Genomic DNA, 144,179 nt, shown 5'->3' on the forward strand with positions numbered 1-144,179 from the left:
ATTTCTATTTCTAAAGAAGAACATATAATAAACCCCGCCCTCCCACCCGCCTCCATTTCAGCGATTAATTTTATAAAAAAAAATAGTATTACCAAAATTGATTGCAGCAGAAAGAAGACGAAATTTATTTAAAAGAAAAAATTAACAGCTTTAAGTTTCGAAAATGGCCAAAAATGGACCGAAATTTGAAGAAAGGGAAAAATTACTAAAAGAAGATGGAAGTGGAATAGAGTGGATGAAAATGTTTTATTTTTGTCGAAACCAAAATAAAGTTATTGTTTTTCATATTTGCTTACTTTTATTGTATTTAGTAAACGTGTGTCTTCCTGATACGTTGATATAAAATTTCTTCATTTTTCGTCTACAGTAGTTGACTGCTTTTGATAGACATATTTATAAATAATATCTTTGGAAATATTGACAAAAGTAATACTTGGAGTGGACTGGACCTGATAAAATGCTCACTAAAATATGGCTATTCGTTCCCTCCAAATAATTTGATGACGTCATCTTCAAATATTTTTAGTAACTCACAGATTTCGAGCAGGTGTTGAAATGTCTGAGAAAATTACAATATTAATTAAAATTTGTTCGTTTATTCTCGGAAAATGATGATGAAATCTGCTTAACACCCTCAGATGTGGTACTGTATGTGTTTCAGTAATTTTTTACGCATGTCGAACTACATGAAAAAGTGGATACATTTTATGAAAATCTATATGACAGAGAGGGTTATTGTAATTCTTATAATAACTTAAACTTGAGTCCTTTTACGTTTTACTTTGTCAGTTGTAAAACAGTTCTGACATTCAAACTCTCTCGTTTCTTACCACTGACCCTTAATCGAATCAAGAAAGTTAAAACTTTTCTCGAAGTGTAGGAGGACTGTAAATGCTAACGTGTTCTTTCATGATAAGTTTAAAATGCGACATAAATTTTAATTGCATTTGTCTAAATATCTTTCGTCGTCGCAACCCTGTAAAATTGTCGTTATTGTTACTGAATAAAGCACAACACTGTTGGATATTTATACCACTTTAAAGCTTTTAATATTCGTGACTCCCTTGTTATTAATTACTTTCGTAGAGGTCGCCCGGAAAGCGGTTTAATTAATTTTGCTTTATTCATATAACATAATAGCAATAGATTTCCTTTGCTGAATAACAAATGGAGGGATAGACAACCGCACAAGAACTTTATTACTTCACAATTTGTTTTCAGAATGAAATTATTTCTCACTGGATCAAAATTCGCTTTATTCAGTCAGTCGAAACAAAATATTTAAATCAATTTGAAACAAATAATATTTACATTGTGTTTATTAACACATTATTGTTTAATCGTTACGGCGGTATCTTTCTTCTCGTCTGCTTTGTCGTCTTTGTTGTTCATTACCATTAATTCGGATTCGTTCTGCTTGCTTTGTTTGTCTGGAGAATTCCAGGGTTGCAGTTCCGATTTTGAGAACAAAACGAAAAGGATCCCGGTGCTTATTAACATGGCCGTGGAAATAAGGAAAACTTTCTGCCACTGAGGGACTGTTTGCTGTTGAATAAATACAGTTGTAGATTATCATGGAGTGAAAGTTAAATGTATTGTAATTACGTTTTGGAATGTAAGTTGACCCACTACTGCTGGGGTTATGAAGCCGACCAGGGCTACAACGGAGTTGACAATGCCGAGAATTACACCTGTAACAGAAATTTCGAAATTTTTAAAGATTTAAAACAACTTTTGGTTTATTTTATAATTTTTTCGTAAATGACTTGTCTGGGTTTCCCCTTAAAAATCGAAACTAAAAAAAAATAAATACACAGAGAAAGCTTTTCAAGACACGCTATGCACACTCAACCAATTGCACGCCAACAGCTCGCGGCAGGATCACAAAGGAATCTCTTTTCGATAAATATTATTACGATTTCCGATTTCGGTGTAATCTTGTTTAGCGCAACAAACCGATTAACCCTCAATATTTCCCTTGACGTTTCTTTAACAAGCTCTTACATAATTCCCACAGCTACCATTTGCTGAATTCACGTTACCGTGTGGTGCACTTGAACTCAACAGTCGTTTACAGATCTACTAGTAGCTATATGAAATGAAAAAGGGGTTGGTTTGATTACTCACTCGCATAATTGGGGCTGATATCTACAACGGAGGCTAAGGGACCAGTGGAGACTGACCCATTCATTGCGACGGCGGCACTTAGCCATATCACTGCCCATGTGTAGTCACAGCCTGAATAGGCTAAACCCAGCATACAAAGACCCTGGCCAATAGTACCTGAAATGTAGGGGTTATTGGTAAATTGTTGAAGGAACATGTAAAAAACTGTATTTAAATCATTTAATTTTTTACGCTAATTGTTTTATATTTACTGCTTTTTATATATTTAAATAAAAAAAAGTTGGATATGTCTTTTCCACGTGCTTAAAATATCAAGTGGTATAATTTTTTTAATATATAATGAGGTACAATTTAGAGAAAAAAATTGGTCGATGGTTGTTTCGACAGAACTTCCCTCGTCCTTGAAGTAAAGCCCAATAAATCCCGTTCCGTTGAAAAAGTATGGAATTTGATTTTGAGATTTTTGTTTTTTACCTCCATAAATTCGAAGTCGACTTTTTCTGGATCTTTGAATGTTTGCCTTTCTCGATGATTTTTTGAGGTTTGATTTTTCAATTCTTTGATTATTCAATTTTTCCATTTTTACTTCCCGAGCGTAAGCAAAGGAAGTATTGTAATCGAGTCCGTCGGTCGACTCTCTACTTTTACGTTTTCTCGATCTTTCATGACCCCTAGAAGACGAAGAAATAGGTCTCCCATTTCCGTCTGTCTATCCGTCTGTCCGTCTGTCCGTCTGTCCGTCTGTCCGTCTGTCCGTCTGTCCGTCTGTCCGTCTGTCCGTCCGTCCGTCCGTCTGTCCGTCCGTCTGCCGTCCCGGATTTTTATTAGACAGATAATCTCCGAAAGTACTCGACCGATTGTTGTGAAATTTTGTACTTATATTAAGAATATCATGTAGATGGTAAAACGCTAACCAAAATTTGTCTAATCATCCCCACCACTAATGCGATGACGTCACTTCAAAATTGTACATAGTAAATGGGTTTTCAATTGTATAAAATAACATAGTCCTACACATGTAGTTTACAACTCTGAATCGACTTTTCACCCGAAACGTCCAGATTTTTGGAAAAAAAATCAAAATTATAAAACAACATTTTGAAATTTAATTTTTAATCTGCTAACCAGAATGCTTTGAAATGTTGCAGATGTTTTAAGGCTATAAAGAGCATAATAAATTTTTAGTCAAAAAATATTTGCTTATCCCCTCCAAAAACTTGATGACGTCAGCTCAAAAGTTTGTGGAATAAATCATATCTAAAATGTACAAAATATGATGAGTCTGTACTTGTGATCTATCACTCCATTCATATTTTTTGGATTTGCATATACAGGGTGACTCAAAAAAATTAATGAATGCGTAAATTTATTTTACTGATTTACTCAGAAACTACAAAACCGAATGCTTTGAAATCTTGCAGATGTTTTAAGGTTATAAAGAGCATAATAAATGTTTAGTCAAAATATATTTGCTTATCCCCTCCAAAAAATTGATGACGTCAGCTCGAAAGTTTGCCGAATAAATCCTATCTAAACTGTAAAAATATGATGAGTCTGTACTTGTAATTTATCACTCCATTCATATTTTTTGGATTTGCATATACAGGGTGACTCAAAAAAATTAATCAATGCGTAAATATATTTTATTGATTTAATCAGGAACTACAAAACCGAATGCTCTGAAATCTTGCAGATGTTTTAAGGTCATAAAGAGCATAATAAATGTTTAGTCAAAATATATTTGCTTATCCCCTCCAAAAACTTGATGACGTCAGCTCGAAAGTTTGCCGAATAAATCATATCTAAAATCTACAAAATATGATGAGTCTGTACTTGTCATTTATCATTCCATTCATATTTTTTGGATTTGCATATACAGAGTGACTCAAAAAAATTAATGAATGCGTAAATATATTTTATTGATTTAATCAGGAACTACAAAACGGAATGCTCTGACATCTTGCAGATGTTTTAAGGTTATAAAGAGCATAATAAATGTTTAGTCAAAATATATTTGCTTATCCCCTCCAAAAACTTGATGACGTCAGCTCGAAAATTTGCCGAATAAATCATATCTAAAATGTACAAAATATGATCAGTCTGTACTTGTGATCTATCACTCTATTCATATTTTTTGGATTTGCATATATAGGGTGATTCAAGAAAATAAATGAAAGCGTAAATTTATTTTACTGATTTACTCAGGAACTACAAAACCGAATGCTTCGAAATCTTGAAGATATTTTAAAATTATCATAAGCATTGTAAATTTTTGATCAAAATGTATTTGGTCGTCCCCCCTAAAAAATTTATGACGTCACCACAAAATTTTGCTGAATAAATCCTATCTAAAATGTACAAAATATGGTGAGTCTCTTCTTGTGATTTATCATTCCATTCAAATTTTTTCGATTTGCATATACAGGGTGACTCAAAAAAATTAATGAATGCGTAAATTTATTTTATTGATTTAATCAGGAACTACAAAACCAAATGCTTTGAAATCTTGCAGATGTTTTAAGGTTATAAAGAGCATAATAAATTTTTAGTCAAAATATATTTGGTTATCTTCTACAAAAAACTGATGACGTCAGCTCAAAAGTTTGCCGAATAAATCGTATCTAAATTGTACAAAATATGATGAGTCTGTACTTGTGATTTATCATTCCATTCATATTTTTGGATTTGCATATGCAGGGTGACTCAAAAAAATTAATGAAGGCGTGAATTTATTTTATCGATTTAATCAGGAATTACAAAACCGAATGCTTTGAAATCTTGGGAATATTTTAAAGTTATTATAAGCATGGTAAACTTTTGTTCAAAATGTATTTGTTCATCCCTCCTAAAAAAATTGATGACGTCACCCTTAAATTTTGCTGAATAAATCCTATCTAAAATGCAAAAAATATGATGAGTTTGTACTTGTGATATATCATTCCATTCATATTTTTTAGATTTTCTTAAGTGGTGGTTCAAAAAAAGGCGCCGTATACCTGAGTAAATTGTTTCGTTATTTTATTGATTATAAGAAATCAATATTCAAAACGACCCAATTCATTTTCCCGAAAATTTGGGAATACAATAATTTTATTCTTAGTATTACACTACATCTATCCCAACTGATATACGTGTCCTTGCAAAAATGTTGATGACGTCATCACAATTTTTTTTTAAATTCCCACTACAAAAATGTAATGAAAAAAAAAACACAATAGGCATGCAGTCGTCAAGTTTCCGACAGCGAGGGAAGTACTGTCTAAACTCTTTAGACCAATTTTTTTAAATTTAAGATCTTTCGACTCCTCAATTTCCCGTTTGTTGAGTTTTTCAGTTTTTCGATTTTTCAGGTTTTCATTTTTTTTAAATTCCCCCTTAACGATTATTCAATTTTTCCATTTTACGATTTTTTAATTTTTTTAAATTGCCACTTTTCGATTTTTCTATTTCTCAACTTTTCGGCATTTCTATTTTGGGAATGTTTTGGTTTCTGTATTTTTCATTTTTTTTGATATTTTAATTTTAGATTTTTCCTCGAATTTCCGACTTCTCGATCTTTTAATGTTTCAATTTTTCGATGTTTCGGTTTCTCGATTTCGCGTTATTTCTATTTTTCGACCTTTCGATATTGCAAATTTCAAATTTTCGATTTTTCCATTTAGCAAGTTTTCGGTCTTTCGATGTTCAATTTTTTTTAATTTCGACTTGACCTGACCTGATTTGTCAATTTTTTGATATTCAGATTTTCAATTTTTTTCCTTTTCGATTTTTCGACTTTCAGTTTTTCAATTCTTCGATTTTGAAAATTTTCGAATTTTCGCATTCTCGATTTTTCAGTTTTTTCGTTCTTTAGTTTTTAAGTCAAAAAATTGAAAAAAGATAAAACTGAAAAATTTAAAAACCAAAAAATTGAGAGATCGAAAAACTGAAAAATCAAAATATGTACCAGAAATCAAGAAATCGAAAAATCTAAAATTTAAGAAACCAAAAAATTTAACTTCAAAATCCGTAAAATAAAAAACCGAGAAACTGAAGTAATTAACGTAACAAAATAGTGAAAATTCATAACAATTGAAAAATCCCAAAATTGAAAAAGAAAAACTGAGTTATCGAAAAATATCAAAATCGAGAAATTGAAAAGTCGTGGAAGAATCGAAAATCGCGAAATTGAAAAGCCGAGATGCTGAAACATCGAAAAATTGAGCAATGGAGATATTGAAGAATCAAAATATCCAAAAATTGAAAAATCTAATAGTCAAAAAATCGAAAAATCGGAATGCAGAAAAATTGAAAATTTAGAAACACCGAAAACTGGAATATTAACCCTTAAGCTACGATGTGGGGTCCTCAAGGGACCCCAATTTTAGTTTTTTTCAAATAACTTTTTTACAAAATTTTTTTGCTCAATTTCCTTTTTTGACTTTATTTGTGTTGTCACCACACATGCGAAAATGCATTTGCCTAATTATAAAACAAATTAATTTTTATTTTATTTATAATTTTGTGCTTGGGGTCTTCAAGTGACCCCGCGTTGTAAATGATTCTGCATGATCTAAGTGTGTTTCGTCACTCAAAATCATCAAAAAATGTTGAAATATAGTTCAGATTTAATAAACATCGACAAAAATACTGTTTCTAGATAGAATTTGATTGTTTGATCACGCCGAAAACCAAGAAATTCGTAATATTTAAATTTTTTTCTTTTAGAAGTATGTTCAAATTAAAATAAATTTTTGCATGTACTTTATCATTAATCAATAGACTATCCAAAAAAAAAAAAAATTTACTTAAAATAAACAATAAATAAGCTGGGGTCCCCAAGGGATCCCACGTCGATTTTTACGTCAACATTTTTTACATCGTAGCTTAAGGGTTAAACACCGAAATATTTAAAAATTTAAAAACTGAAGATTCGAAAATTAAAAAATCCTAAAACTCGAATATCGAAAAATCTTAAAATCGAAGAAAAATTGAAGAATAGAAAACTGAAAAATCTCAAAACTAGGACATCGAAAAACTGAGGTAGGGAGAAATTAAAAAATCGAGAAATCGAAAACTCGAGAAACAATCGAAAAAATATGAAAATCGAAAAACTGAGAAGTCGAGACAACGAAACAGAGTAATATTGGGCAATCGCGAAATGAAAAATATCGAAAAATCAAAACATCTAATAGTCGAAAAGTCGAGAAGTCGAAAAATCGTGGATTCGAAAAATAAAAAAATCGATTGATAGAAAATTAGAAATTAAAAAACACCAAACACTTAAATATTAAACAATTAGAAAATTTAAAAATCTAGAAATTGAAGATTCGAAAAATTAAAAAATCGTAAAACTGAAATATCGGAAAATAGAGAAATCAAAAATTAAAATAATCAAGAAATTTAATAATCGGAAAATTGAAAAATCCCAAAACCCAAAAATTGATCAATCGATAAATCGAAAAATTGGTCTAAAATTGTACATTTTGATTAAAAAGTTATCATGCTTACAATAACTTCAAAACGTCTGCAAGATTTTAAAACATTCAGCTTTGCAATCTTTAATCAACAAAATAAATTAATTCATGGGGGATGAACAAATACATTTTGACCAAAAATTTACCATGCTTATAATAACTTCAAAACGTCTGCAAAATTTCAAAGCATTCGGTTTTACAAATTCAAAATTAAATTGCAAAATGTTGTGTTATACTTTTTGTTGTTACCATCTACATGATATTCCCAACGTTGACAACAGATCACAAAGTACTTGAAGATCAATTGTCTAATAAAAATCGGAACAGCAGACAGACGGACAGACAGACAGACAGACAGACGGAAACGGAAGACCCATTTCTTTGTACTCTAGGGGTCATGAAAGGTCGAGAGAACGTAAAAGTAGATAGTTGGCCGACGGACTCGATTACAATACTTCCATCGCTTACACTCGGGAAGTAAAAAGTAGTAGGCGACCTTATAACTTAAGATCGGGTAGAAATACTGCAATTTAGTAAACGCCATTGTTTTTAGTTCAAAAAAATATATCGCGTCAGCTTGCGACGGAAACCTACATTTTTTGACGAATTTTGTTAGAATTACTTAACATATTTTTGTTTACCTACTGAATATGAAATAACGGTCCAAGTAATTTATGTCATTACGCTAACGCCATGTACATGTCACGTTTGGAATGTACTAAATTGACCTTCAAGCTAAAAACACTGCGTTTACGGAATTTCAATATCTCTGTTTTCAAGGTATAAGATCTCGGAATTTCATCTAGGATATCTGTACAATATGGGATTCCTTTACAAGTGAACTTTGCCAAAGCTTAGTTAAAACTATGCATTGAAAAAATTTTGGACGTCAAAAAAAAAAGGTCGCGATGTTACCCACTGATAAACTTTTAATTTGTTTCTGGGCCCATGTTGTGTATTTTTTACGTTTTTCCCATTTGTTGAGTTTTTAAAAATGTTGCATGAATAGAAAATGTTAAATTCTGGCTTTTGAGTGCTTAAAATGATTACAAACCAGTACTTTTTGAATACAAATTAAACCATAACTCTTTTAATTCTTAGAAACATTTGACTTTTATAAAAAATTATTTCGCGAACTAAGATTTGAAGATCCTGCGTTTTAACGCAGCAATGTTATACGGATTTAACTACGAGAATCTGAGTCTGTTACCAGCCCAGAGTAATTGAGAGGTTTCAATTTAAATCGATCCACTTTTATCTCATTTGTTTAAATACTTATACAAATTAAGTGGATGGAATATATTCTGTCCTGACAGAACGAGCGGAGAATCAATAATTAATCAAAACTAATATTTGAACAAATTTGCGATAATTACGGATTTTTATTACAGTTTAGAGCAGATATGTAGCTAAAAAATTAGTCGAAGTCGAATTTTGACACCTTGACAGTTTATGTTCATACTTCGAAAGAATTCGACTATTAGCACGTTCAGATTACTTAGAAGCGGCAGCGGTTAAAAGAAAATGAAATCTGATTAATTTTGTTTCGTCAACACAGAGGAGAGGACTGATTAATTAATTAACAACACTCTTGTCCAAAAATAACCTTAAATTGTTTGCAAGATTTTACAGCATTCGATTTTTGCATTCTCAAAGTTAAATTGTAAAATATTGGTTATATAATTTTGATTTTGTTCCAGAAAACTGGACGCCAAATATGAAAACTCAATATGGATTTATAAATTATCATTTTTTGGGGAAGCCATAGGTGAAGAAATTTTGATTAATGATTTATCATGTTTCCAATAACCTGAAAATATTTGCAAGATTTCAGGCGATTCAGTTTAGCAATTTCAAATTTAAATTTTTGTCCAAAAACCTGGATGTCTAAGGTAAAAATTCAATAACGATTCATAAACCACATTTAAATAACATTTATTAATATCAATTTTGAAGGTGACGTCATCCTATTATTGGTGGGGATGATTATCCAAATTTTGGTTATTGTTTTACCTTCTACACGATATTCCTAATACACATATAAAATTTAACAACAATCAGTCCAGTAGTTTCGTAGATTATCTGTCTAATAAAAATCTGAACAGATGATAGACAAATAGACGGACGGAAACGGCAGATCTATTTTTTCGTATTCTAGAGGTCATAAGCTTACGCTCAGGAAATAAAAATTGTTTAAAGTTATTTAGACAGAACTTCCCTCGTCTCTGAATTACAGTCGAACAAATACAGCTTTTTCGAAAAATATTGAAATTTAAATTTGCGAGTTTTTTAATGACAATTCTTATAACTTAGAAAAAAATTATGTGTGGACTGTTAAAATTCAGGTAAATAATGTAATTTGGTGTAAATAAACTCTCGCAGACCCTGCCCCGGGGAGGGTGCAGTCCACACAGGAACCGACAATATATATTTGAAGCAACCAACGGGAAAAATATATTATCAGTACATGCTTAATTTCGATTGTTTATGTCTATACATCGAACGAATCCGACCATTAAGCACGCACCAATTTGGTTGACCCGAATAAGCTGATGAAATTGAACAATTTTTTTTTCCTCAAAACAGAGGAGAAGACTAAAAATTCCTGATTTAAGAAATAAAATAAATTAACTCATTCATTCATTTTTTGAGCCATCTGTATAAGCAAATGTAAAGAGTATGAAGGCAATGATAAATCACAAGCAAAAACTCGTCATATTTTACACATTTTCGGTACAATTTATTCGGTAAAATTTTGAGATGACATCATCAATTTTTTGGCGGAATAAACAGATATATTTTGATTAACAATTTACCATACTTACAATAACTTCAAAACGTCTGCACGATTTCAAAGTATTCAGTTTTTCAAATCTTTATTTAATCAATAAAATAAATTGACTCAGTCATAACCCTGTATTAACAAATCTAAAAAATAATAGTGATAAATCACAAGTATAGACTCATCATATTTTACACATTTAAGGTAGGATTTATTCAGCAATATTTTGAGATGAGGTTATCAATTTTTTGGATGGGATAAGCAAATATATTTTGATTAAAAATTTATTATGCTTGTCATAACTTTAAAACATCTGCAAGATTTCAAAGCATTCGGTTTAGCACATGCAAAATTAAATTGCAAAATGTTGTATAATTTTGATTTTTTTCCAAAAATCTAGACGTTTCGGGTAAAACCTCAACGTGGATTATTTTATACAGTTTATAACTCATTTACTATGTATGCATAATTTTGCAGTGACGTCATCACATAATTGGGGGGATGATTGAATTTTGGTTAGTGATTTACCATCTACATGATATTTCTAATATATATAAATACAAAATTTGACAACAGTCGGCCCAGTAGTTTCGGAAATTATCTGTCTAATAAAAATCGGTACGGCAGACAGACGGACAAACGGATAAACAGACAGACAAACAGACGGAAACAAAAGACCTATTTCTTCGTACTCTAGAGGTAATAAAAGGTCGAGAAAACGTAGAAGTAGAAGAGAGTCGGCCGACGGACTCAATTACTATACTTCCTTCGCTTACGCTCGGGAAGAAACAATCAAAGTGGATTCATAAATCACAAGTGTAGGAGTATGCCATTTAACGTAACTCAAATAGAATTTACAAAAAAAAATCGAGAGGACGTCATTGAATTATTGGTGGTGATGAGACATACGACATACGGCAGACGACTAATGACAGACAAACAGACAGATTGACGGAAACGAGAGGCCTATTTGTTCATACTCAAAGCACATTTGCTAGATAGATTTTTAGGATGACGATTGAAAAACTAATAGACTTTACAAACAGAAACCCGCAACGGTCATTTTTGGTCACAATACCTTTTGGATCTTCAGTAACAAGAGGGCTAGAAAAAGTGAATAAAGGGCAAAGTATTAAGGTTGTTTATATATCCAGACAGATTCTTTAAAGTCTTCTCGGATATTTTGAGGATAAATTAGGGCCTAATGAGAAGCTTAACTTTTATTTTTAGAGATTGTTAGACTTATTGTTTTTGAAGTTAATTTGTTTTTTGTTTCACAGGTACTATTGAATCTAGCTGATGAACTAGAATAAAGACCAGCCACATAAATAAAATGAGAACACATAAAAGTAAATAACACAGTTATAAAGTGTGTATAGTTAATGGGAGTTGAAGAAAATAAAACAAACTATGATTAACACAACAATAAAAGAAACTAAATTTTCTATTAAGCGCCAAAGTGATAAAAATACTTTTACAACTAAAGCGAAAGAACAAATAAATAGCTATTTTATTAGAATAAACATGGGTGTCTGAAACGAAGAAATTAATTAAAATTAAAATTTTACCCTTTTCTGTATCGATAATTTCACATAAGTCTTAAACGAACACTACTACTGAAATTTTAGAACCATTTTTGTTTTGGAAGTAGGTAGTACATACATACTATTGAGAGAACTTTTCTATATTTATAAGATTAAGAAATAATATCAAACTGAAAAATGACTGCCGTCTAACGCTGTACAAGTTTTCTGCAGTTTAATCAAATCTCAACAAACTTCACGCACTTTGAATATCACAGGCATCAAGTGTCAGCCCAAGGCGCCTCAGACTGTGTCAGTCTGGTTATTGTTACTTGAATAGTTACTGGAGCTTGTTGTGTGTTTTCAAACTATGGAATGTGCAACACTATCACCAACACGGGAGAATTTAGAGCCCGCATGGAAGACAACATTGATAAGCTCGTAAATAATATACCTATTTAAAAGATGAACATATGTGAATATATGAGCTGCCTTAAACAATGTTTGTGTTTGTAATTTGGACGGAAATCAAGATGAATAGCGTCCGGCATGTTCTCGAGGAAAAAAAAGGATTTTCGGATTGGAGGTGTTGATTTATTGCGTTGTCGTGATGGCTGTTTTGATGGTCGTAGTTTTAACTTTCTTTGTTATGGCCGCAAATGTGTGCTTTTGTGGACATTATTATATGTCAACGTTGTTTACATCTGGGGTGGGATTTTGTTTCTTGATCGAAGTGATAAATTATCACTTGCGATAAATGTCATTGCGTAGCTTTTAAATGCAAAGTTTGCATTTATTCTTTGCATATAAGCTTATTAAATGCTCAAAAGTTTACAATTACCTTAGTTTTAAGAACTTATAACTCAGAATTACGATTTTGAACTTCTATTTTGACATAAATTTCGAGGTTATGTCTCCGAAATTTATCACTTCATTCAGAGCTATCGAGAAAATATCACTCCATGAAGACTTGATTTCGTGACAGAATCGAGAAATGTGACAGAAATGTCTCACCAACTCAGCCTCTCAACCAATCAGCAAACGAGATTTTATCGCTATCGAGTTTTTTTCGATCGAGGAACAAAATCGCACCCCTGTGCCGAAATTTTTCACTGCATGTATATAAATTTTGTCGACGAGTTTACATTGAATTAGTTATTAATGCGCATTATTTACAATTTAAAGCAAACTTTTGTTGATGAAATTTAATATTCTAATTAATGATTATATTCAATTTTATTAAATTACCCCATCGCGTTAATTTTCAAATTACGACCCGTATGCAACCAACTATACACAGTTATTCACCTTTTGCATTCACCGCATTTCGCCCGCAACCATTAAAGCGAATAGCAGATAACACCCGACCAGAGTGAACCGGAGTGTAAAAGCTTACTCACTAAAAAAGCTCCGGATGTGTAAAATCTGCACAGGAATTTTATTACGCGTCATTTAAAGGAAACACTTTGTAATACATGATTCCTAAATCTTAATCCTGTGATAATGACGATATCCTTTTACGGCTGACATAAATGGAACGACTTGTACGGAAATCCGACACAAGGACTTAAAATGTGACGATCTGTTAGGAGAATAAACTCACAGCCTGCTGTAGCTAACTTCCTCACGTTTGTTCTACTCATCTTGTTTGTCCTCAGCAAGTAATCACCTAAAAGTCCAGAGAGATAGGACCAGGTGGTTCGGAACACGTGACCCAGTCCTGAGAGCAGTCCTGTCTGAAAACGTATGGCATTTTAATTAAATATCCATAATTGCATACAAACGGAGAAAGCTCATTGGATATGTGCATATTTTTCTTAGAAAGAACTACTTAAAACTAAAAAAAAAAAAAAAAATTGCAGAGTGAACATACTTTATTTGTAGATGTAAGTCTGTCCTTTTTTTATTTTACATTTTAAGTTTAAACAAATATTCAATTGAAGTGAATAAACTTTTATCAGTTTTTATCAATCAAGACAATTGGATCTTATATTTGACAGATATCACTATAAACACAAAAATATCGGAAAAATAGTAAATATAAACATCAATTCTTTCAACGAAATTTTCTTTTACAAATGAATTGATATTCATTTGAGGTCACTGTCCTTCCAGCAAGTGTAATTAGTGTAAGATCAGTTAATTAGGTAGTGATTTTCTAATCTACAATGTTGTGAAACTTTGACGAGTTCATTAATACGTGTAGCAGTAAATCCACTTATTCTTTCGTTATTTTAATCAACGATATATCTCGAAGTTGTGGATGTTTTTATTTAAGTTATTATATTTTAAATAGCATATTTCATAATTTCTCACTCGAACTAAAAATATATAGTTCAATTATGCATTGAAACTAATCTTAAACGTTTATACATTTTAAGAGAAAGGATCTTGAAAATTGTCAATCATAATAGCATCGTGGATTCGAAAACGGAACGACTTCAAATTTTTTTTAAAGATTTGATAACTTCTTACAGCTTAAAATTTGAATATTTATTTTCGAAGTTGACGCTTTAAGGTGAAGTGTTTCCGAGACCACCATATTTTGATTTTGACCGCATTTAATTTGTGGGGTTTACTTTCGGTTTGTGAATTCATTTTGACTTAACCATTAACTTAACATATTACCATAATTTAACATCATCTAAATTATTTTTTGTTTAAATTTCTTGATAGAATGTGACGTAATTAAATTATTTCCTCTTTTCCTGGTCATTTTCGTATTCATCCAGGTATCAATATGAAATTTTAATTTTATTTGAAATAACAGCAAAAGATTTTTAAAGTTAGTTAAAGCTGACGGTTTTTCTCTTATGTTATCTGCCCAACAGATGTTAAATTGTGAACTTCATGGGGAGATTCGTGCCTAGTTTGGTAATAGTTGGCTGTTTTGCTTGTTTTGCTAAAGGCAGGGTATAGCGTATAATATGCAACAGGTTTTTTGGGCATAGATGTACTGTGCGACAAACTAAAACGAGGACTTTAAATTCAGCTTTCGTTACAACGTCCTATCTAGCACGTAATAACTTGACTATTAACATCCAGTTGCTTTGATTAAAATTTCGCTTTTCGTTTTGTTTTGTATCGATTTGTAACATTATTTGATTTGATTTTGGAAAGCTGGAGAGGGTTTTTCAGCTGAGAAATAAGTTCCTTGTAGCGTAATTTATTTCAACGATTTTTTTCCTCCATACATTTTGATTTAAGGTCATTTTTCCAACCTTGGGTTTCACCACTTTCCATTTGAAAACATTTCACGAAAAAAAAAAACAATTTTGCCGATCACAGTTTTTGAATTTACCATTTTTCGATATTTTAAAATTTTGTGTTCATGTCTCATTTTGGCGGGATGTTTAGGTTAGCACAATGTTTTTGTATAAGGTGAGCATTATATGGTTTAGGGAAAGTATGACAGTGGCCTTAGAAAATTATTCACAGGTTCTCATTAATGTCACAAGTGTGAAACATAGAAAGCTAAATTAAAAAAAATAATAAGTAGGAAATTAAAAACATTAAAAACTTTGAAAACTCTTTTACTGCTCTTGAAATCAACGGTCACGTTTAATATAAATGATTTTTGCTACATTGTCGTTAATAAATAATGAAACATATGTTTAGAAATTTTGATAATATTAATTACCCTTGATTATTATCAATGCACTGGAAAAAAAATTGCAACGGAATTCGTTCAAAATGTGAACGTATACAAAACTTACTTGACATACACCTTGTAAAACTTTTATGACTTAAGCGGGTTAAGTCAAACCACCCATAAGTTATGTTCTTATGTCGAGTGGAAATGGAAGCAAGTAATACAATGTAAGATGTGAAAAAAGTAAAAAAAAAGCGCTAATCGTAACTTTTTTTGTTATACTGTTTGCTATAAAATTTACTGCTTATTTCATGTACCACGAGTGGGATTTTGTTTCTACCGATACGATACCAAGTTATAATGAAGCGATAAATGACAAGGATGAAAATACATTTCAGATGCGAAAGAAAAAGGCGACCGCATTTTATCGGTACCGATATTTTATCGTTATAGAAACAAAATTCCACCTCTGACCTGACTTGACCTAACGTGACCTAAAATGTCCTGGCTTCTCTATTGTGTCAAATAAACAAATTTTAAAAATTTCTGTGAATATATAAAAACCACAAAAAATATTCAACAAACAAATTTTTATATCGAGCTATTTTGACGAAACTGTAAAAACTGCTATATTTCAATTAACATTTTTGGAAAAATGGTAGGAATTTCCGAAGAAATGAAGCTGAAAATGGTTGATTTCTGGATATCGAAATAGGAAAATGTCTTCAACTAATTTTCGGATGTAGTTGAAAAATGTGGAAAGTGCCAAAATCAGTTTTATCTTATCAAATACTAAGCCCGCCCACCCACCCTCTATTTTCTTAAAGGGTATGTCATTTGCCAAAATCAGTCTTATCTTGGCAAATACTAGACCCCGGCTCCTTTCCAATCCTAATGACTAATTTTATTTCCGTTCACTATAAGATCATTCATTTCATTCAGATCGAATAAACTCAATCCCTGAAAAAAAGATAGGGTGGGTGGGCGGGGCTAATTATGTTCTTCTGTCGAGTGGAAGTAGAAACTAATAATAGAATGTAAAATGTGAAAAAAATAAAAAAGAGCCCTGATCGTAACTTTTTTTTTATACTATTTGTTATAAAATTTAGTTCTTATTTTATGTACCTGACCTATTGGTTTTAACAAGACCGTGCTCCATTCCATTTTGGACGACAAGTGCGACAGTACTCAGAAGACAGTATTTAGATTCGCTATTCGTAACTTTTTTTGTTATACTATTATTATTTGTAAGCTTTATGGACCCGAACTGCAAGGATTATTATTGTCCATTGTTGCCATAATGGAGCTGTAAAGTTTTACTAGGTATATGTGAACTGAGTTAAGTTATACAATAGCCAGTTTGACTTATTATAAGAGTGCTTTGGCTTAAGCCGCTTAAGTCATAAAAGTTTTACAAGATGTATGTCAAGTGAGTTTTTTATAGATATCAGTTGAAGTGGAAAACGGGGTGTCAAAATCCATCATTGTGGTGACTTTTGCCGAAATTTTTTCTACCAGCCATAAGAGCGGACTCAAAACAAATTTGTCTGATGTAAATTTGCCTGAGAAAATTGAATTCTTTTTCTCCAAGAACGGAAGTTATGGTTATTAATATTCGAATAAAAATGATATTTTCTAAGCGTAAGCTAAGGAAGTATAGTAATGGATTCCCTCGGGCGACTTGCCACTTTCAGGTTTTCTGGACGTTTGACGGCATCTAGAATATGAAAAAAGTGGTCTCCCGTTTCCATCTGTCTGCATGTCGGTCTATCTGTCGTCTGTGTCGATTTTCAGGACAGATAATCTCCGAAACTACTAAACGCATTGCATGCATATGATAAAATTCATCCACACCAATAATTTGATGACGTCATCTCAAAGGAGTTTATTTTAAAATGTTTTAAATTATATATCACAATTTAATCCTATACTTGTGAGTCCGCTTTGAGTTTTTCCGAACGGCCAAATTTTTGCAAAAAAATTAACACAGTATAATAACTTTTTTCCACTAATTCAGCATATAACTGTCCAATGTTTATAAACTTGTGACTTAAGTGTTGACATCTATGTTGATGAAGTTATCATAAATGTTTTACTGTTCAAATTAAGAACGAGCCACCCCAGAATATTTTGTTTGGTTATAGCCTAATCAATAATTTAGTCCTCTGTTTTGAGGAGACAAACAATTCATTCAAATAAAAAAAGAATCTACGTGACATTCTCTCGATGTGTGAACAAACGCTCGATGTTAAACACGTTATTATTGCTATTTACGTTGTCCGTACGTACGGTTTCCCCTTGGAATTTGCGCTCCCATGGTGCAGGGGCTGCGGGGGGTGTTATTTATGCCTCTGCTTTTCATTTCATAGAAGTTATCAAAAACAAAAATTGCAAAATCAAATTTTATATATTTTCAAAGAAGCGGGATTTGTTGGATTTGTACTTTAGGCGTGAGGAACATTCTGTCTAAATAAATTCGACCAATTTGTTTTATTTGCTGGAGGAATATATAATGGAAAATATGATTTCATGGTTAAACATGCAAAAAATAAATACCATTTATCTTTAAAAATTGGTCTAAAATTATTTAGATAGAACTCCCCTCGCGCCTTAAGGCTACGTTTTCTGCATGGAATTTTCGGTACATTTTTAGACTGAAATATCTCCATTATTAACAGACTAATTATAGATTGTGAAATTTTAAATATAAGCTGTCCATAACTTTCTCTATATAACGCAAGGGCAGTTCTGTTAAAAACAGTTTGTGATAATTTTTTTTTTTAATTGTACTGAAATTTTTGCATAACGTATTTTTAAAAATCGATACCTCAATTATTTAAGGAAATTTCGAAACACGGTTTTCAACAGTGTTTTCAGCTTGTATAAGATATATCGTAGAATTTTTTTGTTAGAAACGACACACAGTAAAAAAAGTTCGTGCTGTAGAAGCTGCTAAATGTTGATTTTTACTAGATCTCAATTCTAACAAATAAACTCGAAAATATTCTGCCACCATTTCTAAAGTTTTGTAAGCTGAAAACAGTGGTGATAACCACGTTCCAAAATTTCCACAAATAATTGAAATATTAATTTTTAAAATATGTGACGCAAAAATTTCAACAAAATTTAAGAAACATATGATAATAAACTGTTAAAAAAAATATAGTGAAGGTAGTGGACAAGTTACAAGTGTATTAATGAATTTTTTTGAAAAAACTGCCAAATTTGATTTTGCAAAATTTTATTTATTTTAATAACCACTGTAACCAAAAAAATAGAGATAATGAAAAAAAAAAAACATTTTCCAAGGATGACATTAGAATCCACGAGGTATTTAATAAATATTGCTCCCAAAAATTTTTTTTTAATTAATTGTGATCAAAATCAAGGCGACTTCGTAGAGTACAGGAGCATATATTTTATAAAGTTTAGATAACGTATGTTAATGCAAAATGCAAAATGATGACGGGACCCAATTACAAAAAAAAAAGAATACAATTTCTTATATCCACCAAATTTAAAAAATAAAATTGCATAGGTATGATTTAAGTAATTGGTTGCTCAAATTGTACTTGTCTTTATTGAGTTAACATTTCAAGAAAAAATGGTTACATATGGAAATAACAAATACGTAGTTTCCAATTAGAGCGTCAGTCTATCGTAGGGACTCTTCATTTTTTGCCTAATCTCCGACAAAATTTTCAGACATAATGACAAATCAAAAGTGATTCATTTTGTAGACCTTGTGCATACAGTTTGCAAGACACTTAAATTATTAGATTGTGAACTACTTTATTATTATTGTTATTATTGACGGCAATTAAGATTAAATCCGGCGAATGGCTAAATATTTCTCGATTTTTCATGACCCCCATAGTATAAAAAAAATCTCGCGTTTCCGTGTATCTGACTACTGACCTAATGGTTGTCAACGTCACATCGAAATTTTGCGTGGTAAATGCTTCCAATTTTATAATATAATGTACTCCTGTACTTACTGTTGATGAATTCGCCTTGATTTTTATCACAATTATTTACCAACATGTCGATGCAATATTTTATATTTAGACCAATTTTTTGAATATATATTAGTGTCAAAAATCAAACAAATTTGTTACGCCAGTCAATACGTAAATAAAGGACACAGAAAGATCGCAAAATTCAAAATTCTCTGTAAACATTTAATCGTTCTTTAATAATTAAAATGGAAGTTAGAAAGCACACACGTGCAAGTTCTAGGTTGAATGAACGTTCGTTTTGTTTGTAGGTACAGAACTGTTGTCACTGTGAATAAATAATGGCTGAAGTACGCACAGATTTAAAAGCAGATGATTTATTAATAAAAGGTGAGAGATAAATAACTAACGTTTCTGTTTCACTGTAGTAGACAGGTTTTGCACAAATAGTGAATCTGGGAAGAACTGACTAAATTTTGTAAAAGTTACGAAATTTTGTGTGGTGATGTGTAAACAAAATGTTGAGGTCGGTGACTTAAGTAATTTTAATAAATATCTGTAGTATTTTTTTCAAGTTTTCTATAACCCTAATTTCGTGATACATATCTCGTATCATCATTTTTTTCCACACTTCTCTACTTTTCTTATTCCGTAGATAACGTTTCGTTGACACAAAAGCTTTCTGACAAATTCTGATAACATTACGTAACTTAACACTCAGCCACTACATTTAAAATAAACATGGACTTTTAGTTATTTAATAAGCAATTTGTACCCTAAATATTTGGTTGAAGTAAACGAGTGTATCAACTGAATATTTTTAACCGCAACGTCCAGACCCAAATTATTTATTTGGTTAGTTTATTAATATTATCCTCTGGTATCGACGATATGAGACTCTTTTTTTAAACGAAATCTTGAGGTCTTACGCTCGCGAATTAATAATACATAAAAATTCTGTTGCTTCCACCGAGAAAAATATATATGTTTTTTTATAGATTTTTTACTTGGATTACTGTGTCTCTGAACTACGTCTGAATAAATATTGTTTTCTCATTGGTATTCCACTGCATTAATATTTTTTTCCAGCCTTAAGAACTGTCTACACTTTTGTCTTTATTCGTCGGCGTAAATACGGCTCATTCATTTTTATGTGTGAATTTTCTTTCGCCGACAAAATGTTAATTTTATAGTTCGTGCAGCAAGTGGAAAGGCGAGCTCTAATCCACGTTTAAAATAATTATCAAAGAGAAAAGTAAATTAGAGACAACTGTACAGCAAATTAAAACATGTTTTTCGGTAATCTCGTGCTTGTGCATAGCTCTGAATTATTTAAATTAATGAAAACTATTTCGTGTGGAACTGTCAGACTAATTAACTTTATATACCTACGGGGCGATTCATCACTGCACCGTAATTCTTCCTCACCCTTTGTTAATGAGCAGTTCACTGATCTTCCCTAAACTAACGACAAGCGCATCAGAATGCCTCTAATGTTGAAAAATTAATTAAACACTAATCCTGCTAATTATATTTTCAATGTATCTATCTTGATTAAAATTACATCGATCGAAAAAACCTTGAACTGCAAAATAATGAACCATTTTATTGGCAAGAAGCATGCACAATTACCGCCATTACAAGTCACACAAGGAAATCGATAAAACAATTTCAATTAAATTTTAAACACGAAACCACCCCGCATTATCAAATCGGGAAACGACGCTCGAACTTACCGCCTGTATATTCCAGCCATGAATAAACTTAAAATACGTTGGCGCGTGAGTCATGAGGGTGAAAAAACCCCAAATTCCGCCCCATTGTGCTAATATGTTCATCCAGACGGGCACGGAAAAAATGATACTTTTCCAGGGAACGGGAGCCTGACAACAATTTTTTTATTCAGGTGGCTCTCACTTAGGAATAATATTGTTTTACTTTTTGTTTCGTGTAACTCTGGCCGAGGCTTTCCAGGATGTATTCTTTCTCTTCGGGCGAAATTCTGGGATGTTTGGCTGGACTGTCGTATACTAGAAACCACCATGCTGCAAACCACACGGTTCCTACTACTCCAGAGGTGTAAAACACCCATTCCCAGCCCCACTTGTGGATGATGAAACCACATACGGGATAGGTTAGAGCTGCTCCGATGGAACTGCCTAATTAGATAATTAAATAGTTATTCGGGTATGTATTTAGAGGGAGAGAAGAAATATTCAAGTTTAATCCGGAAGTTTTGTACTACAACGAATTTAAGGTTTGTGATATACCCAATTTTTCCACACGACTGTTACTTTAGACAAAACATAAAAATTAATATAGTAAATATTAATTGCTGCTAACCGATTTCGTATCAAAAGTCGACAGTTTTACCATGGTTTTATAGTATATTTGAAATATTTCACATTTTAATACGTTTTACAGCACACACCTCCTTGGGGAAATCACTGCAACAGTTACGTAAGCCAGACAAATTAAACTGTGTTTATTCTTATAAGAGTTATAAGGTTTCCAGTTAAAAAATGCGAATGACGTCATAAGTTCTACAACGCTAAGCAAATTTAATAGTAAAATTATACACTTTTTCACTGTTTTACTTGAAATATTCAACATATATATTTTTATTTTTACTTCCAACGGACGGATAATTTTCTAGTTTCTCGGTGTTTCATGACACATACGAGTAAAGTATGAAAAGATAAATTTCCCGTTTCTGTCTATCTGACGTCTCTTGGTGATTTTATTAAGCAATCCCCAAAACTGCTGGATTGATTATTTGATGTAGTTGTAGTTTATGAATCCGCTTTCATTTTTTACCTTCGAATCCAGGTCTATGGAAAAATATCAAAACTTTAAATTTTATAATTTAACGTGGGAAATGACGCTAACACGGTTCCAGAAGCTCTAAAAAATTGTCCACTTAAATAGCTTTATCATTATGACGGTCTCTCTTGAGAAATACCAACGGGGTTAAGGCCAGTCGCTACGTTTTCTAAGTAGAATTTTCGGTCTATTTTCAGAATGTAATATTTCCGTTATTAAGAAACCTATGGTTTTGAAATTTTAAATATATGTTGTCCATAAGTTTATTTATATAACGCAAGGGCAATTTTGTTAAAAACAGTTTGTGATCATATTTTTCTTTTAATTTTAGCGAAATTTTTGCATAATCTATTTTTAAAAATCGATATCTCAATTACATGTAAAAGGAAATCTCAGAACACGGCTTTCAACAATGTTTTCAGTTTACAAAACTCCAGAAATTATACCAGACATATCGACGATTTTTCTGTTAGAAACGGTACAGAGTAAAAAAAGCTTCCTCCCAAAAAATAAAGTCAAAAATAGACCTAGTACGATTTCTAAAGTTTTGCAAGCTGAAAACAGTGGTGACAACCCCGTTCCAAAATTTCCATAAATAACCGAAATATTGGCTTTTTAAACTATGTAATGCAAAAATTTCAACAAAATTTAAAAAATATATGATACTAAATTGTTAAAAAAAAAACTGCCCTCGCAGGTATGTAGTGAAAGTTGTGGACAAGTTACATTTAAAATTTCGTAACCATAGGTGTGTTAATGATGGAAAAGTTTTGCGAATTATGTAATATGCGCGTAAACATTTAAAGTGTATAAGTATCAAACCGAAGATGAAATATTTGTCAGGTTTTTGGAAACTGACCAAAATTTGTTTGATTATTATCCCTACCAACAATTTGATGACCTAATCTCAAAATTTTATACAATATAATTTTTATGATTGTGGTTTATGAATCCCCCTTGATATCTTGTTCTGAACAGCCAGATTTTTGGAAAAAAATTTATAATATAATTTTATAACTGAATACCGAATGTGCAAAACCGACTGTTGTGAAACGTTCTCTTAAATTTTGTATTTTTAGAATTGCTTATACAGGGTGACTCAACAAATTTATGAATGAACCGATTTATTTTAGTGTTTAAATTAAAAAGTGCTAACGTCATTTTCCATAAATTATGGGTTATGAGAATACAGTATTGCACTATAATTATGCATATATAGGTTGTTCGGAATGTGGAGGACGCCACAAAGAGTAAACTATTGAGGGATCTCGTTATGTACAAGAAAAACATTGAAAAAAAATCTTTTAAGTAAGGTTCAACAAAAAAAAATGCTTCAATTATCACAACGAATAATGAAGCTTTTAGTTCATATTTTTGTTCCCCATGGTAGACAAAGTTATGAATGTCTTATTTAAAAAAAAAACTGGTTTACCTGACCCTAAGTACAATCAAACAAATGCAGTTTCTTAGTAAATAATGAAATTTGATTTCGAAATTATATTTTTTCTATTATGACCCGTAAAAGTTAAAATAAAAACATGCATGTATTGTTAAAATGTAGATAAAGAATGCGTTCTTTTAAGTAACTTTTTCATTATAAAATATTGTGAACAAGGACAAGAAAACTGATCACAAAAGGTGACAACAAGACGACAAAAATAGAGAACTAGAAAAAAGTGATAAAAAAATCTCAGCATGCAACAAAAAAAAAATTGGTCTAAAGAGTTTAGACAGTACTTCCCTCGCTGTCGGAAACTTGACGACTGCATGCCTATTGTGTTTTTTTCTCATTACATTTTTGTAGTGGGAATTTAAAAAAAAATTGCGATGACGTCATCAACATTTTTGCAAGGACACGTATATTAGTTGGGATAGATGTAGTGTAATACTAAGAATAAAATTATTATATTCTCAAATTTTCGGGAAAATGAATTGGGTCGTTTTGAATATTGATTTGTAATAATCAATAAAATAACGAAACAATTTACTCACGTATACGTATCAGAGGCAACTGAAAATCGTGTATGTATAAACATTCTTAATTTAAGATGACAGGCGTAACAGCATACGTGAGAGTCAAACAGAGAAACTGTAAACAAAACGACCATCGGTTTTATTGCTTCGACTTCCGCTTATTATATAAAACATTGGGTCTTATTTTAATTCTTGACGGTGAAATTCACAATTGGTTGATTATAAACATGTCTATTTCACATTCGCGGAACCAAGTGAACGCATAAAACAAATGCAGGTCTGTAATGTTAAAGTCGATGTAAATAAGCGTGCTACCCTTATGTTTCAACCGAGTTTTTCCTTTAACAAATTTTGTGTCTACCAAATTGGGTTGGTTGGGGTGTAATACTAATAATAAGTGTTGCCTTTAATTTAATCAATAAAATAAATTGACTTCATTAATTTTTTTGAACCACCTCTTAAGAAAATCTAAAAAATATGAATGGAATGATAAATCCCAAGTCCAAACTCATCATATTTTTTGCATTTTAGATAGGATTTATTCAGCAAAATTTAAGGGTGACGTCATCAATTTTTTAGGAGGGATGAACAAATACATTTTGAACAAAAGTTTACCATGCTTATAATAACTTTAAAATATTCCCAAGATTTCAAAGCATTCGGTTTTCTAATTCCTGATTAAATCGATAAAATAAATTCACGCCTTCATTAATTTTTTTGAGTCACCCTGCATATGCAAATCCAAAAATATGAATGGAATGATAAATCACAAGTACAGACTCATCATATTTTGTACATTTTAGATACGATTTATTCGGCAAACTTTTGAGCTGACGTCATCAGTTTTTTGTAGAAGATAACCAAATATATTTTGACTAAAAATTTATTATGCTCTTTATAACCTTAAAACATCTGCAAGATTTCAAACCATTCGGTTTTGTAGTTCCTGATTAAATCAATAAAATAAATTTACGCATTCATTAATTTTTTTGAGTCACCCTATATATGCAAATCGAAAAAATTTGAATGGAATGATAAATCACAAGAAGAGACTCACCATATTTTGTACATTTTAGATAGGATTTTTTCAGCAAAATTTTGTGGTGACATCATAAATTTTTTAGGGGGGACGACCAAATACGTTTTGATCAAAAATTTACCATGCTTATTATAATTTTAAAATATCTTCAAGATTTCGAAGCATTCGGTTTTGTAGTTCCTGAGTAAATCAGTAAAATAAATTTACGCTTTCATTTATTTTCTTGAATCACCCTGTATATGCAAATCCAAAAAATATGAATGGAGTGCTAGATCACAAGTACAGACTGATCATATTTTGTACATTTTAGATATGATTTATTCGGCAAATTTTCGAGCTGACGTCATCAAGTTTTTGGAGGGGATAAGCAAATATATTTTGACTAAACATTTATTATGCTCTTTATAACCTTAAAATATCTGCAAGATGTCAGAGCATTCCGTTTTGTAGTTCCTGATTAAATCAATAAAATAATTTACGCATTCATTAATTTTTTTGAGTCACTCTGTATATGCAAATCCAAAAAATATGAATGGAGTGATAGATCACAAGTACAGACTCATCATATTTTGTACATTTTAGATATGATTTATTCCACAAACTTTTGAGCTGACGTCATCAAGTTTTTGGAGGGGATAAGCAAATATTTTTTGACTAAAGATTTATGATGCTCTTTATAGCCTTAAAACATCTGCAACATTTCAAAGCATTCTGGTTAGCAGATTAAAAATTAAATTTCAAAATGTTGTTTTATAATTTTGATTTTTTTTCCAAAAATCTGGACGTTTCGGGTGAAAAATCGATTCAGAGTTGTAAACTACATGTGTAGGACTATGTTATTTTATACAATTGAAAACCCATTTACTATGTACAATTTTGAAGTGACGTCATCGCATTAGTGGTGGGGATGATTAGACAAATTTTGGTTAGCGTTTTACCATCTACACGATATTCTTAATATAAGTCCAAAATTTCACAACAATCGATCGAGTACTTTCGGAGATTATCTGTCTAATAAAAATCCGAGACAACAGACGGACAGACGGACAGACGGACGGACAGACGGACGGACAGACGGACAGACAGACGGAAATGGGAGACCTATTTCTTCGTCTTCTAGGGGTCATGAAAGATCGAGAAAACGTAAAAGTAGAGAGTCGGCCGACGGACTCGATTACAATACTTCCTTTGCTTACGCTCGGGAAGTAAAAAGACAATGAAAAGAGGATAAAAGTCCATAAAGAATGGAAAAGACACTACAAAAAGTGACTAAAAAAGAAGGCCAAAAAAACGCGACAAGGAAGTCTTTTTTTGACTCCCTTGACACAAAAATGTGAACAAAAAAAAAACGTTACAAAAAAAGCGCTAAAACCTTGTAATCTTTTTTGTCGCAGAGGACAAGAGAATCAAATGAAAAAGAGCAAAAAAATGGAACAAAAATAGTTCACAAAAAACGAAACCGAAAAAAGGGGCCATTAAAAATTACAAAAAAAAATTGGTCTAAAGTTGTTTCGACAGAACTTCCCTCGCTCCTAAAGTACAGTGAAACATATCCAGAATTCTCCAGTGTTTATTTATCTTACATCGAAAGAATGTCACGTAGAAATTAGTTTGATTTGAATTAAACTACAGTCAAACAAAATGATCTGAATATTCTTATTTTATTATTATTATAAAGACGACTCGTTCTTGATTCGACCAATAAGAAATTGCTAATGAAGTCATCAACATGGATAATACTAGTCACAGTACAAAAGAAAACTAGTCGCAGTGTATTACCAATGCAAGAAAAAAGTAAACGGCCAAAGTCCTGGATCGAACCACTACTGCAATGTCGCACGGATTCGCTAACCGTCACCGAGTTCTCGACTTGCCACTACGCCACGGGGATTCCTGTCCGGTGTTGGTAATATACACGTATTGATTTATTTTTGCGAAAATTTGAACGTTTAGCAAAAAAACTGGAAGCGGATCCATACACTACAAGTGTAGGAGTATATTTTCATATAACTTTAAAATTATTTTAAAATACAATTCAATGAAATGACGTCATCAAATTGATGGTGGGGATGATTATCCAAATTTTAGGTAGTATTTAACCATCTACATGATATTTCTAATATACATACAAAATTCGACAACAATCGGTCGAGCAGTTTCGGAGATTACTTGTCTAATAAAAATGGATACAGACACCAGACAGACAGACAGACAGACAGAAGACAGACAGACAGACAGACAGAAGACAGACAGACAGACGGAAACAAGAGACAACTTTTTTCGTACTGTAGGGGTCATGAAACATCGAGAAAACATAAATGTGGCACTTCGTCTGATGGACTCGATTACTATACTTACTTACTTAGCTTACGCTCGGGAAGTAAAAATAAACAAAAGAAGGCTACAAAAGACAATAAAAAAGTCACAAAAAAGAATTAAAAAAATCCCGACAAAATTTGCATATTTCAGAGAGCATTTGTTCGGAAAAATTTTAAGTTGACGTCATCAATTTTTTGGGAGGGGATAAACGAATAAATTTTGCTTAACGATTTACAATGATTACGATAACTTTGTAATATTTACAAGATTTTAGGACATTCAGTTTTGCAGTTTCAAAGTTAAATTGCAAAATATTGTTATACAGCTTTGCGTTTCTTTCCAAAAATCTGAATTTTCACGGTGAAAATTCGACAGGGATACACACACCCACAAGTATTTTCATTTATAAAATTTAAAAGAACTTTCTATTATAAATTTTGGAGATGACGTCGTTCCATTAGTGGTGGGGATGGTTAGCTAAATTTTAGTTAGCGTTTAACAATCTACATGTTATTCCTTACTAATATACTTACAAAATTTGACAATGCAGTCGGTCCAGTAGTTTTGGAGAATACGTGTCTAATAAAAATGGATACAGACATCAGATAAACAGGCAGACAGACAAACAGACCTATTTTTTCGTAGTCTAGAGATTACGACACGTCGAGAAGATATGAAAGTGGCAATTTGCCTGATGGACTTCCTTAGCTTACGTTCGGGAAGTAAAGAGGAGAAAAAATGTGTTACTTAAAAATGGGACAAAAAAATTTACAACATGGCGACTACAAACAGTGACATGAAGAAAAGGCGACTAAAAAAATGACAAGAAAGATCACAAAAATGCCTGAAAAAAAAATTCACAAAAAAAAAGGCAACTACAAAAAAGTGATAAAAAAATGCCGCAAAAGATGTAACAAAAAAATTGGTCGAAGTTTATTTCCATAGAACTTCCCTCGCTCCTGAAAGAATATTGAGTAAAAAATGAGGCCAAAGAAACTCGACAAACAATGCGACTAAAGAAGTGAGTTGGAAGAGGAGATTAAAATGGAGACAAAAACAGTTTACAAAACAGTGGACAAAAAATCAACGAAAAAATCAACTACAGAAAGACAAAAAGCCTATAAAAAGAGATAACTAAAAAATGGTGAAAAAATGTCGCAAAAAATGCAACATATGTAAAAGGTGATGGAAAGTGGATGAAAAGTACATAAAAACTGAGAAAAGGACACACAAAAAAAGAAGAGATTAGAGAAAGGAGGCAAAAGAAGGTGGTCAAAAGTGGCGACGAAAATAGATTACAAAAAGTGAACATGAAAGAAACGCTACAAAGAAAACGATGACAGGGTTACAAAAACAGAAATAAAAAAAAGGTGACTAGAGAAAGTGATAAAAAGACTATTAAAAATACAAAAAAAAATACAACAATAAGAGGCCATAAAAATGCAAGAAAAAAGTCAACTGTAGAAAAACACAAGAGAAAACAAGCAAAAAAGCAACAAAAAAATCACAAAAAATAAATTAAAAAAGACGACAAAAATGCGAAAACGGGGAACAAAAAAAAATGTGAAAAATAGACTGCTACGAACGTGACAAAATACGGACGCCAAAAAAGTGACTAAAAGAAGGGAGTCAAAAAGGCTATCAGAAAAAGGTGACCACATCAAGTGGCAAAAAACAACAGCCGACAAAAATCACAAAAATAAAAATACGAGTATGTTATTTTAGGAAATTTAGGTAACATTTACTATGTAAAATTTTGAGATGACGTCATCAAATTGTTGGTGCTGGTTGGTGGATGATCACTGATCAGACAAAATTTGGTTAGTGGTTTACCATCTACATAATAACAGTCACCCAGGTAGTTTTGGAAACTTGTTTTAAATAAAAATCCACACAGACAGACATACTCTACGGGTTATGAAACGTCGCCTAAAGGAACCTGTTACAATACTTCCCTAGCTTAGACTTGGAAAGTAAATTTTGCTAAAATTCCATTTGGCAGCAAAATATACCTAATGCAATTGGAGATACAAGGGTTGCTATATCTACCGTCTTAAAAATAAAAGACTTTCATTCATTATTTACATTTACAGTTGCCAAATTTACTATTTATAAAAATACGACTTTCGTATAATTCACATCGGAAAATACAGGTTTCTATTTTACTAAAGGATAATTATGCTTCTTTACTTCTTTAACATAAAACATAACATTTATCCAAGAAACTGGATTTGTTTGATTGTACTTCAGGAGTAAGGACAGTTCGATTGAAATAAATTTTGACTGTTTTTCACTTAGTTTTTGCATGCAAAGAATCAAGTTGCCAACTTGCCATATGACTAAATAAAATTTACATATTTAAATATATAATTGCTAGGGTAATGTCCACAGTGCGCGTACAAGTGACCTTCACCAAAATATGTAATTTCGGCGCAATGTCAGTACGACTAAAAGCCTACCTTTGTAAAAAGAGTCGTGGCAAAATTGGATTACTCACATTCAGTTGTGTACAGACCGTTTGCTCACCTAGATAAGCTGTAACAAATTTGCTTCTTTCGTTCGGAGGTATCCACCTAGCAGTCATATTGTGCATTGCCGGCCACGCAAATCCCTAAAAATATTTGTAAAGGTTAACGAGAACATAAGGGCGAATGTTGGCTTTGAAGCGGCTTGAAATTAGCTCGAAATTAAAATAAAATAAAAAACCTAAAAATAAATACCGGAAAGGTCTGGAGTGGTTTAAAGTGGTTGTGATTTTAACGAAATGCTTTTTGGACGGGGAAGGGTTATTTTAATGTTGAAATTAAGGCAGCGTTAAAAGAAAATACTGAAATTTCCCCGATATTAAACTAGTAATAATAAACATAATTAAACTTTTCGCTTCAGGTGCGGGGTAAGCTTTGAAACAAGGCTAAAGTTGAACGCTTTGTTTGTAACTGATTAAATTCACGGTACTTTGTTTCAACATCATTTAAAACATTTTAAAATTAAATTATAAACAAAATGTCATGCGATAAAAAAATGAAGCTATTTAGTTTGAATAAAATTAACTAACTTACAGCTAGTATTCCCTGCACAATTCTAAGTGCGATGAGATATTGGTGACCCATGAAAGCCGACATTGGTATAAAGAAGCAGCAAAGGATGGCAGTAAAGTTTGCTAAACCAAAGACCAGCTTTGCTCCATATTTTGAGCCGAGTATTCCCCCAGGAACTTGTGTGAGCCAATGCAGCCAAAAGAAAGCACCCAGTATACTGGATTGCTGTTTTTCGTTCCATGCGAATGTATTTGGCTGGGTCTCCACTGGAGTGGCGTTTATGAAGATTTCGTTCTAAAAAAATTGGTCTAAAGAGTTTAGACAGTACTTCCCTCGCTGTCGGAAACTTGACGACTGCATGCCTATTGTGTTTTTTTTCTCGTTACATTTTTGTAGTGGGAATTTAAAAAAAAAATGCCATGACGTCATCAACATTTTTGCAAGGACACGTATATCAGTTGGGATAGTAGTGTAATACTAAGAATAAAATTATTGTATTCCCAAATTTTCGGGAAAATGAAATATTGATTTGTAATAATCAATAAAATGACGAAACAATTTACTCACGTATACGGAGCCGGCGTGTACTAGGAGAGGCAACTGAAAATCGTTTATGTATAAACATTCTTAATTTAAGACGACAAGCGTAAAATAGCATACGTGAGAGTCAAACGAGAAACTGTAAACAAAACCGATGGTCGTCTAGAGGTTATTATTGCTTCGACTTCCGCTTATTATATAAAACATTGGGTTTTATTTTAACTTTTGACGGTGGAATTCACAATTGGTTGATTATAAACATGTCTATACCACATTCGCGGAACCTAGTCAGCGCACAAAACAAATGCACGTCTGTAATGTTAAAGTAAATATAAATAAGCGTGCAACCTTTATGTTTCAACCGAGTTTTTACTTTACAAAATTTTGTGTCTACCAAATTGGGTTGGTCCAATGTAATACTAATAATAAGTGTTGCCTTTAATTTAATCAATAAAATAAATTGACTTCATTAATTTTTTTGAGCCACCTCTTAAGCAAATCTAAAAAATATGAATGAAATAATAAATCACAAGTACAAACTCATCATATTTTTTGCATTTTAGATACGATTTATTCAGCAAAATTTAGTGGTGACGTTATCAATTTTTTTAGGGGGGATGAACAAATACATTTTGAACAAAAGTTTACCATGCTTATGATAACTTTAAAATATCTCCAAGATTTCAAAGCATTCGGTTTTGTAATTCCCGATTAAATCGATAAAATAAATTCACGCATTCATTAATTTTTTTGGTTCACCCTGTATACGCAAATCCAAAAATATGAATGGAATGATAAATCACAAGTACAGACTCATCATATTTTCTACATTTTATATAGGATTTATTCAGCAAAATTTTAGGGTGACGTCATCAATTTTTTAGGGGGATGAACAAATACATTTTGATAAAAAATTTACCATGCTTATAATAACCTTAAAGCATCTCCAAGATTTCAAAGCATTCGGTTCTGTAATTCCTGATTAAACCAATAAAATAAATTCATGCATTCATTAATTTTTTTGAGTCACCTTTATATGCAAATCCAAAAAATATGAATGGAATGATAAATCACAAGTACAGATTCATCATATTTTTAACATTTTAGATAGGATTTATTCACCAAATTTTAAGGGTGACGTCATCAATTTTTTTAGGGGGGATGAGCAAATAAATTTTGATAAAAATTTACCATGCTTATGATAACTTTAAAACATCTCCAAGATTTCACAGCATTCGGTTCTGTAATTCCTGATTAAATCAATAAAATAAATTGACGCATTCATTAATTTTTTTCAGTCACCCTGTATATGCAAATCGAAAAAATTTGAATGGAATAATAAATCACAAGAAGAGACCCACCATATTTTGTACATTTTAGATAGGATTTATTCAGCAAAATTTTGTGGTGACGTCATAAATTTTTTAGGGGGGACGACCAAATACATTTTGATCAAAAATTTACCATGCTTATGATAATTTTAAAATATTTTCAAGATTTCAAAGCATTCGGTTTTGTAGTTCCTGAGTAAATTAATAAAATAAATTTTGCGCATTCATTAATTTTTTTGAGTCACCCTGTATATGCAAATCCAAAAAATATGAATGGAGTGATATATCGCAAGTACGGACGCATCATATTTTGTACATTTTAGATATGATTTATTCGGCAAACTTTTGAGCTGACGTCATCAAGTTTTTGGAGGGGATAACCAAATATATTTTGACTAAAGATTTATGATGCTCTTTAGAGCCTTAAAACATCTGCAACATTTCAAAACATTCGGGTTAGCAGATTCAAAATTAAATTGGAAAATGTTTTTTAATTTTGATTTTTTTTCCAAAAATCTGGACGTTTCGGGTAAAAACTCAATTCGGAGTCGTAAACAACATGTGTAGGACTATGTTATTTTATACAATTTAAGACCCATTTACTATGTACAATTTTAAAGTGACGTCATCGCATTAGTGGTGGGGATGATTAGACAAATTTTGGTTAGCGTTTTACCATCTACATGATATTCCTAATAGAAGTACAAAATTTCGTAACAATCGGTCCAGTGCTTTCGGAGATTATCTGTCTAATAAAAATCCGGGACGGCAGACAGACGGACAGACGGACAGACGGACAGACGGACAGACGGATAGATGGACAGATGGACAGACGGACAGACAGATGGACAGACAGACGGAAATGGGGACCTATTTCTTCGTCTTCTAGGGGTCATGAAAGATCGAGAAAACATAAAAGTAGAGAGTCGGCCGACGGACTCGATTACAATACTTCCTTTGCTTACGCTCGGGAAGTAATAAAGTGAAAATTAGTGATCCAAAAACCGAACTATGAGGCACCCCTGATCCCTGAGTATAATATTTCGACCGATAACCGCAATGGGTTATATACAGACAACAACGCCTTAAATATGACTTAAGTAAAGTTATTATTAAGAGATTGCTATAACACAAGGTGTACGTCCTAAGTAAGAGACGATGTACGTAATTTGGTGACGTAGTGGGCAGCGAAAATTAAATCAGGAAAACTAGATAGGAAGTACAGTTCACAAAATCTCTGGTCACGGGGGCGCCAATTCTTATGGGGGCGCGGCCCGCACAAATACAGACAATATGAAATATATTAAAACAGTTGGGCAACGGAAAAAAAATCTCAATTTCTCAATACATGCTTAACTTGGACTGTTTTTGTTCATACTTCGGAAGAATTCGTCTATTAGCACGTTCATATTACAATCATCAACCTTTAAAAGATAAACATTTAAATTGGATTGGTTTGGTCTCCTCAAGTCACTCAATTTTTTCTTAAAAAACTAGATGTCTCGCATAAACAGTCATAAATTTGACAACATTTATTCGGCAAAACTGTAAGATGACGTAATCACTTTTTTGGGGGGGAGGGAGGCATAAACGGAAAAATTTTGACTAACTATTTACCATGCCTCCTATATGTTTAAAATAAGTTCATAGGATTCGGTTTTGCAATTTCAAAGTCAAATTGTAAAATGTTAAACAATTTTGATTTTTTCCCAAAAAAAAATTTGGATGCTTAAAAACACAGATTAATAAAATTACCTCATCATTTTTTGATAGCCTAACGACGTTTGCAAGATTTCAAAGTATTCGGTTTTGCAGTTTTAAAGTTTAATGGCAAAATGTTGTTATAATTGTTTCTTCAAAAATCTCGATATCTGAGGTAAAAACCCGACACGGATTCATAAACCACAAGTGCAGGATTATCTTATTTTATAAAATCTAAATAACATTAACTAGTATTGTAAATGTTGGAGATGACGTAGTCCTACTGTTGGTTGGGATTTTGGCTATAATTTTTTGTTTGTCTTATGTATTTTTTTAAATACTTACATATGTCTACGTATATACTCTACCGCGTTTGCAAATTTTTTTACAGTGCAATGCAATTTTTAGATGTTTGACGGCATTCCACTTTCTACTGGTTTTTATCACTTAGGGTTTGTTTGCACAACAACGTTATTGTGTGTTTAATTTCACAGACCAATAAAATTTTAGTGGATACAAGAATAAAATTGTAAGAATAATTGTTCTACTAAATACATGTGTAGGTAAGCGAAGAAAAATGTTGCTTCTCCGGTGGGAATCGAACCGCACGTTTACCGCTTGCCGGGCGGGTGCCCTTACCACTGGACTACGGAGGAGCTTATCTTTCTTCGCTTACTACTACGTATTATTGTGCCGCCACACATGTTTCTGTCTTGGTGAATGTAAACATTAACAATAATTCAAAGCGATACAAAAAAAAAATAAGAATAAAAAAGTCAAGTCAGTAGCTAGTAGAAATATTAACAAAACATAGGTAAGTAAATGTTGTAAAATGATTTAATACTTAGCATCTGTTTAATTTTTCGAAAGTACTACTTTTTCACTGTTTATTTCTGGCTATCCTGAACCACGAATTTCAAAGTAAGTGCTATAGAAATAATAAATATAACATACCCTTTTTACAAGTTTTAATTAGATAATGTTAACCAGGAGTTTTATTTGAAAGGCCAAGAAAATGTAGATTCCGACACATTTACAGTAAAATTTAGTCATAGACGTAAAATGTAACAAGTTTTATAAACGCGTCTTTAGTTAGGATTTTGTTTACTCACGACTGTAGCAGAGTGGAGCAAGTGTTTAAAAAACGAGTGTCTGGAGAAATTTATGAAGATTCTACGTACTATTAGTGACTACGTATTTAAAATGCATTCAAAAAGATCCCTGTGTCTTATTATCTAGACATACCTAAAATTTTTACGTTTAGCTTTGTTTTCTTTTTTTAGTTTAGTTTAGCTTTGTATAGATGCCAACGTCGTTGGCGAAACGCGTCGGCAAATAGTTTGTGTGTTTTTGGTGTTGTGCGGATAATCGTTACATTATCGTTATTTACAGTCAAACAACCTGGAGTAATCGTTGTGAAGTTTAAAATGTATTTTAAGAATATCAAGAAGGTGGCACAGTATATAAACCAGAATATGTTTGAACATCCTAATCAAAAGTTTGATAACGTCACCTCAAAATTTTGCTACATATATATTACTTATTACTATTATTGTTATCATCATTAATATTGTTATAGATTGCGATTTATTAATACATGCCTATACCACTTGGAAAAAAATTAAACTTTACAAAAACATTTTACAATTTAATATTGAAACTATTAAGCTAAATGCCCTGAAAATTTGCACACTATTGAAAGTTATCTTGAACATGGTAAGTTACCAATTAAAATTCATTTTTTCATTGCTTCCAAAAACTTCTAGACGTGACCTCAAGGTTTTATTAAATAAATATTATTTGAAATTTATAGTATGACATCCTCCTTTATTTGTGGTTTAACATTTTTTAGAATTGTTTAGGAGACGATGGGTTAAAAAATATTTTAACCAACTAACATTGATTATCCTTTTATTATATTTTGAAAAAAAGAACGCTTGAAATTTGAACGTGAATTCGACAGTTTTTAACTTGCATTTTCGTATTATTAGAGTTAAGAAAGTTGCGTTTAAATGTTTTCAGATTTAATAAACATGCACAAAAAATTTTGACGTTATTTATTTTTAAGATTCCATTAAAAACTTTGATCTCATGTTATTTTGTTTTTATGATAGTAAACGTTTTAGATATCTAAATTAAATCGCATATTTACGGGAAAAACAATGTATGTAGCTGAAAACAGTACACTTTGTAGATCTAAATAATTGCTATCTGACGTCAAAATATTTTTTTAATAATCTAAAAAAATTAATAAATTTCCATGCTCAGATTTTTAGCACACGTATGTATTTATTCTGCTTAATTAAGCACAAAGACGGACATTTTAATTTCTGTCAGTAGTTAAATAATGTTATCAGTGTATGTATGAATATGCAATCAAAGTTGATCTAAAGTTAACCGAAATTTGCATCGTGAATATTTTAGTGAAAATTTTCTATATTTGAACTCAATCAGCATATTTTATAAATATATGATAAATTGTATTATTTTTCAAAAGACGTATCATAAAAAAGTGTAATTTTTTATTTTATTTATTAATATGTATTTTTTTTGGGACTGGAAAGTTATTTTGATTTAATTTGGAATATTACTTACTTTAAAAGAAGTCAAGTTGTAATTTAGTTCACTATCTCGTGCAAGAGAAGAGTTGTCAATTTTTGATTTATTATTATCCAGACATTCACTTGTTAGTGTAAGATTATTATTACTTCTGTATTTCACCATTGATACAATGGCTATATTTAAATTCGTTCTCAACATATAGTTGACGGCAAAACCTAAAAAAACTAAATGCCAGAGTACATTTCTGGCAGTACAACATTCTGTTGAACCTATAAAAAAAAATATGAGAAATATACTTTTTTTATTACCGAAACGTACCATTTGGAACTTTTCCCATTTTCTTTGAATATCTTAACTAATATCACAGTCACTCAAGAAAAAATAAAATCAATTTCATCGCCTTTGCCGCCGCTGACCGAATAGCACAAATCGTGAGAAAAACAAATTCAAACCTAACATAAACTGTATCAGCCTTATCACCTAATCACATTGTTTGTGAATGTTCTTATTGTTATAATTGTTATAAATAATACTCTGAAAATATAACGCTGTGTGCAAACAAATTCTCGTGCGTCTACGAATAATACATAGAAAAAATAGTCATCTTCCCAAATATTTGTTTCCAAATTGTTGCGTAATGTTACCTGTTCGAAACCATGTTCTAAATGCGTAATCCGGGTCAAAGGTGGCGGTGAGTGTTAGGGGTTGCTCCAGCAGATAGCGATCGATGAGTCGCCCACCACCCTGCAGATGGCGCACAAAGCGCAATTTTTACGAAAATGTAATTTGTAAGTAGAAATGGGAACTCTAATCGAACAATAACATTATTGTTCAATTAATTTATTGGGTGCATAAATTAATTTATCTTTATTGCTGCAGGGGTATATGGTAATGACAGTTATATTGGAGCGTATTACGGTGTGTTGGATGAGGAATAAACTGGATTTGCTACTGCATTTTAGTATACTCGTTATTAATATATTTGATAAAGATAAATAAATATTAATGTTGCATAAATTATAGATGCTTTGGGAAGGTATCACACAGGCACGTGAATTATGGAGTGCTGATAAATTTATATGGAATCGATGAAATATAGTATGGGCGTTTTTATTTTTATCCATATGATAATTTGTGTGACATTTTTACAACTACATTTGATAGCCAACTGTAAAGATGTAAAAAATGCCTTTAAAAACTTATGGCGCAAATGATCTATTAGATATAGAGGTATAAATGTAAACTAAATTTTTTTAATAGTAAACAGTGAATTTCAAATTCAACATTAGCAAGAATTGTTTTTGTTTTTTAATAAAACCGATGTAATGAATTATGAAAAATGGTATTTTCTGGTGATTATTACACCGAGGAAATCCATACCGTTAGCACCATAAAAGAGACATTAAGAAAAAAATTGCTACAGTTTGCAAAAACCTGATAAATGGTGTTATAGAAATTTCAGGACACTAGGTTTTGCAGGTTTAAAGTTAAATGTTGTTATTACACAATATTTGCTTTGTTTCTTTTTTTTAGAAAAATCTGGATGTTTGGAGAGAAAGCAAGACGGATTCATAAACCACAAGTGTATGAAGGACCAGGTTATTTTTGATGCGACGTCGTCCCAGTGTGGGTAGGGATGATTAGGCAAATTTGGGTTAGCATCTTGCCATCTACACGATGAAATTTGCTGACAATGGGTCCAGTAGTTTTGGAAATTATCTGTCTAATAATTATCTGCAAAGACTGTAGAAGTGTAGACGACAGACGGAAACGGAAGACTCATTTTTTATATTTTCAGGGTCATGTTAAAAAAATGATTTGGATTATTTGGTTTCCTAATTTATCGCAGTGACATGATATGCACCAAGTACATTAATTCAAATCTACTTGATGCAGAGAGCTAACCCAGAAATGGCTTATCTAATTTTCTGAGATTTTAGACATTTGATAATCATGTGTGATTAGGTTATCTGAAAATCTTATTAGGTAAATCTCACTTCAAAGATGTATTATAAACTCTTTAGTAATGCATAAGCGTTTATATAAAAATTTCCAACTTTACAATTTATCCCAGAGGAGACAAAATACCTAACTTCCGTGAAACTTTATTACGATACAAAAATTAATTTAAAGAATTTCGAAATAAATAAATAAATAATTTGCAGTCAACAAAAAAATATGTTTTACACACGTCAAATAAGTAGGTAAATATAATAAAAAAATTGCCCCGAATAACAGAGATTTAAGATATATAATGCATGATAATTCACAGAAAAACATCTAATAAAAATTTATCATGCTTAGTGCATAAATTGTGAACATGGAGTTTAAAAACCGCCCAAAAAATTGGTTTAAAGTTATTTAGAAAAATTTCCTTAGCCCCTGATGCACAGGAGTTTTAGAAAAATTATAAAACTAAATTTTGCGTATTTTATTTTTTTATGATAACGTCATCAATTTTTTGGAATGGCATAACCTGGATAAATTTTGATTAACGATTTACTACGCTTACGACAACGTTAAAACATTTGCAAGATTTCAGCAGAACATTCGGTTTTGCAGTTTTAAGGTTAAATTGCAAAATGTTATTACAGAATTTAGATTTTTTTTCCAAAAATCTCGATATCTAAGATAAAAACTCAATACGGATTCGTAAATGACAAGCGCAGGAGCATCTTATTTTGTAAAATTTAAATAAAATTTGATATCATAATTTCTGTTCATTTTTTATTGTTGCTTACTAATATAATAATTTATAATAAACGATAGGTATATAGTATATTACTAAAACAATTTTTTTCCTTTTATTGAAATTTTGTAGAAACTGTAAAATTGTTTTAAAAAATAAAAAGTATAAAAAACTTTATCTTAGTTTTCTAAGAGGATTTTTCATCATGGCAACTGTTCTCAATTTAAACCACCTTTACTGCTTCCAAGAGCACGAAAATGAGAAAATATGCAGACACCTTCTGGTGCATGTATTGTTCTTATTGATTTCCTCAAAAGTTACAAATATTAAGAATTTCAGCTCCGATACATAAATTGACTCGTCCTTTCATATTCTCAAAATACTGAAGTAACACTTTCACACTCTTATATGATTCTCCCTTTTAGATCTTCAATTGTATCTACTGTTTGTCTACAAATAGTGGTTTTCAAAGTCGGGAACAAGAAATACTCTAAAGGTGTCAAATCAGGCGATCGAGGCGGGTAGATATGGTCTGTGGGGAAGATAACTAAACGTCGTCATAAAATTTTTTTAGAAAGTTTAAGCTTGTTTGAGCTTTAGTTGTTTAAAACGATGTATTATTTCATTAATTAATTTAGTTCTAGTTAGAAGCAAAATGCAGTTTGGTAAACTTTACAATAGCTATATCAACACATAGCTTACGCTCGCTAGATGTTGTACATTACGATAAGGAGACATTGTGTCGTTACAAATTAAAATAACGACTTTGTGGTACTAAGTAAGTGTAAAATAATGTTTTGTGGTAACGATTTTTGTGTTATGACAATAAATAACAATAAATAATAAAATCACTTTTATTTTACGTAGAAACGTTATTCATATGCAATAATTACAGTACAGTTTGGCAAGAAACAAATGATACCACAATAATAACAACCAATATGCTATTTGTTCGAACAGCAGCACCTTCTTGCATTTGCGAGATCCTTGTCTTAACAATAGGTAAAATAAAAACAAACCCTGTCTGCATTCTGATGCTATTGTTATATGTCGAAAGTTTCTTCTCGTAATGATGTTGTTGTTTAGAAATGTCGACTTTCCACGTGCATCTGACATGATTCCTGAAAACCTAAAAGTTTTCAGTTTCTGCATAATTTTCCTTTAAGTTAAAAGGACATATATCTTTAGAAAAAAAAGCTTGATTATTGGAATTTCATGGAAAACAATAATTAAATTTCGTTTCAGTATAGGATCCTATTTATATATAAAGACAGAAGTAGTACGTAGGTAGAGTGGAAATTCTTTGAGAAGGACTCACGAAATTTTGTGAAACCTATTAATGCTTATTTTTGTAATAATTCTAAACGGCTTTTTTTTTTAATTGAAACAACAATTTTGTTATCTAGACTGTGCAATCAGGTGACGTAGGAATAGTTTCGAATTACATAATTACTTGGATGCAAAGAACATTACAAAAATTTTCCATTTGTTTAAGTGTCTTAAATGAGATATGATCAAGTGTTAGCTGATAAAATATATAGGTCCTTGCTTCCATGAGCGTAAACATAGGAGGTGTCAACGAATGTTTAATTTAATGTTTATCGATAGTTGACAATTTGTGGAATACAAAAATGTTGGTTATTTGTTTCTGTTTGTCAGTGTAGGGGCAGTTTTATTTGATACATAATCCCACATGTTACTAAATTTTATCGAGAAATTTTAGGTATTTTAAGATTATCGTGTGAAGGGTACCAAATTAAAAAAAAAGTAATTTGGCAAAATTCTAATTTTTCTCCCTCGTTACAAAAATTTATAGACACTATTTTTGTTAAAGTATTTTTTTCTTTTCAATTACATGTTTAGCTTGAAAGTCTATGCTTCAAATTTTTGTATAAAATTAACACACTATGATTTATTATTATTACCTAATATTTTGGAAATAAATTTGTAATAAATATAATTAATAAGATAGAGTTTACTCTACAGTGAGTCTTTATTTCTCTGAATAACATTTTGAAATCTTATTCTAATTTTCTTCTTCGACACATATTTTTTTTAAGGACAAGCAGTTTTTAGTGAATTCTTAGTTGAAATTTAAAATCTTTTTACTACTGGTTAAGAGGAGGCCCTTTGTTATGAAATTTTTAAGTATAATCTGTCTACAAATGTTTCTGTATAATGTAAAGGATTTTTTTTTAAACAGTTTATCGTCATCTTCTTTTTAAATATGTGGCGAAATTTTTCATCACGTATCCTTAAAAGTCAATATCTCAATCATTTATGGAAATTTTGAAACGATGTTTTCACTACTGTCTTTAACTTACAAAACTATAGATCGTAGAGAAAATATCGTCGACGAAGAAGACATAAAAGATAAATGTCAGATGTAACAAAATAAAATAATAATAACAACAGTCAGTGATGGTAGCCTACTGAGGTCGAAACAGGACGTGAATATAATACCAGAAAAGAGCACAAATTAAATCATGTGAAAGGAGAAAGAGAGGAAAGTATGGAACGCAAGACTTTAAGGAAAAGTAAACCTAGCAAAATAGCAATACATAAAATACATGAAGAGACAAATGAAAATGGAATGGAAATAAATTATTTACCAGTTTTGGGTGTCATAGAAGTACGTATGAATATAAAGAAGAAAATTATTGAAAGGGGAGAAGAGAAAAAATTCAGTAAGACTCATACTTGTCTTTCAGAAGCAAAAAAGCTTAAGGGAACGAAAATATACATTAATGAAGACTATAACAAAGACACAGGACTGCATATAAATGGAAATAATATAGACTGAGGCAAATGAAGGAAATTGGAATTATTGCCAATGATTATAATAATTAAGGTTAAAGGAAAAAGGAAAAAGGAAAGACCAAAGGAAGAAAATATAGTGAGAAATCAGCAATGGTGTATGAGCAGGAAGAGAAAGAAAAGCTAAAGATAAGGGGTCAGAAAAGGAAAAGGAAACTAGGTTCAGTTTAGTTGGTTTGGTAGTTAATAAAAAGGAGAAAGCTTTTGTTTAACGAAAATCAGTCGTAACGACGACGACACCACAGTTTCCCCAACACACGTAGCTAATTCTTGAGGTTTTTTTAAGCGGAAGTAGGCGAATTTTCGACCGACGCTAACACGTGTATAAATTTGTGTTATTGTTTGTAAATTTACAGTTCACGTTAGGAGTTTAATCGTTAACTAGTTCTAACACAGTTTAACAATCAGAAATATATTTAGGGCGGGCATTTACTAGGAGATTTCAAGAAATTCACTTAGTCAGGATAACACCCCTTGTTTACAAAATTATGAATAAGTTTCTAGATGCTTATACTTAAGTATTCCTCATATAAGATTGCTAATAGTTCATTAACGGCAGTTAAATTAACCTAACGTTGCTCCATTCTGGAAAAAGACCGTGGAAAGTGCGGTAGAATTCATAGTATCGTGGAGTGAGGTACGGGGGGACTAAAAATTTCTTCGCTTAAGCAGTTATTATCATCAAATCATCATCAGATCACCGAGAAGCTTTTCTCGCAAGACCTGATGCATTTTGTGTTTATTTATCATGTGTTTTGTTTGGGTTAAGCTGGGGACAGTCCACGATATAAACTCTCAAAGTTAATGGTTTTACGTAACCAGTCACTTGGATCAAGGCATCATTTAACATAATGTAAATTCTTTGTTTGAATCGTTGATAAAGTGTGGCATAATTTAACGTTAGGTAAATTTTTTGTTCTGGTAGCGGCCATGTTAAAGAGTATTTTCAAACCGAGCACATGTTTGAACTCTAAAATCTCGTTGAACAAATTAATAACATTGTGGGTCATCATTAAACCATTATTTACACAGCGCCACAGGATTGATCACATTTTTGGGGGACATATTTTTGACGCATATTTTTTGAACAACGCATTCGTCCGATGCCAGTTTCGACCTCCAAATTGTCTGCTATGTTTTTGTTAATGTTTGTTTGCGGGGGAATGTATAACAATGACCACAATGCAGCTAAATATTTCAGTTTTAAAAATTAACCAATAACTCGCATGGACATAAAATATTAAAGTCATGTAATGCTGGTAGCTTTGCAATTTTTCACTTCATCCAATTTTTCCATGCTCTGCCGTTCCTAATCTCACGTAACTTTTATCTGCACAAGTGTTATTTCACACCAGATCTTTTTTGCTTTTATAAATCTTTGCTAGTTTTTTTTCGTGTAAATATTTTGTTGATTAATGCTTCCATCATATAAATTGTCTGATGTCCAATCTTAATCTTAGAGAAAAATTCTTTGCTGTTTAAAAATTTCACGAGAGTGTATGGCGAATTCAAACGTTGTTCATTGCTCTTTTGAAACTTTAATACTTGTTCAGTTGTAGTTTAATATCAATGTCATCGAAATTGAACATTTAAATGGAACTGAGGTTAAATAACACACAAACACGTAGCGGAAGCGGAGTGCGCGGTTCCTTGTCGAGCTGGCGGCCGCGCCATCTGCACAAAAGATGCAGGTCTTGAATAGAAATCAGGGACGGTCGGGATGACGTGACGCTCGCGGATTGGCCCAATAGCCGGGATTTCCAACCACGAGTTGACGACTCTGTAATCATAGGGGAAGATTTCAATGTACGAATAGGAGAAAATGGGGAAGAATAGGCAATACAGAAGATGATGGAAGATAAATAAGGAAGAAAAGCAACTGTTGGAAATAGTCGAAGAGAGAGGATGAGAAATCTTGAAGGAAATAAAAGTGGGGATAATGAAGACGAATTAACCTATGGAGAACTGAGAGGGCAATCGGTAATAGATTCAAACTAGGAACAGATAGACTCCGAACATATGATACTGGAAGTTGAAATAGAAAAAATATGATACAAAACAGAAAAAAGAACAGAAGAAAGTACACACATTATGTGAGACTAACATGGGGTGAGAGAGCTTTTGGGAGATATGAAGAAAATATAAGAACGCACACTTTCGTTGATGCAGAAATTAAGGTAGAAATTGGTGTAAGAAGAAGTGGAGAGAGAAAAAATGACCGGTGCAATGAGGAATGTTTCGTCTCATAAAGAAAAGGAAGGGAGATATTAATAAGATGGAAAAGCCAAAAAATAACAAAAAAAGAGTTCCTCAAAATTAGAAAAACATATAGAAGTAAATTCAAAGACTAAAAGTAGCAACTAATGAGGAAAAAAGCGTAAAAATTAAAGAAAATTAAATCAGAGAAAGAAATAAAGGGCAAAGAGTACAGAATAACAAGAAAGGATTGAAATAAAAAAAGACCAAATTTACGAAATGAAGCCAATGACAGAGGGAAAATTAGAGGGGAACTAGTGATACTAAAAAGGGAAACGAAGTCGGGAAGATGGGAACAATTGAAGCATGCCTAAGTGACAGATATTATGAACGAGCTGTGGATGGACGAAAGTATATTAAACCAGTGATATACAAGAAGAGAGATACGGAGAAGACTGAACACTACTTATAAAAAATCTTTGATAAATACGAGAAAATGTAAATAAGAAGAAAAGTTTGTTGGCAAACTGCGTTGTGCTCTATGGCAAGGTCAGTGGAAATTCTTTCATACATAATCCATTTGAATATTACCAAGTTTCATCTACTTTTATATCGTTTCGATAGTAAGACATTATCATGAAAACTTGGTATTGTTCAGAAAAAGTCATTCTTAGTAAAAATGTCGTAAACAGCAAACTCACCCACCAGTTCTGAAAAGGACAGATTTTTATCACATCACGCAAACAAAACAAAAGATGAAATAACAATAAAACGCGAAAAATTGATACGACTATCGAAAATAGTTACCTTGTTATAAATAAACAGCAAATAATAATTCCAACGCCTGTCACTTTTTATTGTATCCCTTAGTTTATAATGAACAATCCATTTTAAACTGAACAAATTTTCCGTAATTATCAAAGTAGAAAGATTACAACTCTGCAACCAGATTTTCATTCGCTTTACGGCACTTACATATTTTAAACAACACTTTGAGATGCAAGTAGCATTAAAGTAATTTTGATAATGTTTTACACACATTTGGTTTCACGGGGGATGAAAACGTTGCGTTGATATTTTTCGACGCCCCCAGTGTTTATATTTTGTCAGTTATCGTCCATCTCGTGATCGTCTTGTCCATACTGATTTTAATCGCCTTTTCTACCCTTTCCTCTTGAGATATCCTTTCATTTAACAACCACTGACCCACCGCCCCTTTAATCGGCTTACGTCATAAGCCAAATTCCCCCGTCAGACTAGCATCTACAACGTAGGGCGAGCAATATGCGTCGGAACTGTAACGACCCCTCTTCGCTTTGTTTATTTTTTAACGACAATAAATGCGATGTTTATCGCGGTTCTGTTTCGAAAACATATATTTATCAGAAAGTTTCGTGCTTAAGAGGTAGCAGGAACGGCGAGAAGAGACGATGTGAAAAGTTGTTTTTTAAGGGACGAGTCGGGGCTAACTCGTATTAATGGCATGCACGTCTTGCTGCTGCAAATTATTGTGGTGGGATGGATTAATTGATGAACGTGTGTACAATTTACTAAATATGGGTTCGCGTGTACCGTGATTGATATAATTAGAACTTGAAGGGGTGAATATCTGGGGGTTTAACGCAAAAGAGAAATTACATTCGGGCGATGAAATTGTTACAAAAATAACTGCTTCGGGTTTCGGTTTTTGTAATTATTTGTTGATGGTTTATCATTTTACTCGTTTTAGTCTAGAACGGAATTTATTTCGGTATCGTAACTCATGAAAATTTTATCTCCTTCATTTTAAATATCAAAATATTCAATTTTCCACATAAAAATATATTTTTAAAATGTTTAAGAATTCGTTTTGACGTTTACTATGACGTATGAATTGCCGTGGAACATGACATAATTATCTGACTTGGTGCCGGAAATAACAAGGTGCGACATCGACTTTGGTTTTCATACGTCACTTGACACTCTATGTCAGATAAAAAAAAACATCGGATATCATGCTTTTAGCATGTTTTAGTTAAGGATTAGTCGTCACTTGACAAGTTTCGTTGACATTTATATCACAAATGTGAATTACTTTTAATCTCAGACACGTTGGCGTGATATTACAAAAGTAGAAAATTTTTCAAATGAGCCAGGCTTAATTATAACTAATAATATTAGTGTCTAATTTTGTAGTAGAGTACTTTAGGCAGAGTTTGGTTATTTACATACCAAAAATGAAAAATGTTACAAATTTGATCATTAAACTTGTAACCTACAATCCGAAATATTGATACTAATACTTTGTCTTAATTGTTGCTACATTTTCTCTGTCGGCATTTTAACAAATCGAACATACTATCAAAGACAAATTTTCAAAAATCCATGGCTGATTTTGATTATATTTTTTATTACACTCTGAGTGTACATATAGGCTAGCAGGATGGGATCCTTATGTCTCTTCCTGTCTTTAGTTTTTCTCTTTCCACTTAATTTATTTGTCTGTCTCTAATGTTCTCTATCACCGCCTCCCCTTATCTTCTCTGAGGTCTTCTTTTCCCTTTTTTCCGTTCCATAGGTTCGAAATGCCCTAACCATGATAACTTTTAGTTCTTTCTCTACTATTTCGAATAATGGGTGTTTATTTAAAAAATTCATCAAGTTATCATTGATTTTTCTTTTTATTTTTGAATCAAATTTTTCGAGCTGAAATTAATTAACAGCGGCGCGAAATCGCATTTGAATAATTTGAAATTGAGAAATCGTTAAACATAGGCAACCCGGTGCACGGTAACGCTTGCTGGATAGTTGGACAATTAGTAGCGCTCGGGGTTTTAGTTAGAGGGTTGGTGGTTTGGGAGAGGGCGGCATGACGGAGCGTCAGTCTGGATGGGTTTTTGTGAATGTAAAACATGTGGTAAGAGCTAGTTTAAATTAGTTGGTTTGGTAGTTGATAAAAAGGGAGGAAGCCTTTGTTTAACGAAAATTAATCGTAGCGATGACGACACAGCTTTCCCCCAACCGTGTAGCTAATTCTTGCAGCTTTTTGATCGGGAAAAAGTGCGGACTTTCGTTCAACGCGGAACACGTGCTGTAAATTAGTTTTATTGCTTGTAAATTCACCAATCAAGTTAGTTTTTCTTAATCGTCAGCTAGTGTTAACACAATTTAACAATCAGGATTATTTAAAGAAACCACTTGCTAGAAGATTTCATGAAATTCATTTAGTCAGGATGATAGTTCTTTATTTAACAAATTACGAATAGGTTTCTGGATGCATATACGTATTACACTATAACAATTCAAAATTCTTCACACAAGATTGCTAATAGTTCATTTACGGCAGTTAAATTAACAAAATTCATACTGCGAACTGGCGGGGGGTTAAAATAATTTCTTCCCTTAGGCGGTTATCATCGTTATTATCATCGTTATCATGATCACATCATCGAGGCGTGTCCTCGCAACGCTAAAGATTGATTACATCATCGAGGCTTGTCCTCACAACGCTAGAGATTGATGACATCAACGAGGCTTATTCCTCGCAACGATAAAAAAATTACATCACCGAGACGCTTTTTCCTCGCAACGATGATTGAATATTTTTGTGTCTGTATATATTATGTGTTTTGTTGGGGTAACCAGCTCGCGCTATTCTAAATTCCCAAAGTAAATTGCTTTTTTTTAAGTAACCAATCACTTAGATCATTATATAATTTGACTTAATGTAAACTTTTTGTTTGAATCGTTGATAAAGTGTGGCAAGTATTAATCTCATGTAAATTTTCTAACTTTGCATTTTTTTCACCTCATACAGTATTTCTCTATCTCACAATTTTAACCTCAGTAAATTTCTTTGTTGTATAATTTTAATTGAACGTACATTTCATGCTCTACAGTTTTAACCTCACGTAATATTTCTATTGGCACAAGTTTATTTCACACCAGATCTTTTGTTTTTCATAAATCTTAACTAGTTTTGTTTTGTAAATATTTTGTTGATGACTTATAAGATATCGAGAATTACACTGACCGATCAGTGTAATTCTCTCCTCTGCGATGACAGCAAAAAATGTAATTGTCAAGTACAAAGCTCAGAATGGAATTTATGTTAACAGAGATTTAACTAAGATGCAACAAAATAGAGCTTACACAATAAGGAAGTAGTTCAAAAGAAGATTAAGTGTTGGTGATAAAGACATAAAACTGAAATACATGAATGGTATACCCCAAATTGTTTCTACAAAAAATCAGTAGATTTCCAACAGACTAATTTTTCTAATGTAGCATTTTTTGAAATTTTGTACCAAAATGTTAGAAGTTTAAGTTCAAAAACACGGAATTGTTTTCTTAACGTTTGTTCCTGTGGAATGGATATTATTATACTAACTGAAACTTGGTTACATTCTGGTATTTCGTCAAGTGAATTATTTCTTAACCAATTTAATGTTTTCCGATGTGATCGTCAGTATAGCAAAGGTGGTGGTACTCTGATTGCTGTTAATACTACAAGGATCTCAGTTCAACCACTAAATCTTGTTTCCCCGGTACAGCAAATTGATTTTGTTGGAGTGAGGGTATTCTTGAAAAAAGATGGCATGTTGATAATTACAATGTATATTCCTCCAGGTCTACCTATATCTTGTTATGAACAAATGTTTGAATATTTGGAAAATACTGTTGATTTCTCGGAACCGATTCTTATCATTGGGGATTTCAATATTCCGGAACTTATTGAATGTGAAATAGGTACAAGAACAACTCAAATGTTTAATATTTATAGCCACTTTTTATCACTAAACGATTTGAAACAGAGAAATAAAGTTTGCAATAGTTTTTCTAAACTCTTGGACTTAGTGTTGTCAACGGATTCTTTGGCGTTAGAAGTTTGGAGACATGAATATCCATTAGTTGATGAAGACGCACATCACCCTTGCTTAAGAATTGATGTAACTACACAGGGGGAGCCAGATGTGATGTTTCAAAGACAAACAGATTTTACAAAATTCAACTTTTATAAAGCAGATTTGGAAGGTCTATATTTAGCATTATCAATTGCTGACTGGTCAAAATTACTAAATTGTGTTGATGTTGATGATGCTTGCAATAATCTATATAATACAATATATGGTCTCTTTGAACAATATGTACCATTAGCAAAATACAAAACGTCAAAATATCCGTTGTGGTTCACTAAACATATTATCCAGCTAATTAAACAGAAGAGTAGGCACTGGAATAAGTATCGTAAAACAAAGGCACAGTATCATTATGACAGGGTAAAATCGTTAAGTACAGAAATAAGACGTGAAGTAAAAAAGGAATATGCAATGTTCATCAGGAATACGGAAAACTCTATCAAAAATGACCCGAAGAAATTTTGGTCATTTTTTAACGCTAAGAGAAAATCAACGAGCATTCCAGGTAGAATGACACATGATGGGAATGAATTAACCACATCAGCGGATATTGTGCAAGCGTTTGCTGATCAATTTGCCAGTGTCTTTTCAAATAATGGTGCTAATCATAAATGTGATTCCAACTGTGAAATAAATGCTACATTCTGTGAGTTCTGCGATAAAAGTTGTTGTGCTAGTAAAGATTTTTGTAACTCCTGTGATTCTCATCCTATATTGTCAAAATTTGTCATCGATCGTTGTGATATACTGAATTCTGTTAAAAAACTCAAGAGCAACTTTGTAACTGGACCTGACAACATACCTGCTTTCCTAGTTGTTGATTGCATTAATAGTTTAATAGAGCCTTTATTGTACATATTTAACTTAATCTTAACAAAATCTGAATACCCTGTTCTGTGGAAAGTATCTAAAATAAGTCCTGTTTATAAGTCCGGAGAAAAGTGTGATATAAAAAACTATATACCTATAGCATTATTACCAAATTTTGCAAAAATATTTGAGTCAATTACTTCGGGTATTATATATTCTCATGTTTGTAGAGATATTATTCCAGAACAGCATGGTTTTGTGAAAGGTCGGTCAACAATGACGAACCTTTGTGAATTTACTCAATATGTGTCCAATGCTTTAGACAGGCGTTTGCAAGTTGATACTATTTATACTGATCTGTCTAAAGCATTTGATACAGTACATCATTGTATTCTTTTGTATAAATTAAAGTCGTTTGGTATTAGTGACCAATTATTATTGTTGTTAAAGTCAGTTATAGTAGGTAGACAACAATATGTTGAATTTGGTGGTCACAAGTCCTCAATATTTAATGTTGGTAGTGGAGTTGCGCAGGGTAGTAACTTAGGCCCATTGTTATTTATACTATTTTTTAATGATGCAGTAAGTAGTCTTAAATGTCGTACATTTATTTATGCTGATGACCTGAAAATAGCAAATGTGATAGAGAATTATTATGACTGTTTAATATTGCAGCAAGATGTTGAATATTTTCTATTATGGTGTACAAGAAACAAACTAATTTTGAATAATTCTAAATGCAAAGCTATGTGTTTTACGAGAAAGAAAAGTTCTATAAGATTCTATTATAACATAAGTGGTAAAGTTCTTGAACTATGTTGTCAATTCCGTGATCTTGGTGTTATAATGGATCAAAAATTAACTTTCAGTTCGCACATTGAATATATCACCAATGCTGCTTTAAAAACTTTGGGATTCATTATAAGGGCAACACATGATTTCACTGACATTTACTGCATTAAGTTACTATTTTATACGCTAGTAAGATCAAAAATGGAGTACTGTAGTGTAATTTGGAAACCTTATCAGCAAATCTAAACAAATCTCTTAGAGAATGTATTACGCAAATTTTGCAAATACTCCTATTATAAGATGTTTGGTTCGTACCCGGTTAGACACTGTGAGCAGCGTGCTCTTCTCAGTATTGTTAATGAATATTCTATGTTGTCAAGAAGTAACTTAAGTTGCTTAATATTTTTACAAAAAATTGTAAAAGGAGAAATATCGTGTGCTAATTTATTAACTGAGGTACAGTTTTATGTTCCAAGACTAAGTTGTAGAGTACCAATAACTTTTTATTATAATGTGCCTAACACTTTCCATCACTATAACTGTCCGCTCTTAACATGTTTTAGGCTATACAATTGTCTTGGTGTTAAATTAGATATATTTCATGTCAAGCTTACTAACAAAAGTGTAAAACAAACAATTCTGGCATATTATTCCTCATTAGGATACAAATTTCCTTTAGTTTATGTTTTCTTTCATTTGTATTTGTATTTATTTTATTTTATTTTATTTTGTTATGTATTACTGCCTTGTGTTTCCACTGTAGACGTATATGTCTGTTGGAAAATATATATTATTATTATTATTATTATTATTATAAGAGATTGAGCATGTCAAATGGAATTGAGGTTAAATAACACAGAAAGCGTGGCAGAAGCGAACTGCGATTCCTAGTCGAGCTGCACAAAGGGTACAGGTTTGGATAGATTCAGGGGCGGCCGCCGATGTTGTAACGTTCTCGGCTTCGTGCTAGCCTAGATCCAACTACGGGTCTGGCGACCGTAACGGCCTAGTTTCGGACAACATGTTTGTCCTAGAGATGTGTAAAGTGCTGTTTGCGATAGATAGAATCACCGTCGAGGGGGGAGAACAGCCCCGACCGGTAGCCCCAAACTCCGCTTGTGCTAGAACGCCCCACGGGTACTTTCGTGGTGCTCTGTGAGGGTTAGTATATGTTGTAGCCCAAAAATTTTACAACGCAACGAAAATCTGAAAACTGAGGACAGGTTGATCACCTGGATAAGAACCATTGACCCCGTAACCGTGATCTACGGTGTGAGCGTTGTTAGTCAGTTAAACAAAAATAAAAACACGGTGTTAATTACAATTATAGACTTCAGACCACGAAAATGAAGACGGACAATCGAACACAATTCATGGAGTATTAAAATATTATCAATTACTCCACACACTTAATTTTTTTTTCTAATTATATGGTTTTGTTCTTACAAATGTAATCATGCCGACCGTGAATTTACTAACAAATTTGGATAACTTACAGCAGCACTATGCCATTTTAGAACAAAATTTTGCCATTTTAAAATTTCGCGATGGTTCAAGCCAATACATTCAAAATAAACTTAGTTACCCGATGATATTTCATACGATCAACTTTTGTTTAATTAAAATTTTCTTTTTGAAGTGTTCCAACAAATATTAAAATTATCGTAGAATGTCTGCAAGATCTGTTTTGAAATTGTTTACTAAAACGGTAAGCATCTCAGTTATGTATAATTCACACAAATTGCACCTCCGTAATCACCAAAAACAGCATCTAAAAAAGTTTGACATGACTTGTCATTAAATTTTTCCTCATTTTCAGTGTTCGTATTCGTTGAATTCAGGATGTTCGCCATGCATTTCGAACGTAACTCCACAAACATCTTTACGAAAACATAATCGCTCTTGTTCTTATTCTCCCAAAAGACGTTTCTATGAGCTAAGAAATATCTCAAAATCTGTAGAAAACTTGAGAGGTAAGATTTCAATATTTTTGGGGCATAATTAAATCTGAGATTGCAGAAAGTCGTTACAAAGATGAGGAATTCGAGGCATCGGATACCGAAGATCCTAGACTTAAGGTTAACAAGTTCCCTTCCGCAACTGATTTGTCGGTGAGGGATCCAGCGAAAGAATTTAAAGATGCCTATACCCCCCCTCAGGAGGTCAATGACGAGGGTAACCCCATTTATGAGTTGGCCGAAGGGTCACGTACTCAGGAAAACTACTTCGACGTGAACTACTACATGCGGAAGTTGGAACTTGATAAAGCGAAACGGTTGTTTATGGATTTGCAACCCAATAATCTCAGACCATTTGGATCTACTCATAATTTTTATGAAGTGGAAACAGTTAAGAAACGGTACAAGATCGTATATCCAGACGTGACCCCTCCAAATCCATTTGAAATGCCAACGAAAAGGAAAGTTGATGACATACACCACAAAGACTTCAGTAGTTACGCAAGAAATACCCAACCGCAAAAAGAATCAGTTGGTAGCAATAAACCAAATGAAATAAGTATGTTGAACTATAGTACCACCTGTTCCACTCGAACATTTAAATCAAACTTTTCTAAAAGAGCCAAGACTACTCTCGGAAGCAACACAGAAAACCTTGATGACAAACCAAATAAGGATGGAATTTTCGATGAACAAGCTATCGGAGTAGATCAAGGTCTTAAAGAAATCAGGGACCATGAAAGATTGATCCGTCGCACAGCCTTGCCGAAAAAAGAATGTGCCAAAGAAGCTTTAACCTCACATTATTTGGATCTTGTTTCAAACCCAAACAGAGAGTACACCACTCAAACCAAGACCGACAAGGGCGTTTGTGACGAGTATGTCACGGTTAAACTAAGCGAATTGCAAGAGGAATGCCGTAAAGCAAAAAAATGTAAACCCAAGAAGATTTCCTTGGGTCGTCTTCCCAAAATCGACTCTCCACTCTGCCCCTGCACACATAAGGTAGATCTTAAAGAAGGTAAACCTCTCAATCGCCTCAAAAAGCGTTTCGTCTACAAAGACGTTATTCACGTGTGCAAGGAAGAGGTTTGTGATACGCCTCGAGCTGATGCAGACTACAAAATCACACCGAAGAAACTTCCCATCATGGAGTGTCCAGAGTGTCCCTGCGTCGAAGTCGAAATGACCGATCTTATCATCAAACGATTACCGAAGAAGAAAATCCCGGAACCGCCAAGAGTATGCGTGGAGTGTGTGGGCGAAGAGTGTTGCCCTCCTCGCGCAGACGGAAAGATTATCGTCGAGAAAAAAAATCTGCCCAAGCTTGAACCGAGCGGTTGTCCTTGCTTCGTGACGTATCCAAAGACCTCTCCGACCTTAAAAAGATTGGTTCCGTTGCCGGTCAAAGAACCCGAACGAATCTGTGTTACGGAGACGTGTGACGTGACTTTGAGAGCTGATCATAACCTCAAAATCGAAAAGAAGGTATTGCCTGTTCTTGCGGCAGGTTGTGATTGCCAGCCACCACGGCCAATGATGAAGGGTGAACCACTGAAGAGGATGAAAAAATTTAAGTATGTGGATAAACCGAGGGTATGTAAGGTGGAGGAGAAGTGCGAGGAAACGATTCGAGCTGATAGTAAACTGAAGCCTGAGAAGAAGAAACTTCCGGTATTTGTGTCTACTACTTGTCCCTGCAGGCCACCAGCTATACCCAGTGTCGATGTCAAACTAAAAAGGTAAGAAAATGTAGAAGTTTTGGCATTGGATGTAGTTTTGTGTCGAAAAGAGAGGGTTCTTAAACCGATGAATGGATTCCAATGAGGTTTGTTTTGTTTGAAACTGGTTTAGATGGTTCTTATCTATGATAATCCATTCAACCGCTTCAAGATCATGACTTTATCAGATAGATGGTGTAGGAATCAGTTCGGTTCTCGCGAAGGAGGGGATAGAGCGTCTACCGTCGTAGCGAGTCTTAACCAATTTGCAATTTTTAAGGGGCTTTTAAGAATTAACACTTGCTATATATATTTTTAATATTTTTAACTTATTTACGGAGAAAAAATACTGTACGTAGGTTTTCCAACAAAAGGTCTCGGTTAAACCCATACAAGGAATTTTGATAGACCTTTAAATTACGATTGCATTTGTACTTTTTATCCAAATAAAGAAATGCATCTGGTTGCTATATGTTGTCATAACAATTTTGTTTGTTGTTTGTTTTAATTCTGAAAATGGTTTATGATGATAACTGGATTTACAATAGAGGCCTTGCCCCATGGGCAGCTCGCATTCCAGATTTAATGCCCTTAGATTCCTTTATGTGGTAATACATGAACGATTTAGCGATCCATGCGCAATTTGGAAGATTAAAAAAGTTGAATTAGGGATGATAGTTCGATTATGTATCCAAATGACATTTTCAAAACTGAAAAATTAAAAAATGGAACAAATTCGCGTGGGGTCCAAAATAGGTATTTTAAAATTTATAATTAAATTTTTAGTAAATCTGTCGATTTGTTCGATTTAATAATCATTAGTCAAAAAATAATAATAGGAAAACACAAATTGAGGCATTGGAAAATGGAGTTTTGTTTCTGTAGTTTTGAATTGAAAAAAAAAAGTGAATTTGGAATAAGAATCAAAAACTTTAGACTTTGTGGACTTGACAGTTGGTTAAGCTTTATGATTTTTTCTATTTTCTTAAAAATTTAGATAATAAAATACCCGCAGACTTCAATACAATCATAATGACATTTATTTATATAACTTTTTTTAAGTAAATATGTCGATTAGTCACCCCAGTCATTCCTCAAAATCTTTATCCGTAAAAAATGAAAAAAACAATAGTTTTAGAAACCAAAAATTCAAAGAACATTGACTTCAAAATAAAATTAAAAAATTTGGACATTTTCGATTCGAAAAAAATGGTAAATATTATTTTTATAATAGGATTTGACGTTCGGATATTTAAAAAAAAATAAAATAAATTTACCCAGTCTGCAAAAAGGGTATCCTAAGATTTATATTTGTATTTTTCAGTAAATTTACTGATTTATTTACTTTCTATGATTTTATAGATCTCTATAAACAAAAATAAAAAAAATTGTTAACAAAATTATGAGTTAGAAAAACAATAGAAAACCACAAACTGAAAATGGTGTAATTTTTCTCTAGTTTTGGATATTTTACTTTTCAAAATTATGATTTTCAGAAACCATAAATCAAAGAATAGTAATTTAAAAAGAAAATTTAAAATCTTTAGACCTTGTAGATTCAAAAAAATTGAAAATACCACTTTTAGTTGATTAGAAATTTTCTTAAATTAGAAAATAAATTAAAATCACTCGGTTAAAATGAATGGTACATTTTTGTAAGGAAATATGGATTTTGTAATTATGGAGCGGAGTCTGATTGCAAAATCGGTATTTCTTTAAACAAATTTTCTATTTTAAACATGTTGTCAGTTTCATGTTGTGAAAAGAAGTCTACACATATTAAAATAAAAAGGCAAAGTGTAAGCCCACCCACCCGCCCTATCTCAAGTCTGATGATTTTTTTCATTCGCCGTGAACCAAGAGGGCGGAGCTTAACTGCAAAATACTTGTTTCTTTACAAGAAATCGAAAACATGTTTTTGAGTATCGTGTAATTAAAGAATACTATGTACATTAAGAAAAAAACAGGCACAATATAAATGCCCCCCCCCCCCCACCCACCCCATCCTAATTGTGATAATTTTTTTTTTAGAAACTTAAAACACGTTTAAAATGGTGAGTTTTTGCAAGGAAATTGGATTTTTCAATTAGGCTCCGCCCCTAGGTCTGCCAACGAATAAAAACTTCATCATTATTTAGATCAGGACAGGTATAGGTGGAGCTAAATAATATACATAGTATTCTTTGAATAACACAAATACTTAAGAACATATTTCACAAGGTAATTTCTAGGAGAAAGATAAGTAAGTATTTTACAATTAAGCTCCACCCCTGAGCTTACGACGAATAAAAAAAATCATTAGAATTGAGACAGGGCGGGTGGGTGGGGTTTTCATTATGTCTTTTTTTACTAATATACATAGCTATTTTTTCACAACAAGAAACTTAGAACGCGGTTAAAATAGTACATTTTTGCAAGGAAATATGGATTTTGCAATTATGGAGCGGAGCCTAATAGCAAAATGCGTATTTCCTTTCTCAAATTTTCCATTTTAAACATGTTTTAAGTTTCATCTTGTGAAAAGAAGTCTACAGGTATTAAAAAAAAAATATATGTTTATGTTTTTAGGAAAATTTTCCGGCTTTATATAATTTTTAAAGATCTCGATTCATACAAAATAAAAAATTCACTAGCAAAATAATGAGTTAAAAAACTAATGGGAAAACTCAAACTGAAAAACGGAGTATTCAAATGTTTTCTTTTATAAATAAATAATAAATATAATGAATTAAAAAAAGAACGAAAATACAAACAGAGAAACTGGAAAACAGGAGTTTTATTTTCGTAGTTCTTAACATTTAATATTCAAAATTTTGCTTTTACGAAAGGGAGGAAAATACAAACAGAGAAACTGAAAAACAGGAGTTTTATTTTCGTAGTTCTTAACATTTAATATTCAAAATTTCGCTTTTAAGAAACCAAAAATTCAAAGAACGCTGACTTCAAAATATCAAAAATTACAAACGTTGGATACTGTAGGTGCGAAAAAATAATGAATCACTTTTATGACCGGTTATTTTTGATCTTTGGATTTTTTCAATTCACGCAGGTTGCAAAATGAGTATTTAAAAATTTATGTTTATATTTTAAGGTAAATTTCCCCAATTGTCTGCTTTATATGAATTTTAAATATCTCTATTTCTTACAAAATAAATACTAGCAAAATTATGAGTTTGAAAAATAATACAAAATCACAAACTGCTAAGCGGAGTTTTATTTCTGCAGTTTTGGAGCTTTTATTTTCAAAATTTTGCTTTTAAGAAGCCATAAATCAAAAAGCAGTAGCAATAAAAGAAAACTGAAAAACCTCAAATATTGTACACTTTGTTCTAGTTGACTATTTTGTTTTGTCGTTACGATTTTTTAAATTTTGTGAACAATTTTGCAAATAAAATACATTCGAAATTCAATTAAAAAGTTGTAGAAACACTATCATGAATTAAAAAAAAAGGAACATACGAACGACAAACTCAAAAACGGATGTTTTAATTTTGCAGTTTTGGACCTTACATCAAAAATACAAAGAACCCTGATTTCAAAATAAAAATTAAATGTAATTTTTATCGGTTTAATTATTTTTGCTCAGCGATCGAAAAGTTCAGGAAAATTGAATTACATTTTTATTTTTTAATTTTACGTACTGTTTAAGTACCTTGATTTTGATTCTCAAAATATCGCAGTTGCGCCAAAAATCAGAAAAAAAATAGGTAATTGCAATTTAAAAAAATTTAAGTTTTCTGCGTAACGACACTGACCATGTATATGTTATACTTAATTTCAATGTATTGAAACTCCCTAAGCTTCCCTCTTCAAGCTAAAAACAATGGAGTTTACAAAATTTCAATATTTATGTCCGTCCTCAAGATATAAACCAGAATTGTATCTAGGGCACTTTATATACGATAGTTTTCATGATATGTACATAATTCTAGGTTGCAGCCGAAGCCTCTTCCACCGGAGAAAGAAAAGATTTGCGTTGAGGAGGTATGCCAGATGCCTCGTGCCGATGAAGGAATGATCGTAGAACCCAAACAGCTGCCGATATTAGAAGCTCAATCATGTCCCTGTCCGACAGCGTCAATGAAGGACGGTCCACCATTGAAAAAACTTGTACCTAAACCAGTAGAAGAACCTCCAAAAATTTGCCCAGTAATAGGAAAATGTTTAATACCTCGATCCGACGACGACCTTAAAGTTAAAGCAAAGAAGCTACCAGCTCTTACTGCAGGTACCTGTCCTTGTAAACCACCAGAACCGCCTCATGTTATGAGGCCGTTGCCAAAGTTAAAGAAAAAGCCTGTAACTTACCAGAGAGTTTGCAAGGTTGAGAAGGTGGAATGCACGGAACGTGCCGATGAGCATCTGAAAGTGAAAGTTAAGAGATTACCTAAACTAGAAGTTCCGGAGTGTGCTTGTAGACCGCCTGCAGTACCAGATAAGGGGACACCTTTAAAACGACTGAAAAAGGTACACATACCAGAGCCTCCTCGAATCTGCAAGAAGGAAGACGATTGTGAGGATATACCTCGGGCTGACGAAGATGACTGGTTGTATTGGAAACGATCGGAGGTTAAATCGGCTGAATGCGAACCCCCGAAGAAGACGAATAACAACAGATCTTTCAGTACTACCTCAAGACGATCTTATAGCACAAGAGTGACATCAGATTACGATTTATTTGACTTACAATACGACGTGCCGGGTTTGCTTTCAGACTCATTTAAAAAGCAACCAAACAATATTATAATCGACATTAAACCTTCAGCACTTTTGATTCTGACACAGAAGCAATTAGAATTAAATAAGGACAGTACGGATGCTGTTTTAACAAGAACACAGGAAAAACGATCAAAATCAGAACCAGTAGAAAACGTCAAATTCGTTATCTTCAAGAGTAATAGCCTCGTTACTAGTAAGCCATCTAAAGAAAGTTCAAGTGAAGTTTCATTTAGTACAAAGAATCGCTTCATTTCCACTTGCAGTGCTGTATGCCAAGGTCCCCGAGAAGAACCTCACCTTCAACCTAAAAACCGAATCATTCCAGAGAAGGAACATTTTATTACTCCTTATCCAAGTGATGACGAAATCGAACATACATTGAGAAAAAGTAGAAGGTATAATAGAACTCGGAAAAGCGATACATGTGAAGGTGGATATGAAACTAGAAATGAAGCTACCCATGCAGAAGTGCTCCAGTGTAAAGAAGAAGTTGAAGAAGAGAAGAAAACTTCTGAAGAATGTGAAAAAGAGGAAGTAGTTGGTGATAAGTGTGAAAAAAAAATAAGCCTATGGGAGAGGGTCGTAAGTTATTTCAAAGCTAGACCGAACTGTCCGTCACCAGCAGAGTATAAAAGAATGAGGTTAAGGGAAGAAGCTGAAAGAGCGGCCCAAGCAGCCGGATTATGTTTATATGATCCTAAGGAGCTATTGAAGAGGCATGATAAAGAGTTACCAAAGGTGATTACAGCGGATACAGCTAGAGAAGAGTGCGAAAAATAAGTTAGTTTTTCTTTTAACAACAGGTATAACATCATACATGGTTACGTGTAAACAAATAGTTTTATTTCTGTTTTCAATATATATATATATCGTATGAACTAAACTGTGTTTTATTTGATGCACGAGTGATTGAGTGAAATATGCTTCAAGTTTTGCAATTTCCTTTACATTTGTCTCAAACAAGAATTTTTCCGATAAAATAAAACATTTTAATCTGTTTGTATACAAGACGCGCCAAGTTCGCCGTAAAGTAATTCGCTTGCTGGTGAGGCCCTTGAAAACTTCCGGGATTGATAAATTGAATTTTAAATCCTTTGAGGTTATGTTCTTGTAAATAAAATAACAACAAATAAGTCCGATATTGGTTCGGAATCTGATTGTGTTTTGAATTAGTTGGAGAGGGATCCCTGAGATAAATATTGTTTGAATTGTTTTCTCGGTTCGTACACTTACTTGCATTAAAAAGTAAAAAGGGACAGGTTCTGCAGTAAAGGGAAAACTCCAATAGATATTTTACAGTGGAAAAACTGTCACATAAAAGATTCATTGCTCCGGTAACTTCTCTACAAATGCACCGGAATCTCAAATGTTGCAAAAAAAGGAAAACTTGGACATAAGTCGGGGGATAAATAACACAATAGACAGACCGAGAAAGCTCGCTTCGCATCGATTTCTCATTTCGATAATTTCCCAGCCAAGTGTCTCCTTTAAAGCGTAGCGACCGCAACTTCACGCTCCCTTTACATACAAAGAACAGAAAGTGTCTTCAATACAACTATCGCCGTCTAAAAATCAAAGTCCTGTCGTACCAAATCCACCAAATCCGATACGTAACTCCTACAGACTCTCCCTAGACTGAAATATCACCGCTGGTTGGTGTCTAAATTCAGAAATACTGTTATGATTACACGTTGGATGCCGCTCGGCTAAATTGGACGTTGCTAAATTTTAATAATGGTAATGAAACCCCGAAAGTTTGAGCATTCATCACCTAACTATAAACTGCAATCTCATCAGAGTAATAACGATAATGTGTTAAGTGATGGAGATGGCAAACATCGGTGAGCAGCCCCTAAGAAAACAACGGGACCGTAATACACTAAACAGTGAAAGGGCAAGACGCTCGACGTCGAGGGCAGAGGGTTAATGCGAACTTTTGTTAAGTTGTTATTCCCTAATGGGCAGTCATTGGGGCACAATATACTGCATTACATCATCTAACTTTGCGATTATGCGCCGCATCCGCGAAGGGATTGGGTAATTGCGGGTAATTCGGAGTCTCCAAATGGAATTAGGGAAAAATCTGGAGCGATTAGACTCAGGAGAGACATCGCGAGCAGATGCATAAATAGCAAACGGCTCTTTGCGTTGTTTTGGTACTCGGTTGGGTAATCCTGAGCCAGTTTCGAAATTACAAAATTTTTCGAAACTTACACACTACTTGCCTTAATCCGGGACGTCGGCTCCAGAACATTTAAAGAGACTGCAGGATACCGACAGAAAAATGGTTAGAAATCAGAAGTTGCATTATTTAATCAAATTCAAGAAACAAGAACTTTTTATTTTAATTAACTTCGGCCTAAACGTTTTCAACAGTAAACAACTTTTGAGTTTAGAAAGACAGTGAATTTTCTTTTCCATTTTGTTTTTTATTTTATCTTTTAGATTTTTAAAATTTTTGCCAACCGTCTTGAATTTTAAGTTCATTATGTCAGAGTATCCTATTTGTTTTATTTTTCAGAAATTTTTGTAGCCGTAAAATCTTTTTTGAATTTAAAAGCGTATGACCAAGAATTTCTTGCCGTACACAACTTATATTTATACAGCGTGTTATTGAAAGGTACGTACAAAATAAAATCGGCAATTGGTCTCGAAGTATGGGTGCTAAAATTTAAAAAAAGTTCAAGTAAAAGTGTTATCCTTTTAGAAATAAATATTTTTAAAATGTATGTCCAAAATCGTTGCAATTCGTTTAGTCTTGACAAAAGTTTTATTGTTACAGTTGCTAGGATTTACTAAATAAATTAATTTGAGCTATTTAGCCTTCAGTAGCGTCTAAAAAGGTTGGATAAGGGTTAATTTTCCCCTTATAATTTTGATAACACAAAATAACTTTTTCAGATTTCTTAGACTTCGCGAAGAACTGTCCATTTTGTTGTACGTACCTTTCAATAACACCCTGTATAAATCGAGGATATTATGTTTCTCCTAGCGTTTATATCCGAAAATGGTTTAAATTATTTTCAAAAATTATTCAGCGTTTTATTACAACTGTGTGCGTCGTTTATTTTTGAGTGTTTTGTGATTAAAATGAACGATTAAAGGTTATAGATGGTTAAATAACGACACTTGATTGGAAAAGCGAAATTATGCAGCTTTTAATTCGATTTTATTAAGTTCTCTCAAAATTTTGGCAAGTAGTCTTGTTTGAAATTTATGTTATAATATGTTCCTTACCTTACGCTAGTTTGTCTTGGAACTACCTATACAAACGATTTTGAAAGTTTGGTAATAGTTTTTATGATTGGAGAACATCGACTAAAATTATTATTTCTGATAATGGTTTTATATTATTCTATTCTTCTACGAGCGATGTGGCTTTGTATATACCATAATAAAATTATAGAAATTATTTTATTTGCCTGTTACCGCTGCTACCACGGCAAAATATTTAGCACTCCACTGTGATCATATATGGTTAAACTATTCATACAAAGAGCTACTTGTATTCGTTAAACCTCTGAATTAAATTTAGATGGTCTTTTTCAGTCAAGAAGAATGCAATGTATAGTTTTGGAAATTTCATTCTACCCTATGAAATTTTATTGGCAATAACGAGGCGAACAGTGAGTACAATAGCAAGATATATTTACAATTTAAAGTTATCGCGTGCCGGTAATCCCAGATGTTAGAAAGCAGAATAATCCAGGTCAGGTCAGGGATCATCGTTACTCACGAACGAAAATGACCATTATTTTATGAGTACAACTACCTGCTAAATGTTCTCCGACAAATTTGGGTGAACTGGTGTGAACCATAAATATTTGTTATCATTGTACTACTGTCCGTCTCGTTATTGTTAATAAAATGTTATAGGGTAGAATGAAATTTCCAAAACTATAATTGTTTGTGAACAGTTTTATTTGCACGCGAGACCCAAGAATACCTGAAATAAATTTCCATTTCGGTGCAGTTACAGGTTCGTACTCACAGTTAACAAGTTAAATGGGACAGAGAAGGTCTTTACCTAGATTCGGTAGGCTAATAAACGTATGGGGTAATTTGTCGTTTCGTTCAATTTAGAGAGTATATTTAATATAAAAAAAAATCAAAATACTCCTTAAACGACGATTTGAAGCTAAGAAAATTATTATTTTTTACTAAATTAGGGTTGGTAACAATATATGTACGTATTATGCAGATCTCATTTACACAGCAAACAAAGGGAAAAATAAATAGTAAAGTGGGCAGTATAATAGTGAATTTTAAAAATTTCAGAAATTCGGAGTGTAACAAAGTTTGTATTAAATTTTACGTTTTCAATATATAAAACCCATTATGCCTCTGTATATACAGGCTGTTTACTAAATATGCCTCATAAATTCAAGGGTTATTTCTTGGATTGTTTTAAGATTTTTTTTGTTCTTGTTAATTTTCGGAAAGACGCTTTGGTTTAAAAATACGAGGCGATAAACACTTTTCGAGCAAAAACAATACTTTATTCATATTACATCTAAAAGATGACTACCGCTAGCTAGGATGCATGCGTCCAGTTTTCTCCTCACTGAGAGTTGTTATTTGTTTTTGGATAATAATTATCCGATTTCTTAAATCTTCATTTTCTACTGGAGTAGTGTAATGTTTTCAAATGACTTCATAAGTAAAAATCTAAGCGATTTAAGTCTAGAGATCGAGCGGTGTTCCTTCATATTTATTACTCCGTACCTTCGAAGCAAAGTGTCTTTCCAAACATCATTCAATGACAAATTAATCTTAATGAAAGGAATAACAACCTAAATTTTTTCTGCATGTTTACTAAATGGTCTGTATAAAAAGCATAGGATGATCTGGTATACAATGTGACATCTTTTCTCATTTCACCAGTACAGAGTGATCGAGAAATGGCGCATTAAATCTATGACACGTTGTTAAGAACTGTTTATTAAAAAAAAAAAAAAAATGGGCCCAAATGTAGAAGATATTGTCCTCCAAAGTTTAATTTTTCTTTTCGATATTTCACCATATTTTAATTCATTACTTAGTGCTGAGTTTATGAAATATAAAAATTAAAATTTGGTTAATTTTCGTAAATTGATATTTTCTTTTTTATAAGTGAACGTCAAATTACCGTTTTTACAAGAAGGGATTTTTTTAGTATTGTACTCTAACTTAGACTTGTGAACATTCTAATGCACCATTAAGTTAGTACGCAGTTTTTTGATCACCTTATATACAGAGTGATAAAAACGTTACGTATTAGCTTGTTGGTTAAGAAGGCTCTGAAGAACTTTAAAAAATATGTGTTGAATGTTATATTTGGTGCTTAATATTTTTAGATTAGGTTTGTCCTTTTTATAACTATCTCCCAAATTTATTTATTAGACATAGTCCAACGTAAGGTCAACATAGCTGTAAACCTGCGTACAATTTCAAAACGGGTCGGGCCAAGTCCACTTTCAAATTCAAGGGATGAGGGTGTCCGTCATCGTAGTGAACTTTTTTATCTGGGTACTTCCTGCTTATTATTTTGCATGAGTGCTAGCGTGTTGACCAGTTCACTTAAGTTTATGTTTTCCTGTGGTATTGTGTGCGATTTAAAAGAAAGTGTTCTTTTCAGAACTAAACCAATGTTAAAAAACCGCCCCCTCCTGAAGTATGCATGTTACGCTACTGAGTGATAGTCAGTTGTCAGATTCTAATGACTCACTATGTTGAACTTAAAATGTTCCATCTCTACTGTTATTGGTGGTATCAGTTTCGGAGTTTACTCCCTTTTGTCTGCCACCTCGTTGTAAGACGAGCATAAAAAAACGAAAAACCTAACTTAAAAAAATGGTTAAAAAATTTCAAAGCTGAATAATTTTCATCACCCTGTGTTATAGTATTTAAACAGTTCGATGCATTTGACTTTTTTTCCTAATATATTTTAATACAGCATTAATTTTTTTTTATTATTCTCCTATAAAGACATTTCTCTTTTATATTAATACTATAATGATGTATTTCAAGGAGGGCCGTCTCAACTGCAATATTTTTTTCTTATTTTTCGTTACAAAATTATTTCCTAGTATCTTGGGAGACGCAGTACTTATTAAATAAATTGTGAGTGCCAAGATGTTTGTGATAAAATTAAGGCGGTTTCATAACCCACAAGTACAAGAGTGTGTTATTTTATAAAATATAAATAGAAGTTATTATGGGAAAAATATCTATGGTGATTTAGACACAACTTACTAAGCTCCTGAAGTGCATTAAAAAAAATGTAGCGTCAAAAAGTTAAACAATTTATTTTTGCGGTACAGAAGCATCTTATGCAATGTTTCAATTGAGTTTTCGATAAAAAAATTTTGTTATAACGTTATCAATATTTTAGCAAATACACTTATATTAATTTGGATAGGTGTAGTATGGTACTAATAATAACAATTTTGTATTCTCAAATTTTCTAGAAAATAAGATAACTTGATCAATAAAAAAAAGCTGCGGCCCGACATTGATCCGCGGACCTGTCATTTTAGCTGCTAGACTAGGTCTGCGGTTATCGAGCTTCTTATTATGTGCCTAAAGAAAAAGACGGTTTAATCATTAAGAAATTATAATAATAATAATAACAAATAAAATCAAGGTAGATTTATAAACCACATGTTCTGGAGTATGTGATTCTATAAAATTTAAATGGTGTTTTAAAATACAGATAAATTTTACACAGTCAGTCCAGTAGTTTCGGATATTATACTATGTTTAATGATGACGAGCAGACGACAAACAAACGAAAACGAAGGACCTATTTTTTCGTACTCTAGGGGTCATAAAACGGCGAGAAAACATGAAAGTTGAGATGGACTTGATTACAAAACTTTCTTAGATTACAGTCGGAAAGTAAAAATTGAGCTAACGTCAAAAAATCAACACAGATAGACGACAGACAAATCGACAACACACGACAGACAGATAGATGGAAACGGAAGATCTATTTTTTCGTACTCTAGGGGTAATGAAGCGTCTAGAAAATTTCGCTTTCGTTCGAAAAGTAAAAAAGTGATCACTTTTTGAACGGTTTGGAGATCAAATAAATTGAGCTTGATAAAATATCTATGAACTTATTACTAATACTACTATTTAGTATTTTTTATCAATATTATTATAATAGTTGTTAATATTTGTCTTGCCTGTCTACTTTTTTACTTCTCGAGAGTAGGTTAAGGAATTATTGTGATAGAATCCATCTGCCGAATGCCTACTGTCATGTTTTCTCAACGTTTCATGACCCTCAGAATCTGTCGTCTGTGTTCATTTTCATTAGACAGATGATTTTCGAAACGACCGAACTCATTGCTGTCAAATACTAGATGTACCTTAGGAATGTCGTGCAGATTGTAAAATTAAGCTATCAAAAATTTTCTGATCACTGCCGCCAAATCTGATGCCATCACGTTAAAATTTTGTAAAGTAAGTTTTTTTTTAATTTTATATATTCACATACTCCTGTACTTGTTGTTTATGAGTCCTCCTTGACTTCGTTTATTATTATAATTGTTATTGTTTAATCTCTATAATCTTTAGACGCAGAATACAAATTTGCATCTCAAAGGCCCCGATTCGGTCTCGATCCTGCAATTTCCAATTTTTTATTGGTCAAATCAAGAACAGTCCGAAAATTTGAGAATATCGTAATGTTGCTCCCGCCTATATTTAATAGTACCTAATAATGTAATAATTATAGTAATAACAGCTACTGACCCAAAATAATATTAAGAACGTTTTGTTCTATTGTAGCTTAATTAATAATAATTAGTCCTCTCAATTTCATTTTTTTTTATTCAGGTCCATACTTTTCATCCTCCATGTGCTTAATGGTCGAATTCTTCATGTTTTAATGTAACCTTTCCTGTTATATAAAAATTTTTATGCTCCATTTGAGTTTCTAGAGCAGGTATCAATCTATATTTATGACGTTTTGACAGATAATTCTTGTAAAAAATTCCAGGATGGGTGTATGAATAGTATTAAGGTGAAAACTTTTTTATCTTTCATTATTACACTTATTATTTTATTTTACCTCTCTACTTTCAGGGAACGAAATAATTTTGGACCACTAAATTTTATGATATATTTCATAGAGCTCTTGGCTGATTTTATGAAATCCGGTAGGATGCTGACAGTGATTTAATGAAGCATAAAAGACGTAAATTAAAATTGATTTATTCATTTCCTTCCCAGAGTTAATGATTACGTTACAAAGCGTTGTTATAAATTCCTTTATTAGTTAGAGAATCCACTTTCAGGTATACTATTGTTTGTGTTTCAATAATAGTATTTTTGCGTTTTTTTTTTGACAAGTATCAAAATTTTTATATTTTTTTCTATTTCTATAGTATCTATATTAAATCGGTAATTTCCACTAATATTGCATTTGTTATTTTAAGTGTATTATTATTATTATTATTACTATTTTATTAGCTGCTAGCAGTTCAATCTGCTCTATTTCGTGAAATCCCTTTATTTCAACCACAATATAACAAAATCGACGTCGACTCTTAACTTCAGACCAAAGTGAAAAACACCTAAAACGTTGTCACTGAGTTTGATGGCTTGTATCAGACGAAGGTAGCCTTTGGCCACAACTTTTTGTTTTAAAGTCACGTCCGTCTGGCGCAATAAGCGCATTTCCGACCGGAAACAATCGAAAGGTTCGACCACACGTAAAATAATTTGGTGATTAGGTGAAAAAGGAAACCGCAGACTTATTGGCTCGAAGTAAACATGCGCTGGTAGACAGCTGAAGTTAATTCGGTGTTGTAGGCGTGAATAGGGTGCTCCTAACACAACGGCCCGTCACATGCCAACTCAAAACGAATTAAGGGAAAAATTTACGCTTTCTGCCTTTTTCCCTTGTACGGGTTGTCGGACGGAAGGTGGGAAGGTGACGTGGGAAAATACATACTAGGTTTTCCGGTTGCTGTTTTTATTTTGGTGAAAATAGTTATTCTCGCACCGATAATGAGTGCGGAAATTCAATGCGACGTGAAATAAAGGTTTTGCTTCGGTATATACGTCACAAAAAATAGCGCCTGCCAGAAAGCGCTGTTCATAAGCGTTAATGGTAAAATAATTGCTTGTACTAACGACGTAAAAGATTAATTGGTGCTTTATTGAATTTATTTTTTAATACTGAATAAATTTGTTAAAACACATTGTCGAAAAAAAATCTGGCGAATTTAAACTGAACGTGACGTTCCCCTTTAAGAGAATATTATTTGTGTATTTCAGTCTGAAAGTTAAGGGCACAATTTTTAACAAGTGACGGATATTTTATGCTTCACGGAGATTTATTAAACGATAATTTGCAGATCACGTCATCGATTTTTCAGACGGGATGAATTTTGGTGACGCCACCTCAAAAGTTTCTACAGTAAATGCTATTTAAAGTTTATAAAATAACATATTTCTATCAAAGTTCTTTGTTTAGGTTAGAACTTTTGCCAATTTACATTGAGCAAGCTTGTTTTCGTACAAAACTTAACTTGGTTTTCCATTCTAAATTTCTTCAGTTTCGGTTTAAATTTGTTCTTTTTGGTCTAGTCATCCCGACTTGAATCTTCTCACTGACACCCCTTTCTAGTGGAAACTCATGCTTCAATCGTGCTTTACCCATTTCAAACTTGTTAAACTCACACAGGATAATACGTGCACGTGTAATCTTGTTTGGCAAAACTCAACTTTGTACATCATACGTGAAGTATTCATGCGAAACTTCAGCGTACTGAGACAAATTCGCCCACAAAGTTTGTATTAAAAAGCGTCTCGTTACACTTATATACATAAGTCTTGCTCAGAATCGATGGAAAATTAGCATATTTCTGTGGATGGAGGAGTGCCTATGTATGTATAGGGTGCCAGTTTTGAATTATGTATGATTAGAGTCAGCGTGGAAGGGAAGTAACGGTGTTCAATTCTTTGGCTTTATTTAATCAGCTCTGAATCAAAAGCGCTAAGTATTAAGTATTAAAAATTCTTTTACGCACAAAATAGGAGCAAATTGCGGGGTGGTTCAATGAAGGCAAATTAATTTTCGCTTGATTTATGGTTTGTCTTAGGGGGATAAACATTTAACAATATCACTGCCATTTAATTAACTTCTCTTACTTTAATACCCTGTCTGCTGTCTGAATACGGAGCTTAGCTGGTGTGAACCTAAATTTGTAGTAGAAAAAGTTTTTTTACAGGAAAGCTGAATGCTTCAGCTGTACAATTCCTCCAGGAATTCTTTGTTAAAGTAATCTCAAGATAAGGAAATTTTTCAAGAATTTAGTTTAATCTAATTTGTCTTCGTCTCATTCCTCCATTACGGATATAATTTTTACAACAAATATAGTGTTATTGAACTGTTTAAGAACAATTAGCATTTCACTTCAAGCCAAACTACTACCGAAAAAGAAAATATTGCTCTTAAAACAGATAACGATCTATAAAATCTGTCACCGTGAAAATAAATTCTACCCAAAATCCAACGCGGTTTTTCATCGAACTACCGTCAAAGTCAATTTTCATTCCAGTGCACTTAGTTAAATTAATTAAGAAGGTGTATATTGCCCAGAAACCGATAATTCCTTATTCCCTTTCGCTCCAGCCACGTGACGCTTTTAATATTGCAATAACGTTTCAGATTTGTTGTGACAGTTGTGAGGTCTGAACCCTCCCAACATCCCTCATTATCCTTCGTCTTGGTGGATAGGCATTAGCTGAATTTTGCATTGAAGGTTCTCAAATGAGTACTAAAATCGTGCCTTGAGATATTCACTTGACGCCCGCTTTTATGTAAAATAACTAAGATCTTTGACTAATATATGACGGAATTAGCTAGGAATGAGACGGTGTTACCTTCATGTCTAGCAATTAGTGTGTGTGTTGAATTGGAATGACGACCAAGGCTTGAGTGCCGGGAATTTGCACCTTCTTAGCGCGAGAAATTACTTAGGGTTTGTTTTTAAAATAAGCGCGAGAGAATTTTCTCTGTGGAAGAGTTTTGTTGACTCGGATGGCTAGATGAAGTAAAAGTTCACCGATTTTAAGGCAAAAAATTTAATACACAGTGTTTTAAAAGTTCTTGTGTTTGTTCTTTTGTAAGCTGGAGCGCTGGAATTTCTCGGAAAATTATTGTTGTTTGTTGAATCGTAGTTATCCGGAGTTTGTTCGTACTAAATTGTTTCGAGTCATTGTTTTTAATGTAGTCGGACTGTCTTTGTATATTTGTAGATATGTTATAATGATATATGCTGTAGTATTTCGGGACAAATAAAGTGAACATGTTTTAAATGTTCAGGAGTGGGTAAAGACATAGTAGTTACGTAGGTTTTTTTTTTATTTTTTATTTTTTAGATAATATTGTTATATTGTCTAAAACTGTGTATATCTTTAAAATTATTATAAAAATTAATATAGATTTTTACTCATAAGTGGCTTACAATAGCAACAGAAGAGATTATACTTACATCCACATAAGTTGAAGTAAGTCTATTGTTAATGGCAGCAAAACTCCCCCGTTTGAGAAGTTGATATCTTCAAAATTTCGGTCTTCACGAAACGCAGTATAATTTTCAGAGTAGTTATGTAGTGGGGGTTCTAGACCAGTCTTATGGACTATTAAGGTGGAATGCTAGACGGCAGGCAGGTTTGAATTATGTGCCATTTGTTGCCCTAAATGCCACCAGCAATTTTTCCCAAAATCTGCCTGAGCTGAGATGAGTAAAAAGGATAGACAATTACAGGACATGGGTCATAAAGTCGTCAGATGATCAACGGAGACTATTCATTTTCCGTATTCTTTTGAAATATTAGAAATAAACTGTAATAACACCGTTTCTTCTGTGAAAAGGTTTCAAAATGGAATACCATAAGGCTCTGTTATCAGTGTTACGATTTTCCTGTGAAACATCAATAACATCTTCCCAAAAATTTCTCCACCAATTAAAGCCCATCTTTTCGCCGATGATTTGGTGATATTCACTAAAGGGAAAGACCTAGCTTTTATGCGTAACCTAATGCAGAGCTCCCTACAAGATCTGGAATAATGGTCAGCAAGGACGTACCTTAAATTTTCGACTACTAGATCTAAGTGTATGTTGTTCACTAAACGGCAAGTTCAAGAGAAACCAACTCTAAAACTAGCAAATGACAACCTAGAGTAGCGTGATAACCCAAACATCCTGCCTTAAATTCACATGTGAAAAAAAAATTGAAAGCCCGCGAAACATCCAAAAATTCAAAAATTTGGCCTTGGCTGTGATCAACACGGGTCCAAGATGCGAACCCTGTGGAACACCAGAAACAGCATCTATACATCTGGATTTAATCCCATTAATTAAAACAAATTGCTTACGATTAGACAAATATGATTTCAACCAAGACAAAAGAGGGTCATCAAATCCCCGCCAAGCAAGTTTAGCAATTAATAAATTAACATTTATCCTATCGAAAGCCTTCGACATGTCAGTGTACACACAATCAATGGAATAACCTAACTCCATGCTTTCAATAACATAGTTAGTGAAAACAAACAGATTTGTGGCAGTCGAACGTCCTTTACAAAAACCGTGTTGGTTGTTAAAGATAATATTTTTAACCGCAAAAGATATAATATCAGTGACACAGGATTCAAATACCTTAGCTATAGGCAGAGCTGTTCAAAGTACTCAAAAAAAGTACTTGAAGTACCAATTACAAAGTACTACTTGAAATAGTGTTCAAGTAAAGTACCAAGTACTTACTTTCAGCAAGAGTATTTCAAGTATCAAGTACTTTTCAGATGTACTTGAAGTACAAGCCAAGTACATTACTTCGAGTACTTACGAGTACTTCAAGTACTGAAAATGCTTCAAGTACTTTCTAATTATTTGAAATACTGTAGAATTAGATAACTTTTCCTGTTTTTTTTAAAAAAGCTTAATATATTTTAGAACTGAATTTTTTAATATTCAGAATTTAAGTATACAATAATACATATTTCGCCACATAAAAAATTGCATAAGCATCAACTTAAATGCAGAATGGTAGCTCACTTATTAATAATACTATGTTATGTATAAACAATATTCTTTTGAAATACTTTTACATCTTTCTGTTGAGACAATGTCTTCCACAACATTAACGTCTATTTCTAATTTAAAATTTAAAATAAAATACATGACGGCGTTGTCAATGTATGCTTACTATTAATTTATAACAAAAACATCGGCGCTGTATGGTATTTTCTCAGGCTTCTGTTGCCTTTTTTTAATATTTTGAATTTTGGTTCACCACCAAAAACGTTCTGATTTTTTAATAAAGTTGTGTTAAAAATAATGAATTTTATGAACCGGTTCCGTGTTTAAGTTTGTGGGTAGTTTACAGCACCCTTAATCATTACCCATTGTGAAAGTGCACAGGGCCGGATTTGTGAAACTGAAATTTTTCAGAAAAAAATTTTAAGAGCAGTGCGATACATATACATGCTCGTGACATAAAAATGTTTAAGTCACTATGTTGCATTTTCAAAAAAAACGTATGAATTTTTTAAATAAAAAATAAAATGCCTAAAACGAGAGTCCATTTTCAGCGAAAACTATAACTCTTGAAAAATTTGAAGGTGATCAAAGTAATTAGTCGTTTTTTACTTTGACGGTTACCAAAAATGCTGAGAATTTTCTTGGAATGAATGCCCCATATTCCTGAATATATCTGTCTACCACTTAGGTACGTATTTACTATTCTAAAAATTATTAAATTAACCTAACTACTACAGTGACTAAATAGTAAACACTAATCACTACAATGTTTGTCTAACTAAGTATGTAACTTTACACTGACAAATCACAAATAATAGGTTCGTAATGCTGTTCCGTCCATTTATACAAAATTTTGTTCCTCTAGTGCCACAAGCCACAATACTTTCAAAATTTTCCTTTACATTTTCGATTGGCTTATTTTTTATTTTTACCTGAAAACCCAAAGAAGATGACATTAGTAACTGATAACTACAATGACTTCAGGGAATGCCTAACAACGGCTTTTGCGAAAATTCAGGTAAATATGTACTAAATTTATTATTGTTAAAATATTTCGTAGGGGTGTATTTATCTAGGCAATTATACTAACTAATCGCGAATTTCATTAACTTTGTATTTTTTTTTATAATGTGAATATGTATTTTGTTCCATTTACGGAAGCGGCCACTGACCCTTTTGGGTATCTTTACCTGATATTGCAAATACAAATGTAAATTCAGTACTTCTGTAACCGTCCTGTATTTAAACATCGAAACCGAAGGCTGTCTATTATTTCGCACACAACAAAACAAAAGTCCTTCGAGCAATATCAAAGTACAATTCGGTACTCATCAAAACCATACAATCTTGGTCGTATCAACTGGATTACAAAAAACATTGGTACTACGAGCCGAGTTTCACAAAACATATTTCATTTTGAACAATATTGGGTTTATGTAATAAGCGATGCAATGTAATACGTAAAGTTGTTGTACGGTAATAAATAAAATCCGCACAGGAAAGATAAATGACACTAATTAGTGTGACTTTTAAAATCATTGTTTTTCTGCATTACGTCTTTTTAAATTGTTGGTGTTCAAATAATTCATACAATTTAACAGATTATTTGAAACTGTAATGTGAGAAAATATAAGTAGTAATAACGAACTAAGTTCATATGGCTGAACCATGTATAAACAAAAAAAGAAAATTTGGTAAAAAACGAGTGTCTAACATGATAAAGAAAATTAAACCGCAAAATATTTAACATAAAATTGTGTTTAAATTCTACGAGGAAGAGGCGAATATGAAAGTCTGTATCTGCCATCAGCTATTGCTATTATAATAATAAAAGGGATAATCCCCTGCCGAGTTCTCCGCCCTGACCAGGCTTCTTACTGACAAATACACGGCGGGGTTAAGAAACTAATGAAAGAATAAATATCCTTGTGAACGAGTACTGAACCATTTCTCAAATATTTTCAAATCCGACCTTGCACTTTAGCAGGTACGTCAACAAACCCGATTCCCTTTGGGGTACCGGGAAGGTACTGAAAAACTACCCGCAAAGTTAAGTTCCAGGCCAAAATTCAAAAAAGACAAAATTCATATATTCACAACTTTACATCGCTGAAAATTTTACACAGATCTCCGACTCTTCTGCTGTCGTCATCCCCTCTCAAATGACATATTTATGACATTAATTTTCTTAGCTACCTATCTATCGGCATTATGCAAGTACCTATGAAATGTATGTCATATTGTGGATAAGATATCCACAATCACAGATCAAAATATAACCTCACAGGAAACAAACACGATTTTACTATAAAAATACATCTAATTAAATAATTGAATTAATAACTTCAAGTATTTAACATACCCTATTTTGAGATGTGAAAAATCGTAAAATTGAGACTAAAGTATTTGAAATTTCCACTTTCATACTTCAAGTAATTCAAGAGTATTTAAAATACTGAGTGAAGTACTTGGAGTAAAGTACTTGGCAAAATCAAGTACTAAACTCCAACACATTTTAGAAATACTCCAAGTACCAAGTACCAAGTACCTAAATATAAAAGTACTTCAAGTAAAGTACTTGAAGTACTTAAAGTACTTGAAGTACTGAACAGCTCTGGCTATAGGAGATCCAGTACTAACAGGTCTATAATTTTCAACATCACTACGACTACCAGTTTTGTGAATAGGTGTAATATATGAAATTCTCCAAACTGATGGAACTTTTGATAGGAACCATGAATTATTAAAAAGAATATGTAGAGGAAGACTCAAGCTTTCGGCACATTTTTTAACAAAGATGGAAGGTATGCCATCAGGACTTCTTTTTGTTGAGGATTTCAACCCTCGTATTTTTATCAAGATGTTCTCAATCTCAATAGTAATTACATTTAAATCAACTGGATTAGGACAATTTTGATTGCATGCCCATTTGAAATTTGAGGAATTCTCATGACAATAAACTGATTCAAAATGCGTTGCAAATAAATCAGCAATAGTCTTGGGACAATTTCCCCAAGCATTTTTTAAGAACATGTTTGCTGGTAAGGAAGATAAATCCGTCTTAGATTTGACATATTTCCAAAACGCATTGGTATCATTTACAATATTATTTTCAATTTTACTTAAGTATCTTTTTTTGCATTCATCAAGAGCAGATTTGCATTGAGATCTAAGTAAACTAAATTCTTCATAATCAGATGTAAGTTTGGAATTTTTATATTTTTTGTGTGCTAACTTTTTTTTATAACCAGAATCCTGGTGGCATTATCAATCCACTTCGGAAAATTATCACGATGTGATTTAAATAACTTATAAGGCACATACGTAATTACAGCAGCATTAACAATAGAGTAAAACTGAAATATAGGTACATTCATCAATATCATTAATGTTCTTCAGAAAATCCCAACATATCTCATTAAAATGTGTATTTATTACATCAAAAGCAAATTCGTAAGAATCGTCACTCATATTAGGCAAATAAATATCAGGAATGTCAATAACTAATCAGGGATGATGAACATCACAACACACAAGAGGAATGGCCTGACTGATTAAGAGATTACGATTCCAAAAACAAAGATCTAAAATTACATTATTACTGTTTAGAATATGATTAAATTGTCCCAAATCGTTAAAACTGTAATTATCACAAATAAGCTCTTCAATTAAAGACTTGACATTATTCGGAATTAGATTATCACATTGATTATTACAGATCCACTCGATATTTGGAAGGTTAAAGTCACCAGCAATAAATATAATAGAATTAGGATAATGTTGAGCTAATGTGTTTAAACAGTCAGAAATTATGTTCAATTATGCCACACTTTATCAACGATTCAAGTAAAGAAATTATATGATGTTAAATTATGCCATAATCTAAGTGATGGTTACTTAAAACAATTAGCTTTGAGAGTTTATATCGTCGACTATTCCCAGCTCATCCCAAACAAACACATGGTAAATAAACACAAAATGCATCCAGCGTTGTGAGGTAAATGTAATTTTCCACACTGCGAGAAAAATGTCTCGGTGATGTGATGATGACAACGATGATAACTCCCTAAGGGGAAAAAGTTAATCCCCCGTAGTTTAGTGCATCATTTTATAAATTTTACCACACTTTCATGGTATTTTTCTCAGATGGGGACAACGTTAAATTGATTTAACTGCCGTAAATGAACTATTAACAATCTTGTGTGAGGAATTAAGAAGTGTTATAATGTAACACTTAAGTATAAGCATCCAGAAACCTTATTTATAATTCGATAAACAAAGGACGAGTCTCTGACTATGCGAATTTCATGAAATCTTCTCGCAAGTACTTTGACTGAACAAAATCCTGACTGGTAAATTGTGTTAGAACTAGTTAACGATTAAAATCCTGACATGAACTGTGAATTTACAAACAATTAATCAAATTTACACCACGTGTTGGCGTCGGTCGAAAATGTGGCTTCGTCATTACGATTAATTTTCGTTGAACAAAGGCTCACAATTTTAATTTACTACCAAACCAACTAAACGAACCTAACCCACCACGTGGTTTCACTCACACCAAACAAACCAAAAGTGACGTGTCACGACCTGTTAGCAAGCCAGCACACCTCGCTACCAGCCGTCTCATTACCAATTCTCTAACTAAAATTCTCTAGCAGAACTACCAACTAACAGAAAAAGAACTAAACGTGCACGTGGTTGTCTACGTTTAACGATTTTCTTGATTGCTTTTTTTTTAGATTCAAATTATTCAAATCCGATTTCGCGCCGCTGTTTTTTTTTTCAGCGCGAAATTTTAATTCAGATTGGGTCACCACAGTATGCAGAGGGAAATAAATTCGTAGAGTGTCAGAGAATAGTCTGGTGGCGGCAAATTTGTGCGCCCAGAAATATCCAGCAGATAAAATTTTCAAAAAACTTCAAATGAAATCACAAAACTATTGACCTATCAATTGTAGTTTAAATAATTCAGATAATCCTGACATGGAAACATGAAGTTATTGTATAAACGTATGGTTTTTATTAAACACTTCCTTTCTGGGATCAGTAGTAATTTTAGTTACTGATACGTGTTAGACAATGGTTTTTTAGTTTTATTGCTAACAACACAAAATATGCATTAAAAATATTACAATAAACTTGTAGTAATAGTAAAATAGTACGTACATTCTTCATCTATATACCATGGATTAGGAAATATTAACAATTATATAACTCCAAATCAACCAGTTTCTAATATAATAATCCACACAATAGCATCCATTCTTCCGGATAACTTGTATAAAATCGAATTCGTCGTCATCAATTAGAAAACCGGTCGAGGACGCTAATAATTACTTTAAGGTAGGCCGTCGGCCTCCTCAGAAAGGTTTTTGCCTGGCTGGTCGGTCCACAAGTTAATATCGTCGCGCTCCTAGCGGCAAGATCCTGAACTAACCACTCAAACCGTGTTGGATTCAAACCCATTTTTTCCAACAATCGTTAGTTTTTGTTAAAAACTGTGCGAACGACTGTATCACTAATTTCCATTAACATTCCTCTTGGAATCATTCGACGTACTTTGAATTAATTTATGGTGGAGTTTAATTTTAATAGACATTATTATTTACTCCTAAATAAATTGTACTACTAACGAAGGAGGAGGATTTTCAAGCGATTTTATGTTTAACACACAAAAAAGAAGAAAAAACAGAATACAATGGTGCTCTTTTTACGATATTTCTGTGTCACATTTTTTTGTTTGATTGACTGTATTCTGGGGCTTGGAACATGATAAAAGCTGCAGTTTGATGTAAATACGTCTACATTAATATCATTTTATCATAGAAAAAATGAAAAAATTCACAGAAACTTTTTATTTTCATACAGTAGAAACTGTATCCCAGTTATATGACATGTGCTAATTCTGTACCTATTGTTTTATATATGTATATTCCTCCACCATCAAGTTCATCTTTAGTGAAAAATGGATGAATGAAGGCAAAATACGATAAGCTGATAAGATTAGGTTGCTGAAGGGTTTTAATTTCAATTACCTGTACAAACTAAGCCATCCTGTTCTTGAATAATGTCGCTTTCCAGGGGGCTTTGCAGTTTTTTCAGGAACTCCAGTAAGTTGAGCGTGTGAAAGGATATAACAGAACCTCATTTCCAATTGCTAATAAAAATAATAATAAAACCAAGTACAAAAATAAACGTTTGAAATTGTGTCCAACAATCTTCAGCAGAGAAGTTTAAAAACGAAAATTTCCTGCAGAACTTTTTTATGTCAAAACCAACTCATATTCGTACACCGTTTGTAAAATAAAACTCTTCTCTCATCCCATTTCATTTAAAAACTTGTCTCATATAATCCACCGCGACATCCCTGTGAACAGGGTTTTAATCATCCCCACCCCATCCGTTTAATAACTTGAAACGTGTTTAATTCCGCATTCCTCTCTTATGATAGTGAAAAGTGGCGTTTTTCGCATCCGTATTAATTAAAAATTCCTGAATAATTAACCCATCGCGCTCCGCCCGCCCTCTCTTGTATCAAAAGATAAAGCGTTCTGAATTATTAACATCCGAAGGAGTCAAACAGCAGCAGCCTCTGCAATATTAATAAAAGAAAGTCTCATTTTTATTTCAAGTTGACGTGTTCGCCCTCGGAAACGGCGGTGTCTGGAAAGAAGGGGTGCGTATTGTACACCGGCAAGTGGTTTTATTTTTATTTGGGCCCGTTTACCGGGCCACTTGTGCAATTATCCGACATTATTTCGCGGAGGGCGCGCTGAAAGTCGCGCTTCCGGTTCTGCGTTTCGCCGGGGCGGCGAGACCGGAAGGGTCGGCTGGAGGGCAAAATTATGCGGGAAGCTCTTCATCTCTTCGACGTCGGCGAGACCCTCGTCGTCGTTGCGGGTTACAGTTATTAAATGCTGAACGTAATGAATCCTGCGTTTAGAGATTTCATTATTTTTAAATAATAACGAAGCAGGTGGAGATGCCGCGCTCGAGTGCCGGTTAATTGGGATTCGAAAGAATGTGGGCGGAGAGATGTCGGAACAATTTAGGTACCCTTGTTAACGGTGAGGGTGGGCAATTATGATAGTTTAGCAGTAATTTGGGTATCGACGTCCGAGGGCACCTCCGGGGGCAGGGTTTACACTATAGTTCACTTTATGTTGGTGTCGTCGTATCGATAGAGGTAAACGCGACAAGGCATATGGGACGTCAATTATATAGGGTGATTTCGAAATATATACAATAATTGTAACAACGGCATCAAGTACCATAGTAATGTGGAAATATAGAAAAAAAAATATTAAAAGTCGAATGGCAGAAAATCCCTATGCACCACCGATGCGATGCCACTGATCCACCTTTTAAACAATGGTATGGTATTCACTCCTTGTTAAAGGTCAATGCAAAAAGATTATAAGTTGTAGAAACAAATGGTGGTCCTGAGAATGACCAATTTTTGGTAATGCTTCATGGTGATCGGCTTTTTATTCTGACGGACGTTTGGTCCTTGTCACAAGAGTAGTCATTTAGTGGGGCATCTAGGCCAGGTCAAATGAGGTCAAACTGGTCCAGTAGCCCCAATACTTTTTATCGATCGATCATTAATGTCTGAAGTCGGCACATTTGTCATCGCTAGAGAGCAGAAAATATGCAGCAAAATTTTGGCAAATATGATCATATGATATGCACCAAATTTATGCAAATATGCAGTAACTTTCTTAATTAATTACTTTACTCAACTCAAGAAATAGTCCACTGTTTGTGCGATATTTTGTGGTATTTTCTGTGCATAAAAACACAAATTTGAGTGTGCGAATAGTGCCAAATCTTCTGGGTGTGGTGGTTAAACTACCATTTAATTCTAACTGTTGGATGTTACACAATTGTTAGCGGTAAGAAAGTGACAATTGAATTGTCTTATCCTTAGATCATATAATAAATAGATACCACCATGCCGTGTTCTTTCCCTAGCAGAGCCTGTGACGACATCCTCCTGTCACACATCTCTCTCGTGCATGGAGGGATTACAATGAAGCTATCCTTGCCTGATCACTATTTGAATTTTGCGCGCCTAAATTTTAGGAAGTATGTCTGAACTAACTTCGTACGAAAGATGTTGACAGCTTGATTTTATAAATAATTCACAGTAGATAATGAAAGGAATAGTAAATTATTGGGCAGCAATTGTGATCCTTTATGATTACATCACTTAAAATAGGATCTTTGTTCTAAATTCTAAAATTGTTTTCTGTACAACAACTCGAAAGAGAGGTTAGAAGAAACATCTGTCAAAAGCGATTTGTTGTGCTGGTGCGGTACAAGGATAGAAGTGAAATAGACATATACAGATGAAATGCATCTAACAAAGATGAAGATGTGGTGATCACACAAGGATAGCATTATACTACTCTTCTTGACGTAGAAAACGACAACAGATAGCTTCATGTCTAGTCACAGCTTTCAGTTTGAGTATTGGTATCTATTTATTATATGATCTAAGGTCTTATCACATTTGTTGCTTTTTGCGGATTGTTCTTTTCTTGTCCCTGATAAACCAGTGTTGCTAAAACAATAAATTTTACCTCTGTCTCATTTACCATTTCCTACCGTTGCCGATCTTATCCAGTGTACCTATATTCTCTGTTGAAAGACACCACGACCGGCACCGTTGGTGTGAAGCTTTTGTCCTATACTTTTTCTTTCTCCTATTGTTTTCTACTTTTCCTGACAAGGTTTAACTATGAATACAGTTAAATGTATATGCTGTGATAGCACTGTTGAATTACACAAATCTGTCAATTGCTGTGTCTGCAAAAGGATATATAAAATCGATTGTGCAGGTGTCTCTACTGCTGAGGCAAGAAAAATCCATCAAAAATCAGGATTATCCTGGTTGTGTAAATACTGCATTGAACTGGGAAGTGATCTAAATGCTCTGAAGAGTGCTATTGTATTATTGCAGGACGAAATTAAGGTGCTAAAAACCACTATATCAACCACTCAAAATAAAGCGTGGCGTGATGACAACTCATTGTTAGAAACTGAAAAAGTTATTCAAGAAATTTCTGAACGTGAAAAAAGAAAGTCTAACATTATGATATATGGCTGCAAAGAAGATACGGTCAATTCTAATAAGGATCAGCATATCCTAGATGCTGACAAAGTTTCTCAAATTCTTAGTACTTTAGATATAGCTGAAACTGAATACTCATTGTTTAGACTTGGGAAATTTGATTCTACCAATGTAAACCGCTGTCGCCCATTGAAAATCTGCTTTTCCTCACCTATACCTGTAAACAAGGCCTTACGCAATGCTTCTAAACTTAAGTCTACACCTAATTTAAACGGAATCTTTATCTCATCTGACAAAACTCCAATGCAAATTGCTCTCTACAGAAACACTAAAGCTGAACTCAATACTCGACTCGCCAATGGAGAACAGAATCTGTCACTCAAATATAGAAATGGAATTTCCACTATTATATCTGCTAGATCTTTAAACTGACTTTGCCCAATAGTACTTCTGATAAACTCTATATTTATTACCAAAATACTCGTGGCCTACGTAGTAAAACTCATACCTTTTATGTTAACGCATGTGAACTTTTCTATGATATTATTGTCGTTACCGAATCATGGTTAAATGCATCGGTCAAAAATAGTGAACTTTTTCCTTCTGAATATAGTGTCATACGTTGTGACAGAAAATGTAACTTGACTAACAAATCTGATGGTGGTGGAGTCATTGTCGCTCTTTCTAATAAAATAATCTTTGAAGTTCAAACCATGAAGGAATTAGCTGACTTGGTACCAAAAATTGATTTTGTTTTTTGTAAATGTTCTCTGAATAAGTTTGTATTTTTTCTCATTGTTGTTTATATACCGCCTGATCTACCCATTGCCGATTATGAAGCATTTCTTGAAGCTTTAGAAATATTCCTTATTAGCAAACCGTTTATACTGATTGGTGATTTCAATATTCCCATTTATAACAAACATTTCAACACATGTCCCAAACTTCGAATACTCCAGAATCTGTCTAATTCACTTGATGTTGTCCAGCACAACAATATTACTAATAATGACGGAAAACTGCTTGACTTAATTTTTTCCAATCTAAAGCGTCCAATGGTTGTCGATCATGCTAAATATCCTTTTGTTAAAGAAGATTTTTATCATCCAGCTTTGTCAGTTTCTATTGATTTGGAAAATTCTGATAAATTTATACCATTTCCAGCAGTAAATAGTGATCGTTTCAACTTTCGCAAAGCTAATTTTAATAAACTCTATGACGATCTGTGGTGCACTGATTGGTCATCTGTAAGTAAATGTACTCATGTGAATCAGGCTGTTAAAACTTTTTATGATCTCCTGTATTCTACTAATAAATGTTCAGTCCCATTTTATACCAAAAATCGCTCCACTTTTCCTCCATGGTTCACGGCTGATATTATCTTTAATTTAAAACTTAAGCATAGGTGCCGAAGAAAATGGCGTGTCTCTGGTAGCGTAGTTCACCTTAATGAATTTAAAAGATTGCGTAGCTATTGTAAATCACAGATATCCCTTGCGTACAGTAACTACATGAGTAAGATTGAACAGTCGATACTATCAGACCCGAGAGAAGTGTACAAGTATGTTCAGATGAAGAAAGGAATAACGCGAATACCTGGAATAATGTACCATGAGAATCTAGCATATGAGTCACCTCAAGAAATTATTAATGCATTTGCCTCCTCCTTTTCTGGTATATTTACTTCTGGGTCTAATGTGGATTATGAAGATGTGCATACCAATCGCATTTGTTTCGACCTCCAATCCGTAACTGAGGATGAATTGATTCAAATCATGGCTCGTTTTCCACTCAAGCATACAGCTGGAGATGACCAAATCCCAAGCTTTCTCATACATGATGCTCGATTTGCTTTAGCAAAACCGCTATTACATATCATCAATCTAGCTATATCTTCGTCAACATTTCCAACTTTTTGGAAACGCGCAAAAATTGTTCCAGTCTACAAAAAGGAAGACAATACACTTCTCAAAAACTATCGACCCATAGCCATCCAATCAAATTTTGCTAAGATCTTTGAGAAAATTATTTATAGAGCTATTTTCAACGGAACGCATCGGTATATCTCTCCAAATCAACATGGTTTCATGCCACGTAGATCCACCTCAACCAATCTGATAACTATTACACAGTTTATTTCTGAAGAACTGGATAGAGGAAGTCAAATAGACGTTATATATACCGACTTCATTTCTGCTTTTGACACGGTTGATCACAAGATATTATTGAATAAACTCAGTGCGTTTGGTCTTGCGACATCTTTCATTAGACTGATTGATTCATATCTTTCGCACAGGATAAACTACGTCTTCTATAGTGGTTTTAAATCCAATGAATATGTATCAACTTCTGGGGTCCCTCAAGGTTCAAACTTAGGCCCCCTGTTATTCGTATTATATATTGATGACTTGATTTCAAGCTTAAATTTCAACACGCTTGCCTTTGCTGATGACCTTAAAATTTTCTCTCCCGTCATGAATCTTGAGGATGCCGAAGAGTTACAACTGAATTTGGACAAAATTAGTGTATGGTGTACTCAAAACGGTCTGAAACTTAATCGGGATAAATGTAACTTTGTTAGATATACTCGTAAGGTAAATTATTTTTCATCTTTGTATAACATTGATGGTGTTGTACTAAACTCTGTTGATAAGATAAAAGATCTTGGGGTACTATTTGATTCGAATTTAAGTTTTAGTGAACACAATGACAGCATTACTTCCGCTGCTTCTAAAACCTTAGGCTTTATTATGCGTGTTTCTGCTAATTTCAAAAACATAATGCTATTTAAGGTATTGTATTTTGCCTTGGTTATAAGTAAACTAGAGTCTGCATGCATTGTCTGGCAACCTTATTATTTGAATAGACAGTTAGATATTGAAAGAATTCAGCGCCGGTTTCTCTAGTATATTTCGTTCAAAATTCATGGTGTATACCCTGAGAGGAATATCAGCTATGATGCATTGCTCCAAGAGCATCATTTTAAATCCTTGCTTGAGAGACGAAACTACTTAAATGCTCGATTTATGCATAAACTTATTCATAATGAAATTGACTGTGTGAATCTTCTTTCTAACGTTAATATTTATGTTCCCCGCATATCCTCAAGACATTCAGCAACGTTTTATTTACCAACACCCAAAACTAACTTGTTACGAAAGGCGCCAATTACTAATATGTGTCGGTCTGCCGACAAATTCTATGATGATATATTTTTTGGAACCAATTAATCTTATTTAATGAAATATTGCTAGATAGTTGTTATGTTTTTTGTTCATAAGGTAATTTGCATTACGATTTAATTTATTTATTTATTTATTTATTTTTAGGGAATCTTAATTATATAATTGCATTATTTACTTAGTTTGTTTGTTAAAAACTGCTTGAAAGTATCACATTATTGTTTAATTTAGTTTTATTTAGTTTACTGTTTTACCATATTATTATTTTTATTATTTCGTTAATTCTTGTGTTATTATTATTATTATTATTATTATTATTATTATTGTACATTGGCTAACAGGTTTTTTAAAACCCAATTACAAGCCAAGTTAAAACATGTTAGTATATTGATTTCATCAGTTTAAGCACAATTGCAGCTATACTACTGCAAGTCCCAGTTAGGTGAGCTCAGATAATAATTATAAAATACAATAAGTACTATTATGTATACTCTTAAAATGTAATGAAACCATGAATAATTTTCTATTAGGTACCAGTGTTGGTGTTTAACCTCTTTGTACTGTCATGTATGAAAACATCTTTTTAATTGATTCAGCTTGCAGTTAAAAATATCAACATCTTTCTCAACGCTGCAGTAGCTGAGTATCATCTGATTTAGAGGCGAAAACATAAGCATATTAGTTCTAGCACGAAGTGGCTGAAAAATATGATGATACCGGCAGTTGATTCTAGGTGTATGTAAAGAAATTTGATTGAAAATATATTTACATTCAATTATATTTTGTATTATTTTAAATAAAATTATCGATGCTTGCATGGATCTTCTGATAAGAAGACTTTGTAAAGCGAAACGAGATAGTAGCAGGTCCTGTGGAAAGTTACGAATAGGATAAAAACCATCTACAAAGAATGCACAAAACTTCAAAAAGCGTCTTTGAATCTTTTCTAGATCGGAACAATATATTTTATAGCATGGAGACCAGATTGTAGATGCATATTCAATTTTACTGCGAACAAAGGCGATATAGAGTGTCATGATTGTGGAGGTGTCATTAAATGATTTGGAGTTACGAATAACGAAACCTAGACACTTATAGGCATCATCTGAAATTTTTTTTATATGACATGAAAACGATAATTTAGCGTCAAATGTTACCCCAAGATCATTGACGACATTAGGTCTATTCAAGATAACATCATCTATGCTATAATGATAATTTACTTTGTATTCATTTCTAGTAAATGACATAACATAACACTTAGTTTTATTAATATTCAAATGATTTAGGGTACTCCAATTTAATATATTTTGTAAGTCCTGCTGTAACATTGAACAATCAGATGTATTTTTTATTTCATGGTAAATCTTAAGGTCATCAGCATATAACAGATGTTTAGTATGAAGTGTTTCCGTGATGTCATTTATATATAAAACAAAGAGGAGAGGTCCAAGAACTGACCCTTGTGGTACACCAGATGATTGGGTAAATGTGTAAGAAGTAAAACCCCTATAATTCACATATGTAGACCTATTAGATAAATAAGAATTTAGTAAAAGAATAAAAGAGTCTGAGAATCCAAAACATTCAAGTTTATCAAGGAGCAATGTGTGATTAATACTATCAAACGCTTTGGAGAAATCCAGATATATAACGTCCACCTGATTACCTCTATCAAGGCATTCGGATATATATTGAGTTTTAGATAAAAGGTTTGTGACTGTAGATCTTTTATAAATGAATCCATGCTGATGTTCGGATATAATTTTGTTCATATGGAACGCTATTAAGTCTGATATGATAAATTCAAATATTTTGGCAAAATTACACATTATAGAGATTGGTCTATAGTTCTCAACCAAACATTTGTCACCTTTTTTGAATACGGGGCATATGCGTGTCAATTTAAATATATCTGGATAGCTACATGTGTTTATTATTAAATTGAAAATCTTACACAATGGTTTGGCAAAAATATATGCACAATCCTTAATCATAAATGCAGGTATAAAGTCTGGTCCAGCTGTCATGGATGTTTTTAATCGCTTAATTGCCTTGAGTACATCATTTTCTTCTATTTTATTAATATTTAGACAAGAGTTATGTAGAACTTCATGTTGGAGATTATTGTAGTTAGTTGTATCCTCGGTTATATCATTATGATCTTTATACGTTGATGCAAAGAATGATGCAAATAAATCTGCAATGTTTTGCGGATCGGTGTGTTCTTCATTATTATAGGTGAAACAATGTGGTAGATCAGAAAATTTCCTTTTGGAGTTAACAAAAGCCCAGAATTTATTTGGATTTGTTTTTATGCTTGCTTCCATAGACTCAACATATTCGTTATATGCTTTAGCAGCATCTCGTTTAATAGTTTTCCTAAGAGAACTCATATTATTATAGTGGACAATATTTTTAGTACGCTTATATTTTTTCCATTCTCTGTGTTTTAATTTTATATTTTTTATTATCCCCAATGTAAACCAGATAGGATAAGATGTTTTCATGGATTTTTTCTTGGGCACTGATTTCTCAAATAACATATTAAGATGTTCATAAAATAAATTCAAAGCATCAGAAGGATCACTAGAATTATGAATCATTGACCAATCATACCTAAATATTTCATCATAGAGTTGACTAAAATTCGCCTTCTTAAAATTAAAGCCACCTTTCGATCTATAGGTATGAGTGTTATGTTTTATACTTAAGTCAATTAACAGAGGTGGGTGATGATTATCTTCCTGTAATACAGGATCATTAGCACGAGTGACAATACAACGCGTAAAATTATGAAAAATAAGATCTAGAATTCTGCCATTTATATTAACAATATGATTAGATTGTTCTAAGGTAAAGAGTTTTTCTAGAATCTGTACCGCATGTGATGCCTTTGATGTTCCTATTTCAGGGATATTAAAATCACCTAGAATTACAATTCTGTTGTTGTATAAACACTCAAGAGACATAATAGAGTCAACAAGAGCATCATACTCTTCAACATTTATACCTGGTGGAATATATAGCACAATGACGTATATGAATCTAGATGATAAAAATACTTTAACACAAAGTAAATCAATTATGTCTGGAACATTGGGAACCTCCACTTGGACTGCTCTATAGGACTTATCAACCGCCAACATAACACCACCACCTCTTTGTTTATTCAACAAGTGATACTTGCGATCACCTCGAAAAACATTGTACAGAGAAAGATTAAAAAGTTCACAACTATTAATAGTAGAATTTAACCACGTTTCCGTAAATGCAATCAACTTGAAATGGTCTATAAGAGATGCATTATACAAGATGTTTGTTTTAGTATTTAGACCTCTAACATTTTGATAATAAATCATAAGAGAAGATTTAATCATACTTGTAGGTAGAAACGCTGATTGCTACAATAACCCAAAAACATCAGATTTTAATTTTTTAATTGCACGTTTATAAGCAAAACAGTTACTTTGGTCCCAGCATGCATGGTTTATATCAACTTCACTAAGACTTTCTTTTTCACGGATATTTACGCAGTTAATACATCTTAGTTCGTTATCAGCAGCTTTACAGTCTTTAACACTATGCTTAGATGAGCACCTTGGGCAAGATGTTTCTCTATTACAGTTTTTTAGGGAATGATTATAACCATTACACTTGAAACAGCGTATGATATCAATTGCATCAAAAATATTACAGCTATCGAGACCTACTAAGCAGTGACCATACGATAATGCACATTTATACGTTGATATATCGACTTCAATAACTACCTGAGAAAAATCATTGTTGTTTTTTATGGGCGAATGTTTGAGAAGTTTACAGTGGGATGTGTCTGAAAAAATGTGTTTGTTTTGTCTCGTTAAGAATGCAGTAATATGTTGTTTTCCAATATCATTCGAAATACCTGCGATACGTAAACGTGGTTGCGGTGTTTTTAAATCACCAATCTCATACTTATCAGATAATTCTTTCTCTTGTGCTAACTTTTTTAATTCATTAGGGTTATGACATTTAAGAATTATGCCACCATTTTTAATCGTTTTAACTTTAGCAATTCCATATTCATCAGAAGTATCGGGATTTATATTTGAAATAATGTCAGATTTTGTTTTAGCAATAGATTGTTTTGTATCCTTAGGCTTGATGACAATAGCCGATGTATTTTTAAGAGAATCAGCATAGGATCTAGTATTTATTGGTTCATGATGTTCATCATTAGTTATTTTTTGTGTCAGCTTAACAATATCATTTCGAAGCATAGAATTTTCTTTTTTCAGGTCCATAATTTGTTGACTGAGCATACAGAAATTGTTAGAGATTATACGAGAAAAATCATTAATAACAGTTTTTAAGTTTTCAGGAAGTTTATCAAGAGTTTCAGCGGGAATATTGTTAAGCAACTTTTCATTTGCATTTTTTTCTTCATTATCAGATGATATGGTACATGGGCTACACAGGCCACATCCCCATGTTTTTATCAATTCAGTGTCTTTAAGTGATTTAAAGGCAGCTTTATTTAAATTTACACATGCAATATGGTAACATGCATTACATTCTTTTCTGCAGTTTATGTAATATGTTGTGTTGTTACTTTAACTTAGTTTGTCCTCTAAATGGAAATTCTGTTGGGCAATAAAGACATTATTATTATTATTATTATTATTATTAAAAAATATATGCAGAGATATGCAGTTGTATATGCTCCAAAAATTAAAAAAAAGGGTAATAACCAAACTAAATTTATTTAGAAATTACAAAAACAGGTTTCCCGAGCTTACGTTTTATTACAAAAAATTGGTCTAAAGAGTTTAGACAGTACTTCCCTCGCTGTCGAAAACGTGACGACTGCATGCCTATTATGTTTTTTTTTCGCAGTAGATTTTAAAGCATTGGGTTTTGTAGTTACTGAGTAAACCAATAAAATAAATTTACGCATTCATTTTTTTTTTAGTCACCCGGTATATGCAAATTCAAAAAATATGAATGGAATGATAAATTACAAGTACAGACTCATCATATTTTGTACAGTTTAGATAGGATTTATTCGGCAAACTTTTGAGCTGACGTCATCAGTTTTTTGGAGAAGATAACCAAATATATTCTGACTAAAAATTTATTATGCTCTTTATAACCTTAAAACATCTGCAAGATTTCAAAGCATTCGGTTTTGTAGTTTCTGAGTAAATCAGTAAAATAAATTTACGCATTCATTAATTTTTTTGAGTCACCCTGTATATGCAAATCCAAAAAATATGAATGGAGTGATAGATCACAAGTACAGACTCATCATATTTTGTACATTTTAGATATGATTTATTCCAGAAACTTTTGAGCTGACGTCATCAAGTTTTTGGAGGGGATAAGCAAATATTTTTTGACTAAAGATTTATGATGCTCTTTATAGCCTTAAAACATCTGCAACATTTCAAAGCATTCTGGTTAGCAGATTAAAAATTAAATTTCAAAATGTTGTTTTATAATTTTGATTTTTTTTCCAAAAATCTGGAAGTTTCGGGTGAAAAGTCGATTCGGAGTTGTAAAATACATGTGTAGGACTATGTTATTTTATACAATTGAAAACCCATTTACTATGTACAATTTTGAAGTGACGTCATCGCATTAGTGGTGGGGATGATTAGACAAATTTTGGTTAGCGTTTTACCATCTACATGATTTTCTTAATATAAGTGCAAAATTTCACAACAATCAGCGAGTTCACGCATCTTCAACAAGTATTCCTGGAGAGATTCTTCTTTTTTCATTTTTCTATTATTCAGCATGCGATGCAGTTCAGCAGTGCTCACCTTCTTGGAAAATTCACTCAATAACCTGCGTTTCAAGTCCTTCCATGTACCCAAATTCCTCTGACTTTGGATAAATAACTTAGCAAGCCCAGTTAATGATTTCTTCGCAAAAACTAGTCGTTGCAGTTCCGACCACTTCATAAGTTTAGCGATGTCTTCAAAGTCTGCGACCCAAGTCTCGATTGCATAATTGTCATCACCACTAAAAGTGCGTACGGAATCTTCGATGTCTCTGAAAGACATGGTGAACGTAGGGACTGCTGCCGCGCCTGCTCGACCATCATCACTGTCTACCGGATCATCTTCGTCGTCCTTGTCTTCACTCTCTTGTTCTTGAACAACTCTTTCTTGTGTAAACAGATCAAAATCAGTCAACACTGAACAAATTCTCTCGGCCACTTCTTGGTGAGTACCTGCACAATTCAACCCCAGTAGAAGGCCGACTCCACAAAGTTCTGCGATCGTAAAATTCTGCACTACCTCATCCACTTTCTCATTGAAGTCATCTGATGCGATCTCAAAAGGGAAACCAGTCCATTGACACAGCTTCTTTCTGTTCAACCGACTACCGTCGTCAAAGGCAAGGCCGTATAGCGTACGTACCGGTGCATAAGGACCATTCTTAATAGCGTCGTCACACAACTCCACTTCTTGGAGGGTTCTTGCCATCTTCTCCTTTTATGAACAACGTGATGAGTTGACATAACCTCACATTTCCCACGTGCTTGAGCTTGACTCTTCTACCATTTATCCGTGTAACTATTCCATGAATCAGCACTTCACAAACACAAATCGGACATTGGTCATTCCGATGTTAAGGTCGTTCATCCCACTCCTGAAATTGTAGTCGGTTTATAGTAAAACTAATTTTTAATCTTCGAACGAGCGGTTTTATTAAAATTCTGTTTAGATACCGTCGTGTCCCGTACTGCTTCCTCCTCACTGCTGCCATCTAGTTGTAGCGCCAAATTTGAAATTTTAAATGTAGGTGACCACAGTTATTCATTGAGGAAATATAAAATATAGCCAATTGTAAATATTTTTAGCATTGTTTAATGAACAGAAACATTTTTTATTATTAGATATATGATTAATATTATTATTATTAATAATATTATTATAAGTTAACAAAAAAATTGGGCAAGAAAAATTAATTTCTATGAGCCCAACGTTATAATAGTCTATTATCGGGTGATATGTATAAATAGGTAGACAGATTTTTGTTCAACATTGAAAAAGAATTGTGTCGATTTCTCTCTTAAAAGATGACAGAGTCTGTGCAGTGACAGCAGAAGAAGGTAAACCGTTCCATGCGTCGAAGGATCAAAAAAGTTTTGGCGGCATTCTATCTTAACACTTTGCTTAGCTAGTTTAAACGCATGACCTCTTAGCCTTATGTCGCGGTTCAAAGGTAACATATAAGAAAGATCACAATTAAAATTTGCGTGAAGTATACGATACATATAAATTAAGTCATCTCTATTTCGACGATCTGCAAGACTTAGGATACCTAGGTTAGAGAGTCGTTCTTCGTAAGGTGGACGGTGGTAGCCATAAGGAATTTTCGATGCTAGTCTCTGAACGGATTCAATAAGGTTGAGATCTTTGATCCAATCTACACTCCAGACTATGCATCCATATTCAAGAAGTGGACGACAGTATTGACAGAAAAGGCGAACAAATGCTGATGGGGACAGTGTTTTAAAGGCGTTTGAGATTAGAAATAGCATTGATCTTGCTTTCTTACATATTGAAGTTATATGTAGTGACCACGACATATCATGAGAGATAGTGACACCTAAATCACAATAAGAATCGGAAATGGTTAAAATTACAGAATTAATGGTATAATTCAATTTAGGATTATTCTTTCCCAAATGTAGGACCAAGCATTTAGTCTCATTTAGTGGCAACTGCCAACTAGCGCACCAGAGGGAGGTCTGATCGAGATCGTTTTGCAACCGTGCATAATCGGAAAGTGGATTACCATATAATTTACAATCGTCCGCAGAAGAAGAAATTTTGCATTTAACGTGCGGAGGAAGGTCGGCAACATAAATTAGAAATAGTAATGGTCCAAGGGCGGAACCTTGTGGGACCCCACTAGAAATCGCACTAAAATCTGAGAAATGATCCCCAACACGTACACAAAACTTACGATCAGAAAGGTATGGTTTAATTCAGGATAAAACTTGGCCACGGAAGCCAGTATAATCCAGCTTAACCAGCAAAGCAGCATGTGGAACTTTATCAAATGCTTATTAAAGATCGTTTTAGATAATTCGTTGGAAAATGCTCTGTGAGCTCTGTAATCGACTACGGAACCAGTTCTTTTAAATTTGTGCTATAATTTGCATTTAACTTTAATGAGATTGAAAACATGATCACCAATCCAAGGTTTAACAGGGTTGTAGGTAAATGGTTTTAGCTTACTGTTGGATTATCACATGCTGCGATTTCTTTGGTGAATTTTAGACAGGTTTCTATAGCTTCCAGATTCATAATTTTGGGACAGTCTTTCCTAGCGTTTCCATGAGATCATTTTCTTTATTTCTTCCTTTCACGTATATGACCTCCACCCCATGTTGCTTGATGTATTCGATCAAAATTTGTTTTACATATAAATCTCAACATATGATGATAACGTTGGAGATGTCTAGCTTGTTTCTTGATGCTTTCGTCCAATTCTTTGAATTGTTTCGTAGGTTTGAAAGTTTCATGTAGTTATTGTGTTAATTACATCGTATACCGTAAGTTCTTTTACAATGAATTCTGGCATTTGCCAGCTTCACCCCGATCTAAAAGAAGTAGGGGGATAGAAAACATAACCACAGGTCAATCCGATGCCACGTGTCGACCTCAGAGGTCAATGATCGATCGATAAAAGGCTGTCGGCCCAGTTTGACCTCATTTGACCTGGCCTAGAAACCCCACTATCTAACTACTTACAACGTTTCCACTTTGCTTATTTGAACAAAAATAACAGCAACTTAGAATTCTACCACCTTTTTACAATAATAGGCCTCAGCACGTCGCAATATCTTTGCATGGATACGTAAAAAACGCCCACTTTAGCTGCGAGTCGACGAGCGCTGATGTCGGGCTTATCTTCGACGCACTACAAAATTTGTTCTTCAGCTTGCAGTATTTTTTCGGTCTTATCAATTGTGATGGTGAGTTTGAGCCTTGAAAGTACCGTGATCTCGGAGATGCTGCATCACGTACTGATGAATGTTTGCGCACACGAAACCAATTGATACATGACTGGCCCTTATCGTGTTTTTGTACGTTGCTTATCAGTGCGACGCTTTTTTGGGTCTTAATACTAGTCGTTTTGCGCTATTTATTGCATAGTAGTCTGTTATGGTAGGTCAACAAGCACTACGAGTAGCGTGTATAACAATTGATATTTAATTTCAAATATTTTTTTCTAAACATTGCTACCACTTAAGAACGTGAATTTTAACTCTTATTGTGAGCTATTTACAATTTTTGTTATTGCACACATTTTGAAATCAGGATGTATACTTATTATAACTATATTTTTGTTGGCAGAAATTCATTTGTTTCTCTCCTTTGTAACCACGCAACTTATTAGAACATTCACTAATAAACTGTTTGCAAAAGAAATATGTATGACGTAACTGTCGAAAGTTATTGCCGCACGCAAAAGTATTATCGATACCCAATAGCGAGGGGCATTGTACTACTCCACCTCCTCAGTGCGGTTTCCATAATCCCTAAACACAAATGGAACAAAGTTAACAAGGATCTAAATTTCCTGGTTTGATCACAGAAAATTTTGAATTTAGAATGAGAACTTTTTGAGAAAATATCTTATACCAAACAGTAGAGTTAACTTTTTTAACAATAATAAATCATTATGTAATAAATTTATTACGGGTAGATTTTAGATAGGAGCTAGTTTTTTTTTATTAGCAGATCGATCTGGTTTTAAAATGACACAAGACTAAACTCCAAAATGAATGTATAAAAATTAAGATAACGTGTCTGTTCAAATGATGAAACATGCTCCGAGTTATTTTATTATTTTTTATGCTGTTTTTAAATTGTCATGTTTTTCTTCATTGAGTTTATAATAATAATGTATTACGTATTAGTTCTTCTCCACATATGTGTCTGACTGCAAAACCGAAAGCTCTGAATTTTTGAAAACTTTATCTTTTATCACAAACAAAGTAATCTACCACGGACTAGAAATATTGCCACCTATATAAAAATTTTAATAAGAAACAATCCTGATCGTCTATAAAACAAACTTGTTTTGGACAGAGTATTCGTAAAAAAATATATCATTAAAAAATGTACATGCGGTTTAAATATTTCAGATAATAAATTTTATTAAATACTTCCTTTCTAGGATCACTAGTGATCTTAGCTGTTAAACAATGTCTATGTAGTTTTATTATTTATCTTACAGCGCAAAATATACATAAAAAATATTAGAGTGAATTTGTAGTAATAGTAAAATAGTTCGTGTATTCTTTATTAAGAGTAGACTAGAAATATTAACAATTTATGTAACTCCGAGTCTACCATTCATTCTTCCAGACATTTGTATAAAATCGAATTCGTCTTCATAAATTAGAGAAATCAACCGAGAACGCTAATAATAATTAGTTTAGGGTAGGCCATCGTCCTTCTCAAGAAAGGTTTTTGCCTGGCTGTTCGGTCCGCAAGTTTAAATACCGTCGCGCTCCTAGCGGCAAAATCCTGCAATAACCACTCAAACCGTGTAGAATTTAAACTTATTATTTTCAATACCTAATTGTTTGTTCTTGTTAAAAGATCTGGGATTTTATCACTAATTTTCCACCGTTAAAAAAATTCAATGTATTTTGAATTAATTTATGGTATTTTTTGATTTCAATAAAGACATTGCTTTTTAAATAATTTATACTAAGTACTAACAAATATTTAATATGACAGGATACTTTAAAATACTTTATTTTGTCAGTGCGAGTATTTTCAAGCGATTCTATGATGTTTGACACACAAGGAAAAGGTCGACTGAACTGTTTTCAGAGACTTAGAACATAAAAAAAGCTGCAGTTTGATATGTGATACACCGATATTAACATCATTTTTGCATAGAAAAGAGGAAAAACTTATTGTGCTTCATTTAACGAGTCTCCTTGAGGAACAATTATAGTTTTGTAAATTTGATTCTACCCTATAAAATTTTAATGGCAATAATGGAACGGACAGTAGTACAATAGCAACAGATAATTACAACTTAAAGTTGTCGCCTGCCGGTAATCCTGAGATGTTAGACAGCAAAATAATCCAGGTCCTGACAGGAAACCATCGTTACTCGCGAACAAAAATGAGCAATATCTTATGAGTAAACTACGTGCTACATGTGAGCCATAAATCTTTATTACCATTGTACTACAGTCCGTCTCGTTATTGTCAATAAAATTTTATAGGGTAGAATGAAATTTCCAAAACTATACCATTCTCAAGATATATAGTAGTCCACAGGTTTTAATGTTATATGGACGATAGTGTTAGGAAATATTTGGATAATATTGCAATTTTTCATAAAGTTTTGGAGCAAAAATTGACCTTAATTTCTGTTATTTACTTGTTATTGACCTGACTTGACCTTAACTTATGAGAAAACTTGACCTAAACTGTTTCATTCATAAAGAGATATAAGAAGACACTTTTTATCACTTTTCCACTCAGTTGTCGCGTAATAAGGTTTTAAGTTTATGAAATATCGTAAGAGAATTAATTTTTACATCCCGAACGTAAGTTAGAGTTCGAAAAAATAGGTCTCCCGTCTCTTTGCTTTGGAATTTGGCAATTGTTTTAAGGTTATCGTAACCACGATAAATCGTTAATGAAAAGTTGTCAGTTTATCCCCTGCCAAAAAGTTGATGACGCCGTCTCGAAATTTTATATACATATATAATTATATATTTTATTTTACATTTTACGACTCCATATTCAAGCAATACAGTTTTTATAATCACTTAGGGTGACTCAAAAAAAACTTATAAGCCAATCTATTCTAGTGACCAAATCATGAAAGCCTCACACCATTTAAGATTAACGAAGTTGTTTGAGTTTAATTCTAATAATAAATCTCTAGGTTTTGAAAAACACACACTTAGTATATGAGCACAGCGAGCACGCGCAGGTCTCCCTAACCTTAGTATTCACAATTATTTTTAAGAATCACTTTTTTGTAGATGACAAATACATTTTTTTTTGTTAATAATTTACCTTCGCAGGGATTAGAGTGAGTTATTTTTAAATCACTTATAAAAAACTTGTGCCTTTTTAGAATTTAATTAGTTCTATTTCTTTGTCAATATAAAGCGCATCACCTTTAATACTGGCCCATGTATAGTCCTGGCAAATATAAGTGGTAGACCACCTTTAAGGTCGTAATAGGATTATACTCCTGGCAAGCAAAAGTGTTAGACATAACTTTAAAGCTACCGTAAAATCACCATAAAAATATGGACTTCTGCCAAATAATGTTTATTAGTCTAATCTATACCGGTTCGCTTAACTTATTTTCAGTACATTCCTGTGCAGGTGTTTCCCTTAAAAGTTAGGTCTGATTTTATTTGCCAGTACTATACTCCAATTTCTCGACTAAATAACCTAAACAGGGTTTTCCTTTTTAGGCGCAGTCTTAAAAACCAGATATGTATGACTATCATCGAAACCTTCAGTCCTAATTTAATTTTAATACTTATTTAATATTTGCTTTAGTACCTATAGTATTTTTACAAGTAAATGTGAAAAACCAAAACATTTTTTTTTGTTTCATGATGTTTACATTTTTACTTTCTAGCAAACAGGACTAGCAAAAAAATATTTATTTCTAGCATTTATACCTTTGGTAAAGCTATCCAAACACTTGACTAAGATATTTTATCGTTAAAATATTGTAAAGGAAGTGAGATGAATAATAAACTACAAAAATTAAGGCACATTTTCTCCGATATTCTGATATTATAATTAATAATTGGTCAAATACAATTTAGATTTTTTGGCATAAAAAAAATCCATATAATTTTTTTGATATTTACTTTTTGGGGCATCTTGGACATCTTTTCAACTGATATTTCGTAAGAACAAGTGCACTCCAGACCAAATATAAACAAGTGTGTTTTCGTAACATAATACTTCGAATCATAGACAGTGGCGGAGTATGGGTGATTAAGGTATGATGCGTCACTGAATTTAGGAAAATAAGCTCTACAAGAAAAAAGTTGGATGTGTTAGACTTAGTTGTTTCGCACATTTGCCATATATCTAAATAACAAAAAATAAAGAAAGGGAGACAGCTACTCTAGAACAGTTTATTTTTTGTCGCCGGTTAAACTTCGACTCTTATTATTAAATACTGATAGTAAAACAGGTGTCACACAATCGAATTTAGTACCGGACGGAATAGTATTTTAAAGCCGGAATTTATTTCACTTCCATGACAAGAAAAATTCTGGAGAGGGCACGGCGGAATCACATAGAGTGGAACTGAAAAACGAGGAACGTTTCTGAAATATTTAATCCAAAGCAAACGCTACTCGATCAGACAGAAAACAACAAAGAAAGGTGGAAGGCCTGAAATTCTCCCCCGTTGGAGACGTCGAAAATCCCTTGCTCTGGTTTAGACATCACACCTGACCAAAGTAATTTTTTAGGACGCTTTTACGAGTTTTTATTACACGAAATTAAGACACTAATGGTTACAAAAATTGGTTTGAATTTCACCTGGATGGATCGCGAATTAATGAGGTATGGGTGGAGGATGAATTAGTATCTTGTTAGTATTTTAATGTGATATTGTATTTACTTTAGTCGATTTCCCAGATTGGAAGTTATTTTCGCAATCAGTTTATCCCTCTCTCTAACTCTTACAGTTAATTAATTCATTCTAAACAGTAAATCAATAAATAATAATATGTTCTCATATTGAAAAAAATAATATAAACAAAAATGCTTTGAAGTATGTATACATGTAAGGTTAATTTTTTAGTGTTCAATTTAATTAGTTTCACGATGTTACTATGCGGCAAGTCTAATTGCGACGCTTAATTGGTACTATTAATATTTTGTTACATAGCCCTATAATTGGAGATTATCTGTTGGGCCTTAATGATAATCACTAATTTATCATAAATCTAATAATATTGAATTTACTAATTGACGTCTAATTCAGACCAAAACAATGGTGTGAACTGATAATGTACATAATACAAATAATTGTTATTTATGATTATTATGTTAGGCATAAAGTTGTCTATAAATTTATTAAAATGGCATAACTACACAGTTATACTCTTTACAGACAAATTTAAATATAGATATCTCAAATTTAGTTTCAGAACAAAAATCAGTTAAATATTAATATGCGGTGTAATATGTTCTATTATTATTAACAATTCTTTGTGTGTGAATTTATATCATTTTAACTAAAACTTCATAATGTACGTTTTATAAATACATTAGTGTGGAAGTAATTTAATTTGATCTTAGAGTAACTAGTGTTTGAGCCCGAACATATTCTTTACTACTTCCTACAAGTTGCTAATTGAAGTGATATAAAACAAAACGGGGTATGGAGTATAATTGCGGCAGATTTTTTGACTACATAGCCCGAGAAGTGGTTTATCTTTGTTTAATGTGTGATCAACTTAGTTCGATCACAAAAGAATATCTTATTGAAATTTATTGTCGGTCGTTGATATCTCATCTTCAGTAAATTACGTATCAAACATTTCACAAGACACAGCGAAAATAATTTGTTATATTTTCGTTCGCAATCGAGACCCAGAAAGGGAGCTTTAGTCCTTTAAGAATTTCTCTTCGGTACTTAGTGAGGTATTATCTGGAGAGCATCGATGTAAAGTTGAAGTGAAATTATTGGAATTGCCGGAGGTTCAAGCAACTCCTTTATCTCAAATCGCGGTTAAATTACTCGAAAACGTTTTGTAGTCTGGAAAAGAACGCTGAAACTTAAATCGGAGGAAAAGTTAAATTACTGATTATAGCTTATTAATAGAATGTTAATAGCCTCCCGACCTAGCAAGATAAGCGCACGCAAAATCGAAACTCTTGTTTACAGCCGTCTCGGAAATTAGAATAATTTTGTTTAAGAGGAGATATGGCGAACAAAGAAAAGTTTTGAATTCTGCGGATTCCTCCTTAACCGCTTTTGCTCGAGTTTGCAAAGGTCACTCCTCTTGTCCTGCAATTAGACAGAATCGAAGCGCCGACGCTTTTTCCGTTTGTGGCGAAGTTAGAAAAGTTTAAAAACTCTAGGGAGAACAAGCAAGAAGTACATATTCAGTGTGTTGTAAAAGAGAAACAATTTTTAACTGAAAGGAATATAAACATAATCTAGCATTTCGTATAAAAGTTATACTAACAACTTATAAAAGTTTCCTCAACTAAACTTGAAAAAGCACGTCTCAAACACTTGAAACTCTAACAATCATAAAAGTTTTTAAATGGTTCCACATTCCGCGCTCACGGAAGATATATTACATCGGTTTTCTTTATCAAATATCTCGCCTCCATATCGAATTTCCCTGGAAAATGGCGCCTCGTAAATCCGGAGACAATTAATAGGTGGCGGCGGAAACAGCTATTCCACCCTAAAACAACACCACTTAATAGAAGGAGAATGCGAAAATAGCTACCTTAGGTCATCCGGCCAGCCAGTATAAACTTGAATAATAGTATCTTAATTCTGAGGGGTCGCTTCTACTAAAAAGAGGTAATTTATGGTACAAATCCAAAACTTTATTGCTAGCGTGAAGATTGACGGATCAGGTACAGATAAGTCCGACAAACATGCGTGCTTGTTACAGTTATTTTTTGGCACAACTTTTTCGACGCCTTTTAAAAAATGTTAAAAATGACCAGGATAGAATAAGCATTCGATATAGTAACAATTATGTAACTCCAACTCTACCAGTTGCTAACAATAATCGACACAATAGCATTAATTTAAGTGATTTTACGTAATGCTAATTTAAAAAGACGGCATTCTTATTAACGCCTTTTCGTCTTTTTTTAAGTGTTAACCTGCATCTAAAATTTCAAAATAAAGAATATGCTGTGACGGTCTTCCTCACTTTACCCTAGATATCGATTTTCAGTCAGAACCATAATTCATTCAATGATAACAATAAATTGTTTGCTGAAAGCATTTCCTTTTCTGTAAGAAAACAAAAGTATGAGTTTTCTTTTATAAAATAGCGAGTATTAAATATTTATTAAACGATAATTTCGTGGTAAATGTTTAGTGTGGTGTTAATTGTTAATATCTTGCTTTGCCTGCAAAATGACACCAGATTTGGTTGGCATTGATGGACTGAAAAAGAAAGAAATGTCAAGTGGTATGTATAAAATAATTCAGACTCAGATCCACAAATTTATCTGGACTTGTTTTATAATTTTCGAGTCTGGAGACTTTCAGCTATGTCCGGAGCTATTCGAATTATATAATTACGAAATTCTACTCGAAAATTTTAAACAAGGAATTTATAATAAAATCATTAAAATTTTTGCCTCGTTCATGCTCAGTGTTTTTATTTAGTCTCATCGTTTCATTCCCTGAACAAAAACACACGAAATTTTCGACATAACTTCCGATTCTGGCCACCACAGCGTCCCCTTTCAACATCCATATTAATTGATATTCAATGCGGAGTCAAAGGATCGAAGGGGAGTGTATTTTCCTGCTGAATCCTCTCCATTGTATAAAATGAAGCCAGTTAAAGTCTCCATTCTCAATGGAAGTCGGAATTGAAAAATTTATAAGTTTTATCGTTGCAACCTCGCGACTCCTCCATTCTTACGCTCTACCGTCACCGTCACGTCGTATTGACAGCCTAATTTCTATAGCTGATTTAATTAAGCCCTCATTCAATTTACAAATTACCAGTTTAGGCAGCAAATCCCATATCATGATGGTAATTAATTAACGAAGTCATCAAATCATTGTCGTGCGAGGGATGACGCTTTCGCTGCAAGAGCCACCATCAATTACATATTGTGGTTTTTACTGTTGATGAAAGTGCACACTGCAGAAATAAGGTCGGGACGGCAATCCGAGAGACGAGCCAACACAAAATGAAAATTGCTAAGCAGTGTTCGAGCAATAACGAGAAAAATAAAAATTGTAAAGTTTATTATACAACAGACAGTAAAACAAACTTTAAACTCATGATTTATAATCACGACCAGATTTAATATTAATGAAGAGTTACATTAAATATTAACGTGGACCCTTTCTGGCAGCGTTAATATTTCTCGAATTATGACGTTGCGCGAATAATTTTTATTAAACTTTCAAACATCATGACATTGTTGAAGCCGATAGATGGCATCAGTTGAACTGTTGAAGAAAATAATTAACACCGATGTTAATTTAACTAATAACTTTTAAAGTTTTTCTCTTAAAATAGATCAACATTTAAAATGCATTTTAAAGATTAACAATGTATTTTTTTAAAATCGATCTCAACTGAGAAATTGTGAAAAGTAAATCATAACTTAAGAAAAATCCTCTAGAACTTTAGATGTACAATGTAGTTAAACCTGAACAGGTGAATTTCTGTCTGGTACATTTAATTAAGGTTAGCCCCATTGCCAATTGCAACTGATTAGCACATATTACGGAAGAGAACATAAATCACCATTATGCACATTTTAATGTAAAATGGGCGATAAATACTACAAAAGAACAAATGAAAACATTCGTTTTATTTATTGAGGAACCAATTATTCTCGGAATTACTACCCAGAGAGAAACATTTGCGATGAATATTAAAACTGTTCCAAGTTTAAATTTAGAATATTCCTTGAAACGAAGATTTCTTTGTACTTTACGTGTTGGGTTTCCTGCTGAACTCAAAACCCAGATTCTCCTCGAGAGTTCTCAACGAATCATTATTATTAAAGTGGAATTGCATCTAAAATGGTAGTAATAGTTACACAATAATTCTCCGTCCACTTGGAAATATATTATGACTTAAGCATCTATTGCAGAGGAGAGGATGCTTGCATTTCCGATGGTAGTAACTCAGTTCGTAATTATTCTCATTTCCTAAGAGATTTAAGATACAGGGGTTTTCTAGTGCTTTGTGTTTATTGGCTTCTGTCTGAATGCTGGAGAATTACTGAATAAATATACTCTCCAAGGTTGCAAGAGCGATTACTTTAAGTTTATCATGAAAACACAAAAAGTGCAACTAAAACGTTCTTCTCACCTCTACAAAAACAAAAATAAAACCCCTCACGCTACATAACATGACTAACATAATTCACACTTATTTTTATATTTACGTTTGTAGTTTGTCCATAACGCATCTCTCATTTTAAGGCTGTCTAGAAGAGAGGTGACTTAAAAGTTTGTTTTAAGCTGCTTGAGATAAAACGATAATTGTAGCTGAAAGTTCGTATACTGAAGAAAAGAGTCGCATTAATACTATCGAATTCAATTATTAGTAAAGAGAGGATTTTAGGCTAAACAAAGCCACAAAACAGACGATAAAACTGGGGGATAGACTTTTTAGGCAAGTTTTAGAAAAAATAAATTTTACGCAACGATGCATTTCGACACTGGAATCAAATTCCGTAATAACCTAAAATGTTTTATTTAATTTAGAACTACACAAAAAAATTATGAATATCAATTAATTAACTCTTTTTTTATATCGTCAAAAGGCATAAATAATATATTGGCGCTTCAGTCTATGAACCCCGACTTGTCAGAACAGGTTCTGGAGGCAAGGCTTTCCGGAAGGCTTTGATCGTCAAATGAGTTTTAAGAAATATTTTTTATGTTGGGAATTAAACCATTGACGTCTTCATATTGATTCCGGATAACTTTAGGCACTAAACTTAAAGTGTGAGCCAAACATGTGGGCTTGATCCTAAGGAGTAAGTAAGTGCTGAAAACTTTTTTCTGTGCTTGTTGTATACATTCTGGTATCCACTCTTTTACTGTTTCTGGCGATTTGTATTTTAGGTGGTGGAAAGGAGCGTGTTTCATGATGTTTTTTCTTTTAATAATTTTGTGATCAAAAATTCCTAGTTAATTAATGTTCTTCTTCATTGACATATCAAAAATAATAATACCTAATCAATGGTCCAAATAGTATTATCTATCGCTTATGGTGTAGTGTAAATTTAAAAATCAGCTAATTTTGTCAGCTTTTTATAAATCCATAAACACCAAGAGAATTTTTCTTTTGTTCTTGAAAATGTTCATATGAATTTATTCTCCACCTTTTTACTTCCCGAGCGTAAGCAAAGGAAGTATTGTAATTTTACATTTTCTCCATCTTTCATGACCCCTAGAAGACGAAGAAATAGGTCTCCCGTTTCCGTCTGTCTGTCCGTCTGTCCGTCTGTCTGCCGTTCCGGATTTTTATTAAACAGATAATCTCCGAAAGTACTGGGCTGATTGTTGTAAAATTTTGTATTTATATTACGAATATCATGTAGATAGTAAAACGCTAACCAAAATTTGCCTAGTTATCTCCACCAATAATATGATGACGTCACTTCAAAATTGTACATAGTAAATGGGTTTTAAATTGTATAAAATAACATAGTCCTACACATGTAGTTTATGATTACGAATTGAGTTTTTACCAGAAAAGTCCAGATTTTTTGAAAAAAAAAAAATCAAAATGATGAAACAACATTTTGCAATTCAATTGGGAATCTCCAAAACCGAATGCTTTGAAATCTTGCAGATGATTTACAGTTATGATAAGCATGATAAATTTTTATTCAAAATATATTTACTTATCCCCTCCAAAATATTGTTGACGTCATCTCAAAAGTTTTCCGAATGAATCCTATCTAAAATGTACAAAATATGATGAGTCTGTACTTGTGATATATCACTCCGTCCATATTTTTTGGATTTACATATACAGGCTGACTCAAAAAAATTAATGAATGCGTAAATTTATTTTACTGATTTACTCAGGAACTACAAAACCGAATGCTTTGAAATCTTGAAGATGTTTTAAAATTATCATAAGCATGGTAAATTTTTGATCAAAATGTATTTGGTCGTCCCGCCTAAAAAATTTATGACGTCACCACAAAATTTTGCTGAATAAATCCTAACTAAAATGTACAAAATATGGTGAGTCTCTTCTTGTGATTTATCATTCCATTCAAATTTTTTCGATTTGCATATACAGGGTGACCCAAAAAAAATGAATGCGTAAATGTATTTTATTGATTTAATCAGGAACTACAAAACCGAATGTTTCGAAATCTTGCAGATGTTTTAAGGTTATAACGAGCATAATAAATTTTTAGTTAAAATATATTTGGTTATCTTCTCCAAAAAACTGATGACGTCAACTCAAAAGTTTGCCGAATAAATCCTATCTAGAATATACAGAATATGATGAGTCTGTACTTGTAATTTATCATCCCATTCATATTTTTTGAATTTGCATATACCGAGTGACTCAAAAAAAAATGCATGTGTAAATTTATTTTATTGATTTACTCAGGAACTACAAAACCGAATGCTTTGAAATCTACTGCGAAAAAAAAACATAATATGCATGCAGTCGTCACGTTTCCAACAGCGAGGGAATTACTGTCTAAACTCTTTTTTCTTGTCCTTGCTTTTTTGCATTTATATCTGCAACAACTGTCGGTATTTCGACACTTTATTCACGATTTTCATTGTCGATGTTGTTTTTGTTTCTGACATATCTATAATATTCTTTTGATCTTGGACTTTGTCTTAGTTGCTGTGATTTTTTTTGTCCGGGTTGGGTGGACACAACTATGGTCATAAAATTGCTGAATCGATTCCTTTAATATAGCTCTATTTCTGAATTTATTCTAAAAGGAAGCTCTGTAAAACTCTTGAGATCTGCTTTTTAGCTGCAGAATAGGTTTACTTTGATTTTGTTCCCTTCGCTCCCGAACCCGAAGACGATTGGGTACTTTCATATTTTCTCGACGTTTTGTAACCCCAATACTACGAAAAAATATGTCCCCGTTTCCGTTTGTCTGTCTGTCTGCCGTCTATCCGGATTTTTGTTAGACAGATGATAATCTCCGAAACTGCTGGACCGATTATTATCCGATTTTGTATATCATTTAGATTGTAAAATTTTTATATTTGTGCCTTATGAATCCGCTTATTAGAAGTCATCGTAAAAAGAAAGTCACACAAACAAATTTTATAATTTTTCAAAACGAGAATTTTTGGACTGTACTTCCGGGGCGAGGAAAGTTCGATAATTTTCTTATCTTTTATTTTCTGAAGAAATTGTTTACGAATTTTCACAACTGACATTGTTTAAGTCAGGAAAACGTCTTTCCGTCATCAACTTTAGAAACACGAAAAGACTACTGGTTTGACGGACAACGATTATTTCGAAAAAATCTTCATTATCGAAAAATTGTTCTCAGAGATAGAACTCAGTATACTATTCAGTATAGGATGAGTCATTTCATTCAGATCGAATAAAATCAATCACTGAAAAGGAGAGGGTGGGTGGGCGGGGCTAATTATTTTCTTCTGTCGAATGGGAGTGGAAACTAATGATAGAATCTAATCTAATCCTAACTGTTTTTGTTATATTATTTGCTATAAAATTTATTTCGTATTTCATGCGCCTGACCTGATTTGACCTAAAGTGACTTGGTCTGTCCTCACTTCTCTATTGTCCCAAAGAAACAAATTTTAAACATTTCTGTAAATTTATAAAAATTACAAAGTACATTCTTGAAACAAGTGTCTTTTGTGAAACGGAAATTATTGATAATTTCCTTTTTTTTGCCTACAAAATATAGCGAGCTATTTTGACGAAACTGTGAAAATTATTGTATTTCAATTAGCGATTTTGGATAAACGGTAGGAATTTTGCAAGAAATGAAGCCGAAAATGACTTCTGGATATCGAAGTTTACAAGAAAATGTCATTTGCCAAAATCAGTTTATCTTAGCAAGTACTAGCCCCGCCCACCCGCCTCTTCCCATTCTAATGGCTAATTTTATTTCTATTCAATATAAGATCATTCAGATCGAATAAAGTCGATCACTGAAAAGGAGACAGGGTGGGTGGGCGGGGCTAATTATTTTCTTCTGTCGAGTGGGAGTGAAAACTACTGATCAAATCAAATCTAATCGTAACTTTTTTTGTTATGCTCTTTACTATAAAATTTATTTCTTATTTCATGCACCTGACCTGACTTGACCTAACGTGACCTGACCTGTCCTGTCCTGTCTGCTCTTTTGTCCCAAATAAACAAATTTTAAACATTTTTGTAAATATATAAAAACTGTAAAGAACATTCTTGAAACAATTATATTTTGTGAAACGAAAATTAATAATAATTTCCTTTTTTTATCTACAAAATTTTTATACCGAGCTATTCTAACGAAACTGTAAAAACTGTTATATTTCAATTAGCGATTTTTGAAAAACGGTAGGGATTTCCGAAGAAACGAAGCCGAAAATGACTTCTGGATATTGAAATCAAGAAGAAAATGTCTTCAATTAATTTCCAGATATAGGTGAAAAATGGTCGAAAATGTCAAAAGTGCCAAAATCAGTCTTGTATTATCAAATCCTAACCCCGCTCACCCCCCCTCTATTTTCTTAGAGGGTATGCCATTTGCCGAAACCAGTCTTATCTTAGCAGTAGTAGCCCCGCCCACCCGCCCTCTATTCTCTTGGAACTTATGTCATTTGCCAAACTCAGTCTTATCTTAGCAAATACTAGCTCCTGGAGTACAACCCATCAAATCTGGCTATTGTAAAACTTTAATTTGAGAATTTTAGTTTCTTTATGACAACCCTTTAAGTTAAAATGAAATATGTGTGAATCGTTAAAGTACAGGAAAAGAATTATGTTAAGCCCATATTTCAAGTTTTCTCAAAAAAAATTAATTTACGTCATCAACATTTTAACAAGGACACAATTTGAACGTGTGTAATGTAGTACAAAATTCGCAAAATTCATTTCAATTTAAAAAAATGCATTGACAAAATTTCGGAAAAATGAACTGAACCGTTCTTGATTTGATCAATTAAATAAACTGGTTCATTCATTAATTTTTTTAAATTATTCTATTCAAGCAGTTCTAAATTAAAAATACAAATCTCAGATTTCACAAACCCTCTACAATAGAAATTAGAACTACGGTGTTAGGCGCTTATTAAGAAAGGCGCTCAACAGCGTTCAACATTTATAAAGTATTTTTATTCCATTTTAACAATTTAAATTGACTTTATTAACTTAACTTAAGTAATCTTCATAAATAGTCCATGATTCACTAGTGAAATTAAAGCTTTTGATTCACTGGTGAAATCAAAGCGTTTAGTGAAGAACAGTTTCTTATTTATTCTACAAAAATATTAGCATTGGGTTATGGGATTGTCGGTATTTTGCTAATGGAATTCCTTTGGCTCTTTTACCCAAAACTCGGGTTGGATTATCTTTCTTTATAGTACCGGAGATATTAAATGCGACCTTCGCAAGAACCATGTGCTTAGGGGTATAGAAAATTCAGATTTTAGAATAAAATACGCAGAAAAAAGTAAAGTTAGTTATAATACTAAAAAAAATAAAAAACGGGAAAATAGGCGAAAAAGTAGGACTCAAATAAAAGGATTTTCTCAGATACATATTTGTATACAACTTTCATGTATTTACCTATAATGAGAATGAAAACGCATTTATCCTAGAATCCGCTCTTTAATTATTTTTAGGAAATTCATATAACAGCATCACAGTTCAAAGACGACATTTCAAAAAATCTATCGTGTATATCACCTGAGTCCGTCGAGTGGATTTTCTTGGCCGGAAGTAATTCTTGTGAAGTAAGTTTATTGATTGCTTTTTTATCTACAACTTTAACGATATACTTTGTCTAGAGCAAACAGACAACGGTATATTTTTGATGAATTGCTCCGGTCTGTGGCGGGCATTCGCTAAAGGTATTCCTTTGGCGCTGAACGTTGCCTTTGTACAAACAAAACTCCAACTTGTTTGTTCCGGTCTGAAAACACAACGCACACACATGTCACTAGCAACCGCATCCAGAAATAAATCACAGTCGTTAAAATTACATTCATAATGGCGTGTAGCGCGCACTGTTGCCTACAATGTGTAATTAGGATGTCAAATATTAGCTCATTAGTGCAACACGTGGCGGAAAATTAAAACGCAACATTTTAAAAAACCATCACTGACATACACAGAATATAATATGGTTTTAGTGACTGCGATCACGCTTAAAATTTAATGTCACTGGGATGTTTTAGATTATGGAGGAAATATTCAAACGTATGGTTATATCCTGATCAAACGTTTTACTTTATTGGGGATTTCAATAGTTTGCATTATGTTTAGCAAATCGTTGCAAATGATTTAATATAACAATGGGTAAAATTGTCAGGTTTCTGTAATTCATTAAGCGAATTTATTGACATTTAACGATTTAAATCAAAATGTTGTAGGTACAATGCAAAATCTGCAACAATGCTAAAATCTGTTCCTACGAGAGCGAAGATCTGGGCGATAGAGTCAATGAATTAAACACTATGTACTTATTTACATAAATCTCTTGTAACCGTTAAACAATTTCATGGCATAAATTTTTAGTGTCTGTTCATAACACAACCACGTCATCGTACTAACTTTGTTACACTATAAGTTAAATTCTGAAAAATTTGCTCTTCGTATAACTAGAATTGGTCCACATTCCGGACTCGCAAAATTCTTAACAACAAATTGAATTTTTCCTTGTGTGTTTTTAACAGAAATTTATCTAAGTTTTATTAGATTTTGCCATAAGATGTTACTGTCATATGTCTAACTTTCAAGTATGAGTTGCTTTGTTGTTTAAAGAACGGGTTTCATATTTTGTAAAAATAATCCTCCTGTCGCAACCTATTTTTCTTGTTATTTTTTTAGATTCATATTGAAGTAAGATAAAGGTAAAGTTAGAGGAGTTTTTCTCACACAAACTGTCCAACGTTTGTGTGGAAATTTCTTCAGACTGAATTTGTATTTATAAAAAGTCTATCACGTCTTGGAAAGAAGATTTGTTATAATAAAATTTCATCAATTTTGGCTGTAAGTATATCTTCTTAATTAAATTATTTTTTTTTAATTTATGTGATTATTTTTAATCAGAGTACTATTTCTGAGGAAGAAAATCGTACATTTCATGCAGAAATTATTATTGACAATTCTTGGATTACAATTTTTGTGATTATCCCGGCGCATCCACCATTTTTCGACTGAAATTAAACGTCATCTAATCTGTTCGGATAAGTCTATTGTTTTAGAAATTTTCTCAGGGTTACGAATCATGGTTTATACAGAGCAAAATGAATTCCTAGACAAAACAAATAAAAGTGGTCAATACCTAACTTATTCGTTTTTAAAAGTTTTCGATTTTTTTAACAGCCAACAACACAACACTAAATTTTATGTTTTGTTTAAATATTAAAAGTTATAGAGACACCAGACCATTTCGTCGCAACTTTTTCTTCTCTAATAATGTTAAGACACATATTTCATCGCCTAATAAACAAGTACAACTGTTAGAGGAAATTTTGCACTGAATCTGAATCTGTATTCAAACAATTTATAATACAAATTGGTGGAAAAAAATAATCAAACTCCGTCAGTTTCTTGTTGTGTAATGTATTAATTTAAAAAAAATCATTTTTTTTAATTTTACGAAAGTAAGTATTGTAATAAAGTCCATGTGACGATTGGATACTTTCGTGTTTTCCTGACGTTTGTTGACCCCTAGAGTATGAAAAAATAGGTCTCTCGTTTCTCCCTGTGTGTTTGCCGTCTGCCTCTTTTGTTAATTTTTATTAGAAAAATGGTCTCGAAACTACCGAACAGTTGTCAAATTTTACACATGTGTCAATGAATGATTGCCATCTAGTGGGCTATGAAATTCATTTATTAAGTGCTCTCAAAAGATTATAATTATGGTTAATACTGACAGTGATTAGATTGTTGTTGTTTCTTTTATTATCTATTATGTCTTGTAAACACTTTTCGTGTAATTTAATAGGTAATAATTTAGGTCAAAATTTTGCATGGTACATGCTATTTAAATTTTACGAAATAACATGCTCCTATACTTGCCGTTTATGATTCCCCCTGGATTGTTTACCCTGGATAACTAGAACAAAATTTGGGAAAAAAGATGCAAATTTTATAATAACATAAAAAAGAACGTAGAACACTACCAGAGTAACTTAGTCTTAGTAAAGTGTCGTGTTAATAATGCGAAGATCTCGGGTTCGATCCACACATGGCTCACTTTTTATTTTGTGCACTGCGACTAATATTATCAATATTTTTACTTCCCAAGCGTAAGCGAAGGAAGTATTGTAAATGAATCCCTCGACTAACTTTTACGTTTTCTCGACCTTTCATGACCCCCACAGTACGAAGAAATAGGTATCTCGTTTCCGTTTGTCTGTCTGTCTCTGTCTGTCTGTTTGTCTGTCTGTCTGTCTGTCTATCCGTCCTTTCTCTCTGTGCGTTTGTCTGGTATCTGTCCGGATTTTTATTAGACAGATAATCTCCGAAACTACTGGACCAATTGATGTCAAATTTTATATGTGTATTATATTTTATTGTATGATTAGAGAGATGAAAAATTAATTTCATCTTCTACCTATTTTGAATCTAGTTTTTGAATAAAAAACGAATTTTGTTATAAAACGTGTATATTGCATATTTTTAGCTTTCGGCTTCGCCTCGAGTGGAAATTTTTTGACTATAGCACTCTGATTTCGATTTAAATTAGTTTCTTTATAGGAACATTGACTCAAAAGAAAAATAATCTTCATCTTTTTATATTTATAGTTAGCAATTCTTCTTACTCAGTGACTGTGGTATTATAACTTCAAAGTAATTACTGAAGGATAAGAAAATAATTGAACAATTAATTTGACTTTGTCTTTAATATTTCATATATATAGAATAAAATCAGTTGAAAAATATTGCATATTGGTATTGGTATTTTTTCGAATTCTTCCGGATTCTCTCGAATTGTTTTGTATTCCCTTGACTTTTTCGTATTTTTTCGGGGTCTTTCGGGTTCTTTGGGACTTTTTCGAATTCTTTTGGATTCATGTGGATTTATTTCTTAATTCTCTCGGAAAATCTCGGTTCGGAGAATACGTGTGACAGACAGACAGACCTGTGAAGGTAAATTATTCTGAAAAAACAGCATCTAAAATGCAACAAAATTTTTCTTAATAATTTAGCTTCTCGGGGAAACCGATAAATATTTTTTTAAATTACACCTGAACGTGCTCGCTGTGCTCGTATTCTGATTGATTTTAGTGTCATAAAAACACTTACCAATAAACGGCCAACAAGGCTACTTAATTTTTATTATTCTAGTTCTGAAGATCAGAAAAATCACCGTTTAAAATGCGAGCGCAGCGAGCACGTTCAGGATGTTTCAGTCCCAAAGACATTATATTTAGTGATGACAAATAATTTTTAAATTAACATTTTTCAATAACAACAAAATTGTTCTTAATAATTTAGCTTCTCAGGGGTACCAATAGACATTTTTTTAAATTGGTCCTGAACGTGCTCGCTGCGTTCGCATTATAACCGTTGTTTTTTGTTCAGTTTGGTGTCAGAAATATTCAAGAAAGAAGAGAAATTGTTTGTGTTCAACTGTAATAAGAAAAAATTGGTCTAAAGAGTTTAGACAGTACTTCCCTCGCTGTCGGAAACTTGACGACTGCATGCCTATTGTGTTTTTTTTCTCATTACATTTTTGTAGTGGGAATTTAAAAAAAAATTGCGATGACGTCATCAACATTTTTGCAAGGACACGTATATCAGTTGGGATAGATGTAGTGTAATACTAAGAATAAAATTATTATATTCTCAAATTTTCGGGAAAATGAATTGGGTCGTTTGAATATTGATTTGTAATAATCAATAAAATAACGAAACAATTTACTCACGTATACCTACGTATCAGAGGCAACTGAAAATCGTGTATGTATAAACATTCTTAATTTAAGATGACAGGCGTAACAGCATACGTGAGAGCCAAACAGAGAAACTGTAAACAAAACGACCGTCGGTTTTATTGCTTCGACTTCCGCTTATTATATAAAACATTGGGTTTTATTTTAATTCTTGACGGTGAAATTCACAATTGGTTGATTATAAACATGTCTATTTCACATTCGCGGAATCAAGTGAACGCATAAAACAAATGCAGGTCTGTAATGTTAAAGTCGATGTAAATAAGCGTGTTACCCTTATGTTTCAACCGAGTTTTTCCTTTAACAAATTTTGTGTCTACCAAATTGGGTTGGTTGGGGTGTAATACTAATAATAAGTGTTGCCTTTAATTTAATCAATAAAATAAATTGACTTCATTAATTTTTTTGAACCACCTCTTAAGAAAATCTAAACAATATGAATGGAATGATAAATCACAAGTACAAACTCATCATATTTTTTGCATTTTAGATAGGATTTATTCAGCAAAATTTAAGGGTGACGTCATAAATTTTTTTAGGAGGGATGAACAAATACATTTTGAACAAAAGTTTACCATGCTTATAATAACTTTAAAATATTCCCAAGATTTCAAAGCATTCGGTTTTGTAATTCCTGATTAAATCGATAAAATAAATTCACGCCTTCATTAATTTTTTTGAGTCACCCTGCATATGCAAATCCAAAAATATGAATGGAATGATAAATCACAAGTACAGACTCATCATATTTTGTACATTTTAGATACGATTTATTCGGCAAACTTTTGAGCTGACGTCATCAGTTTTTTGTAGAAGATAACCAAATGTATTTTGACTAAAAATTTATTATGCTCTTTATAACCTTAAAACATCTGCAAGATTTCAAAGCATTCGGTTTTGTAGTTCCTGATTAAATCAATAAAATAAATTTACGCATTCATTAATTTTTTTGAGTCACCCTGTATATGCAAATCGAAAAAATTTGAATGGAATGATAAATCACAAGAAGAGACTCACCATATTTTGTACATTTTAGATAGGATTTTTTCAGCTAAATTTTGTGGTGACATCATAAATTTTTTAGGGGGGACGACCAAATACGTTTTGATCAAAAATTTACCATGCTTATGATAATTTTAAAATATCTTCAAGATTTCGAAGCATTCGGTTTTGTAGTTCCTGAGTAAATCAGTAAAATAAATTTACGCTTTCATTTATTTTCTTGAATTACCCTGTATATGCAAATCCAAAAAATATGAATGGAGTGATAGATCACAAGTACAGACTGATCATATTTTGTACATTTTAGATATGATTTATTCGGCAAATGTTCGAGCTGACGTCATCAAGTTTTTGGAGGGGATAAGCAAATATATTTTGACTAAACATTTATTATGCCCTTTATAACCTCAAAACATCTGCAAGATGTCAGAGCATTCCGTTTTGTAGTTCCTGATTAAATCAATAAAATATATTTACGCATTCATTAATTTTTTTGAGTCACTCTGTATATGCAAATCCAAAAAATATGAATGGAGTGATAAATGACAAGTACAGGCTCATCATATTTTGTACATTTTAGATATGATTTATTCGGCAAACTTTCGAGCTGACGTCATCAAGTTTTTGGAGGGGATAAGCAAATATATTTTGACTAAACATTTATTATGCTCTTTATGACCTTAAAACATCTGCAAGATTTCAGAGCATTCGGTTTTGTAGTTCCTGATTAAATCAATAAAATATATTTACGCATTCATTAATTTTTTTGAGTCACCCTGTATATGCAAATCCAAAAAATATGAATGGAGTGATAGATCACAAGTACAGGCTCATCATATTTTGTACATTTTAGATATGATTTATTCCACAAACTTTTGAGCTGACGTCATCAAGTTTTTGGAGGGGATAAGCAAATATTTTTTGACTAAAGATTTATGATGCTCTTTATAGCCTTAAAACATCTGCAACATTTCAAAGCATTCTGGTAAGCAGATTAAAAATTAAATTTCAAAATGTTGTTTTATAATTTTGATTTTTTTTCCAAAAATCTGGACGTTTCGGGTGAAAAGTCGATGACAGACAGACGGAAATGGGAGACCTATTTCTTCGTCTTCTAGGGGTCATGAAAGATCGAGAAAACGTAAAAGTAGAGAGTCGGCCGACGGACTCGATTACAATACTTCCTTTGCTTACGCTCGGGAAGTAAAATCACTAGATCATTTTTTTGTAGATGGTAAAATGCTAACCAAATTTTGTCTAATTATCCCCACCCATAATGTGATGACGTCACTTCAAAATTGTATTTAGTAAATGGGTTTAAAACAAAAAAACGTCCAGATTTTTTGAAAAAACAAAAATTATAACACAACATTTTGTAATTTAATTTTGAATCTGCAAAACCAAATGCTTATAAATCTTGGAGATGTTTTAAAGTTACGATAAATTTTTAATCAAAATACCGGCTGTCTGGAAAATGGCGGATTAACTCTTCAGTACGTTATATACGGGGGTTTCGGGAGTCCCAAAAAAATAATAAAAAAATTCTGTATAATGTAGATTACGAAAAAAACGTGGTTTTATAAAAGGAAAATTGGCAACCCTGTACACACCTAATGCGTGAATATCTCCGGCTTACTTTCTGGTTTCTTAGTAACGATGGTGACTGAAATCCACCTTCGCTTTATATCAGGCAAACATTGTTGTCAAACGGAATTTTATCAGATTATTAAAAAAACAACACAGCCATACCTTTGTGCATTCCAACTGAAATGGTAATTAAACATGGTTATGGGCGAGAAAAATATTAACTAAAAGTTTTACTACTAGTTATTCTGATCATGAATGAGTTGTTTAGTTGTTAAACGTAGCAAAAGAACCAATTTTAAAATCATTATAACTCCACCAAAATGTGAGAAGGATTTTTTTTACTATTTTTCCCAGACTCACCACTTGATTGTTAAGAGCGTAGCGGAGAGTTAATCCGCCATTTTCCAGACACCCGGTATATTTGCTTATCCCCTCCAAAAAATTGATGACGTCAACTCAAAATTTTGCTGAATAAATTCTCTCTAAAATATGCAAAATATAGTCAGTCTGTACTTATAATTTATCACTGCATTCATATTTTTTATATTTGGTTATACACAGTGACTCAAAAAAGTTAATCAGTCAATTTATTTTATTCCATAAATCAAGAATTGCAAAACTGAATACCATGGAACATTGCAGAAGTTTTAAAGTTTTTGTAAGTATGGTAAATTATTGATCCAAATATACCTCCAAAAAAATTCATGTCATCTCAAAATTGTGTAAAGAAAAATTGTACTTTTAGTGCGAGTGAACTTCTGTCGAAACAACTTTCGACCATTTTTTTAAACTGTAAGGGTTATCACAAAATAAATAAAATTTCGCCAAGTTCAAATTTTGTAATTTTACGAAGACAAAAAGGGCAATTTGCGTACAATGTTTAATATATTAACATTTTTGACTTAATGCGTTAAAAGAAAAATAATAGTTTTGCAAAATATAGATCCCCTTTAACAGTTTCGTATAATTTTTTGTGGCGTTTCCAACACTTTTGGAAACAGAACATCAATATTCACTATGTGGCGGACTCTACTTTACTAATTAATTAATTGTTTTGTTGGCAAATTATTTTGATATTAATGTAAATCGAGGAATAATAAGTTTTAAAATTTGATCTTCATTAAAGCAATCGCTGTGACTGTAATAAATTTTACAAATTTTAAATCTTATATTATACATGCTGATGCACTGCGTAATTTTAATGGTGAAGTATATGGTACAACATATGTAAAAAATTGGTCGAAACTTGTTTCGACAGAACTTCCCTTGCATCTCCACAATTTACAATATGAAATATAACGTTTTTTAGAATTTCCATATTCACAACGAATAACATCATTACAATTGAGATGGCGGTGGGAGGGCGGAACTTAAATTTTACCTTTTTTCGGGATATGCGTAACAATCTTTTCAAGACATAACATATTTAAAACGGTAAATTTTTGTCAGGAAACATCGATTTTACAATTACGCTCCGCCCCTCGGTTTGCCAACGAATGAAAGATTCGTCACGATTAAGAACTGAGATCGGGGTGAGGCGTATCTTTTTTTGTTTATCCATATTTCCTGTTTTAAACACGTTCTAAGTTTTCTGTTGCGAAAACAAGATTACAAACAAGAAAAAAAGGCAAAGTATTTTGGCTTAAATCTAGACTTCTTTTGGCGAATTTCTAATTTATTATTAATAAGTATTAGTGAAAATGTGTTAAGTTGGTGCTGTGAACACGAAAGAAAATGGATATTTTTCCGAAAAGGACTGAAAACGGGGTAAGTACGACTTCAGTTTCAATTTATCGGGTTCCATGATTCGTTTACTCGACAATGTTTAAATTTTGGAAAACATTTCGAACCGGTTGAAGTTGATCGGTCAAAGCTATACATTTTCACGATATAATCAAATAAAATTTAGACATAAATAATATTATTTATAATGCTCAAATATGGTAAGTAACTACATATTAATATATGATAATCAAACAGAAAACCGTTTTACTAAAAACACGATGGTATTAAACTCAAAGCAATATATTTAAATATTGTTAAGTTAATCCTGAAAATGTCTTAATTTCCCGGCCAAAATATGAAAAATAATTTTTGCAATCTCATCATGACGTGCGTCACTGTCACGTGAGCTACCTGTCCAAAGGTCACGTTTTTCGGTCCTTTGTGTTCAATTTTAATTTCTGTTTGATGGCGACAAGATCGTCGCGTCCTTTTAGCGTCAAAGTAGAGCAATTTCGCGAATTTCTAATTTATTATTAATAAACACTAGAGAAAATGTGTTGTGTTATTGCTGTGAACACGGAAGAAAATGAATATTTTTCCGAAAAGGACCGAAAACAGGGTAAGTACGACTTCAGTTACAATTTATTAGGTTCCGTGATTCGTTTACTCGACAAAGTTTAAATTTTGGAAAAAATTTTGAACCGGTTGAAGTTGATCACGGATCCATAATATTTAAATTTTGAGGAAATTTTCGAAACGATTGAAGTTTGTCTGTCAACGCTATAAATTTTCACGATATAATTAAATAATTTTCAAACATAATTAATATAATTTAGAATGCTTAAATATGATAAGCTTATAATTCACAAAGTACGGCGTCGGAATATCCCAAAGAAACTTTTAAATAGTACACAAAATAAAAAATTGTAGTAAATTTGTTACAGAAAATACTACATTACTTATTTAGAATTGATGATATTTTCGAGGAAACTCAAATTAACAAAATTGTTGAGCCGTTTGCAGTTTTAAACTTCACCAGTTTAATCTCTCTCCAGACGGGAAATCTAGGTTTAACCAGTTTTTCTTATAACATTTTTTGTATAGATCTATCTACTCATTTATCGATTTTTTAACACAATGTTTTGCAATGATGTTATCTTTATTTAACGAGCTTTCACCTGCACTGTGACTTAGTTATGGTAATGCACAAATTAAAAAGCACATTTAAATCAAAAATGCAAACCGAGCTAAAGACAGTTTAATGTTTATCGTCAAAAAAGTACAAATAAGTAGATAGCATTCTCACCACTGAAGGCGTCCGTGCACTTTCTATACCGTTTCAGTAGACGGATGAGAATACGAAGTGATCGGAAACTTAATCTGTATTTTTTGCTCAAGTTTCATACCCGATTAACGCTAGAGGTAATAATACGGGGTGGTCGTGTAATGCAAGCTAATCAACCGTAAGATCGATCTGGACTAGTTTAAGTGCTCGACGTACATTGATCTGGACTTGTTGTGCTTTCTTATCTTCATGTGTAACAGGGTACTTTTGTAATGGAGATCCATACACTACATACTTATCAAGAAGTATTTTTTTGTAATCTAATATTACAATTTTCGTATATTGTGTTCCTACTTCAATTGTTAGATTTATTTTCAGACGGACGTATTTACAAAGTGGTGATTCGAAGTGATTTATTATTACAACTAACACGTTAGAGAAAGTTTTGTGTAAGTAAGTCCAGACTGGTGTAGAGGAGACGTCTCATGTGCAAAATACTCACTTAGTTTCACGTCCGTGGAGAGTAAATGAATTGTAGAGAACTTCTGACACTATCGCAATAACTGGGTCATTTAGAGCCACATATTTAATTAGGTAATCACCAATTTGTTGACAAGCATAGTAACTATTTCATGGAAATTTCAGTCAAATTCGTCAGTTCTGGTTTCCGTTTTTGATTGTAGAAACTACGAAGTTTAGTTGCATTTATTACTAGTAGTTTCTAAAAAATCACTAACAGTGTTTCTTATCCTTATATAGCATAATATTATAACATAAGCAATGAAAGCTTATATCATTAAAGTATTTGACTAATTTTAGTTGGTTACTATTCCCATGAACTTCACTAACATTGGTGATAATGACGTTAAGTTAATCAGGACATTATTTGATCCAAGTTTGGTTTAATGAATGACTGTTGTTAACTTTAAAGGTCGAATATCTATCATTGTAGCCGTCCTCACAACAATTACTTCCTTGGTAAATAAGGATAAAGTGGGGCTGTCGACAATGACATTTGTTTTAAGAATAATTTACTAAATATTTTTGGGGCAAACACTTAATAAGTGTGAATGCCTTAACCTCAACCTTTTGATTTTTCTTTATCTTTACATTTTCAGTATTAAAAACATTGTTTGATTTTTTACTGAAATTGCACGGCTTGTTTTTAAAAACGGCTGTGGCTGCAGAATCCAACAAGTAGCCCCTCGAAAACTTTTCCTAGTCAAGTATTTAGAATCTGCCATGAATGCACCTATTCAAATCCCGAAATCATGCGTCATTCGCGAAGTCTCCCTCTTTTTCAAGTACCACCCTGAATACATCGCATCTTTTCAGTATTTGCCCTCTTTTCACGGCGATGTTTTCTAAGAATTAGCAAAATGGAATGAAATGTCACTTGAAAAGGCTCTGCTATTAATTAATATCATCTCCGTTCGTGAGAAAGTCTTTTGCTTTAGTCCAGATGTTGTTTTTAGCGTCCGAGTAATTTTCTATGAAAGATTTCCTCTCTGCTATCATGTTAATGCCCTTCGGAGGGACATCTTTTGATAAATAATGAAGCAGGTTCTCTAATGGAGAGCCTACAATAGACCAGAATAAACACGAATTAATTTTTGAACGTCGAGGACCCAACTGGAATCCTGCCATTCAGAAGAAGAATAGCTCATAATGAATAAGAAAATTTCTGTTTAGCAACAAAGTTTTTTAAAGGAAAGTGTGTTGCGGAGGAAATAGGAAACTGAATTTTCGAAGTTTGTGGTTCATAGCGAGAGCGTCGGTAATTTAGATGTGTTTCAGTATTTTAAATGAATTTGTAACGAAATATACGTGCACTTTACAGGAATCTAAGAAGTTTAATTAATAATTATTTTGTCTTTACTTATTTTTGTTACTTTACAGAACCCACGAGTCAATGTACTTACTTAAATATAATGCAATTTTATATTTTTAGTTGTTTAGCGATGTGCTGCGAAAATCCTTATTGGAATTGGTTAAGCTTTTGATACCTTCCTCCATTGTTAACAATGTGACGCACATGCTAATTTTACCACCGATGTATCAGCGTTAGAACTGGTCACAGCTTTTATTTTTATTATAATGAGATATCTTTATGCAAGTTTTTAATGTCTAATGAACTCAAAAATTCGATTACCTATACAAGAAATCACTGATTTTTGTTACTTTTTTTCTTAAATAAATTTTCATGGAAAGGAGTTTTTCTTTTTGATGTAGTCATCGCATTAAAATATGGGTGGGTGGGCGGGGAACTTTTATTTTTATTATAATGAAATATCTTTATGGAAGTTGAATTTTGTAGATATATGTATAATTTGCTTATGACCAAGATAGAGAAGATGTAGAATTTTTTTTTAACAGTTGATCTCGAACTGAAAATTCATCAAATTTCAAAGCAAGTCTTTCATTTTTTAGTGTCAACAGTGTTTAGGAAATACATTTTTAGCTCCGACAATAACAAAATCTCAACATACTAGAAAATACTTTTTTTTTCTTTTGTAGTGAGAAGTACAAACTATAAGCCCCGCCCACCTGCCCTCATCTCAATTGTGATGATTTTTTTATTCACCGCGAGTCGGGGAGCAAAGCTTAATTACAAGAAAATACATCACTTTTTTTGTAATGAGATTAGTTATTCCTTTTATCAAAAATTGTTTTCAGTTTGCAAAAATGTGCCACAGCTAGGCGTTATTTTTATTTAATTTTTCAAAAACTCGCCAAAATTTTGTAAATGCTGAAAACTGTTTTTTGTTACAAAAATCGTCAAAATTATCGGTTGGAGATCAAGTACTAAAAAAAATTCTACATCTTCTCTATCTTCATGGTAAGCAAATTATTTCCAGATCAGTCTTCTATAAAATTCAATTTCCATAAAGATACTTCATTATAATAAAAATAAAAGTTCCCCGCCCACCCACCCATCTTTTCATCCGATGTCCACAACAAAAAGAAAAACTCCTTTTGATAAAATGTTTCTAAACCAAAGCCCTTTATTTACTAAAAAAAAAGTAACATAATTAGATATTTTTTATTTAATTTTTCAAAAATTCAGCACGTCAAGATCTATATCCCCGAACTTTTTGAGAATTTTTAAACGACCTTTTCATAAATGAAATATTCCACCATGTAACCATCGCCTATTGAAATATCGCAATTTAAAAAAATAATAATACCCATTATAACTGCGATTTTTACAATGTTAAAGATTAATTTTCTTAATAAAAATGATTTTGACAGTTGACCTGTGGAAAAAAAGTCCACTGTAATTTTCACCACTGGTTTTTACCTTAGATCATATTTTTTACCACTAAAATATATATTTGGATCAGCCTTGGAGTACTATCGCCCCCTAATGAATTCAAATAATGCAAATACTTTTGGAACGTATTTATAAATTTAAATTACGTGCCTGATTTGTAGTAAGTTTGAAAGTTTTATCGACTTATCACAATAATACTTATATGAAATAAATGTTTTCTCAATTACCCAACTCGCTAACGTCAGCAGTAGGTAAAACACTATTTGAAAATGAAAGACAATGTAAATCTCTGCTACTCTGTTGAAAATAATTTATTCATCCGTCGAACAGCTACTTTTCTGTTCTCTCGAAGTTTCACGACCCCTACAGAATGAAAAACAGGTCTCCTATTTTTGCTGTCCTCTGTCTGTCCATCGTCTGCCTGTTGTCTGTCGTCTGTGTCGATATTTATTAGATAGATAAGTTTTGAAACTACTAAACTGACTGTTGTCAAAGTTTGTAGTGCGACGTAATTTCGGTGTGACGGACGGACGGTCCGAAATCTCGCCGATAACCTGTGGTGGCAGCGAACCTGGGTGCCAAGTCTTGGGTCGACTAGTGTCGCCGGGGGTGGCGCCTTCGGTTAGGAGCGGCGGTCGCTCGGGCGCCAGCTCCCTCTCCGGGGAAGGGAGCGCCGGGGTTGCTCACAAGCCGGAGACACGGATCTCAGGTGGTGAGCGCCCGCGAAAATAAGATAATAAAATAAAATGGCAAGAGATATTTTATAATAAGTAATCGAGTTTATTCCCTGCCACTAGCTACACGGCTAAGATAATAAAACTTACGGCTAATCTTAAATAAAATAAATATAAAACGCTTTTACAAAAAAAAAAGAATAAGACGTCCGGTACGGTCGTTTCTCCTGGGCGGCGATTTCCTTCAGGACGGTCTCCTTCTGGACTTTTGGGCGGCGACCTTGAAACCGGGAAATCGTGCGAGGACGGGAGGTGCGCACGGTGGCACTTAGATATTTGAGAATTTTCTTCTTTCGGATAGTAGGACGGTTTCAGTTCGACATTTAGGGTAAGGTCCATGTCCGCTAATTTCGACCTCATCGTTTTGATCGCTTCAAGCGCCTTATCCTTCAGCGTGTCTAGATCTTATGCATTTATTACCAGCGCTAGGTCGTCCGCAAAAGCCACCTGGAATCCTTAAGTCCAAGGACCCAGCCCTACGGAACACCGCACATCGTCATATCTATTTTCGTGCTCAGTTTCAATTTCATATCTGCCAGGTATTCTTGAAGGATGTCCACAATGTGACGTGCTACCCTCTTCCGCTTTACTTGTTCGATGATTTTCGACCAGTTTGCTGTATTAAATGTGTTCTTGACACCTACTGTGATGAACAGGCTTACTTCTCTGTTTTTATAACTGGTCTTGTTTACTTTTTCCGCATGCATCATAACCTCTCTTATGACACTGTGGAACGTTTTGCTTGGAAAACCTGCTTTTGTTCATAGATGTAAAGCAATTAAATAAGTATATCCCTCGGCCACAGCTTTTATTATCTCCGCTGTAACAGTCCGTACCCTCTTGTAGTTCTTGCCTAGCTTCCTAACCAAAGTGGGTTCTGGGTACATCTTTATTTGCGCCCAGGTAATTTCGTTTTTTTTAAGAAAAAGCTTTTTTATTTGCTCCTCGGTTTCCTTCTCAATCAGGAAAGCGTTTTCATTTCCGAGCTTTTGCTGTAACTACTTCATACCAGATATCTTCGACTATTTACTGGATGAGTTTTCCTATGCGGTTTCTTTCGTTTTGTTTATAGATTTGCCTAAGCTTCTTCTATAACCTCGATAGTAGCGTACCGTTACTTCTTGTTCTTCAAACCTGCTATTTTTTCCTGAGAATGTCGTTTTCCCTCTCCTCGGTTTTATTGTTCGTTTCCTCAGGCTGGCTATTTTCTTACACCACCAATACCTCGACTTCTGTTGAGAGTTTCTACCTTGGTAATAGTTTAAGTCAGTTTAATTTCTTCTTGGTAATCTCCATTATCCCATATATTCGCCTCCCAGTATTCGTTAAGCTTTTCCTTCAGTCTACCTTGTGATCCAAGTTTCTTTTTACAGGTACGTTTTTTGTCTCTATTATTAAAGCTTCAGTGTTTCTTTCTTTATTTGTTTTCCTAGGTGTCTCTGTTCCTGCTTTTAGATCCATGTTTTCACTTACCTCTTTACTTCGTGTTGAATTTCTTCTAGTCTTGGGAATATGGATCGTGACTTCTATTTCATCTCTATAGAACATGCTTTCTGTGATCTTTCGGATCGTATCTAATTTTATCAGGTTTGGTTTTGGAACAGCCATTCTTTTTCTGTCCTCTCTTACCATTTCTTCCCTTAACTCTTTTGTCCTTTCGAAAATGTCTTCTTCGGTGTTTCTATGTTCTGATACGTTTTTTCCTTTGTTTACAGCTGTGGTTGATATTTGTAATATGCGTATAGATCCTTCTACGCCTACTATATACGGAAAACGGCTTTTAAAGTCTTGTTGTATTCCCTGGTTCATGGTTTCATCACCCTGTTCAATAAACACCGCTAGGTCCCAAATCTTGGCGTTTCCGAGTGGGCTTCCTTCTTCTATTTTTGAGGTTTTATACAGGTTTTCGGGCCAAGCTCTATCTTTCACTTTTTGGAAGTCTTGATATGACGTGGTAGAGTCAGTATCCTGTTCCTGTGAGGTATCATTGTATGTGACTTCTTCCGCTCTTTTTAACGGTTGCCCCATTAGGAGGCTTTGTATTTCGTTTGTCATCAACTGACTCGTCAGGTTTCTTTTTGTTCCTGATATTTGCTTTATTTCCCGCTTTGTATTCTAGTTGTCCCTTATAATTTTTTGCAGGCGTTTTGTTTCTTCGTCCAAAGACTTTATTACAGAGACAATTTTTCTTTGTAGGTTACCATTATCAGGTGTCAACGGGTAGTAAGGACTTTCTTGTCTTTTTCTTTTCTCTGACTGGTTTCTCGAGTCATCCCATGTTAAATCAATACACAAGGAATTTGCGGATGTTGGAGTGTTGTTTGTCGATCCACCCTGGGTTTCACCAACTTGGCTTTTTGAGATAATCACGCTTAGCTCTTTTTTCCTGACCGGATTTTTTTGTGTTCCAGAAGTTTCCCTCATCTTAGGCTGGTAGTTTTCCTTTCCAGTCGTATTTCCATCTGGAGCAACCTGGTCGCCTACTCCTCCAGACTTGCGGTCGCTTGCTGACGGTCGTAGGGGGCCCGCGCTACAACCTTCCCTACCGACCAGAACTGGGGTATCTTCCCCTGCTCCGTAGACATCAAATTCTTTTCATTGTCTATTACATTAGCTGTTCTAGTTAAGTGCATTAGTTCCCCCTCGATGGGCCGCCACCTTGTCGTGGTGAGGGGGCTTTATCCAAGAGCGGCCCACCTGACTAACTTTAACCCACTCGTGTCCGTTTTGTGGTCATCTTCCCCTTCTGGTTGACCAGGCCAAGAGGCCCCTCCCCATTTATCCGGGATTGGAACCGGCAACGATGACGGTGGGCTACTCGATCCACCCATCATCGCCGCAGACCTGATCTGGGGTGGGATTTTGTTTTTATAACGATAAAATATCGGTACCGATAAAATGTGATCGCCTTTTTCTTTCGCATCTGAAATGTATATTTTCGTCCTTGTCATTTATCGCTTCGTATCGTATCGGTAGAAACAAAATCGCACCCCTGACCCGACCTGACGTGACCTGAGAAGACGTGACCTGACTTGACCTACCCTTTAAACATTTATTGTAGCATATTTTTCTCAAGCAACACGTACTTATTTCGTCGTACTGAATCATGTAAAAACATTCACCAAAAAAGGGATCGTACAGGATTGATTTTCCAACTTGACACCAAATTGGAATCAATCGATATCCAGAATACACATTTACGATGGATTTTTTTGCGAACGTCATCGGTGAACGTCACTGTATGTATGGGCGTATCTTCAAAATCTACCTACGATTCGCCATTTTTGTCTTTACAGTTGTCATTTTATTTGACATGTCAGTATGAGTCCATCAAAGACATGCAGATTAAAAATCAAGGATGAGTGGATTACAGTTTTGTAGATAACCCGATATTTGATACTGTCAACTGTCAATAAAAGCTCACATAGATGGATATAAGAATTTTGATGTCGCCACAAATTTGATTTCTAAAAATATAATTTAATATGATGGATCTAAATTCCACTTTGAACTTTCAAATCGACCAAAGTTTCTAGCATATGAGATGTCAGTTCATGCTGTTGGATAAAATTATGCAACCATGCATTTGAGCCAATTCACGAATAAGCGAAATCTCGAATAGTGACACGTAGATTGAAAACAGCCTGGTAACGAACAGTTTATGCTCGATTATTCAGGGAAAACAACCATCTAACCGTCGATTTTGCAAGATTTACAACGTCTTGACGTTCACTATTTTGATTGGAAATGCACTGTAATAATAAAAAATCCAAAACTAATGAAGCAACTGGCTTAAATTTGGACGTTTTACATTCTGCAAATACCATCTCAATCCTTCAAGTTCTGCAACGAATTGTTTCAAGTTCAAGCAAACTCCTTCCTTGCTGCAAAGTGGTGGTTAGTTGTGCCCTATCTCCCTCCACGTTCGTCCACTCTGGGATTACTCAGTTTGATTGGTGTTGTAGTGTAGCGTGTCTACCACCCTACCCAGACTGACTAATTTGTAAAGTTGCAGACAAAGACTCGACAGGGGGCTCTGTGATTACATCTCACCTGGCTTATCTTGAAGACGTCGCTCATTCAGTTTGTTTATGCTTAATAGAATAGTTTCGCTGATAACAATCGAATTATTAGGCGGCTGTGGATGCATTCCATTGTTTAGACGTCAAGTTTTCAAGCGAATCGCGTCGTGGCACAAAAGGTGCTCTTATGGAATTAAGTATATATACTGCTTTTCGAAAGTTACCCCTCAGGCTGCTAACCTTTGAAGGGCTGTCAGTAAACAAACAAGTGAAATTTGGAACAATTAAACTACAGGTAATGTGCTAAATTGTGACCTTAGGAAGCGGGGTTCCAGGAGGTTAAATTTTCAAGCGGGAAAGACAAAAATAAAAATAATCTTCCAGTTACACTTGTGTAAACATTAACACTTTGTACAAGTTCTTACAGTTAGTCTTTACGTTCCCCAATCCCTCTTTACACCCATAAATCCTCAACCACCAAAAGATCGGAAAGTTGCAGTCCCCAGCTTGCGGTTGTGCGCTCGCAACCGGAAACACAAGAGACCTTCCGGTCAGAAATTTACTGCGACGTAATTCATTTCCAATATATTTACAGTGTTGAGCCTTATAATTTTTCTAGAACCGGTTACGTATATTATGCCGTCTCCCCTGAGAGCGCCGCCTCCATACATCACAATGATTGGCCTTACCTCCCCCAGGACTTGTCAATCTGCGTTTGGCAGATCGACATCGGCGTGCGGTTCGAATAATTTTTTTTCTTTACTTTTCGAAGCAAGTGTAAACACAGAACACGTACTACCTGAGCCGAGCACTGAATCGGTGGGTAATTGAAGCTCCTTCCTCTATCGACCCGACTACTCCTTTGAACTGCTGATTGTTATTTAATTTGTTTTGTCGCGAAATTTGCATAAAAGAATTTGGCAAATTGGCGGCGGGACGCGCGGAAAAACCGACACTCTTATTCCGAGGAAAAACTATCTTAATTCGGAATTATGGAAATGCGGGGAAATTTTTATCGATGGCGCAAGGGAAATTTATCTGGGTGAACTTAGACGACATTTTCGGATCGAGACGGTGCATTAAAAGCCTAAAATAGTGGATTCGAGATACGTTTATTAAATTCTCGGTAAGTAGAAATAATATTTACTGTAGCTACCGAGCCAGGAATTCGCTTCTAGCATTCTCTAGAAAGTGCTCCACTTCGGAACAAATATCTTGTTTCCACCTGGAAAATCGAGAAGAATTTTGTACAACCCCAATACTGTCTCTAATTCGGCAATTTTAAAATTGTTTGGAACAAAACGACAGACAACGGAATGAAAACGTAGCCTGATTTGGAGCGGGGCTTCTGTTTAGCAATCCAGTCACACGCATATATCTGCATACATATTGAAGCAGCGATACAGAACGCATACTGAAGGATCCCTATCAATATAGTGGAGATGATCGTTACCAACTCGTTCGCCAAACGTAACATCTTTATAAAATTGTTGATTTTAGAAAGAAAATTTTCTTAGATAATAACTTCCGCTCGAGGATTTTGGCAAAAGGTAAATCAAGTTTTTGTGTGCTTTTTCAGTAAAGGAGTCTACGTCATCTAAAAGATGTTCCTTTTAGTTGAAAAAGTATTATGTCGTTTGGTATTATTATTCTAAGACTTATTGTATATTGATTTCCAATAGAACTTGAAAATGACTTAAAATTTGAATATTCTTTTAGAATTTTTTGGTGAACGAATTATGAGTCAAAATAGGCTTATCAATAATTCAGCTGAATCATGTGACTTTTTTTGTGGTCTTTGGACAACGAATTAAAAATTGAAAAGAACTTAGAGAATACGTAAAGTGAAAAAATTATTCCAATTAGTAACATCATACAAATGCTTCAGAATTTTTTTAGTACCAGTAAAACGCATTTGTGGTAAATTTATTTTAATTAAATAAACACGTTATTAACAAACGAAGTGAATCTTAATTCAAGTTCGTATCACCTTATTTCGTTATAACCTGTCTGCAGACATATGTTTTAGTGAAAAAACTAATTAACTAAAGGTTTTTTCTACAGCTCGTTATTAAACTGATTCTCAAAATAAATAACCTCTTATCTCTTGAAGTTATATAAAGCTCTCTGAGAAAAGCCGTCCATTTTTTCTCCTTGGAATTGTTTATGTTTGACAGATAAATAAATAAATAATGTTACAATATTTTATTTTATCCTATATTGTAACCATACCGATAACACGTTGACAACGAGTTACGTTAAGGCATACTTTACATTACTAGTACTGTTATGAATTTTCATAACAACACTAGTGTTGTTATGAAATCATAATCTTCACTGACATTTTCCCTTCAGAGCTGTTGACATAAAAATTTTAAAAACTTACTAATTCCGAAGCGTCTGCTAATAGTAATTAATCTATCTATCGTGTATTTTTTTCTCCAGGTCTTAAAGTTTACTACCTCTTTGAGATACCTGCCAGCTGTTTTTTTGCCTTTCAGCAACGGCCTTTTATTTTGGAAGTCATTCTCGCATTTACAAAATCAGAAACAATAGTTTTTTCAGTGTAAACAACTAATACCGTGGCTACCAGCGCAGGCATAGCTGACTGATTTTTCGTGTGCTTTGAACTTTGTCGTTAAAAATATTTTTGTTATAGTTTTAAATTGTGATTATAGGATAAAATAAAACGTGTTACGATGCACGTAACGTTATCTGGTTTTACATTACTCGGAAATTTTAAAGAACTCGGGGCTACCGCCCCTCGTTCTTCAAACATATTCCTCGTAATGTAAAAACCCTAATAACGTTACTTGTATCGTAAACTACTATTCTTTGTTTATAGTTTACTATTTTTAAAATTAATTGTTCTTAAATAAATGAAAAATGGTGGAGGCGCCGGGTAAAATGTATACGCTAGCATTAAAAACATTTAGAAAAACAAAACAGGTGTATTTTAATGGATTATATTTAGTGTGTTTCTGAATTATATTTATAACACTAAAACAAACTCAGGAACTTCATTTTCTTATACAACAATTAATCAGTCAATAGGGCTTCGAATGGGATCTAGCCAAATTTTATTCATACATTAACAATATACAATAGTGTATCAACATAAGTGTTAATGTCCAAGTGTAATAATTGAATATAAATTTTCCTTCTCCTCGCTTGTTGCACTTCCTTCATCCTCTCTATTTCCCTTCCATCTATTCTTAATTTTTCTTCTCTGCTTTCCTTTGTTTTAATTCACCACGCTCTTTCATCATATGTTCTATTGTTTCTCGCCTTTTTATACATATCCTTCATACTCTCTCCTCCTCACTCACCTAAAATTTATTTACTCTTTGTCTGTTCTCACAACTAAATTGGCCCCTTCTTGCTTTTAGTTGTCATGTACTCTGGCTCTTCTTCGCCTATTATCCTTAAATATCGACCGTTTTACCTAGAAATCCTTATCGTAGTATTTTATTCTCATCTTCCAAAATTCTTGTTCGCAGTCCTTCTATTCCTCTTTCACGCATTCTTGGAGCCTTTTTTGTGTCCATTCTTTTATGCCCTCCTTCTCACTTCTATTCTCAAAATTTCCCTTTTCGTTTCTTTATTACGTTGTTCTTCTATCAAGACCTAGTGTCCGTTTCAAATATATTTCTTGTATTCTCTCTGTTTTCTCTCCATTTTTTTTTCAGCGTATCTCCCTGTACCACCGCTTACCATTTGTAGCTCGTATTTTGCAGTTATTCCTCTATAATTTTCAGTCTTCTCCCTGTCCACCTTCTTGTATATCGGGCATATTAATCCCTTAACCCCACTCTGTCATTCTGCGGATAACATTGTCAGGTGCCTTTAGCCAGGCTTCTTTTCGAATCTTATCTTTCCCCGCTGTTTTTCTATTTTTTAATTTCACTAATTGTCTTCTTACTTGTTCTTCTGCTATTGACTCCACTTTGTAATTTTCTACTTTTTCGTTTATTTTAGCCGTTTTTTGTTTTCCTGTACTATCCACCTTTTTCTTGCCTTTATTTCTTCCATCTCTGAATCCCAATTTCTTAGCTCACAGTTTTTTCCTCTTCCTATTTTTTTAAATATAATTCTCTGTTTCTTTCTCTGATTTAATTTTCTTTATCTTTTTTGCTTACTCCTTCCTTAAGGTTTTTTTCGATGTTTGGATTTATTTCTATGTCCCTATATGTTTCTTTGACTTTTGAGGAACTTTTCCTTTGTAATTTTTAGGTTTTTTTTCTTCTTTTTTCTTTGTAATGTCTTTTTTGTTTTTATAACAGTGAACATTCCTCAATACAAGAGTATTTTTTATCCCCCCCCTACAATAATTTCTACGTTCATTTCTGGATTTCTGGATCAGTTGTTTCAATTCATCGCATTTTGATTGGGGATTAGTTTCAACGAAATTGTGCATTCTCAATTTTTTCCTATACATTTTCATTAAATTAGTTATTTGCACCACTAGCTTTGAAAGTGATAATTTTTTATGAGTTTACAGTGATCAACGAGGATGAAGCCCGAGTTAATGAAGCAATTGAGTGAAAAAAAGACGTTGGAGACGTAATTTTTTGCATGCAAGTCGAAAGTAAAAACAATCTGTCATTGAATTTCGCGGTTTTGCTGTCACTCAAAAATTGTTGCTATTATTTTTTATAAAAAAAAATTGTTCGAAAGTTGTTTCGACAAAACTTCCACGCTTCTGAAGTACAATGAAACGTATCCAGCATTTTCCAGTTGAGTTTTTTCTTTATACAATTATGCAGTGAACTACTATAAATAACAGTCTTGTATTCCCAAAGTTTTTTGAGAAAATGGAGTAAACCGTTCTTGATTTAGTCAATAAAATACATTGACTCATTCATTAATTTTTATGAAAAACCTGTTTAAGCAAATCTAAAAAATATGAATGGAAAACTCATGTTTTGCACATTTTGGGTAGAATTATTCGGCAAAATTTTGAGATGAGGTCGTCAATTTTTTGGGAGGAATGAGCAGATAGATTTTGATTAACAATTTACCATGCTTACAATAACTTTAATACGTCTACAAGATTTCAAAATATTCAGTTTTGCAATTCTTGATTTATTCAAGAAAATAAATTGACTGATTCATTATTTTTTGAGTGACCCTGTATAAACAAATCTAAAAAATGAGGTTCTTAATTTGATCAATAAAAAATTGTTTTTTTTTTTTGTCATAACCGCTGTGAAACAAAAACAGAGGCATAAATAACACCCCTTGTCCTTCAGCAGTAGGTAATAGCAATTTGAAGCTCAAGTGTTTATTTATGATTATACATCGAAAGAATGTCACGTAGAAGTTAGGTTGATTTGAATGAGTTTGTCTTCTCAAAACACGACTAAAATTATTTTTAATTAAACCACAATTGAACAAAATGTTCTGAATACTATAATTTTTATTTTATCATTATTACATAAAGACGTGCGTATTCTTCACATTTTCGAGAAAATGGGGCGACTTGTTCTTAATTTGACCAATAAAAAATTTGTGAAGACGTCATCAACATGGCTAATTCTAGTCACAGCATAAAAGAAAGGTAGTCGCAGCGTTATACCAATGAAAGAAGGAAAAAAAAAGGAAAAGGCCAAGTTCGGTATCGAACCACACTCGCAGTACCACAGGTCGTCACTATCTCCGATGCACCCAGTGCGCCACGGAGACGTAGAAACCGCGTCGGGAATAAAACGTTATTATACCTTGCAAATGTTTTTGCGAAAATTGGAACGTTTAGCAAGAAAACTGAAAGTGGATTCGCACACTACAAGTATATGAGTATATTTTTGTGTAACATTCAACTCATTTTAGAATACCATTCATTGAAATGTCGTCATCAAATTGTTGGTGGTGATGAGCAGCCAAATTTTGGTTGGTATTTAGCCATCTACATGATATTTTTAATATGCGTACAAAATTTGACAACAATCGGTCCAGCAGTTTTGGAGATTACTTTATCGTACTCTAGGGGCCATGAAACGTCGAGAAAACATAAAAGTGGTCATTCGTCCGATTGACTCGCTTACAATACCCTCTTTGCGTACGCGCGGGAAGAAAAAAACTAGTAGGCTACTAAACGCCATATTTATTATCTTTAATAAAATCGTTTAATAAAATCATTAAAAAAACAAAAATAGTGAAAGAAGTTAAATTAATGAAAAAAGTGATACTTTCCATACGCTTTTTTGATAAAAAATATTTGGTAAATTGATCACTATGCAAAAGAAATCTATTACCGATTGTGCTTCCGGCACTACATAAGTTAATTTGCCTTCAGCATCGCTAGTTTTATTTCCAATCAAGATCTCTCATCTTTTCTCTTCGACTCATTCCAACATTCGTTTTCCTTCCTTATTTTCACTTCTATCTTTGTATCACCTTCTGTATTGCCTATTTTTCCTACTTTTTCTCATATTCTTGCACTGAAACCTGAGTGTCCAAATCATTAATCCTTGTTCTTCACTGCAGTTCATCTTTAATATTTTATTACCCCTTCAACTTTATCTTTTTTCCTTTCTCTTTCTGCTCACTGACAAACCCAATTAAATTCCCTTGCCATTTTCTCTTTCGTCTTTTCCCACTCTTTTACTTCCATCTTCTACTGAACCTACGACATCAAAATTCGTTACATGCTCCCAACATATTCTAAGAAAGATTTTCGTTTTCTTCCCGTTCTGCTGTTCATTCTCTTGTTACCATCCCTAATTCCGTTATTTTCTCATTCCAAATTATTTTAACGTTTTTATTGTTTTGTTTTTCCCTGATTCTCATTTTTCTTATTTAACCTCTTCATCTTTTATATATCTTTTATCATATCCTTAGTTAAAGTCGTTTTCGAATTTTCCTTTTCAATTATTTTTTCCTTCCTCTGCTAGTTTTTCGATCCTCTATCACCATAATAGGATTTGCTTCTGCCTATCTTTAGCTTTTATTTTCCTTCTTGCTTATGCCCCATTGGTGATCTTTTACTATATTTTCTTCCTCTGGTCTTTTCTTTTCCTTTTTAATTTTTGTAATTTTTGTCAATAATCTCAATTTCTTTCATTTACCTCAGGATTTTTTCTTCTTCATTTGTATACAGCTTATTGTACGTCATCTTTGCATAATATTCTATTTGTTTCGCTTTTTTCATGTTGCTCACAAATTCCTTAAGCTTCTTCTCTATGTCTCTGCTAGAATCTTGATTTATGAATATTCTATTCCAGCTTTTGAATTGGACAAGAACTGGGGTGGGATTTTGTTTCTATAACGATAAAATATCGGTAGCGATAAAATGTGGTCGTCTTTTTCTTTCGCATCTAAAATTTATATTTTCGTCCTTGTCATTTATCGTTTCGTTATCGCTTCGTATCGTATTGGTAGAAACAAAATCCCACCCGAGGTCTTACTGCATTTTTATTCTTATCTCCTAGTCTTCTTATTTCAGTAATCTCTTTTTTTATATTCTTCTATACTTCTGTTCTATCCAAAACTTCCCCCACTTTATTTTTAATTTGCATTTCATTCTTGTTTGTCTCTTCCATGTAATATTATATTCTTTTTTCTTATATCACTTTCGACCATTTTTAGTTTCTCCTCTTATTATTTCCTTGAAATTTGGGTCTTCTTCTATTAGCTTCATGTTTTCTCGCGTAATTTCCTCTATTTTCCTCTTCACACAATCTAAGTTTTGCTCTATTCTAATGCATTTCCTCTAGTTTCGCCGCAGTTTCGTTCCTTGACATGTTAAAATTTCCCCAATACGTCCCTGTTTCTTCGTGAGTTGCGAAAAGGTTTATCGCCCTTATTAAGTCTTCGAAATGTTTTGGTTATTTTACCCGTTTTTTACTCACTTTAAATGCGTTTTCTTCCAATTTTTTTATTGGCACTGCCTTCCTTTTCACTTTGTTGATAAACCCTTCACCGTTTTATAAATTTAACTTGATTTTTTTCTAGTAAATTTCCGTTAATTGCGTTACCACTTAGTTTTACACTTTTTTGGGTTGCTATCCAGGGGCGGATCCCTATTATACATTTATGACTGACTGGACATCGTCTCTTTTTGATTCTATGCTGCATTCTTAACTTTAATAGACTGCAGGAAATTAAATTTACCTAGAACAGCGTGCGAAAGTACTGCTTCAATTTAAAATTCATGTATGATATTATAGTTCAAAAGTTGCTGAGATCATAAATAAACGAACACTTTCAAAGAAGTCTCACTTAAATAGATTAACTGACCTGTTGAAACGTTTTAATTAACATTTTAGCGTTTTATATTGTTGAATTTATTCCATTAAGGGTTTCCATAATATTCACATTTGCTTTTAAAGTACTTGTTGTTTTTTATTTTGCACATACTTATAGACATAATTAAAGTCTGATTACCTACTATATACGTGGTTCGAGGTGTAATTACAAATTTCTTGTTTCATAATATGGGATTAAGTTAATTGTAATCATCGTTTTTGTAAAAATCGATTTTTACGGAAAAGTTGTCGCACTAATAACTTCCACTCCAAAGCTCCAAGACGCCATAAATCAGGTCTTTGTGTTTTTATTTGGAGGAGAAATTTCACATTTTACTGAGTCTAGCTGAGGAATATGGCATAATAGCTTCTCTCTACTATATGACACATTTCCGAGTTGAGAGGGTAAGTGTGCAGGAAAGCTGCATAGGGTTGTAAAGGCAAAAATAGGGGAAGTTGGGCATTACGGAAACGTCTACTAGAAAGAGAGTCTTGTAGCTTTGACGCTTTATGTTCCGAATATTTAGCGTTCAATGGGGTTCACACTTAATTTGACGGTAAGCTAAATCAGAAATTATACGCCGTTTTTCTACACCTCGATTGTAATTTTAAAGTACAACGCTCAACATTTATTCATCTCGAATTACATGCTTTTTTAACCTAAATTTTTCACCAATGCACTCATGTGCCGGAACGCCGTATCCTATCGATTCCTCCATTTACTCCAACTCTACCATTTTAACCCTTCGAATAATCCCACTTCTGCAGTAATTACTCTCGCTGAAATAATTTAGCGTCGACCGAGTGAAACTTTTATCACATTGTCTGAATTTGCGCCACTTTTCACACGAGATAATTCAAAGTTGGGAGTGCATCCGTTCCTGTTCAAGATATTTTCATTGTTGTTCGGATTATTATTATTTCTTTATTTTTCTCCTTGGCGTCCGTCGACGTCGCAATGCACCTGAAATCACGACGGCGGCAGACGGCAGCTCGTTATGCGCAATCCCCCGCGGTGATGACGTCATCGGTCTGCAGGTCAACGCGGCCACAGGCCATAAATCCTTCGGGGCCCAGGAGACCCGATCTCGGCTTTCCATTTACAAGTGGACGCGATCCCAGGTACACACACAGAAGATAATGCCGCATAATTGGGCCGGAACGGCTCGACGCCGGTGGTGATAATTTAATCTGCTAACCCGGCGATTGAGGTGATAATTAAAAACGGACTCGACGACGAAAAATTGAAATTGTGGACGAACTAGTAGGAAGCGTGGATTTTCTCCCCACCAACTACTTGTGGCTCGGTCGCTGGGATAGCTGTGTAAGGTATAGAGTAAACACGTACGACTGGACAGCTCTAGGCTAATTATGTTCCTAGTGTATATTTATACAGGGTTTCTATAAATGATTATTGAGTCGAAGTAAGCCATGAAAGTGTGCCGCCTATCACTTTATGCGAATTTTACTAAATGCTCAAGGACAGATACCACAGGCATATGTATAACTGGATGCCTAAATTTTTCAAACCTTATTAAAAAATAAAATTAATTCATTACAATAAAAATTAGTAAATTTGTTGTGGTTAAACGTCACAGTAAATATGAAAATGTCCACTATGTTTAATTTAAAAAATGTTCAGTAAAATCCCTTCGTCAATGCTTTGGACCCATCGTTCAATTTCATATTGAAACACGAACTCTTGACTGCTGAGATAATATTGTCAAAGCTGTTTGTGGATTCTGCTCGACTCGTGTCACATCATCAACAACGTCCTCAGATAGTGAAGGTCTTCCAGAAGATTTCTCTTTGTTGGGTCTGCCAGTTCGAACAAATCTGTAGATTATATCTCTAATGTGAGTCTCTAATGATGTTTCTTCAATTTGCAAATCAGGGTTTTTGGCCAGATATTCTTGCTTACGAGGGCTGAGAAGAGCAAACTCCGACTGCTGGAAATAACACAACCAAAAAAGAAAGGAAAAGGAAGCATATTGACAGAAATGGGATACATACTTATCTATAGCGGAAAAGACCAGACAGAAAAAGCGGGGGCTGGAGTGGGAATAATAATACACAAAGATTTTGAGTCAAATATTAGTGGATGGAAGTTCATATTGGAAAGACTAATAAAGTGTATAATGTCGAAAACGAAATAGAGGGAAAATTACCATCTTTACGGCGTACAGATCTTCTGAAAATGACAACCTAGAATTAATTCTGGGAAATGCTAAAAGAGGCAAGGGACGAAATAGGTCTTGATGTAATGATAATAGGTGATCTAAACGGGAAAGTTGGGAAAGCAGGTGAACTAGGTCATCCGGTTGTAATGTATGGAGAAGAGGTGTCAATAAATAACAAACTGATAAATGACGTTAGAGTTCAAAGAGGCAGAGAAATTGGCAGTGACCATTACTTAGTAGAAATTAGACTAAAGGAAAATCATAAAAACCAGAAAGAAAAACCAAAGGGAAACACCGAATAAATACAATATATCATAAGGGATTATAAATTAATGAACGAAGACAATAAAAGAATGTTCCAGAAAACATTAGAAAGAGAAATAGATAAGTTGGAAGACAAGCAAATGACAGACTTAGAGGAGTTATGGCAAGTCTTTAAAAAGTTAATTATGTATGTGGCAAAACAAACAGTCCCAGCCATAAATGTACAATATGATGGAATAAAGAAATCAAGTCTGAAGTGAAAAAATAGTAGAAGCGAAGAGAAGATCGTGGGAAGACCTCGGTAATAAAATGCAGTTAAACATGCAGAGAAATGCAAAACTACGCACTATTCAGAACCCTAAAGACTATAAGGAAAAGGAAAAAAGAAACTATCAGATGGATATAAGACAAAGGTGGAAAAACCTACTTAATAGAAATGCGGCTATAGACAGATGGCAGGAATATTATAAGGCTACACTTAATGGAAAAGAAGAAGAAATAAGTGGGGTTAAAAACGAAAAAACTGAAACAAAAACAGAAATAACCATAACGTAAGTGGAAGAAGCTTTATAGCAACTGAATAACAGGAAAGCAGCGGGGATTGATAATATCAAAGCAGAGATGATGAAATGCATGATAGAGAAAGGTACAAATATGCTGCACTATGTCTCGAGATGATCGTTCCGCTGCAGATATGGACACTGTCTCTACCATCTTGAATGTAGCTGACACGGATAGTAACATCAACAACATTCGTGTGCAAAGATTAGGAAAATATTCCCAGGGCCGCTGTCGGCCAGTCAAAGTTCTCCTTACATCCGAAGAAGAGGTATTTCATTTTCTCAGAGGTGCTAAAAATCTCAACAATAGTGTCCAACATAAAACAATCAGAATGTCTTCTGACAAAACACCCAAACAGCTTCAATATTTAAAGATGTTACAAACTCAATTTCAAGAACGACGCAATAATGGTGAGGAAGGTCTAAGAATTAGGCATTATAACGGTGTTCCACTGATTGAACGTCATTTAAACTGACAGCTGCACCCGATTCCTCTTTCTCTACTCACTTACTACATCAAAATGTGCGTGGCTTGCGTTCCAATACAACAACTTTTTTAAATTCTCTCTGTTCATCTTCTTATCAATTTGTTGTTCTCCCTGAAACTTGGCTTTCTGACGATATCCTAGATACCGAGCTCTTTCCAAATAATTACGTAGTTTATAGGAAGTACAGAAATTTTGCTGCTGTTAAAGTAAAAAGAGGCTGTGGAATTCTTATAACAGTTCAAAATACGTTTAGTTGCTCCCGTATTGACGTCTCACATATAACAAACGTTCTACCTACCATAGATATATTGGGTCTAAAAATAAAATCGTCTAGATACGATGTTTTTTATATGAAATCTAGTAACCAATATTTTTCTTTTAATTCAGACTCTAAGCAATTTAACTTTCGTAAGGCTAACTTCCCACTACTCTATGACTTACTCCTCAAAACAGATTGGTCATTTCTACAAGGTTTAACAAATGTTAATGAGGGTTGTTCAAGGTTCTATGAAGTCTTGTATCAAATTTTTGAAATGTCAGTTCCCAAGATCAGTTCCAGAAACAAAACTCGACACTACCCTATTTGGTTTGATTTTGAAATCATTGATGCGATACGCCTAAAAACCGTTTGTCATAAAGAACTTAAAAGACACAAAACCCAGCATTGGCAAGATTGTTTTTATTTTATTTTTTTTTTTAATTTTATTCAATTACGTGCCCCAACAGGCACGGAGGCCCAATTACAGGGGAACGGGACATACACGGACACCCAGAGCCAGGGCGGGAATCGAATCCACGACCCAAGGTGTAGCGGGCAAGCATGATGCTAACTAACCCACCCGGGTCCTCGTTTTAAACAATACAGAGCTAAATGCAAAACATTGATCCATAATGGTTACCTTAAATATCTAAATGAAATTCAATCTTGTATCTCCTCTAATCCCAAGAAGTTCCGGACTTACGTCCAAACGAAGAAAGGTAGATCCAGAATCCCACCTCTAATGAAATACGACGGTAAAGAACTATCGACACCGCTTGAAATTGTTAATTCATTTGGTTTGTTCTTCAATAGCGTTTATGTGACCTCCAACCCGTCTTATGCCAGTTCAACGGTATTTTATGATTTAAGTAACTTGACGATAAACATTGAGCAAGTAACAGAAGAAGAAATTCTCCAATCCTTAAAAAAAAGCAAGGACTCCTTAACAGCTGGTGCCGACAATGTGCCAAGCTTCCTCTTAAAAGACTGTGCCTCCATTTTCGTAATGCCCTTACATTACTTATTTAATCTTATTCTTAAATCGTCGTCTTTTCCCCAGATTTGGAAAGAAGCCTTTGTTACTCCGGTATTCAAAAAGGGTGATCCGGCCCATATTGACAAGTATCGACCCATTTGTATCCTTTGCAACTTTTCTAAAATATTCGAATCAGTTATTCACAAACGTATTTTCTTTTCCGTTAAAAGCTTTATTACTCCGTTTCAACATGGATTCGTAGAAAGGAGATCAACTATAACAAACCTATCATGTTTCAGTCAGTATATCTCAGAGACTCTTGATGATAACAGTCAAGTAGATGTCATTTACACTGACTTTAACAAGGCTTTTGATCAGATTGATCACTATGTACTCCTTGCGAAACTTGGCTCATTTGGACTTTCTAACTCATTGCTTCAACTGTTTAAATCTTACCTCCTGGACAGGAAACTTTTTGTTAAGTATAAGAATTTTGTTTCTGACGGCTTTTGTCCCACCTCTGGTGTGCCGCAAGGGTCTAACCTAGGGCCTCTACTTTTTTTACTATACGTGAATGATATTGTGGACTTGCTGACCTGCCAAAAACTGCTCTTCGCTGATGATCTTAAACTATTTTTGACAGTTAATACGATACAAGACTGTCAGCTTTTGCAGGATTATTTACACTTACTATCTGCATGGAGTGAAAAAAAACGTTTATTCTTAAATAGAGAGCGGAAAATATGCAGCAAAATTTTGGGAAATATGATCATATGATATGCACCAAATTTATGGAAATATGCAATAACTTTCTTAATATATGCAGAAATATGCAGTTGCATATGCTCCAAAAATAAAAAAAAAGCTTAATAAGCGAATTAAATTGATTTACAAATTACAAAAACAGGTTTCCCGAGCTTACGTTTTATTACAAAAAATATATAAATCATATTTTTAAAGATAATGTTCTTATACTAAAAAATAAATATAAACAAAACAAATCAAAATATAGTAGTAATCGACTATTTAATTACTATTTTGGTAACAATTTATTTTTCAATATTTTTCGAAATATTCTAACAAAAAGTGATTCTAAAGTATGTATTTGTAAATAGAAAAACTGCGTAAAGATTGTCCAGAATTACATGAATTTTATGGATTCCCAAAGTTAATTTGTTTTACAGCCCTGTTGTCAGTTTTATTGTTTAGCTGAAGAGCGGGGCGAACTCAGGTACAGAAAAGATCGGCTTTCCCCTGACAGGCTCTTTACCTGTACAATAGAATTGACGCCTGAGCTGTGAAACAAATTAACGTTGGGAGTCCATAAAATTCTTATAATTCTGGACAAACTTTACGTACTACGTCCACAGACGTAAAAATACTTACCGGTTTAGAGCAGGCGCGACAAATCACAGTTCCTTGTTGAAGAATAAGTTCAGGAAAAGGTTTAGTCCATAAATTAATTTGAGTTATCTTCGACATATTGACACACCTGTATCGCTTTAAATGCTTTCAATGCAAACTCACAATGAAAAATAATACGATAAGCCCCTTTGACGTCCACAAAACATACCATTAATACACTGAAGTAACGAACAAAAATATTGGGAATGAACGTATTTCCAAAAGTAATTAGGGCCCGAATTTACCTGCAAAGATGGTTGAACGCCCAGTGGTTTCTCCAAATTACCATAAAACCCAAACCTTTCCTAGTTATTTGAAGCTCAGGAAAATATTTGCTATATGATTAATGAAATTTCGACTTTCTAGATATAGTCTTCCCAGTTTAAAGTGGTTTTTATGATAGGTCCATTGTGTCGAAGCTGACGATGGGGACAATGAAGTCAATCCCTAGCCATAAATAAGAACGTGGTCGGTTTCTTTGCAAGACCGTACTTTGTTATTTAACTCATATTATCCATCGTGGGGTAATAACGAGGTGATAATGTTTATTATCTTGTCATAAAAACCACTTTAAACTGGGACTACAATAAATGCCGATAGAATGACAACCATTTTTTTTTTCAAATTAGCACAAAAATTGGTAAAAATGCAAAATATGCACCCATTACGTGAAATATGCAGCAGAAGGCGCTCTAGGTTAGAATATGCTACTGTTATATAGTATCCTATTTATTCTACCTATCTACATTTAGTTGAGTCAGTACAGCGGAAATATCTTAAATTTCTTTCATTCCTAATCGACGGTGTTTATCCTCCTCGGGGATATGATCACACCGCTCTGCTGGCCAGATTTAGTTGTAGCCTTCTTCACACTAGGCGTTTCATTTTTAGTGTTAAACTCCTACATAGCCTTCTCACTTACAAAACTGACTGTATTCATTTGTTAAGTAAAATTGTATTTCGAATTCCTAGATTTAATAACAGAAATTGTTTAACGTTTTACTGTAACACATGCAGAACTAATGTCTTAACCAGGTCGCCGATAGTACTCATGTGTAGTAATTATAATTTAATTAATAGTTTATGTGACATCAACCACGACTCGTTTAATTATATTTTGGATGTTATACTTCGTTATTTTGAGAATTGTTAAATTAATGGTCAGGTAACTTTTTAAGATAGTAATCAGGTAATTTTAAAAAAATCTAATTATTATCATAAATTATAAATTTTTATTATTTATAATTAATTTTGTTCGCTTATTTCTATTGGGTATGTTATAAAAGTTATCATTTTTATTTTACTTTAAGTATGTATCGTTATGCCTACACCTAGTTTATTTTCTTTTGTATTTTCATTTCTTGTAATTGGGTGCTTACCCGTTGGAAATAAATGCATTATTATTATAAATGCATTAATATTATTATTATTAAAATTATTAACAAGGCATGGAAAAACAGAAAGTTACCAAAAGACTGGACAACGGCTGTGATACTCCCATTACACAAAAAGGGTGATACCAAAAAGTGTGGTATTTATAGAGCAATATCAGTACTAACTACGGCTAGCAAGGTATATGAAATTATATTAGAGAAAAAAACTAAGAAAAATAATAGAACCCCACCTAAATGATGGTCAATGTGGCTTTAGACCAGGCAGAGGAACAACAAACTCCTACAATATGAACGCAATATACAAGGTGATTGCGAAATACATGCAAAAAACAAATTGGGACTAGCTCACAATACGATTACGTTACTGTGTAAAATTCACGGTCCTAAGTGGTAGCAGTGCCTAGAAAAAATTATTTGAAATTAAATATAAATTGCTATACGCGCCGCCAGTAATGTTTTGCGACCTACATAATTGTCACAATGAATAGGACAGAGCGACTGGGATTAAGAACCAAAAAAGTGACAGGCACTTTTTTAATCGCGACGGGAAAAACACGAAAAGGGCCAGTCAACATCGAGTAGTCGGTGAAATCGGTGCAATTTTCCGGTGCAGGGAGTATCGATATGGTAACTGGTGCGCGAACATTTGCATGAATGGTACATCATCTCCGAGATCATGGTACCTTCTACCTCAAACTCACGATCGTGGCGGTGATAGACAGAAAGAAGAAGTGGAGTTTCACAGGACAAAGTGTACGTTGTGTAATTTACTGCATATGGTTGTTATCGCAGTGCCCTATTCGATTTTTAATTTGTTTTTTCTGTTTGAACTGAACTTTTTATTTATTTTATTATGTTCCCAGTTTTTAGCGGGGAAGATCATAGTCACACTTGTCTAGAATGCTGAAGGAATTTTAATAATTGATTATTTGGAACGTAGTTAACCAAACTTTGAACTAGAAAAGACGAGGTAGAGATGGATCATTTTAAGTTCAACATGGTGAGTCAACAGAATCTGACAACGGACTGTCAGTCAGTAGCGTAACCTGCACACTTCAGAAGAATTATTTTGTTATTTCCCTTATATTTATATTTGACAGTTGAATCATTCTTCTAAGATCAAGACTCGCCATTTAACATATGATATATAAATAATTTTGTTCTTAGAATATGGATAATTTATTCTACAATCCTCGTATCTTCAAGTCAATTGGAATTTGTGCATAAAGTCGTTGAACATCGGAACAGGTAACAAAATGTAATTGTTTTAGTGTGCTTGACTGGTTAGGTCCTGTACTCAGCGCTTTGAATTAGATGCAGCGGTAACCAAAACTGTTTTAAATACCATCAGACGAGCCATTTTTGTTTGTAATTTGAATATTCAACACTGGATCTGTTTTCAGCTAAATTCCTGACAGATCAATCAAAATAATTGGCAGCGGTGAATCTAAAATTAAAAATTTAACTAAATCGGGAAGAACATTCCAATTTTGTGAATATTTCTCGGTAATCTGTTAATTTGATGGATTATTTTAAAACAAAAAGAATGTGAAAAAGACAGACTTAGAGAAAATTAATTATATAACTAAAAATAAATTTGTTATTTGTGTTTGCTTCAAATTTTCAGCTTCTTGTTACTGAAGTCTAATTTAAAAAAAAGCTTGATATAAGATTAAATACAAAGTAAAAACATCTTCGTCTTAAAAGAAATTATTAATGAAAGTTAGCAGAAAAAGCCCTATTTTTTATAGAACCGAAATGGGGGTGAACTGCTTTAACGAATCTCAGGAACCAACATGCCACAATTTACGTACATTTTTGATAAAATGTTTAAGTTCATGGAGCATTTTATTATGTCAGAAAGATATTACTTTTTTATTTTACTTGTATCTCACCGATGGAAGGTATAATATCAGAGTTTTTATTCTACAACGTTGTCTCCTGCGGCTGAAGTGTCACAAGATTAGCGTTTGTTTCTCTTCTTTATAAACGGTATTGTCAAACATATTTAATAATAAAACTGTTTTTGTGCTATTTATGTTAAGATCTGACATAAACACTCTAAAAAATCTGTAAACTTCTCCGGTGTAATATCTATTCTCTTATTAGTTGATATAAAGCTCGTTGCTTAACATTTCTGAACACTTAACAGTCATTATTTTAAAAATTGATTAGGTTTCGTTTATTTTTGCGATTTTCGTAATTTATGCCCTACATATCTTGCTCTAATAAGATTACGTGCACAGTAGGAAGTCCTTAT

The 144,179-nt window shown here is 33.1% G+C and overlaps 3 protein-coding genes and 1 long non-coding RNA gene across 7 annotated transcripts; 3 read left to right on the forward strand and 1 right to left on the reverse strand.

The window, feature by feature from the left end:
- Window positions 1-1,228: 1,228 nt before the first annotated feature.
- Window positions 1,229-37,232, reverse strand: LOC135127969 (sialin). Its single transcript, XM_064054688.1, has 10 exons — window positions 37,082-37,232; window positions 36,797-37,032; window positions 30,651-30,923; window positions 30,118-30,202; window positions 21,375-21,595; window positions 21,173-21,319; window positions 13,492-13,624; window positions 2,128-2,283; window positions 1,606-1,691; window positions 1,229-1,545 (listed from the first exon to the last, which is right to left on the reverse strand). Exons 1-10 carry the CDS (start codon window positions 37,098-37,100, stop codon window positions 1,330-1,332), a joined length of 1,572 nt encoding a protein of 523 aa, XP_063910758.1. The 5' UTR covers window positions 37,101-37,232; the 3' UTR covers window positions 1,229-1,329.
- A 61-nt stretch (window positions 37,233-37,293) lies between these two features.
- LOC135127970 (uncharacterized) lies at window positions 37,294-40,255 on the forward strand. 4 transcript variants are annotated; one of them, XR_010280308.1, is made up of 4 exons: window positions 37,294-37,551; window positions 37,643-38,242; window positions 38,297-38,407; window positions 39,878-40,255. It is a non-coding gene; the product is annotated as an uncharacterized LOC135127970 (long non-coding RNA). The 4 variants fall into 4 exon arrangements; XR_010280307.1 differs by lacking the exon at window positions 39,878-40,255 and having other exon boundaries at window positions 37,295-37,551; window positions 38,297-39,442; XR_010280309.1 differs by lacking the exon at window positions 39,878-40,255 and having other exon boundaries at window positions 37,298-37,551; window positions 37,643-37,993; window positions 38,297-39,441.
- An 8,559-nt stretch (window positions 40,256-48,814) lies between these two features.
- LOC135128202 (uncharacterized) lies at window positions 48,815-51,935 on the forward strand. The gene is made up of 4 exons (XM_064055095.1): window positions 48,815-50,214; window positions 50,404-50,551; window positions 50,624-50,755; window positions 51,825-51,935. The coding sequence occupies exons 1-4, from the start codon at window positions 48,815-48,817 to the stop codon at window positions 51,933-51,935; spliced, it is 1,791 nt and encodes a 596-aa protein (XP_063911165.1).
- Window positions 51,936-52,565: 630 nt separating this feature from the next.
- Window positions 52,566-60,215, forward strand: LOC135127971 (uncharacterized). Its single transcript, XM_064054689.1, has 4 exons — window positions 52,566-52,673; window positions 52,785-52,938; window positions 52,985-54,665; window positions 58,577-60,215. Exons 1-4 carry the CDS (start codon window positions 52,635-52,637, stop codon window positions 60,141-60,143), a joined length of 3,441 nt encoding a protein of 1,146 aa, XP_063910759.1. The 5' UTR covers window positions 52,566-52,634; the 3' UTR covers window positions 60,144-60,215.
- The last annotated feature ends 83,964 nt before the right edge of the window (window positions 60,216-144,179 follow it).

Source organism: Zophobas morio, unplaced genomic scaffold (genome assembly GCF_036711695.1).
Source record: "Zophobas morio isolate AGI-343-1 ecotype UQ-CSIRO unplaced genomic scaffold, CSIRO_AGI_Zmor_V1 ptg000012l, whole genome shotgun sequence".
NCBI classification, from domain to species: Eukaryota; Metazoa; Arthropoda; class Insecta; order Coleoptera; family Tenebrionidae; genus Zophobas; species Zophobas morio.

Excerpts from the sequence above, each read along its gene's own strand:
- LOC135128202 (XM_064055095.1), top strand. The coding sequence starts at position 48,815 with ATGGATATTATTATACTAACTGAAACTTGGTTACATTCTGGTATTTCG. Across the intron at positions 50,552-50,623 it reads TGTCTAAAGCATTTGATACA|TCAGTTATAGTAGGTAGACA; the intron begins GTACATCATTGT and ends TTGTTGTTAAAG. Across the intron at positions 50,756-51,824 it reads TACTATTTTTTAATGATGCA|AAAGCGTGGCAGAAGCGAAC; the intron begins GTAAGTAGTCTT and ends TAAATAACACAG.
- LOC135127969 (XM_064054688.1), bottom strand. Across the intron at positions 1,692-2,127 it reads TATCAGCCCCAATTATGCGA|GTGTAATTCTCGGCATTGTC; the intron begins GTGAGTAATCAA and ends TTTCTGTTACAG. Across the intron at positions 1,546-1,605 it reads GTCAACTTACATTCCAAAAC|CAAACAGTCCCTCAGTGGCA; the intron begins GTAATTACAATA and ends TTTATTCAACAG.
- LOC135127971 (XM_064054689.1), top strand. The coding sequence starts at position 52,635 with ATGTCTGCAAGATCTGTTTTGAAATTGTTTACTAAAACG. Across the intron at positions 52,674-52,784 it reads TGAAATTGTTTACTAAAACG|TGTTCGTATTCGTTGAATTC; the intron begins GTAAGCATCTCA and ends CCTCATTTTCAG. Across the intron at positions 54,666-58,576 it reads GTCGATGTCAAACTAAAAAG|GTTGCAGCCGAAGCCTCTTC; the intron begins GTAAGAAAATGT and ends ACATAATTCTAG.